The 144,179-nt window shown below is 40.3% G+C and overlaps 1 protein-coding gene and 1 long non-coding RNA gene across 2 annotated transcripts; one reads left to right on the plus strand and one right to left on the minus strand.

Annotated features, from left to right (window-relative positions):
- Positions 1 to 36,808: 36,808 nt before the first annotated feature.
- On the plus strand, positions 36,809 to 37,343 carry LOC120104313. The gene is made up of 2 exons (XR_005506763.1): positions 36,809 to 36,939; positions 37,027 to 37,343. It is a non-coding gene; the product is annotated as an uncharacterized LOC120104313 (long non-coding RNA).
- A 1,377-nt stretch (positions 37,344 to 38,720) lies between these two features.
- On the minus strand, positions 38,721 to 90,278 carry LOC103723937 (DNA repair protein recA homolog 3, mitochondrial). Its single transcript, XM_039114819.1, has 8 exons — positions 90,115 to 90,278; positions 84,562 to 84,619; positions 57,954 to 58,171; positions 45,139 to 45,226; positions 44,334 to 44,506; positions 42,095 to 42,241; positions 40,844 to 40,978; positions 38,721 to 39,592 (listed from the first exon to the last, which is right to left on the minus strand). Exons 1-8 carry the CDS (start codon positions 90,154 to 90,156, stop codon positions 39,200 to 39,202), a joined length of 1,254 nt encoding a protein of 417 aa, XP_038970747.1. The 5' UTR covers positions 90,157 to 90,278; the 3' UTR covers positions 38,721 to 39,199.
- Positions 90,279 to 144,179: the final 53,901 nt, after the last annotated feature.

Below are 144,179 nucleotides of genomic sequence, written 5' to 3' on the forward strand. Positions count from 1 at the left end.
GTGCTTCTTATCTTTGCTTTCCCTTTTGGCTTAATTTTCTGTTGCCTTTCTTGAACTTGTCACCCTTTTTGCCATCACTAGGTCGATTCTTCTCCTCAATCTCTATGGCCTTTATTCTGGCTTCTCATGTGTCTTCAACTTTAAATAGTTTGGATCTTTCCAAATGCTCTTGTAGAGACCTCTGACGTAATTTATAAAGACTGCATAATAATCAATGGAGATTTCAAGTGAGGTTGCTTGCTTATTGAACTCGGTGATATTGTCCGAGATGGATTGATCACATTTTTGTCGTACGTATTGCCATTTAATCTACCGATCCTTCTCGTGGTCAATTGGATAGAACTGCTTCTTGATTAGTCTCTTAAACTTGCTCGATGTTAGATTAGAAACGTTGTTGTTCCACATGTATGAATTCCACCGGATAAGAGCATGGCTGGAAAGCTTAAAACGGGCAAAAGCTACATTCTAGGCACTAAAGTATTCATAGATTTTGTAGTAGGTCTCTAATTGATCTAGCTAGATAAGTAGCTTTTCTGCATCACTCGTGGTATCTTTCCTTGATTGAGGATCCAAAATAGGCTGGCAAGAGGAAGTGCTATAATGTGTTCAAGCATGCAAGAGGCAATATTGGAGAGAAAAGCAAATTTGCAACCCAATTACCAAACCTTAATTATTAGGAGAAACTCAATCCTTGATGTTGGAATCATCAGCATTTAAAGGTAAAATCCAATCAAGAGCATCCCAAGATATTGGACCATTAGAGAGACAAGGTTTATATGGAGTAGAAATGTTCTCAGTCACCAATGTCATATTTGAACAAATGAGGGCTTGCTTGGACAATCCAGTAGGATTTGATTTGAATTTCCTATTAGATTTGTGGATTAGGAAGTCTATTTGAGAATGGCTCACATCAACCTAACACTTCCTGTTCAAGTCCCGTGGAAAGGAAAAAAAGGCCTTCATGGATTTTTTTTTCCTTTCCTATCCTACACACTAATAGGCCCACTAGCTGGAATTTGAACTGGGACATAGGCAAGCCTTTAAAAAATATTGGTTGGGTAAGCTGGTAGGCTGCTTTCCTGCAGAAAAATCCAAATAAGCTTTAAGTAGTTTTTGTACTTTCGGGATGGGTGGCCTTCCAGGCCTAAGTGGTTGCAATTAACTCTTGAGGACTCCTCAAATAGGTAAAGTGTATTTTGAAGAGACAACTTTGCACCAGAGGTTATGTGGCAATGTGATAAGTTTAGAATGTCGTTTCCCTATTAAAGTTTACTTCCAAATATCTTACCTTAATGTTTAGAGAATGACATCCTACATCCATCAAGTCTTGGAGTTTCATTGCTAGAAGAATCTTTATCCTAGAGGAAACTTTTGAAAGATTTAGGAACTTGTCTGGAGGCGAAAGAATATCATACTATAGCAGATAAGACCGAACTGATTAAAATAGCTCTCCTTGCTAGACTAAGATGAGTCAATTTCCAAGGGGACAGTCTAGATTCAAATTTTGACATAAGGCCAGAAAAATGAACCTTAGGAATTCTTTCACCAGAAAGAAGTTTCTTTGAGCTAAGTCTAGATCCCATTAGATTCCTTGATACCCAACTTCCAGAGGAGGGCCATCTTTCTACGAGTTGGTAGGCAAGGAAAGAATCTAATATATTTTTTGTTGAAGTTGTTTTTTTCCCATTTCCATCCGGACAAGCTACAATAAGACTCTCCACTCAAGAAAAGCTACAATAAAACTTGAATTTGAAACCATGGCATCATAATTAGCTTTTGTAGCTCTTCAAAAAAAAGACAATTATATGCAAAGACTAAATATCAAGATGAGAAATCAAATTTGCATGGACAATAACCTCTTGTCCTTTCTGAGGAGAGATTATCCTCTTGATATTGACAGAAAATCATATAGCAAAAAAAGTATTAGTCAAATTGACAGAAAACAATTTCAAAATAACCCCAAACAATTTCGGAATAATCCAATAGACAATAACCCTTTTACTAAAAATCTATTCTTTTTCTACTGAATGTAGCTGGCCGTAACAATTTCAGAAGCATTAGTCATGGAGGCAATGGCTATAATTATTTACTAATTCAATAATGATAACATATCGTTGCAGTCAAGGAATTGGATTATTTAGCAATTTATGTTGTCCTTTTACAGTTTATTGTTGCCATGCTGGCCTGTGATTCCATGTCATTTCCATTAATTACTATGATTTATAGTTTCTTGAAGATCTATTCATAATATTTCTCAATCGTTGCATATAATGGTGGGTCTACAACTGACCTTGTCAATTGCAAATAAGTTACAACGAGAATTAGCTGTGGATCTCCCCCACTTTAACACTTCATTTTGCACCAAATAAATGATCATGAAATTGAAGCAGTAGAAATCTGTTGCAAAGTGAGGATCTGTTGGAAATTAGAGAGTCACTATTACATATTTGCCTGCACATAGCACATGTGGCATTGGTTTCATTTGGATTTGTTATTCTAAACTGCCTCAAGAATTTCTTCCACCCTCAACATTTTTAGTGAATTATTATCACACATTTGCCCACCTACGGCACATTCTTGACATTTGGCATTGGTTTTATTTGGATTTTATATTCTAAACTTGGAACCTCACCCCAGTGCAAGTGGTGGCTGACAGAAGTCAAGCTAGCCTTGGATTTATTTGTTAATTTCTGAATAAAAAGTTAAATAGAAATTAGAGCATTTAGATTAATGTAGAAATGCCAAGCATCTCTTATTTCCTCTATTAACAAAACTAGTCCTGTTTATGCATTCATAATAGCATCTCTGGTGCACATGAAGACATAAATATTTACATGTACTGTACCATGCAAGCTTTTACTTCTTTTAATGAGACATAACAAGTTTGTTTTTGAAGTCTTGAATTATGCTGTCTTTATGTGAATTTTTCCTTACTGTACAATGCTCTGAATATCTCCACATATTGGTTTTAAAGTTTGTTCTCCAAATGCTTCCTTTTTAGAATGCAATATTACAAATATGTTGACTAAATTTATCTTAATTTTCTTGTTGATTCTGAGACAGCTATGACATGAATTGGTGAAGATTGTGAGAAGAAACATGCCCTGTCATTCAAAACTCTCCAGTCTAAGCTTGAATTTGGAAAGGTGATAAGCCATGGCTCAGAGATACGAAAATTAGGCTGCAAACACAAGTTTAGTGCGAAGGAGGTGGTGCTTTCTGCAGTTAGAAGGACATATCTTCCATGGAAAGGATGCCATTAAACTCTATTTTGCAGAGAATGAAGGTGCCTGAAAGAGTTAATGATGAAGCTCAAAGAGAAATTATGGCAAGTGACAAAAAAGAAACATAAAGCAAAAAAGTGAAGTTCTTGATCTATCAGAAAGAAGGGAGATTTTTCTCAACCCACTCAACTCGAATCTCTTAGAAGAAAATTAAAAGACAATGGAAGAATTCCGAAAGTAGGGCTCAATTCTCCTTTCTTTCATTGATAATCCATACTTCATAAACTAAGGTACATAACCACTACTAAAACTAAAGTACATAACCAAAAGAATAAGAAAGTGAATGAGGCATAGTTTGCAACCCTAGCTTCTCAACCAGATTTTTAGAGATGAGGTTCTTCTGGCTTGCAGGACTGACAATTGTCTTGATGACGCGTTGCTTCACTTGGATCTTCAAATTGGAAAAGTTTCTCTGGTGCCTCTAGGTTTGCCTTAGTTATTGTCTCGAATTTTCTCGCCATCAAGCTTAGTTTGGAGTCTGTTTGCTCAAGCTCGAGCAGCTCCTCAACCTCTACAACAATGATAATTGCTTTTCTTTTTTTCTTGGAATCATCATACTTCACTTCTTCCTCTTCGGCTATAGCTCTAGATGAAGTTTCCAACACTTTTTCTTGGTGTGTCTGTCGAGTTTACAGTGATCCTACTAATTTTTCTAAGTTGTGTTGATGTGCTTCTTGCCTTGGCTCCTTCTTCTAGCTTAATTTTCTGCTGCCTTTCTTGAACTTGTCACCCTTTTTGCCTTCACTAGGTCGTTTCTTCTCCTCAATCCCTACGACCTTCATCCTAGCTTCGCAAATGTCTTCAACTTTTTTCAACGTACTTTATAAAGTCTGCATAATCATCAATGAAGATGTCGAGTGAGGTTGCTTGCTTATGGAACTTAGTGATGTAGTCTAGGATGGATTGATCACACTTCTGTCATAGGTACTACCATTTGATCTACCGATCCTCCTCGTGGCCAATTAAGTAGAATTGCTTTTTGATTAGTCTCTTGAATTTGCTCAATATTAGATTAGAAACATTGTTGTTCTACATATATAAATTCCACTAGGTAAGAGCATGGCTGGAAAGCTTAAAATGAACAAAAGCTACCTTCTGGATACTAGAGTATTCATAGATAGTATAGTAGGTCTCTAACTGATCTAGCTAGTTAACTTACTTTTCTACATCGACAGTCTCGTCGTATATATAGATTTCTATTCGAGCTTCAATTTTAAAGGGTTGAAGAGCGTGTACCTATAAGTTGCTCATTCTTCTTGCTGGATGGTGAATCGTAATCTCCAAATGTAAGAGAAAACTTTGTCATAGGAGTTGCTACTTCTTGTGCTGAAGTTATTACCAATCTAAAGACGATCTCGGTCAGTTGGGTAGTCTTCTCCTCTAGTTGTGTAAGACGTCCCTTCACCTCATCATGCATCGAGAAAGAACTAGCAGCCATATTCGCTTTTGTCCTTCGATGTGCTTGAAGCACGGATAAGCCTTCTTTTGATTGCTTGTATTGCTTATACGTTTGGACCATAAACTAAAGCCTCCACAGATGCAGAAGACCAAAGCTTTGATACCAACTTGATCCGATTAGCTCAAGTTGGAATTCTACTCGGTAATAACATGGCTCTAGTAGCGACTTTCTATATATGTAGAGAAATTTGGCTCTGATACTAAAACTTGATCTGATCAGAAAACATAGTATTATATATATATATATATATATATATATATATATATATATATATAATTTAAGTCTCAATTGTTTCTCAATAGTGGCCTTGGGTTGATCAAGATTGTATTAATGTGTTCAAAATAATTTGTTATCAATTTTTTCTAAAGAAGCAATAATAATTTCGTCATGATTTCTTTTATTTTGTTAAAGCCCCAATTTGTAATAAATTTATTCCACAATATTGTCATACTAAGAAAGGTTTTTTCTTTAGAAACAGAAGAATGAATCCATGGCATAGAAATTCTGAATTTGATGTCTTCTTTGTCTGTTTGTTGATGAAGTTAGAACGAGAACTTCATGAATCTGATTGTCTGTTTTTCAGTTCCTTGTTCAATAGAGACTTGCCGGATACAATTACGTGCTCCAGACTAAGGTTGCTTGATTGAAATATTGTGCATTGAAACCTCCTAACAATCTTTTTTGTGGGATTTTGATGCCAAAAAATTTCATGCTACCAAAAGGAGATTGTTACAAGCTTATAAAAGTTGGCCAAGATGGCAGTTGAGTCTCCTACTATAGCCTATTTTATGAATATTGGCCGCTTTCAGATCCTTTGCAGTGCATGCTTTGCTCCTCTTGGAAATAGAAAGGTCATGTTGGATGTCAAACATGGATATCACGAGAATGAGTGACAACTATCTATCTCCAAGATAGAATGGCGTGGTGGCTATCCCTTATTAAAAATAAAAAAGATAAAGTGTCTGTCACTCTCTTTCTCACAAAAAGATCCAGCCCCCTTCTCATAAATTATGGGAGCCCCTGGTACAAGGCTCTTTATCAAGCTATGAAATAACACATGCATTCCCTCTCTCCTCTCTCTAAATATAGTAAAACATAAAAAATAGTCAAGGAAAGACTAATTTTATTAAATAATTTTTGGTTACCCTATTTGTATGTACTCTCTTCTTGACACCCTAATTTTATTAATGGAATATTTTTGTTGAGGACTTCTTATAAACTTTTTCCTAATTGATTATGAACATGTCAATTTAGAGGTATCCCATCACAAGGTATTTTGCTGCCTAAAAGTTTTTTTATACCTACATATTCTATTAAAAATATTTTGGTCAATCTAATCATGTATCCATCTTCTTGACACAATTTCGTAACTTTTTCATATTTAAAATTTTACCAAAAAGTTTTTTATCACTTTTTTTATGCATATATCTTCTTGAGATCTTACTTTTGTAGACGAAATTTTTTCAGTTTGTTGTTGTTTCTTATCAACTTTAAATTATAAATTGCTTGCATGAAAAGTTGTATGTGCTTATCCCCTCATCAGGGCCGGCCCGAGCCCTAGGCGACTGAGGCGGTCGCCTAAGGCCATGGGCCAAGGGAAGGCCTTCGGGAGCAGAAGCTGGCTACGAGTCTTCCCCCTTGATGGAAGGGAGGTGGAGGGTTTTCTGGCCTGCAGAGGGCAATCGGGGAAGTTGGGGACAGTAGTTTTGTTTTGGGTGGAGAGAGAGAGAGAGAGAGAGAGAGAGAGAGAGGAGGGATTTGGTTGGCTTCATACACACCTGAAGCCACTCTTATCTTTCATCCCTTCTCTTTTTTGGTTTTGGTCTTGGTTTTCCTTCCCTCACATTACTCCTGATCCAGCTGGGCCATCAGGAAGAAAGATAGGGGGATTGGAGATGGACTTCTTGGAGGGTGGAGATTCTTTTAATTTTCTCCTCTCGGTTTCTTCTCCCCTCTTGGGTGGTAGAGAGAGAAAAGGAGGGAGGGGGTTGAATGGCTGCTGTGCCGTGATGTTGCAGTTGCAGCTTCGGTGCTCACTTGAAGGGGGAGATGGTCTTTAGCAAAAGAAAAGGAGGATAGAGAAAGAGAAGGAGGGAGGGGGGGTTGAATGGCTGCTGTTCCGTGATGTTGCAGGGGCTGCTTGGGTACTCACTTGAAGGGAAGATGGTGGGATGGGACTTTTATTAATTAGATGGAGTGAATTTTCCATAATGACCCTACTTTCTCTTGGACAAATTTTTTGACCGTGAAGCGCCATGGGATGGCCTTTTTCCTATTCTGCTCTCGCTTCACATGGTAAACAGTATTGCCAAGAACAGTTCCATGGCCCTTTTTTTTTTTAAGTATTTTTTTTTTATATTTTCATTCAAGAATTATATTAAACTGAAGAGGCTTTTTGTCGACCTTTATTAGATTCATGCATTTTTGTTGAAATAGTGTACTTGACAGCAATCTATTTCCATAACATTTTTTTAAGTATTTTATATTTATTAAAAAAAATTATTATTTAAAAAAAAGAGGCCCCATTTACTGAATTCACCTTGGGCCCCCAGATGTATTGGGCCCCCCCTGCCCCTCATGAGATGTTTTTAGTAGCTGTTCAATTTTTTTATATTTGTATATCTTATTACAAGTTTATAATCACTTCATCCTACCTTATATTTGTATGTGTCTTCTTCACACCTTACCTTTAATGATGTAATACCTTTTTCGCTTTTGTTGAAGGTTTATAATCATGTTTTTAGCTTACAAGCTACTTAGATCTAGCTTCTAGAGCAATATCTAGAAAATTCTTACCAAACTGTTAGCAAATGCTTTGGGCATTCGTACTAGAAGTGATTTCATCTAAATAGAATTTTTCTCTTAAAGATGAAAGTATTTAGGTCAGCATTATTTTGGGTCCAAAGGTCATGCATTCAGTAGGCTATCCATTTGTCTTTAACATAGGTTGTGGCCAAGATTGACACGAAGAGGACATGCGGTAAGAAGAGAATGGATTTTTTCCAAGCTGATTGATTGGTGATACTCGCCTGTATCACTCAACATTGATTTGCTATCCTGTTTAGTGGCACGCCTTCCAACTAGCTTTAAATCATCTATAAGGGGTCCTAGTGCCCCATACCTCTTCTTTTGCTATAGGGTTCTCTCATGACTTCTACGGCATAATCTCTCCTTAGAGAGAATAAGAGGTTATTGTCCCTGCAAATCTGATTTCTCATTTTGATATTTAATCTTTGCAAATAATTGTCTACTTTTCTGCAAGATACGAATGCTAATTGTGATGCCATGGTTTTAAATTCAAGTTTTATTGGAGCTTTTCTTGAGTGGAAAGTCTTATTGTAGCTTGTTCGGATGGAAATTGGAAAAATTAACTTCAACAAATCTTATATTTGATTCTTTCCTTGCCTGCCAGTTCCTCGAAGAATGACCCTCCTTTGGAAATTGAGTATCAAGGAAGCTAATAGGAACTAGACTTATCTCGAAGGCACTTCCTTTTTGATGAAAGAATTCTTGAGATTCATTTTTCTGACCTTGTATCAAACTTTGAATCCAGACTATCCTCTTGGAAGTTGTCTCATCTTAATCTAGCAAGGAGAGCCACTTTAATCAGCTCCATCTTATCTGCTATACCATCACATTCCTTAGCCTCCAGATGAATTCCTAAATTTTTCACAAGATTCCTCTAGGATAAAGGTACTAGCAATGGTTTCCACCTCCTAGACTTGGAGGACATCGTTGCCTAGACATTAAATGTAAGATTTCTGGAAGAAAGCTTTGATAGGGAAACAAGATCCCAAACTTATCACATAGCCACATAACCTCTGGTGCAAAGTTCTCTCTTCAAAATACCTTTCATCTAGTTTCAAGGAGTCCTCAAGTCTTAACTGCATCCACTTAGGCCTGGAAGGCCACCCATTGCAAAAGTACAAAAATTGCTAAAGGCTTGTTTGGATTTTTTTGCAGGAATCGAGCCTGTTAGTTTACCCAACCTGTATTTTCTGAAGGCCTAATTCTCAATCTAAATTCCAGCTTGTAGCCTATATTAGTCTGTAGGAAGGAAAAAAACATCCATAATTTTTTTTTTTCCTTTCCACAAGTCTTGGGCTAGAAGTGTTGGGTTGATACAGGCCATTCTCCAATGGATTTCCTAGTCCACAGATCTAATAGGAAATTCAACTCAATCCTACTGGTTTGCCCAAACAAGCCCTTAGTTGTTCAAATATGATATTGGTGACTAAGAATATTTTTGCACTATATAAACCTTGGCTCTCCAATGTTCCAATGTCTTAGGATGTTCTTGACTTGGATTGTACCTTTAATTGTTGATGATTCTAATGTGAGGGATTGAGTTTCTCATGATAATTAAGGTTTGGGTAATTGGGTTGCAAATTTGCTTTTCTTTCCAATATTGCCTCTCTAGGCATACTTGAACATATTACATCACTTCCTCTTCCATGCGCACTTTTGATCCTCAATCAAGGGAAGATACCAAAAGTGATAAAGTTTATGTGGTAAGGCTTATAGAAGACTGCTTGATGATGCTTGTATTACTCTGATAATCAAGGGGATCCCCAAACTCGATGTGGTCCACCTTAAATGCTATAATTAGAGCTAGACAGAATCAAGGAGCGAGATCCGCCATATCGAAAAGCAAAATTGCAAGTTGTGGAGTGATTGATCATAACCCTATTTGATTTTGATGAGCTCAAAGCATCTGAGTATATCTCTTGTTTACTAATGAATTCAATTGAGTGTTTCAGTGAAAATCTTGTCTAAAGTGTTTCTAGACTTGGTTCATAATATTTTGGATAAGTTAAGAAGTCAGTTTGAACCAAAGTCTGAGACTCGAGTCGACTCCAGAGTATTACGAGTCGACTCCAAGCGTATCAGAATCACTGGCACGGGCTCGAGTCGACTCCGGATCATTACGAGTCGACTCCGACTGAGAACAGACAGACGAGCAGAAAGCATCAACTCAAAACCTGTCAGCGAGTCGACTCCTGAAGTGCGCGAGTCGACTCCGATGTTTACCGAGTCGACTCCGGAGTAGTATGAGTCGACTCCAAGGAGTTACAGACAGAAAAGTCAGAGAGCGATTTTCGACCCTGAGATTCGAGTCGACTCCTGTGGAACGCGAGTCGACTCCGATGGTTGGTAGGTCGACTCCAAAGAAAGCGAGAGTCGACTCTCAGTGGTACACAAGGCAAAAAGTCAGAGAGGAGTTTTCGGACTCTGAGATTCGAGTCGACTCCCGCAATACGCGAGTCGACTCCGAGACAGCGCGATCCCAAAAAGACAGAAGACCGATTTACTGTCTCTGAGAGCCGAGTCGACTCCCAGACAGCTCGAGTCGACTCCAAGGCAGCGCTACACCAAAAAGGCAGAAGCCTATGTTTCGGAAACTGAGAGCCGAGTCGACTCCGGGGAAGTTCGAGTCGACTCCAAGACTGGACGAGCCAAAAGACAGAAGATCGGGAGTTCGGGCTCTGAGCGCCGAGTCGACTCCCAGGATTGTCGAGTCAACTCGAGTGGGCCAAGTTGAAAATTAGCTCCATGGATTTCATGAGATGAGCCGACTCCGAAAATGCCAAGTCAGCTCCAGAAGTTGGCGAGTCGACTCCGGGTCAAGACGAGTCGACTCCCAGTCGAAGAGGCTACTTTAATTCAAACCCGGAACAGTTGCTGAGTCGACTCCAGAAAAGCATGAGTCGACTCCCGCTACAGCCGAGTCGACTCCTGATCGCGCGAGTCGACTCCGACCCCCAACGGACATATTGTCAGGTTGTGCAGAGTGTGCAGAACGGGCAGAAAAAGGTGTCTAACGGCTAGTTTCCGTGGGGGATGGCTTAAATAGCCACAGAGGACTGTAGCAAGGAAGAGACGCACCATTCCATTCAAAGTAATCAAGTATTCATTCTCTGCAAGTGGTTTTTCAACGAAAAGAGGGAAGAGCGCCATAACTCCATCCAACTACCTCTTCCCAAACATTGAAAGAGATCTTCTCCTGCATTCAAGTCGACCAGACATTCAAGAGGAGACCCGAAGTTCAAGAAGCCCTACTCTACTCCAACTCAAACGTGTTTGAGGGCTCTTAACTTCTCTCTAGTTTATATTGTTATTTATCTGCTTTTGAGAAGCTCTGTTTTTCTGTTTGTTGTCATTATTTCCATCTTGTCTTTGCTTGGTTCAATCGGGGGATTGAATCAAGGGTGTAGAGGTTGGTTGGTGAGCCGAGTGTAAAACCAACGTGTAGGGGTTCGATTGTGATCCCGGAAAAACAATCGGGGTGGTTCTAGTCGGTGAGCCAGGAAAAACCGACCGAGTTCGTTGTGAGCTCGTAAAACAACAAGTTTGGTTGTGAGCTTGTAAAACAACCGGCTGTAATCCAAGGGGTTATAGTAAATTCCCAAGTGAGACTTGGGGAGTGGACGTAGGAGCAAGGGTTAGCTCCGAACCACTATAAAAGCCTTGTGTTTGTGATTGTTTGTCTCTTTCTTTTACTCTCATTTCATTCACAGCACATAGCAATTAATTAATCATCTTGGTAAAGCATTAATTAGTCATCCACAACGTTTTAATTGCAAAATTATTTTAAAACCCAATTCACCCCCCCTCTTGGGTTGTCTATCTGGGCAACAAGTGGTATCAGAGCCTAAACTCTTCTACCCTAAGAGTAAAAGATCAAAATGACAACCCCATTTGGATCTTCCCACATTGAGGGTCAGTCCACCCAAAGACCCCCATTCTTTAATGGATCCGACTACTCATATTGGAAGGCTAGGATGAGAATATTCATCCAAGCCCAAGACTATGAGATGTGGACCATTGTAGTAAATGGACCATACATCCCATCCATCTATGTAGAGGGTGTCACTGTACCTAAACTAGAAAAGGATTGGGATGAACATGACATGAGAAAGGCACAACTCAATTCTAAAGCAATGAATGTGCTTTACTGTGCATTAGATAGGAATGAATTCAATAGAGTCTCTACTTGCAATTCTGCAAAAGAGATTTGGGACAGACTTGAAGTGACCCATGAGGGCACGAATCAAGTCAAAGAATCCAAAATAAATATATTAGTTCATAAGTATGAACTATTTAAGATGGATTCTAATGAGACAATCACTAGCATGTTCACTAGGTTTACTGACATTGTCAATAGCCTAAAAAGCCTTGGCAAAAACTATACTAACAGTGATCTTGTCAGGAAAATTCTTCGCTGTCTACCAAGGTCATGGAAAGCCAAGGTGACGGCAATCCAAGAAGCTAAGGACTTGAACAAGCTTCCACTTGAAGAGCTCCTTGGATTCCTAATGACTCACGAGCTAACAATGAAGCAGCACAGCGAAGAAGAGTCCTCCCATAAGAAAAAGGTAATAGCTCTCAAATCTACATCATCTAACAAAGATTTGTCTTGCAGTAGCAGCAGTGAAGAAGAAGATCATGAGGGAGATGATGATAAGGCTCTTCTTGTGCGCAAGTTCAGAAAATTCATCAACCACAAGAAGTCCTATCATCAAAGGAGAGGCCCCTCAAATTCCTATCGCAAGGATAAAGGTAAGGAAAGGGAAAATGAGGGGATTGGGTGTTATGAGTGCAAGAAGCCGGGGCACATCAGAGCTGAGTGTCCCTTACTAAAGAAGGGCAGCAAGTACAAGAAGAAGAAAGCCCTTGTCACCACCTTATCGGACTCCGACGCATCATCTTCATCATCGGATGAGGAAAAAGAAGAAAAGGCCAATTTCTGTTTCATGGCCAATGAAAATGAGGTAACATCCAACACGCATCTCGATTTTACCTTTGATGAATTGTATGATGCATTTAATGAATTAATGATTGAATATAAGGCCATAAATCTTAAGAATAAAGAACTAAAAATAGCTAATCAATCTTACCTACATAAATACGATAAGTTAGTTAAGGATAAGGATTGTATCACCAAAGAAAATGCAGAACTTAAAACAAGCAACCAAATCTTGATACAAAAGAATAATACCTTAACTAAAGAAAATGAAAGGCTGAACAAAGAAACATTAGAACCCAAAAACTATAAACATATAAATGAGAGTATCACAAAAGAACTAAATGATCTAAAAGCAGAAAAACAGACACTATCTAAAGAACTTGAGAAATACAAACCCTTGGTTGAAAAATTTACATATAGTTCTGAAAAATTAAATATGATACTTAATAGTCAACGAGCTGTATTCAATAGAGCAGGTCTAGGATACAAACCTAAAAACAAGCAAAAACTTCTTAGTAACTTCTTTGTTAAAGCAGGAGAAAGTAAAATTAAGAAAATAACCTGTTTTTGTTGTGGAACTGTAGGACATAAAGCAAATGTATGTGACTATAGGAAAGGAAAAACTAAAAGAAAAATTAAAAGGGTATGGGTTCCAAAAGGAACCAACATGACTAACCATGAAGGACCCAAGAAAACTTGGGTACCTAAAATTATATGATCTGCTTGTGTAGGAGTGTCTTGCAGCCAAGGTCAACAAAAATTGCTGGTACTTGGATCGTGGCTGTTCAAGACACATGACAGGTGACAAGGATCAATTCTTCACCCTTGAAGCTAAGAAGGGAGGTGCTGTGACTTTTGGAGACAACAACCAAGGTCACATCATTGGTATAGGTAAAGTACAAATTATCCCTTCTACTTTTATTGATAATGTTAGATATGTTGACGGTCTTAAGCATAATTTATTAAGCATTAGTCAATTATGTGATAAAGGTTATGATGTTATGTTTAAACCATCACTATGCATCGTAACAAACCCAAATGACAATAGTTTAGTTTTTAAAGGAATAAGACGTGGAAATGTGTATGTTGTAGACCTTGAGGATCTTGCCAAACACAACCCATGCTTAGTTGTTAATGAAACTAAGGACAATGATGCTAGTTGGTTATGGCACCGTAAGTTAGGTCATGCAAGCATGGACACAATATCTAAACTAGTTAAAAGAGATTCGGTGATAGGTTTGCCAAAATTAAAGTTTGAAAAGAATAAAATATGTGAAGCATGTCAATTTGGCAAACAATCAAAGAACTCCTTTAAATCTATAAATTGTGTCTCAACCTCTAGACCTCTAGAACTACTACACATGGACCTATTCGGACCAACTAGAACCACAAGCCTAGGTGGAAATAAATATGGTCTAGTTATTGTAGATGATTATTCTAGATACACTTGGGTCATGTTCTTAGCTCATAAGGATCAAGCTTTTTCAGTTTTCAAGAAATTTCATAAAGAAGTAACCAATGCTAGAGATACTTCAGTAATAGCTATTAGAAGTGACCATGGTACCGAATTCGAAAATCATTTATTTGATGAGTTTTGTAGTAAAAAGGGGATAACACACAATTTTTCTGCACCTAGGACACCACAACAAAATGGAGTTGTGGAGAGGAAAAACAGAACTCTAGAGGAAATGGCTAGAACTATGTTATGTGAAAGTAACCTCCCTAAGTACTTTTGGGGAGAAGCCATTAATACTTCTTGTCATATATTAAATAGAGTTTTATTGAGACCTATTATAAAGAAAACACCTTATGAACTTTGGAAAAACAGAAAACCAAAGGTAAACTATTTTCATATCTTTGGATGTAGGTGTTTTATTCATAATAATGGGAAAGATAATCTAGAAAAATTTGATTCTAAATCTGATGAGGGCATATTCTTAGGGTACTCTACAACTAGTAAAGCATATAGAGTCTTTAATAAAAGAACCCTAGTTATAGAAGAATCCATACATGTTGTCTTCGATGATTCTAGCGATATCTCTTCTAGTAAGAGAGTTAATTTTGATGATGATACGGAAATTCTTGAAGAAAAGATTGACGAGATGACATTACAAGATAACAGTCAAAAATTAATTGAAGATGCATCATCAAGCCAAGAGACTATAGTAGATCATGGGCTAACTAAAGCTTGGAGGTATGCTCACGGGCATCCTAAGGAATTAATTCTAGATGATCCGTCTCAACCTATTAGGACTAGAGCATCCCTTAGGAACTTAAACAATCATCTAGCTTTCGTTTCACATTTTGAGCCTAAACGCATAGAAGAAGCTGAAAAAGATGTAAATTGGATAAATGCAATGCAAGAAGAATTAAACCAATTTACTAGAAACAAAGTATGGAATCTAGTTGAAAGACCTTCTGAATATCCAATTATAGGTACCAAATGGATTTATAAAAATAAACTTGATGAAAATGAAATTGTCATAAGGAATAAGGCTAGACTAGTAGCAAAGGGCTATAATCAAGAAGAAGGTATAGATTTTGATGAAACCTTTGCTCCTGTAGCTAGACTTGAGGCTATTAGATTATTATTAGCATATGCATGCTCTAAGGACTTCAAACTATTTCAAATGGATGTAAAAAGTGCATTTTTAAATGGGTATATTAATGAGGAGGTATATGTAGAACAACCCCCTAGTTTTGAAAATCATCAATACCCTAATCATGTTTATAAATTGAACAAAGCACTTTATGGTTTGAAACAAGCACCTAGAGCATGGTATGAAAGACTTAGCAAATTCCTATTAGAACATGAGTTCTCTAGGGGTAATGTAGATACAACACTATTTCTGAAAAAGCAAAACAAAGATATGTTATTAGTGCAGATTTACGTTGATGATATTATTTTCGGTGCTACTAACAATCGCCTCTGCGAAGAATTTGCTGATTTGATGCAGAGTGAATTTGAGATGAGCATGATGGGAGAGCTGAACTACTTCCTCGGGCTTCAAATCAAACAGTCTGAAGGAGGCATCTTCATCAATCAAGCCAAATATATCAAGGAGATGCTTAAAAAGTTTGATATGGAGGGGAACAAGTCAATCAGCACCCCCATGAGCTCATCATGCAAATTAGACCAAGATGAATCAGGTAAATCTGTAGATCAGAAACTATATAGAGGTATGATAGGATCTTTATTGTATCTTACTGCAAGTAGACCTGATATCATGTTTAGTGTTTGCATGTGTGCTAGATATCAGTCTAATCCTAAGGAATCACATCTAATTGCAGTTAAGAGAATCTTTAAATACCTAATAGGAACTAAGAATATTGGTTTATGGTATTCTAAAGAATCTAGCCTAAAATTAATAGGATACACAGATTCAGACTTTGCTGGATGTAAACTTGATAGAAAAAGTACCAGCGGGTCTTGTCAATTTCTAGGAGAAAACTTAATCTCATGGTTTAGCAAGAAACAAAACTCGGTTGCATTATCTACTGCTGAAGCTGAATATGTTGCAGCCGGGAGTTGTTGTGCTCAAATCTTATGGATCAAACAACAATTAGAAGATTATGGCATTAAACAAGATAAAATACCCATTAATTGTGATAATACAAGTGCCATTAATCTAACTAAGAATCCAATTCAGCATTCAACAACTAAACATATTGAGATAAGACATCACTTCATAAGAGATCATGTACTGAATGGTGATGTGACACTACAATTTGTTTGTACTGATGATCAATTAGCTGACATTTTTACAAAACCCCTAAGTGAAGAGAGATTTAGTGTGCTTAGGAGGGGATTAGGAGTGATTGATCCATCCTAGTGGTATTTTTCACTAGATTCATTTGATTTTGATGGTTAGATTGTGATTAATATAGAGTTTCGTTTCAATGATCATCAAATCAGATCATAATTTAGTGATTTTCTCTCATTCGGCACGAACATAGCATGATTTTTAGGTGCGTGCCAGAGTTCGAGACGACTCGAGCAAGTTTCAGAGTCGGCTCGTAAGGGGGAGTCGACTCGCGCATTTGCGGGAGTCGACTCGAGATCGATGGCAGCAGAGGGGGAGTCGACTCGCATACAGACGGAAGTCGACTCGAGGTTAACAGGCACATAAGGAGAGTCGACTCGCGCCTATTTTGGAGTCGACTCGAGGTCGAGTCGACTCGCGACTCAGAGGAGTCGACTCGCAGTCGGGATCCGACTTTTTAACCCTAACTCCATCGTTTAGAAAACACTTATTTTCACCGCCGCCACTGTTCAAAACCCTAGAGCCGACTCCTAGATCGTCTCCGGCCGTCCCTAAGCCTTTTCCCGTCGACCTTTCACCGTCCATTAGCGTTTTACTCCATTCTAGGTCGACCATGCCTCGTAAAACCGTTGTCCCAAGCCGGAAGAGGCCCCAACCCGCAACCGGCACCGAGCGACGTTCCAAGGCTCGGAACGATCCCGCGAGGCCACAACCTCCGGCTCGTTCCCCGCCGAGGGCGGTTCCCTCGAGGCCGTGCGCCGGGAAGGCGGTCTCCACCGGGAGATACGTCGATTTCGACTATCTCTCCCGGGAGGGCTTTACGATAGGAGAGAGACTTAGGGCCCAGGGCTTAGAGTATTTCCTCACCTTAGATCTCCCCACATACCCTGGACTAGTTAGGGAGTTCTACGGTACCGTCCACAGGGGCGATGGGGGTATAGAGGGCACGGTAGCCGGTGTCTCATTATTCATTTTGGAGGATATCATTGCTCAGGTCCTCCATCTTCCCCAAGTTGGGGTGGCACCCGCACACCCTGAGGATAGGACTGAGGCCCTTACGGCCATTCTAGGGCATCCACCCCAGTCCCCCTTGGATGAGGTATCCGCTAGCTCACTTCCAGTTGAGGTGCGGATCCTCCTGAGCATCCTGTCTAGGTCCCTCTTTCCGAAGACTGGGCGCTTCGACTTTGTTTCTGAGAGGGACCTCGCCCTTATGTTCTATATTCTCCAGGACACCCCAGTCAACTTCCCAAAACTTATTTATAGATATCTATGTGAGCCACTAGATAGACCTAGGCTCACCCTCCCCTACGGCATGATGTTCACCCTTTTGTTTAGGGAGGCCGAGATTTCCATTCCTGAGGGGGAACCCTCTCGCGCATTGCAATGGACAGATCGCATGCGTCCGGGGACCCTACACAGGATGGGGTTTCGGAAGGTAGAGGGGACCTGGGTTAGGAAGTCTTCCACCTCCACACATACCACCAGACATTCCCCTAGTCCTGAGCCAGACTCAGATTATCCTGACTTTCCCTCCACTTCTGCTCCTACCACCTCAGCCGGACCCTCCTCCTCAGCTCCTCAGGTCATGGAGGTCCGGATCGCTCCTGAGCAGCTCCGGGAGTTGCGGCAGGAGATTGTCCGAGATCTGCGAGATGATCTACTTCGGGAGCTCCGGGGTTCAGTGCCTGCTCCCACTCCTGCACCTTCGTCAGCGTTGGTCCCTTCCTTGACAGCCGTGACTGAGATGACGGCCCATGTGCGGGAAGAGATTTACAACGTCCGGAGCCTGATCCAGGCTCAATTCTCCAGTATGAGTGAGGTCACGGGCATCACTCGGAAGATGCGCGATGACATCCGGAAGGACATGAGCACCACTACTCAGGGGGCCGCGCGCTTGTCAAACGTGCTCATCGACAAGCTGGACGCACTTCAGAAGTCGGTGACCGAGCTCTCCACTACACATAGCAGGGCCACTTCGTCCATTATCTCTCAGCTCGGGCATGTTACAGATGCGGTCACCCTCCTCATGGAGCAGAACAGATTGAGAGGAGGAGCCACATCCTCGAGAGGAGGAGCCACATCCTCGAGGAGACCTTAGCTGCTTTTTGCTTTATTTTGACATGTATTCCTTTTTTTTTTGCTTTACTTATTGTATTCTCAAATGTATTTACATACACATCAATACAATGAGTAGACATATTCTCTTCAATTGTGTGCACTTTGATCTCTAAGTGATTGTTTGTTCTGCTTACCTCCTTTTTGATATGATGACAAAAAGGAGGAGAAATACTTAACAGATATGTAAATGGAATCAACATAAAAGGAATAATGAGAATTCAAACATAATTTGTTCTTAGTGGATTTGGTACCTCGAGGCTCATTATCTCTCTGTTGGGGCTCCTAATGGAGTAATCTCCAGAATCTATTCAAGGGATATTCGGAGATTAGTTGAATCCAACTCAAGAACAAATTGTCAGATTTTTTCTCTAAAAACCAAAAATTTCAGTTCAAAAACTTCATTGCATTAAAAAAAAATTCAGAGAATCAAAACAAAGTTGAATGCATATGTTGAGGGGGAGAATCTAAATTTTTAAGAAAGCTAAATCATTAAATATATATAAGCCAAACAATTGATTGCATGATATGAAGGCTTATATAATTCCAAATGAAAGGGGGAGCCTTAACTCCAAAATTTATTGTTTCACACCTTTCAAGATTGGATAAATCAAATAACCAGACACTTGAATTCATTTATGGATTTTATTTCCTTGTTTATTGAGCAATTCACTTTACATATACTCAATGTTTTGTCATCATCAAAAAGGGGGAGATTGTGGAGTGATTGATCATAACCCTATTTGATTTTGATGAGCTCAAAGCATCTGAGTATATCTCTTGTTTACTAATGAATTCAATTGAGTGTTTCAGTGAAAATCTTGTCTAAAGTGTTTCTAGACTTGGTTCATAATATTTTGGATAAGTTAAGAAGTCAGTTTGAACCAAAGTCTGAGACTCGAGTCGACTCCAGAGTATTACGAGTCGACTCCAAGCGTATCAGAATCACTGGCACGGGCTCGAGTCGACTCCGGATCATTACGAGTCGACTCCGACTGAGAACAGACAGACGAGCAGAAAGCATCAACTCAAAATCTGTCAGCGAGTCGACTCCTGAAGTGCGCGAGTCGACTCCGATGTTTACCGAGTCGACTCCGGAGTAGTATGAGTCGACTCCAAGGAGTTACAGACAGAAAAGTCAGAGAGCGATTTTCGACCCTGAGATTCGAGTCGACTCCTGTGGAACGCGAGTCGACTCCGATGGTTGGTAGGTCGACTCCAAAGAAAGCGAGAGTCGACTCTCAGTGGTACACAAGGCAAAAAGTCAGAGAGGAGTTTTCGGACTCTGAGATTCGAGTCGACTCCCGCAATACGCGAGTCGACTCCGAGACAGCGCGATCCCAAAAAGACAGAAGACCGATTTACTGTCTCTGAGAGCCGAGTCGACTCCCAGACAGCTCGAGTCGACTCCAAGGCAGCGCTACACCAAAAAGGCAGAAGCCTATATTTCGGAAACTGAGAGCCGAGTCGACTCCGGGGAAGTTCGAGTCGACTCCAAGACTGGACGAGCCAAAAGACAGAAGATCGGGAGTTCGGGCTCTGAGCGCCGAGTCGACTCCCAGGATTGTCGAGTCGACTCGAGTGGGCCAAGTTGAAAATTAGCTCCATGGATTTCATGAGATGAGCCGACTCCGAAAATGCCAAGTCAGCTCCAGAAGTTGGCGAGTCGACTCCGGGTCAAGACGAGTCGACTCCCAGTCGAAGAGGCTACTTTAATTCAAACCCGGAACAGTTGCTGAGTCGACTCCAGAAAAGCATGAGTCGACTCCCGCTACAGCCGAGTCGACTCCTGATCGCGCGAGTCGACTCCAACCCCCAACGGACATATTGTCAGGTTGTGCAGAGTGTGCAGAACGGGCAGAAAAAGGTGTCTAACGGCTAGTTTCCGTGGGGGATGGCTTAAATAGCCATAGAGGACTGTAGCAAGGAAGAGACGCACCATTCCATTCAAAGTAATCAAGCATTCATTCTCTGCAAGTGGTTTTTCAACGAAAAGAGGGAAGAGCGCCATAACTCCATCCAACTACCTCTTCCCAAACATTGAAAGAGATCTCCTCCTGCATTCAAGTCGACCAGACATTCAAGAGGAGACCCGAAGTTCAAGAAGCCCTACTCTACTCCAACTCAAACGTGTTTGAGGGCTCTTAACTTCTCTCTAGTTTATATTGTTATTTATCTGCTTTTGAGAAGCTCTGTTTTTCTGTTTGTTGACATTATTTCCATCTTGTCTTTGCTTGGTTCAATCGGGGGATTGAATCAAGGGTGTACAGGTTGGTTGGTGAGCCGAGTGTAAAACCAACGTGTAAGGGTTCGATTGTGATCCCGGGAAAACAATCGGGGTGGTTCTAGTCGGTGAGCCAGGGAAAACCAACCGAGTTCGTTGTGAGCTCGTAAAACAATAAGTTTGGTTGTGAGCTTGTAAAACAACCGGCTGTAATCCAAGGGGTTATAGTGAATTCCCAAGTGAGACTTGGGGAGTGGACGTAGGAGCAAGGGTTAGCTCCGAACCACTATAAAAGCCTTGTGTTTGTGATTGTTTGTCTCTTTCTTTTACTCTCATTTCATTCACAGCACATAGCATGTTGCCCAGATAGACAACCCAAGAGGGGGGGGGGGGGGAATTGGGTTTTAAAATAATTTGAATAATTAAAACGATGTGGTTGACTAATTAAAAACTATTGCAAGTTATTTAATTAATGCTAAGTGCTGTGAGTGATGTGAGGGGAAGAAGAAGAGAGACAATCCATCACAAACACAAGGTTTTATAGTGGTTCGGAGCTAACCCTTGCTCCTACGTCCACTCCCCAAGTCTCACTTGGGAATTCACTATAACCTCCTTGGATTACAGCCGGTTGTTTTCCAAGCTCACAACCAAACTTGTTGTTTTACGAGCTCACAACGAACTCGGTCGGTTTTCTCAGGCTCACCGACTAGAACCGCCCCGATTGTTTTTTCGGGATCACAATCAAACCCTTACACACGTTGGTTTTAACTCGGCTCACCAACCAACCTCAATCCCCTTGATTCAATCCCCGATTGAACCAAGTAAATACAAGTTGTAGAAAGAAAACAGAAAATGAGCTTCTCAAAAAGCAGATGAAAACAATATGAACAATAAATGAAGTTAAGAAGCCTCAAACGCTTTTAGATTGGAGATGAGAAATGGCTTCTTAAACTTCTGGTCTCCTCTTGAAAGAGTAGTCGACTTGAATGCAGGAGAAGGAGGCTTTAATTGCTGGGAAGATGTAGTTGGAAGCAGTAAATGCAGATCTTCCTCTTTTTCGTTGAAGAGCACGTTGCAGAGCTTGAATGCTTGATTAGTTGGAGTGGAATGGTTGTTCTCTGCCTTGCTACAGTCCTCTGTGGCTATTTAAGCCAACCCCCATGGAAACTAGCCGTTAGAGTGCTTTTTCTGCCCGTTCTGAACACTCTGCGCAGCCTGACAATATGACCGTTGGTGGGTTGGAGTCGACTCGCGCGATCAGGAGTCGACTCGGCTGTAGCGGGAGTCGACTCAAGCTTTTCCGGAGTCGACTCGGCAACTGTTCCAAATTTGAATTAAAGTTGCCTTCACGACTGGGAGTCGACTCGTCTTGACCTGGAGTCGACTCGTCAACTTCTGGAGCTGACTTGGCAATTTTGGAGTCGGCTCATCCACTGAAGTCCGTGAATCCAATTTTGAATTTTGTCCACTCGAGTCGACTCGACTGTCCTGGGAGTCGACTCGAATCTCAGAGCCCGAACTCTCGATCCTCTGTCTTTTGGCTCGTCCAGTCTTGGAGTCGACTCGAACTTCCTTGGAGTCGACTCGGCTCTCAGTTTCCGAAAGATGGTCTTCTGCCTTTTGACGTGAAGCTGTCTTGGAGTCGACTCGAGCTGTCTGGGAGTCGACTCGAATCTCAGAGGCAGTAACTTGGTTTTCTGTCTGTCTTGGGGTCGCGGTGTCTTGGAGTCGACTCGCGTATTGCGGGAGTCGACTCGAATCTCAGAGTCCATAAAATGCTCTCTGACTTTTTCTTTGTGTACCGCTGAGAGTCGACTCTTGCTTTCTCTGGAGTCGACTTGCCACCTATCGGAGTCGACTCGCGTTCCACTGGAGTCGACTCGAATCTCAGACCCGAAAATTGTTCTCTGACTTTTCTGCCTGTGACTGCTTGGAGTCGACTCTTACTTCCTTGGAGTCGACTCGGTGAACATCGGAGTCGACTCGCGCACTTCGGGAGTCGACTCGCTGACAGGTTCTGAGTTGAAGCTTTCTGTCCTTCTGTCTGTTCTCAGTCGGAGTCGACTCGTACTTATCTGGAGTCGACTCGAGCTCGTGCCAGTGAACTTGATATGCTTGGAGTCGACTCGTGATACGCGGGAGTCGACTCGAGTCTCAGACATTGGTTCAAACAGACTCCTTAACTTATCCAAAAATTATGAACCAAGTCTTGGGACACTTAGACAGGATTTTCACTGAAACACTCAATTGAATTCATTAGTAATCAAAAGATATACTCAAATGCTTTGAGCTCATCAAAATCAAATGGGGTTTTAATCAATCACTCCACAATCTCCCCCTTTTTGATGATGACAAAACTTTGAGTATATGTAAAATGAATTGCTCAATAAATAATGAAATAAAATCCATAAATGAATTCAAATGTCTGGTAATTCAATTTATCCAAGCTTGAAAGGAGTGAAACAATAAATTTCGGAGTTAAAGCTCCCCCTTTCATTTGGAATTATATAAGCCTTCATATTATGCAATCAATTGTTTGGCTTATATGTCATTAATGATTTAGTTTGATTAAAATTCAGATTCTCCCCCTCAACATATGCATTCAACTATGTTTTGATTCTCTGAATTTCCTTTTAATGCTTTGAAGTTTTTGAACTGAATTTTTTGTATTTAGAGGAAAAATCTGTCAATTTGTTCTTGTGTAGGATTCAGCTAATCTCCGAATATCCCTTGAATAGATTCTGGAGATTACTCCATTAGGAGCCCCAAAAGAGAGATAATGAGCCTCGAGGTACCGAATCCACTTAGAACAAATTTGTGTGTTTTTAAGAGTTTTATATTTTTATTGATTTCCATTGATTTCTTTTACATATTTCGCCCCTTTTACATACTTTATACATATTTCTCCCCTTTTTTTTACATATTTTATTTCTCCCCCTTTTTGTCATCATATCAAAAAGGAGGTAATCACACACAATCAATGGCACAACCAATCATCAAATGGCACATAATTGAAGATAAAATGTCTACTCATTGTATTGATATGAATGTGAATACATGTGAGAATACAATAAGTAAAGTAAAACAAGACAAAACACAAAAACATCTATGGCCTCCTCGAGGATGAGGCACCTCCTCTCGAGGATGTGGGTCCTCCTCTCGTGGATGTGGCTCCTCCTCTCAATCGGCTCTGCTCCATGAGGAGGGTGACTGCATCTGTAACATGGCCAAGCTGCGTGATAATAGACGTAGTGGCTCTGCTATGTGTAGTGGAGAGCTCAGTCACCGACGTCTGAAGCCCAGTCACCGACGTCTGAAGTGCGTCCAGCTTGTCGATGAGTACATTCGACAAGCGCTCGGCCCCCTCGGTGGTGGTGTGCATGTCACGACCTATGTCCTCTCGCATCTGTCGAGTGGTGCTCGTGACCTCACTCATGCTGTGGAACTGGGCCTGGACCAAACTCCGGACATTGTAGATCTCTTCCCGTACATGAGCCGTCATGTCAGTCACGGCTGTCAAGGAAGGGACCAACTGAGAAGATACGGGTGCAGGAGTGGGAGCAGGCACCGCACCTCGGAGCTCCCGAAGCAGCTCATCCCTCACATCTCTGACTATCTCCTGTCGCAGCTCCCGGAGCTGCTCAGGATCAATCCGGACCTCCATGGATGGTGGAGCCGAGGAGGAAGGTCCGGCGGAGGTGGTAGGAGCAGGAGGAGTGGATGGAAGGTCTGGATGGTCTGGAAGGTCTGGGTAGTCTGAATCGGGCTCAGGACTGGGTGAAGGTCTGGTGGTCTGAGCGGTGAGGGTAGACTTCCTAACCCATACCCCCTCTCTCTTCCGAAACCCCATCCTGTGTAGGGTCCCCGCACACGTGCGATCAGTCCATCGCAAAGCGCGAAAGGGCTCCCCCTCAGGAATGGGAACCTCGTACTCCCTAAAAAGAAGGGTGAAAATCATGCCGTATGGGAGGGTGAGCCTAGGTCTATCTAGGGGCTCACACATATACCTATAGATGAGCTTAGGAAAGTTGATTGGGGTGTCCTGAAGGATATAGAACATAAGAGCTAGGTCTCTCTCATTTACAAAATCAAATCTCCCTGTCTTAGGGAAGATGGATCTAGACAAAATACTCAAGAGGATCCGCACCTCAATCGGTAGTGAGCTCGCGGATACCTCGTCTAGAGGTGACTGGGGTGGATGTCCTAGAACGGCCGTAAGGGCCTCAACCCTATCCTCAGGGTGTGCGGGAGCCACCCCTGCTAATGGAAGGTGGAGGATGTGGGCAATAAGATCCTCCGTGACACGCAAAGGGACACCGGCTACTGTGCCCTCGATACTTCCATCTCCCCGATGGACGGTACCATAGAACTCTCTAATAAGGCCCGGGTATGTGGGGAGGTCCAGTGTAAGGAAGTACTCTAGGCCCTGGGCCCTAAGTCTATCACCTATGGTGAACCCTTCCCGGGAGAGGAAGTCGAAATCGACATACCTCCCGGTGGAGACGACCTTCCCGGCCAATGGCCTCGCGGGAACCGCCCTAGGCAGGGAACGAGCCGGAGGTGGTTGCCTCGCGGGATCGTGCCGCGCCTTGGAGCGCCGCTCGGGACCGGCCTCGGGTCGGGACCTCTTCCTAACTACGGTCTTACGCGGCATTTTGACCTAAACTGAGAGGAAAAACCTAGAGGACGGTGAAGGACCGACGGAAAAGACTCGGAACCGACCGGGAATGACCTAGGAAGGGAGGAGATCTCAATGTCCGGCGAAGAATCGACGGGAAAATGGCTTGGAGACGATCGGGGACGACCTAGGAGTCGGCTCTAGGGCTTTTTGAACAGTGGCGGCTTGAAAGAAAAGTGTTTTCGAAACGACAAATCTAGGGTTAAAAAGTCGGATCCCGACTGCGAGTCGACTCCACTGAGTCGCGAGTCGACTCGACCTCGAGTCGACTCCAGAATATGTGCAAGTCGACTCTCCTTATGCGCCTGTGGACCTCGAGTCGACTCCCGACAGTATGCGAGTCGACTCCCCCTCTGCTGCCATCTTTGCGAGTCGACTCCCGCCAATGCGCGAGTCGACTCCCCCTTAGGAGCCGGCTCTGAAACTTACTCGAGTCGTCTCTAACTTTGGCACGCACCTAAAACTCATGCTATAATCGTGCCGAATGACGGAAAATTACTTAATTAAGATCTGATTTGATGATCATTGGAAAGAAACTCTATTTTTAACCACATTGTAATCATCAAAATCAATGTATCTAGTGGAACCACTAGGATGGATCAATCACTCCTAATCCCCTCCTAAGCACACTAAACCTCTCTTCACTTAGGGGTTTTGTAAAAATATCTGCTAATTGATTATCAGTACAAACAAATTGGAGTGTCACATCACCATTCAATACATGATCTCTTATGAAGTGATGTCTTATCTCAATGTGTTTAGTTCTTGAATGTTGAATTGGATTTTTAGTTAGGTTTATGGCACTTGTATTATCACAATTAATGGAAATTTTATCTTGTTTAATGCCATAATCTTCTAATTGTTGTTTAATCCATAAGATTTGAGCACAACAACTCCCGGCTGCAACATATTCAGCTTCTGCAGTGGATAATGCAACCGAGTTTTGTTTCTTGCTAAACCATGAGATAAGGTTTTCTCCTAGAAATTGACACGACCCGCTGGTACTTTTTCTATCAAGCTTACATCCAGCGAAGTCTGAATCTGTGTACCCTATTAAGTCTAGGCTAGATTCTTTAGAGTACCATAGCCCTATGTTCTTAGTTCCTATTAAGTATTTAAAAATTCTCTTAACTGCAACTAGATGTGATTCTTTAGGATTAGCCTGATATCTAGCACACATGCACACACTAAACATAATATCAGGTCTACTTGCAGTAAGATACAGTAAAGATCCTATCATACCTCTATAAAGTTTTTGATCTACAGATTTACCTGATTCATCTTGGTCTAACTTGCATGATGAGCTCATGGGGGTGCTGATTGACTTGTTTTCCTCCATGTCAAACTTCTTGAGCATCTCCTTGATATATTTGGCTTGATTGATGAAGATGCCTCCTTCAGACTGTTTGATTTGAAGCCCGAGAAAGTAGTTCAGCTCTCCCATCATGCTCATCTCAAACTCACTCTGCATCAAATCAGCAAATTCCTCGCAGAGGCGATTGTTAGTAGCACCGAAAATGATATCATCAACATAAATCTGTACTAATAACATATCCTTATTTTGCTTTTTCAGAAATAGTGTTGTATCTACATTTCTCCTAGAGAATTCATGTTCTAATAGAAATTTGCTAAGCCTCTCATACCATGCTCTAGGTGCTTGTTTTAAACCATAAAGTGCTTTATTTAGCTTATATACATGATTGGGGTATTGATGATTTTCAAAACCAGGAGGTTGTTCTACATATACCTCCTCATTAATATACCCATTTAAAAATGCACTTTTTACATCCATTTGAAATAGTTTGAAGTCCTTAGAGCATGCATATGCTAATAGTAGTCTAATTGCCTCAAGTCTAGCTACGGGAGCAAAGGTTTCATCAAAATCTATACCTTCTTCTTGATTATACCCCTTTGCTACTAGTCTAGCCTTATTCCTTATAACAATTCCATTTTCATCAAGTTTATTTTTATAAATCCATTTAGTACCAATAATTGGATATTCAGAAGGTCTCTCTACTAGATTCCACACTTTGTTTCTAGTAAATTGGTTTAGTTCTTCTTGCATTGCATTTATCCAATTTACATCATTTTCGGCTTCTTCTATATGTTTGGGCTCAAAGTGTGAAACAAAAGCTAGATGGTTATTCAAATTCCTAAGGGATGCTCTAGTCCTAACGGGTTGAGATGGATCATCTAGAATTAGTTCCTTAGGATGCCCATGAGCATACCTCCAAGCTTTAGTTAGCCCATGATCCATAATAGCCTCTTGGCTTGATGATTCTCCTTCAATCAACTTTTGATTATCATCTTGTAATCCCATCTCATCTATCTTTTCTTCAAGTATTTCCATATCATCATCAAAATTAACCTTCTTATTAGACGAGATGTCACTAGAGTCATCAAAAACAACATGTATAGATTCTTCTATAACTAAGGTTCTTTTATTAAAGACTCTATAGGCTTTACTAGTTGTAGAATAACCTAAGAATATTCCTTCATCAGATTTAGGGTCAAATTTCCCTAGATTATCTTTCCCATTATTATGCACAAAACACCTACATCCAAAAACATGAAAATAATTAACCTTTGGTTTTCTGTTTTTCCACAGTTCATAAGGTGTTTTCTTTATAATGGGTCTCAATAGAACTCTATTTAGTATATGACAAGAGGTATTAATGGCTTCTCCCCAAAAGTACTTAGGGAGGTTACTTTCACATAACATAGTTCTAGCCATTTCCTCTAGTGTTCTATTCTTCCTTTCCACCACTCCATTTTGTTGTGGTGTCCTAGGTGCTGAGAAATTATGGGTTATCCCCTTCTTACTACAAAATTCATTAAATGACTGATTTTCGAATTCGGTACCATGGTCACTTCTAATGGCTATGACTGAAGACTCTCTAGCATTTGTTACTTCCTTATGGAACTTCTTAAACATAGAAAATGCTTGATCCTTATGCACTAGGAACATGACCCATGTGTACCTAGAGTAATCATCTACTATAACTAGACCATATTTATTTCCACCTAGGCTTGTTGTTCTAGTTGGACCAAATAGGTCCATGTGTAATAATTCTAGAGGCCTAGAGGTAGAGACACATTTTATGGATTTAAAAGAGTTCCTAGATTATTTGCCAAATTGACATGCTTCACATATTTTGTTCTTTTCAAATTTTAATTTTGGCAAACCTATCACGGAGTCTCTTTTAACTAGTTTAGTTATTGTGTCCATGCTTGCATGACCTAACTTACGGTGCCATAACCAACTAGCATCATTATCTTTAGTTTCATTTACAACTAAACATTGGTTATGTTTTGCAAGATCTTCTAGGTCTACAACATATACATTTCCACGTCTAATCCCTTTAAAAACTAAACTATTATCATTAGGGTTTGTTATAATGCATAGTGATGGCTTAAACATAACATCATACCCTTTATCACATAATTGACTAATGCTTAATAAGTTATGCTTAAGACCATCAACATATCTAACATTATCAATAAAAGTAAAAGGGGTGATTTGAACTTTACCAATACCAATGATGTGACCTTGGTTGTTGTCTCCAAAAGTCACAGCACCTTCCTTCTTAGCTTCAAGGGTGAAAAATTGATCTTTGTCACCCGTCATGTGCCTTGAGCAGCCACTATCCAAGTACCAGCAGTTTTTGTTGACCTTGGCTGCAAGACACTCCTACACAAGCAAATCATGTCATCTTAGGTACCCAAGTTTTCTTGGGTCCTTCATGGTTAGTCAAGTTGGTTCCTTTTGGAACCCATACCCTTTTAATTTTCCTTTTTGTTTTATTTTTCCTAAAATTACACACATTCGCTTTATGACCTATAGTACCACAGCAAAAGCAAGTTATTTTCTTAGTTTTAGTTTCCCCAGCTTTAACAAAGAAGTTACTAAGAAGTTTTTATTTATTTCTTGGTTTATACTCTAAACCCGCTTTATTAAATACGGCTCGTTGACTATTAAGTATCATGTTTAATTTTTCAGAACTATATGTAAATTTTTCAACTAAGGGTTTGTATTTGTTAAGTTCTTTAGTTAGAGTTTGATTTTCTGCTTTTAGGTCATTAAGTTCTTTTGTGAGATCCTTATTTAAGATTTGTTTATGATTTTTAAGTTCTGAAAGTTCCTTAGTTAGTTTTTCATTATCTTTAGTTAAGGTACTAGTCTTTTGAGTTAAAAGTTGGTTGCTTGTCTTAAGTTCTATATTTTCTTTGATGATTAAATCCTTATCCTTAACTAATTTATCGTATTTATGTAGGTATGATTGATTAGCTATTTTTAGTTCTTTATTCTTAAGATTTATGGCCTTATATTCTACCATTAATTCATTAAATGCATCATAAAGTTCATCAAAAGAAAAATCAGGATGCGTATCGGAAGTTACCTCGTTTTCATTGGCCATGAAGCAGAAATTGGCCTTCTCTTCTTGTTCATCATCTGATGAGGAGGATGATGAGTCGGAGTCGGATAGTGTTGTGACAAGAGCCTTCTTCTTCTTGTACTTACTCCCCTTCTTCAGTAAGGGGCACTCAGCTCTTATGTGACCCGGCTTCTTGCACTCGTAACACCCAATCCCCTCATTTTTCCTTTCCTTACCTTTGTCCTTGCGGTAGGAATTTGAGGGGCCTCTCCTTTGATGATAGGACCTCTTGTGGTTGATGAATTTCTTGAACTTGCGCACAAGAAGAGCCTCACCATCATCTTCCTCATTCTCTTCTTCGTCACTGCTGCTACTGCAAGACAAGTCCTTGTTAGATGAAGTAGACTTAAGAGCTATTACCTTTTTCTTGTGGGAGGACTCCTCTTCGCTGTGTTGCTTCATGGTTAGCTCGTGAGTCATTAGGAATCCAAGGAGCTCTTCAAGTGGAAGCTTGTTCAAGTCCTTAGCTTCTTGGATTGCCGTCACCTTAGCTTCCCATGACCTTGGTAGGCAGCGAAGTATTTTCCTGACAAGATCACTATTAGTATAGCTCTTGCCAAGGCTTTTTAGGCCATTGACAATGTCAGTAAACCTAGTGAACATGCTAGTGATTGTCTCATTAGAATCCATTTTAAATAGTTCATACTTATGAACCAATATATTAATTTTGGATTCTTTAACTTGATTCGTGCCCTCATGGGTCACTTCAAGTCTATCCCAAATCTCTTTTGCAGAGTTGCAAGTAGAGACCCTATTGAATTCATTTCTATCCAAGGCACAATAAAACACATTCATAGCTTTAGAGTTTAGTTGTGCCTTCCTCATGTCATGTTCATCCCAATCCTTTTCTAGTTTGGGTACCTTGATACCCTCTACATATATGGATGGGATGTATGGGCCATTTACTACAATGGTCCACATCTCATAGTCTTGGGCTTGGATGAATATTCTCATCCTAGCCTTCCAGTATGAGTAGTCGGATCCATTAAAGAAAGGGGGTCTTTAGGTGGACTGACCCTCAATGTGGGAAGATCCAAATGGGGTTGTCATTTTGATCTTTTAACTCTTGGGTGGAAGAGTTTAGGCTCTGATACCACTTGTTGCCCAGATAGACAACCCAAGAGGGGGGGTGAATTGGGTTTTAAAATAATTTGAATAATTAAAACGATGTGGTTGACTAATTAAAAACTATTGCAAGTTATTTAATTAATGCTAAGTGCTGTGAGTGATGTGAGGGGAAGAAGAAGAGAGACAATCCAACACAAACACAAGGTTTTATAGTGGTTCGGAGCTAACCCTTGCTCCTACGTCCACTCCCCAAGTCTCACTTGGGAATTCACTATAACCCCCTTGGATTACAGCCGGTTGTTTTCCAAGCTCACAACCAAACTTGTTGTTTTACGAGCTCACAACGAACTCGGTCGGTTTTCCCAGGCTCACCGACTAGAACCGCCCCGATTGTTTTTCCGGGATCACAATCAAACCCTTACACACGTTGGTTTTAACTCGGCTCACCAACCAACCTCAATCCCCTTGATTCAATCCCCGATTGAACCAAGTAAATACAAGTTGTAGAAAGAAAACAGAAAATGAGCTTCTCAAAAAGCAGATGAAAACAATATGAACAATAAATGAAGTTAAGAAGCCTCAAACGCTTTTAGATTGGAGATGAGGAATGGCTTCTTAAACTTCTGGTCTCCTCTTGAAAGAGTAGTCGACTTGAATGCAGGAGAAGGAGGCTTTAATTGCTGCGAAGATGTAGTTGGAAGCAGTAAATGCAGATCTTCCTCTTTTTCGTTGAAAAGCACGTTGCAGAGCTTGAATGCTTGATTAGTTGGAGTGGAATGGTTGTTCTCTACCTTGCTACAGTCCTCTGTGGCTATTTAAGCCAACCCCCACGGAAACTAGCCGTTAGAGTGCTTTTTCTGCCCGTTCTGAACACTCTGCGCAGCCTGACAATATGACCGTTGGTGGGTTGGAGTCGACTCGCGCGATCAGGAGTCGACTCGGCTGTAGCGGGAGTCGACTCAAGCTTTTCCGGAGTCGACTCAGCAACTGTTCCAAATTTGAATTAAAGTTGCCTTCACGACTGGGAGTCGACTCGTCTTGACCTGGAGTCGACTCGTCAACTTCTGGAGCTGACTTGGCAATTTTGGAGTCGGCTCATCCACTGAAGTCCGTGGATCCAATTTTGAATTTTGTCCACTCGAGTCGACTCGACTGTCCTGGGAGTCGACTCGAATCTCAGAGCCCGAACTCCCGATCCTCTGTCTTTTGGCTCGTCCAGTCTTGGAGTCGACTCGAACTTCCTTGGAGTCGACTCGGCTCTCAGTTTCCGAAAGATGGTCTTCTGCCTTTTGACGTGAAGCTGTCTTGGAGTCGACTCGAGCTGTCTGGGAGTCGACTCGAATCTCAGAGGTAGTAACTTGGTTTTCTGTCTGTCTTGGGGTCGCGGTGTCTTGGAGTCGACTCGCGTATTGCGGGAGTCGACTCGAATCTCAGAGTCCATAAAATGCTCTCTGACTTTTTCTTTGTGTACCGCTGAGAGTCGACTCTTGCTTTCTCTGGAGTCGACTTGCCACCTATCGGAGTCGACTCGCGTTCCACTGGAGTCGACTCGAATCTCAGACCCGAAAACTGTTCTCTGACTTTTCTGCCTGTGACTGCTTGGAGTCGACTCGCGCACTTCGGGAGTCGACTCGCTGACAGGTTCTGAGTTGAAGCTTTCTGTCCTTCTGTCTGTTCTCAGTCGGAGTCGACTCGTACTTATCTGGAGTCGACTCGAGCTCGTGCCAGTGAACTTGATACGCTTGGAGTCGACTCGTGATACGCGGGAGTCGACTCGAGTCTCAGACATTGGTTCAAACAGACTCCTTAACTTATCCAAAAATTATGAACCAAGTCTTGGGACACTTAGACAGGATTTTCACTGAAACACTCAATTGAATTCATTAGTAATCAAAAGATATACTCAAATGCTTTGAGCTCATCAAAATCAAATGGGGTTTTAATCAATCACTCCAATTAATTAATCATCTTGGTAAAGCATTAATTAGTGATCCACAACGTTTTAATTGCAAAATTATTTTAAAACCCAATTCACCCCCCCTCTTGAGTTGTCTATCTGGGCAACACAAGCCAAACTTTTGGAGGCTATAACTTCATGCGATGCCCGGTTGAGATTATCATTTTTTTAAAAAATTGGGTATCTTTTTGAGATCTATAACTTTGGATCAACCTCCTAGGAGGTTAAATGGGACGAAATTTCATTATTTAGGCCCTAAAATGGGTTGGTCAAATCGAAACTTTTCTTTTCAAGAAAAAATTGACTGAACATTATCTTCGAGTCAGTGAAAAATTAGGCAGAATGACAGAAAGTAAAGTTAATGTAGAAGTCGTAATTTACCTCCTACACAATTTTAGTATTTTTTTAGTTATTTCTATTAGTCCTTTTTTTTTTTTGGAGATTTAGTGCTATTCAAACTAGAAGAGGAATCCAACCCAAATTGTGAAAGGAATGACTTCACTAGTATTATAAATAAGGGCTATGTATCTCAATTTAGGAGGTGTGGGTCATTACTGAAACAAAAAGATTTAAACCCTACTTTGGCAATTTTTCTATCTTCTTCAAATTTTCTTTTAAGATATTCGAGTTGAATGGGTTGAGAAAAATCTTCCTTCTTCCCAAATCAGATTAAGTTGGTATTAGAGTATCGATCCACAACATCTATGAGGTTCTTAGTTCATGGTCCAGATGCATGAGTAATATAAGCAATTAGGAGAAGGGTTATCCATGCTTCAAGTATATCGAAGGACAAAGGTAAGTATGACTACTAGTTCTTCCTCAATATATGATGAGACAAAGAGATGTCTCACACAACTAGAAAAGAAGATTGCCCAACTCACCAAGATCATCTCCAAATTGGTCATACGTTCAGCACAAGCACCAATAACTCCTGTTGTGAAGCTATCTCTTATATCTAAAGATAAAGATCCACCATCTAAAAAGGAGGATGAGCAACCTTCATATACATAAAATATTTCTTCAATCGTTTAAAATTGAAGCTCGAATCGAGACCCCTGTATACAACAAGATTGTCGATGTAGAAAAGCTACATAACTGGCAAGACCGGTTAGAGACCTACTTTACTATCTATAGATACTCTAGTGTCTAGAAGGCAGCATATGCCCACCTCAGGCTTTCTAGCCATGCTCTAACCTGGTGAAATTCATACATGAGGAACGACGACATTTCTAATCTGACATGGAGCAAATTCAAGAGCCTAATTAAGAAATAATTCTACCCAATTGGCCATGAGGAGGATCAGCGATCAAATGGCAATACCTACGATAGAAGTATGATCAGCCTGTCTATAACCAAGATCCATAAAAAAGCAATCTCACTCAAAATCTCCATCGACAACATACAGTTTTCATGAAGTACATTGGAGGTCTCTATGAGAGCATCTGAAAGGAGCTGAAACTCTTCAAAGTTGAAAATATCAGTAAAGCCTACGTAAAGTCCATAAGGATTGAGGAGAAGAATCAACCTAAGGAGGGTAAGAAGCAAGCCGACACGACTCAGAAAAATTACCGCAATCATTATAACCTCCATGGAAACAGCAAGAAAAAGTGTTGGAACCTTCATCCCGAGCTATAGCCAAAGAGAAAGAAATAGAAGGATGATAATTCCAAAAAGAATGGAAAGATGGTTCTCAATGTTGTAGAGGTTTAGAAGATTCCTAAGCTTAAGCAAACAGATTCCAAAATAAGCTTAATGGCAAGAAAACCTACGACAGCAACTGAAGCAAATCTAAAGGTACAAGAGGAACTCTTCCATTTGATGATCTAAGTGAAGCAGAGTATCATTGAGACTATTGTAGATTCTGAAAGCCAGAAAAACCTTATCTGTAAAAATTTGATTTAGAAGCTAGGGTTGCAAACCAAACTTTATCCACATCCTTATCCTCTTGGTTGGATTCAAAAGAATGTTGAGTTGAATATTACCAAGTAGTATACCTTCAATTTTGCCATAACTAAGGGGTATATTGATGAGTAACTTATGAAGTAGTTTCTTTGAATATTTGTCATGTTATCCTTAAGAGCTCATACCTTTGGGATCGAGATACAGTCTTCCACAAGCAGCAGAGGAAGTATTATCTCATAAAGGATGAAAAAAAGTTTATGGTCAGTGCCTCCAGAATATAAGGTAACATCGATCTTGCAACTACTGCCCAAGCGAAGCAACTTGTTAATGTCTACAACAAGTTTGTGATGATGGTACAAAAATGTTATAGTATTTATGATAGGCCAAGTTTCTAATTCTTGCTTCCACTAACCGATTTACCAAAATCGAGATTGATGAGGAGTCACCATAGTCATCATTGACCATGAAGTCCACATGCGAGAGAGCAGAGCAAGTGGTTCGCTAAAACCCAAGAGCAAAGAAAAGTCAAACCAAAAACCATCTCGAAGCAAAGCCAGATGGTTCGACCACGAGATAAAGAAGCAGATGTTTTTCCACCTTCAGTTCTAATTTAGTAGGAACCATATCTCCTAAACAAGGAGAGCTCTGATGCAAAAGAATCTCCGAACTCGATCCAGACCACTTTGACCATTACAAACAGGGCTAGACATGGTCCAAAAGCGAAATCCGCTACATCGGAAACCATCGCAGGCCAAACTTTTAGAGACCATAACATAATCACATGATGCCCAATTGAGAAATTTTTTTTTAAAAGATCTACAACTTTGGATCAACCTCCTAAAGGGTTAAATCGGACCAAAATTCTATCGTCGGGGCCCAAAACAAGCTGATCAAACTGAAACTTTTCTTTTCAAAAAAGACTTTGATCGGACGTTATTTTCAAATTTCTGAAAAATTAGACAGAGCAACAGAAATCAAAGTTAATATAGAATTCGAAACCTACCATCTATAGAATTTTATTTTTTTAGTTATTTCTATTAGCTATATTTATTTTTAGAGATCTAATCCTATTCGAACTAGGAAAGAAATTCAACCTAAATTATGAAAGGATGGACCTCACTAGTATTATAAATAAGGGCAATATACCTAAGTTTAAAAGGTGTGCATCATTAATGAAAGAAAAGGAGACTCAAACCCTATTTTCACAATTCCTTCATTATCTTCTAATTTTCTTTTGAAAGATTCGAATTGAGCAAATTGAGAAAAATGATGGGTTTGCCCTGCCGGATTTACTAATATACAAGTTTTTTAACGAAAAAGGAAAAAATGATAAATAAAATGGCTGTTTGTCACAATTTTGACATTTCTATTGGGAATATGTTGTTGTTTAATCCGATCTGTCCATTTTGGTATTTTGTTTTGGTGTTTTTAATTGATCAACAAAAATAAATCTTTTTTTAAGTTTATTTTGGTTCAATGTTTTGACGGATCGTGCAGTGCAATTCAATTGATTTTTTTATTTTGACCGTATGTGTATATGTATGTATGTATGTATATATATATCCTATTTATTTTATTTTTGGGTTGCTAACTGAACGGAAAATCATTTGTCCACTGCTTGGTGTTGGATTTTGGACGATTTTGACAGTTCCAGAGGCTGTTTCTCCTTCTAAGATTGAGGTTCTTGGGTTCCAAGCGTCCATGGTTGATGCTTCCAACCTCCACCCTTTTCTTCTGCTTTGGTGCAGAAATCCCTAAACTCTATCATGCTTAATTTTGAACTTACAGGCCTACATTTAGGGCTGTTAACGAGCCGAGCTGCTCGGGCTCGGCTCGGGCTCGGCTCGGTAAAAGCCCGGCTCGGGCTCGGCTCGTTAGTCAAACGAGCCCGAGCCCGAGCCTAATATGAGGCTCGTTTACATCCGAGCTCGAGCCCGAGCAGCTCACGAGCCCAAACGAGCTTGGGCCTTTGGCTATTTGCTGAATGCTGATTGATTGGTCTCCCATGGCCATGGGCCCACCCGGCCAGCCCACTCTCCAGCCGGACCAGCCCCCACCGTCCACCGACCCAGATCGTGATCACCACCACTCATCACTCATCAGCTCATGCATGGCATGCCCTAGTCTCCAGGTCTCCTCGACTCCTCCTGTGACCGTCTCCCTCTCGAGTCTCGGCCGCCTCTCCCAAGTCCCAGCCCTCCCCCGATTTCGGCCTCTCCCTGTCTCCCACTCGACTCCCAGCCCTCCCAGCCCTTCCGGCGACGACCCCCTTCCGGCGACACCCTATTTTGAGCTTACAAATGTGAGATTGTCATTGTCACTCAAATAGCACAACATTTGTCCTAGTTTATATTATTATTGTTCTAATAATTTAATATTCTGATCTTAGGCTGTGCGAATTGGAGATCTGGAGCTGTTTAGGACCGTCGCAGAGAAGTTTTGCTGGCACTTTCTTGAAACTCTTGTGCTTTCAGGAAAGCGTTACCTGTTGCCATAGTGCTTGGAGTTGCAGGGCTAGCTGGCTTGTATTTCTACCTCAACAATGCCTACTAGTGTGAGCAAGGAGCATCATGAGGCTCCTCTTTTCTTCATTCTGAAACTGGTCGAGTCAATATTAGTATTCATAATGTACTGTCATCTGTAACAACAGAATAAGTTAATGTACTTATGTTTCCAATTTCAAGTTGTGAGGTTTCTGTTAAACAAGCAACAAATGCAAATTTCAGTGATCAAGAAGATAAAACCAAGAAATAAAATTCAACTATCATATGATCTGAATGACAAAATATATGCCTGTCAGCTGAGAACTATGAGAGGTTAATGAGTTCATTTGCAAATATTTGCACATCAAATATTCCGAATCAATGCCATTTGAGGCAAGTAAAGCTGTATAATGAACTTGAATGAACTAGAAATGCACATACAGTGATCTAATAGTTCTATGCAACTCTTCTCAGGTTCTCAGGATGGAAATCACCTACTTCCCTCAAAAACCTTCTGAAGGTCATTCAATTTTCTGTGACAGATGGTGAATGCCTGTTTCAAGGAAACAAGAAACAGACCACCGAGCTCGTACCGAGCCCGAGCCCGAGCCCGAGCTCGGGCTCGTTCAGGAGCTCGTAATTGAAACGAGCTTTACGAGCTCGAGCCCGAGCCTTTGCTTTACCAAGCGAGCCCGAGCCCGAGCCCAATACAGAGCTCGTTACCGAGCCCGAGCCCGAGCCCGAGCTACTGTGAAACGAGCCGAGCCGAGCTTTCCCAGGCTCGGGCTCGGCTCGGCTCGTTAACAGCCCTACCTACATTGACGGAGCCGGCTGTCTTCCCAGGGATCACCAAAAACAAAATTATTCATGCTTCTGCATTTCATTTCCAGCCACTTACAGGAGTTGAATTAGAAACTCAAGCCCAACAGTAGCTCTACTTCACAGATGAAACCTGTAGATAGAGTTTTTAATTGATTGCAGCAGTTTACGGAACGTGTCACTTTTCCACGTCCTGTTTTTACTCTGTAGAACTCTTACCCTATGCTTTATCCCAGCTATATTTATTAACCAAAGCAACCCAATAGCAAAATGTAACCATAAAGACACCCTTGTCTAACCCAATATTAATCATTGTTATAGCAGTTCTACACGGTGCAATGTAACCATGAAATGCAGACATATCCAATTTATCCAACAAGGAAAAAAGATGCATTCGACTATATGCTGCCATATCTTGAATTATACAAATCAAAAAGGCCGGCAAACAAAACAATAGGTTATTTGAATTTAAGATCAGTCTTAAATTCAAAAAGGTCACCATGCACAAGCTGATTCTTGTCATTTGGAGGTCCAACTCAATCATCTGCGTATCACATGAAACTTTTTATCAACAAATGTAACACAGAGAGTGGCAATCTTTAAGGCTAATCAAAAACGAATGACCATAGACATCATAGCTTAGCAAACATGAAGACAAACCCCTAAGAAACTGAACAATAACAGAAACACTTTGACGACCCAAAAAACAGCCGGAAAAAAGCCAACGGATAGCTGGTGTCCTTCATGTTTCCTAACTACTTATAGCTAGTTTGAAATCTCTGTCAAACAAAATTATAAGCATGCCCAATCTGTTTACTCTGTTAGCAATTGGCTAGAAAGCTGAAGTGTCATTACACTCATCCAGGAAATAAGCAGCCATATAATTACAAACAAATTATATTGTTAATATGGCTGCATCCCACACCCAGACTTTGAAATACTTGCTATACAACAATGTGAGGGCCTTTCATCTCCTAAAAGTAATTGGAAATAAGCCCATTGAATTCACCATCTTTGTATGCCAATGATTATTAATACAACAACACATGCACCAAGATGATTTGCAAAACTGAGAACCACTGGTTTAATATCTGCCACCACTGCAAATTGCCAGTTGGATGGAAGTGGCTCATCACCTCTGGCCAAGATCTCTGCCCAAGCAGACAACATTTGGCATTTTGATTCCCAAAAACCATATTCCATCTGACTTTAGAATGGCCTCTTGGACAAAGGTATCTGGTCTTCTGAGCAGATGATGCATCATGCCTCAACTGCAGTGACAACTTCCTCATCAGTCGTATCAGATGTTACAATCTCTTCTGCCGGATCTCCATCTGGAACTTCACTTTCTCGTTCATGTTTCTTTTCTGTAGCATGCAATAATTTCTCTTTGAGCTTCATCATCAGCTCTTCTCGGACACCTTCATTCTCTGCAAAATAGTGTTTAATGGCATCTTTTCCACAGAAGCTATGGCCATTAAAACTGTAGTAAGCACCACCTCCTTTCGTAATGAACTTGTGTTTGCAGCCTAATTCTATTATCTCTGAGTCACGGCTTATCCCCTTTCCAAATTCAAGCTCAAACTGGGCAGTCTTGAATGGCGGAGCATGTTTGTTCTTCACAATCTTCACTAGAACTTGGCTTCCTACAGTCTGCCAAAAGACCAATTCATGTCATAACTTTCACAGCACTAACAAGCAAATTAAGTTAAATTTAGGCAACATATGGATAATACAGCATACTGAAAAGAAGCATTTGGAGAACAAATTTTGAAACCAATATGTGGTGATATTCAAAGCATCGCATGGTAAAGAAAATTTCACATGAAGGCAGCATAATTCAAGACTTCAAAATCAAACTTGTTACATCTCATTAAAGGAAGAGATTGCATGGTACAGCACATGTAAAGTGTTATGTCTTCATGCGCACCAGAGATGCTATCATGAATGCATAAACAGGACTACTTTTGTTAATAGAGGAAATAAGAGATGTTTTGCATTTCTACATCAATCTAAATGTTCCAATGTCTATTTAACCTTTTACTCATGAATTAGCAAATAAATCCAAGGCCAGCTTGACTTCTGTCAGCTGATTGGCACACTGGGGTAGGGTTGTTAATGAGCCGAGCTGCTCGGGCTCGGCTCGTTAGTCAAACGAGCCCAAGCCCGAGCCCAATATGAGGCTCGTTTACACCCAAGCCCGAGCAGCTCACGAGCCCAAACGAACTCTAGTCTCTCGCTGAAAGATCTTATTTCAGCACCATAATTCATAAAAATCTGACCACATAGAGAAAAATAGCCTGTTATCGAGCCCGGGCCCGAGCTCGAGCCCGAGCCCGAGCTCGAGCTCGGGCTCGTTCTGGAGCTCGTAATTGAAACAAGCTTTACAAGCTCAAGCCTGAGCCTTTGCTTTGCCAAGCAAGCCCGAGGGCTCGTAATCGGGCTCGAGCTCGGGCTCGTTCTGAAGCTCGTAATTGAAACAAGCTTTACAAGCTCAAGCCTGAGCCTTTGCTTTGCCAAGCAAGCCCGAGCTCGAGCCTAATACAGAGCTCATTACCGAGCCCGAGCTTCTGTGAAACGAGCCGAGCCGAGCTCTCCCAGGCTCGGGCTCGGCTCGGCTCGTTAACAGCCCTACACTGGGGTGAGGTTCCAAGTTTGATTCAGAAAGGTGGTGCTCCCATTATTGTATTGAGAACTCATTTTTGTGTCCAATTTCAGAAGATAAAGTCCTCTCCTAGATTCACCAACTGAAATCCATATGGCAGTAGATGGGTATTATACACTGCTCTCTGTGTTCCAAGTTGTCATTCTCACAATAGTCAATTATACAGCACAACAGATAGACCAACTAATACCCCTTTTATCATATTAATAGCAATAACTATTGACAAAGTAGTCATTTACCTCCTCACCCTTCTTAACCAAGCCAATTCTTTTAATATTCAGGCGAACTGATGCATAAAATTTCAAGGCATTGCCTCCAGACGTAACTTCAGTTGGTCCCCCAAATCCTCCAAACGTGCTTAGCTTTGATCGCACCTACACATAGAAGAATACTCAGCCTTCTAAATGGAAGAAATCTTAGATGCAGTTTAGAATATAAAATCCAAATGAAACCAATGCCAAATGTCAAGAATGTGCCATAGGTGGGCAAATATGTAACAGTAACTCACTAAAAATGCTAAAGGTGGAAGAAATCCTGGATGCAGTTTAGATTAACAAAGCCAAATGAAACTAACGCCACATGTACCATGCGCCAGCAAATATGTAACAGTAACTCTCAAAATGTTGAAGGAAATTTTCAATTTTTCGTTATAAGTTAAGACCTATCCTCACTTTGCAACAGCTTTCCACTGTTTCAATTCCATTGTCATTTATTTGAAGCAAAATGAGTGTCCTATTTAAGTGTTAAAGTGGGGAGATCCACAGCTACATTGGAACTAATTTGCAATTGACAAGGTCAGATGTAGCTTAAATGGAGATCTACCATAATATGCAACGACTGAGAAATATTATGAACAGCTCTTCAAGAAACTATAAATCATAGTAGTTCGCAGAAATGACATGGCATCGCATGGCAGAATGGCAACAATGAAGTGTAAATGGGCAACATATAATGCAGTCTAATTCCTTGACGGTGACAATGTGATCGCTATTGAATTAGGAAACAATTGCAGCCATTGCCTAAAAGACTAATGCTTCTGAAAAGTGCAGTCCCAGCACAGGTAATATTTGAATCCTGGGTTTCATCCTAGAGCAACAACTGCAACATATTCTGAAAAAATTTAAGCGAATGCCCAAAAGATTTCTTTATATATGCACGAAGTTATTTCAGATTTAGACATTTTTATGAAGATTAATCTTGTAAGTGCTAACACGACATTCAGCTGTCACAAAAACAATTGAAAAATCAGGGTTCATGGCCTGAGAACTTGTGGTTAAGATCGGAGGCCACATTGGAGAAATGCAGAACTTTTGGCCAGCTAATCATGTTCTATAAAGTTTCAATAATATAAGACACAAGTTTAATGAAAAGAACCTGTGAAATGCAAATATACCACAGCACTCCAAAATAAATCAGATAAAGTTTTGCGGTTTGTTTATGTCTACACAGCCCTTTAACAATTTCATAAAAGAGACACAGAAGATAATCACCTGATTAATAAAGACCAATATAGTCTGAGACAGAGAGAGAGAATGGCTCAACTTGCGAAGAGCCTGACTCATAAGCCTTGCTTGAAGAGCCATGTGGGCATCTCCCATCTCACCATCAAGCTCACTTTTGGGAACAAGGGCAGCTACCTGCGTTCCACAGGAAAAATTTTTGATGAACATAAAAATTGTCCAAATAAGCAAAATTACATCAAAAAACTAATAGTCGCATCCACCAAACTGTTTTATTATTTATACCATTTACATGTACCAACAAGAAATCAGATCAATACATAGATGTGATTCAGTGATTGGATGGAGGTATTCAATAAATCCTGTCAAGACTTGAAAATCAATATGCTCTTTTAACTTAGATGATTCATTTTATGCAGTGTCATATTAACATAATGTTCAGTGTATCATTTGCTTTGTATCCGATACTGTATCCCATATCATCTACAGAAGTTTTAAAAATTGTTGGCATGTGGCACCTTAATGCATGATACATTGTTGCGCAGCAATGCCCAAGCTATACCTGACAGGAAAATAAAACTACACTATACTACGGAAAAACTTCAAATCAGCGAACAAATGCACCACTAGTACAAGTTAGATTAAATGGCTAGGAGACAAACTAATACTTCTTACCATTATTTAGACAGCTAGACCACGCTAGAAACAGCAATTTTACTTTGAAGTTCACAAACTAATGTTACAAAATCAGCAAATGTATAATTTGAATTATATTTTTCAAGTGGTTCCACCAATGAAGCCAGGTGCCAAACTCGTAAGGCTCATAACCAACTAAGAAGTTTCACATTGTACATCATACAATATCCCTAAATCATGATATTGTAGTTTGACATGCAATAGGTGTTTCAAATAAACGCATCTCTTTCAGATGTCAAATGATACTAAAGTGGTTTTCTATCCTCAGGAACAAATAAACTTCAATGTTATCATTCAATCTCGAAGAATAATAATCCCTTACCAAGGCTTTCTAAAAATGCATATCATGAGAAACCAAATTGTCAATCATTATGGCTAATATTAAAGTAAATTATTACTGCTACTTTCTTAGCCTTAAAACAAACTGAAACAGTTCAGGCAATTCCTCCGTGCTACAATGTGAATGAAGCAAGCAGGAATCAGCCAAATGAACAGGTGTCTATAAGATTCATTCCTATTTATGAGACCTAACAGGTGTTCAAGCTCAACTGGACCTTCTTTGCCTAGTCCAAATTCAATAAAGCTGATGTTACATGCACCACTGCAAGATAATTTGGATTTTTTTCTGAAGGCAAAGGTTTCAACTTCGAGGATTTCATATACCAGCTCCAGTCCCTTACCACATGTCCTAGACATGTCATAAATTGTTGTATCATTTTATTGCAATATTTAATACTATTTTTTTGTTATTATTGCATCATGAATATCGATGAAATATGATGCATTTCCAGTTCTGTCCTTTTACCAGCTAAAGAATTTAGGCAGGTGAAACTGTTCCTCAGGTTCCAGATGAAATATGATGCATTTCCAGTTCTCTCCTTTTACCAGCAAAAGAATTTGGACAGGTCAAACTGTTCCTCAGGTTCCAGAATCTCAACTATGGGCAGGTCATAACTAATCCAGTTAGAATCCTAGACATCTTCGGCATACCAACACATAGCAGCAGAAAGGGATATAAGATAACATAAGTTAGTTCATAATGTGTTATCCGAGGAAGATGTCATTTCATGCTCAAACTAGAAATAAAGGGCAGCATGTTATCTTTGAGTTAATCAGAAAAGCAAGTGAATTTTTTGGGTTATCACTTGTTCGTAAAATTCCATGCCTAGGTAAATAATAATTAACAAGATTGTAGATCCAGTGAATCCATATTATAAAAACCAGGATATAAAGCAAATTACACTTTCAAAACAAATTTAATTGATACAACAAAACAAGAAGCCATATCCTATAAATTTAGCAGAAAAAGGACAGTCCAGTGCATGAGACCCCCACCACTACGGGTCTAGAAAGGGTCAGCTGTGCACAACCATACCCCATGTGTAGAAAGACTGTTTCCGTGTTTCGAACCTGTGATCTCCAAGTCACAATGGAATAACCTTACCGTTGCATGAAGGCTTACCCTCTATATCCAGTGAATTTAATTTAAGAAAGAAAAAAAAAGAAATTGTACATGGAGGCAAAACTGGATTGTGAAGACTTTAAGTAAATAACCAGAAACCTCTCAACTTACACTATCTAAAACCACAACATCAATAGAACCACTCCGAATTAGGGTGTCTATGAGACTAAGTGCCTGTTCACCACAATCTGGCTGTGAAAGAAGTAAATTATCAATTTTTACACCAATAGACTCCGCCAATGCTGGATCTAGAGCATGCTCAGCATCTACAAAAGCACAATAACCTAGAAAAAGAAGATGAAAGAAAGAACAAAGTTAATACATGCAGAAAGTACATACCATTAAATCTTTTTAAATCTGAAATATCTAAAAAGCCAAGAACATCTTGTTAAAATGCTTTAGTTGGTTTTCCCACATCAAAACAATTAGAGTATCCAAAAAGAGAGATATTCATAATCCATCCATATGGTCATTTTGCATACCCTCTATATAAATGTACTGAGACATGTCTTGTGCATCTATAGGTCTATTAAACTTCTTCGACAAAGAAAACAACTACAACAAAAGTCATCCATTACAGCAAGTGAGAATCTTGTCAACAAACTCTAAATAACAAACCGATCCCCTTCATCACAACTAATATTTTTTTACAGAATGGAGAGATTAGCATTCATATTCACTTCTCATACACAATATGCAAGGTTCTCCTTCAATTAGAACCTTTCTCCACTTTCGCTCCAAATATAGAGGTTCATTTTCATCGTAAATCTACATGGTAATTAAGGACTTAGACCCTGGCAGGTTATCTTCTAGAAACCAATATTTGATTGTCTAAGTTAGCCTGTTTGTGAATTACTGCAGAAGATGGGAGAGAATCGCAGCCAATTTGAGAGAGAAACCAAATCCTCAACATTACCTCCAGTCTTTTGTGCTTCAGCAATGACATGAAGTGCAAGAGTTGTTTTCCCAGAAGCCTCTGGACCATATATCTCAACAACACGTCCCTGCAAAAGGCCATATCAGATGAGCAAATTACATTAAACAGAAATAAAAATGGTATTACAAAGATAAATAATAGATTTTTTCATTGTGCATATGTTTTGAGAGAGTGGGAGGGAAGACCAAAATGGTATAAATTACCCACATTCAAATACTTGGGGATGCACCACCCAGGTTTGGACATGGGACCTCCTCCAATTGGAGGGGTATAAAAACTGGAGCATTTCCAAGATCATAAAAAGAGAGAGCAAATAACTAAAGGAGACAGTGAAAAGAGCATTTCTATTGCCAGATCAGCCAGTATAGATTCAATTATAAATGAATAATTAAGGTGGCACATAACAGAAGAACGTAGACCAGAAGGAAGAATCGCAACAAGATAGCAAAAAGAAATGACACAATAGAGATATAAGCAGCAAACTTTAACTTGCCGCTTTTGGTCATTTATGGAAAAAAAGAAATCAAAAAAAAGAAAGATTAGGAAGAATAAATGGACAAAAAAAGAGATTCTTGGAAACCAAAAGCATTTCACGTCAAAAAAAAAAAATGATTGATATGCGGCAAAAGAAACTCAACCAGGTCCTCACCTTGAATTTAGGACAGACTGTACAGACTACAGACCTTATGCATGATCATTACAAATCAGAACACAGAGTGCAAATAAGATTAGGACCAGCAAACTTTAACTTGCCACTTTTGGTCATTTATGGAAAAAAAGAAATTAAAGAGAAGAAAGATTAGGAAAAGAAAATGGACAAAAAAATAGATTATTGGAAACCATTCACATAAAAAAAATGATTGATATGTGGCAAAAGAAACTCAACCAGTTCCTCACTTTGAATTTAGGACAGACTGTACAGACTACAGACCTTATGCATGATCATTACAAATCAGAACACAGTACAAATATTTAGAATTATTATCTATTACTTTTAGAAGTCTAGTTTGTATTATATGCTTACTCTAGTACGGCTTTTGTAACACTAGATTTGTCGAGTGTTTCTTAACAGTTGGGTAAAGTCTAAAATATGCGTAATGGAATTTAACAAAAGAAGCACTTCCATTTGGGTTATTCAACAAAAATTTTGTAGACAAACAGGTGTAGAATTAGAAGCAAGGATGACTTATTTTGAGGTAAAAGAATTGGCCTGGGCCAGAGCCAAAATGGTGAATTATTTTCTTATGGTAGAATATACATGTTCTCCCCACCTACTACTTCTGCTCGGTGTTTCTTAATTTCTTCGCAATCAACGATGACATGTTATAGAATTAGCATGACATAGTATTAAAACGACAGTCTCTTTTCTTCCTCTAACAACTAGAATCATTTACAAAAACTTCACAAAGCTTATAAAGATTATAACAGAATATGATACCTGAGAAATGGAAAATGATGGCAACATTATGACAGCATGGTCCAGGAAAATGGCAACTTCAAGAAACAACTTGATACATTATAAATATTATAAATGTTTCCTCCCTCTCCAAGAAAATCCGACTCCTCAAATTTTTCAATCAAAATTTGGACAGAAAATAATTTGCCAATGATCAAATGGACATGTAAGGCAAAACATTCAACACCTCAGTGAGGCAAGCATAAGCTTCAAGGTGTAAGGCATATGCCTCATGTTTTTCTTATAATGTTTTGATCTGTAAGAAAAGCAAAACACTCAACACCTCAGTGAGGCAAGTATAAGCCTCAAGGTGTAAGGCATATGCCTCATGTTTTTCTTGTGATGTTTTGACCCGTCAGAAAAATAATGTAAAAACAAGGAGATAATAGATGTGAGTACTGTGTTGACTTCAACAGCAGAGTTTGAAAAGAACCGCATTGTAAATTCCAGAAGTGCATAAGCTTTACTTGTTTTTATATGTCAGCACATCTTGCATACTTTAAATCTGAACTTTGAGTTGAGACATGTCATGCAACAATATAAATAAGACCCATATCTTTTCTTCTAGTAGTTGTGAAAGTAATCACAGCCAAGCATGTATACCTTATACAGGGCATTAAAGTGCAAAGTCTACGCCTTACATGACCTACTTAATTTGATACACCATGCATTATAAAATCACATGCATAAGCTTCAAGGCATTTTTGGAGAGCCATGCCTTGAGGCATGAGGCAAGACAAGCCTCAAATAGACCTTCTGCACAATGGATTTCAAAACTTGAACCCCTCATAGAGAAGTTATCCTCTATGTCTAATATGGAAGCTATATTCTCCATGAGAGAAAGTTATGCTTCATTCATGATATGCTAATATCAGTCATCTCTAATTAATATAAATAAACAACACCTCCTTTCTATTTGCCTTGCCACAAATTACAATATGCAACCTGCCATACCCCAAGGTGGTTCTCCCAGCTGGAACTAGAAGACCATATCCTAAATCTAAATTTGTCCATATAAAACAACCTTGGATTAGGGATCGCTTTGCCAATGTTTCAATTCAGAAGTAATCATTTCTTTAGTAGCACAGAACATTGAGATATTTTTAGATTCTATTGCTAATTGGAATAACATAGAAGATTAGTACTAACCAATGGAAAGAAGTTTCAATGTGCAAGTTAGAGGGACAGATTCAATCAGGATGGACCCAAGAGTATAATGAGTTATAGACATGGTCTAAAGAGCTGAAGTAAATCTTTAAGGTTGATTTTTTCCTCTCGATTATTCCCAATCTTGAACTGAATTTTACCAAACTTGTCCAAGTAAGGACGACAAAAACTGATATATAAAAAATCTGATAACTCAGTCTTGATTAAAGAAATTTAAAAAGAAGAGGTATCAAGCACTCAATCATAAAGGAGCATAAACATATCTTTTCTGAAAATGTCACCAATGTTGCATTTAATCTTTTAACTTGAAATGTGCCACACCAAAAGGGAGCTCAATGAAAACATTTGTCATGACTCCTAACAACTTCCAAGCTTAAGTCAAGCAAAAGAAACGAAGTCCTAAATGTACATTTTGAGAAGAACCACATAATTTCTCTTCAAACTGCCATCAAAGGTGAGTCAGGATTATTGAAAATATCATTAATGAAAAGGACAGATCTAGTGCTGTTGCTTATGGTATCACTTATGGAAGATATAGGAAAGGTCACTCTATCCAAATGCTCTGGTAGCAAAAGCCTAGGTTGCAGCGACACAGACTGATTAAGCAGCAATTACATGAACAAGAAAGATTTCTGATTCAATCAGGGCATTAAACGTAAATGAATGGCTGTATAACATACATATGCATAAAATATACAGTTCATCACAAAATGGTGGTATACCTATTATAACATTGGCTACATAACCATAGTGCTATCGGTGCATATGTTACATATATTGAATAATATATTACTGTCCACTATCCACTTACTAAGTTTATTAGTTCACCTTTCAAATTCTCATTATCAGTAACATGGTTTCAAAGCCTTTCCCTAGGTCACTTTTATAAACTCATACGGATATTGCAAAACTGACTCATCATTTGTCAGCCTCTATCATTCAACTGAGTATCAAATTGTTTTCTTCAAGCCTTGACCTCCACCAAAGCCAATCGTTGAAGCATCGCTAAAATTTGACGACCTATTGATGGTGAGACTGTAGAAATTGCCTTCAAGTCTGGATTAATTATACGTGTTCTGTTCTTTTATTTATAGAGTTCATCCCTTGGTCTAATCAGCACCAGGTCACTAAACTAGGATCCAACAAATAAATTTTCAAGTCATTTACTTCTAGCTGCTGATTAAGAAGAAACTACAATTTCTCAACAACCAAGTTATCATTTCGAGAGTTGGACTATTCCAGCAGCAAGTTTGATGAACCATAATAGTGTTAAAACTGAGCTTTTCTTCATTTCAGAGAATGGTCAAGAATGCAGAAATTAAAATAACTTTGCAAATACTTTCTTTAAAATTCTTAAGCTAATTGGGAAGTTTGAAAAACAAGCATATTGGAAGACCTTAATAAATAATATCTTTCAATATTTTATGATACTATTTTCTCTACATATCCCCATAGTTCTTTTTTTCTCCCTCATGCCGATTCAAACACTTGGACCCATGTCCAAAATCAATTTCGTTTGTATCCATGCAACAATGCTAATTTGTAAATTTTATGTTGTTTGTGGCAAGTGAGTGATTGTCATCTTCATTCATGATGCAGGAGCAGCAGGGGTCGACTCATGTGTAGCGGGGGTCGACTCATTGCTTTCATAAGTCGACTCGTGTTTAATGAGTCGTCCTTTGATCCTGGCAGCATGACAAAGTTGGTTTTGAATTAATTCTGGGAACAATATATGATTAATCAACCAGCATGCCATATACCATTGGAAAGCCCTACGCCTCTAGTTTCCAACGCATCTGATCTCATGCCATTTGAAGATCCCTAGAGAAAGTTATGGCATTTTTACTACAGCACGTCTGGACTAGCAGCGCTCAGCGAAGTGCATTTAATTTGGTCTTTTTCCAGCACATAGTTTCATTTCCCTAAGTATCTTTTGGTATTTCTAAATATTGGAACATGTAACAAGACTCCCATCAATGTGTTTCAGCGCTATTTTGTCTTACCTATGATTGGAGGAATGTTCCAAGATAGCATATAAAACTGGTACATGAATGAAATGAAAGAGGAGAGTTGTTATTTTTCAGAATTTCTTTCCAGCAAGCCTTTCTTACTTTTGTGAGTTGAGTGGCATCCTCCTACCAATCAAGCGCGTGGCTTGGTCGCATCGAGTGGCATCTGCGAATAGTAGCGTCGAGCGGCATCCGCTACCCTTGGTTGAGTGGCATCCCAGGATCATCTTTTCCCTTGGTTGAATTCTTTTGGTTTGGCCAAGACTTGCAGGCTTCAGCCTGCATCAAATTGGTATCATAGTAGGTTTTCCTGTTGTGGTGTCCTTTATTTCGAAATTGTTCGATCTTCTTCGTATCTTCGGGTCCTCTACAATGCCTCCACGGCGTCAAAGGAATCCTCCACGACGTCAAAGGGATACGGAGCGTGATGAAGTGCAAGCTGAATTTGATGCATTACGAGAATCAAATCAAGCATTGACAAACATGATAAATAAACTTTGTCAGCGGATTCAAGCTTCACCCACTCGAAGCCATAGAAGTCAAGAAAGTAAACACAATATCTTCTTCAACAACCACAACCAAAATGATCGTTCATCTTCTTCCAGTTCTGTTCCAAAATCTGGTGTCGCTGATCAATGGTCCATGGAACGCTTGACCCGTGCTTTAGAGAATACTGATCAAAGCATCCAAGTTCAAGTGCAAGACTTTGATGGCAAACTTGATACTTATGGCTATTGTGACTGGATGGCATCTTTAGAAGCTTTCTTTGATTGAAAATTTCTTACAGATGAGAGAAAGGTGCAGTTCGTGGCTACGAAGCTAAAGGGTCATGCTCTAATCTGGTGGCAACAATATCAGCGTAGCAGAGATCGAAGAGGAATCCCAAGAGTCAATACCTGGGCTGAGATGAAATTGAAGCTTGATAAGAAATTTCTTCTCCTGGATTATTCTCAAACTCTCTACCAAAAGTTCCATCAGTTGCATCAGCATGTGGAGCAATCTATTGGTGATTATACAGAGGAATTCTACAAGCTCATGAGTCGTGTGAGCTTACAAGAATCTGATGATCAATTGGTGGTCAGATATGTGAGTGGACTGAATTATAACCTCAAAGACGAGCTGATGATGCATTCGCTTCATTCTCTGGAGGAAGCATTTCAAAAGGCATTGAAGGCAGAAGAGAAAATAAAATGGAGTTCATACCGAAAGGGTGAAAGCTCAAAAGGGGTGAAAGAGAAGGGTAAGAAGTTGGCTCCTATCTCTGAAAAACAAACCCAACATCAGGGTGGAGGGAGTAAGGAAAGTGGGAAGTTTCATTCATCTTCCAACAAATGTTTTCGGTGTGGTGAATCTGGGCATAGATCCTATGAATGTCCAAAGAAGAAAGCTGAATTGCATCTCGTGGAAGAAGATGAAGAGCCAATTTATGATGAAGAGTCAGAGGTTGATCTTAATGAAGAATATTGTGAAGGTAATTGTGATGTGAAAAGTCTTGTAATCCGGCAAGTGCTGACTGTTCAAGAGACTGATAGATGGTTGAGGCATAACATTTTTAAAACCTATTGTCTTTCTTATGGAAAGAAATGCATCTTGATGATTGATTCGGAAAGTTGTGAGAACATGGTGTCAAAAGTAGTAATAGAAAAGCTGAAGCTTTCTTGTGAACACCATCCAAAGCCTTACAAGGTTTCCTGGTTCAAAAAGGGTGGAGAAATCATGGTGACTCACAGATGCAAAATAAAGTTTGTTGTTGGCAAGTATGAAGATGAAATTTATTTTGATGTGCTGCCCATGGATGCCTGTCATTTGCTTCTTGGCAGACCATGGCAGTTTGATAGGAATGCTTATCATGATGGGAAAAAGAACACTTACACTATTATCCACAACAAAGTGAAATATGTTTTGACCCCTATGAAAGACATTCCAAATAGTGTGCCTTCTTCGAACCAGATCAGATTATTATTTTACAAGGAATTTGAAGAGTCCTACAAAAAAGATGGTATTGTTTATCCTCTGGTTGCTGCAGAAAAAAGTGAAGAACTTGAAACAGAAGTTCCGGACGAAGTTCGAGGCTTATTGGATAGATTCAAAGGCTTAGCTCCTGCTGACCTTCCTGCTGGTTTACCCTTACTTCGAGACATTCAGCATCGAATTGATTTCATTCCAAGTGCTATTCTTCCTAATCTGCCTCATTATAGAATGTCTCCTAATGAGCATGCTGAATTACAAAGGCAAATCATTGATTTATTGCAAAAAGGATTGATTAGAGAATTACTTAGTCCTTACGCTGTCCCTGCCCTTTTAACTCCTAAGAAAGATAAAATATGGAGAATGTGTGTAAATAGTAGAGCTATAAACAAGATTACAATCAAGTATAGATTTTCCATCTCTAGACTTAATAATATGCTGGATGAGTTGGCTGGTGCAAAGGTGTTTTCTAAGATTGATTTACGGAGTGGTTATCACCAAATCCAAATTAGAAAAGGTGATGAGTGAAAAACAGCCTTTAAAACCAAAGATGGTTTGTATGAGTGGCTGGTTATGCCATTTGGATTATCAAATTCCCCCAGCACTTTCATGAGGCTTATGATCCAAGTTTTGAAGAACTTCATGGGGAAGTATGTTGTGGTGTATTTTGATGACATCCTGATTTACAGCAAGGATAGTGTACAGCATGTGAATCACCTATCCAATGTTTTTAAAGTGCTCCATGAAAACCAGTTGTATGTGAATATGAAGAAGTGCTCTTTCATGACTAATCAAGTTGTATTTCCAGACTATATTGTTAGTGCAGATGGCATGAAGATGGATGACGAGAAGGGAAAGGCTATTCTTGATTGGCCTACGCCTAGAAGTTTGACTGATGTGAGAAGCTTTCATGGTTTGGCATCATTCTACAAGAAATTCATCCGACACTTCAGTACCATTGCTGCTCCAATGATGGATGTTCTAAAGAAGAAGAAATTTCAATGGACCAATGAGGCTGAAAGAAGTTTCCAAGAGTTAAAGTCCAAACTTGTTGAAGCACCGGTCCTAGCACTACCAGATTTCTCTAAGCCATTCCAAGTGGAATGTGATGCTTCCAAAGTTGGCATAGGAGCTGTTCTCTTGCAAGAGGGAAGATCTGTTGCTTATTTCAGTGAGAAATTCAGTAATGCAAAGCTGAAGTATTCAACCTATGACAAGGAGCTATATGCAATTGTTCAAGCCTTGCGGCATTGGGAACATTATCTTATTGGTGTCAAATTTGTGCTCTATTCCGATCATGAAGCTTTGAGATTCTTGAAGGGCCAAAAGAAGCTAAATTCTCGCCATGCTGGTTGGGTATCATACCTTGAGAAGCTTTCTTTTGTTCTACACCATAAAGTCGGTTCATCAAATAAAGTTGCTAATGCTTTGAGTCGACGGCATAGTTTGTTGACAACACTCTCTTATGAAATTACTGGCTTTGATCTCTTACCAGATTATTATGTTGCAAATCCATTCTTTAAAAGGGTGTTGCAGAATTTGAATAATGAGAAGAGTAAAGACTATTTGCTGATCAATGGCTATTTATTCAAAGGCAATCAACTTTGTTTGCTGGAGGGATCTTGGAGATTATTTGTTATTGCAGAATTACACGCTGGCGGACTTGGTGGACATTTTGGAAGGGACAAGACTGAAGCTCTTGTGAAGCTGCGATACTTTTGGCCTACCCTGAAGCGTGATATTTCTCGGTTTGTGCAAAATTGTCTTGTATGTCAAAAAGCCAAAGGGGGAGTCCAAAATACTGGTTATTATCAGCCCTTATGAGTCCCTAATGCTTCCTGGAAAGACTTATCAATGGACTTTGTTCTTGGTTTGCCTAGAACACAGCATGGGTTTGATTGCATTTTTGTGGTGGTGGATCGATTCTCCAAGACGGCTCACTTTATACCATGTAAAACCTCTACTGATGCATCTCACATAGCTACTTTGTTTTTCAGAGAAGTTGTTCGTCTACATGGTGTTCCAAAGTCCATAACTTCAGATCGTGATGTAAAGTTTGTTGATCACTTCTGAAGGACGCTGTGGAAACTTTTGGAAACTCGACTGCAATTCTCTAGTGCTTACCATCCTCAGACCGACGGACAAACTGAAGTAGTGAATAGATCCCTGGGGAACTTGCTGAGAAGCTTAGTGGGAGAGCACCCAAAGAAGTGGAAATTTGTCATTCATCAAGCTGAATTTGCTTATAATAGTTCAGCCAGTCGATCAACGAAGAGCCTCCATTCAAAGTTGTCTATGGCAGAAATCCAAGTCATGTTCTTGATCTCTTGCCACTACCAAATCAAACAAGAGTATGGAAGCTGAAGAGTTTGCTGAGCACATAAAGGAGGTTCATAAACAAGTTCGACATCAACTGCAGCAATCTACTCAAATGTACAAGTCACAAGCTGATGTTCATCGAAGGAAGTTAGAGTTCAAGGAAGGAGATTTGGTCATGGTATATTTGAGGAAGAAAAGATTTCCTACAGGTAAATATAATAAGCTGAAACAGAGAAAGTTTGGACCTTGTCGGATTCTGAAGAAGTTGGGTCCAAATGCCTACCGAATTGAACTGCCTGAAAGATTTTCAATCAGTCCTACCTTCAACATATGTGATCTTTATCCTTATTATGGAGATGAGGAGAAGATTGTGTTTCAACCAAAAGACTTCGAGTGCTGCCTCTAATCCTCCGCGTGAGTCTGTTGATGTTCTAGATGTACGTTCTATCACGACTCGGCATGGCACTTATACACAATACTTGGTCCATTGGCAAGAAAAGCCACATTCTGAGGATGCATGGATTTCAAGTGAGGAGCTTAAGAAATTGGATAATCTGCTTTGGAAAGACCTGAATTCCAACTCGAAGGCGAGTTCTTTTCAAGCTGGGGAGAATGATGCAAGAGCAGCAGGGGTCGACTCATTGCTTTCATGAGTTGACTCATGTGTAGCGGGGGTCGACTCATTGCTTTCATGAGTCGACTCGTGTTTAGTGAGTCGTCCTTTGATCCTGACAACATGACAGAGTTAGTTTTGAATTAATTCTAGGAACAATATATGGTTAATCAGTCAGCATGCCATATACCATTGAAAAGCTCTACACCTCTAGTTTCCAACGCACCTGATCTCGTGCCATTTGAAGATCCCTAGAGAAAGTTATGGCATTTTTACTACAGCACGTCTGAACTAGCAGTGCCCAGCGAAGTGCATTTAATTTGGTCTTCTTCCAGCACATAGTTTCATTTCCCTAAATGTCTTTTCGTATTTCTAAATATTGGAACATGTAACAAGACTCCCATCAATGAGTTTCAGCACTGTTTTGTCTTACCTATGCTTGGAGGGATGTTCCAAGATAGCATATAAAACTGGTACATGAATAAAATGAAGGAGAGTTGTTATTTTTCAGAATTTCTTTCCAGCAAACCTTTCTTACTTTTGTGAGTTGAGGGGCATCCTCCTACCAATCAAGCGCGTGGCTTGGTCGCATCGAGTGGCATCTGCGATTAGTAGCGTCGAGTGGCATCCGCTACCCCTGGTTGAGTGGCATCCCAGGATCATCTTTTTTCTTGTTTGAATTCTTTTGGTTTGGCCAAGACTTGCAGGTTTCAGCCTGCATCAATTCACTTAAAGCATGCTTGACTATTTTTTTCTTTGCTACTCCTCATTTCATGGCATTATTAATGGTCTTCATTTGGGATTCTTGATTGAAACCTTATGGGCACTTCGATCTTGCATTGGTCATGATTCACCCTTAGTTTTCATTTTTTTTCCCTCAAAACTTCTAAAGCCTTATTGAATCATTTGACAGTTCTTGCCCTGTCTTGCATCATTCAAAGTTCTGCACATTCTTCATTCTTGTTTAGAGCTTTCCTTTTGGTGAATCAAGTGTTTTAACACATTGCTTACAATATTCCACCATCTTTCTTCACAAATAAGTTGTATGTGAAAGATCTTTTTCATGACTAATTGATATGTCTACATCTTCCTACCACTACATAAAGACCCTCCCATTGCTGTCCCTGAGCTCTCAGGGCCATCATTGACACATGCCAGATTTTAGAAGAAGATACATAGTTGATGGTGATTGCCTATTCAAGTTGTTTACCTTTTTTTTAGTAGCTCTAACTTGCACTAGGGAGTTTTTTGTTTTTTTGTTGAACTACTTGTTAAATACTGCCCCACACGACCATATAAACTGTATGAAGTTCTGTGTAAGGTAGTTAATCGGAACTAAATATAGGCTTTTAAATGAACCTTTCACCCTTTTTGCAATATTTTATTCGTATTGTTTGCATCACCATCAGCTTGGCCATATTAAATTCTAAATTTGGTAAACTACTACATTCTACCATTCTTTATCCTTTCTTATAATATATTATGGGAACTTCAAGTTGAATTGTTCTAACGACTTGGGTTGCAACATACTGACTTGCCCAACCCCTCCAAAGGAAGGTATATGTAATTGTGCTTTCATCATCTGACAATAGCACACATTTTAAATGGCTTTGAATTTCACACTGCCAATTCCAAATTTGTCAAATTTGACACTATGGTCCATACATAGCTTGACGCTGTTTTTGATGTATTTCATTCAAATTTGGTGAAAATCCCACTCTCATTTTTACTTTCTTCCAACATGTTGTTTCAATTAGCATTGCCTATGACCCATTCATAAAACAGAATTAAATCACAAACAGACAATAAAATTCATAGAAGTATCCACTTGCTATGGCTCCCCCCCTGCCTTTCTTCCCATAAGGTTATTCTCACCATGGTGTTTTTACTAATTATTACCAACATCAAGCTTTCAAGAGTTTCTTCTATCCCAAATTTAGTTAAAACCTCCTAAACATTCTCGCATCATATCATCAATTGTGCTTGCTTTATATCCTTCACTTTGTTAAGATACTTTACTATAATCCTTCCTTGAAACTATCAGATGTTTCCTACTTTGTCACGTTTAAGCAAATACCACATAATGCCCTTCTCTCCTTCATGCTCAACCCTCTGCATCCTTTTCATCCCCCACTTTACGGCTCATGTCTTTGTTAGGACCTATAAATAGTAATATGAAATTGATGGATGTGCTTAAGGATGTGCTTGCCGTTATTCCAAATTCCACAATTGAATCTTAGTTTAAAGACCCTACCTCCCTAGCCCCCATCTGCTACCCCCCAACCCCAAACAATACTGCTCCTTTCGATGTTGTCATTCTTCAAGAGTTTGACGGCTCCTCGTTCACTGCAACTTAAATTTGTGGTGCCTCCATGTAGCGATTTCATTTCCATCAAATGTAACAATCAAGAAAAGGTTATCAGCATTCAATGGCAGTATAATGATGTTCTATGTTATCTAGACCTTTCAACTTAACCCAAACCAGACACTTAAACAAAAGAATCCGTAGCCTAGACATGCAGATGCATTGGAAACACAAGTCCAAATCCATGTGATATAGATGCTATTGTTCCTTCAAAGGATCCATCATTTCCTCCTTCCTAGCTAAAAGAAAGCTCCCAAAGAAAACTAAATAAAAAACTACAATGAAATTAGCTCCTTCCTTTATATGTGTAAACATTCACTGCCAAGTTACCATTAACATACTATACCTGTATAGCATAAGTGCATCAAGCTACCAATACAACAGACACCATATTAGCCGTGGACTTTGGAGAAGCAACTGCATCTTCTGAATTACCAGACAAATATACAACCTCAAAATTCATAGGCAAATTGAACCACATCTACAAACACAAGTCCCAACTTTCAACAAGAAAATCCAATAAATTTAAGCTAGCTGACCTCATATTGTATGAAAAGTTAGAATTATACTTAGAATGACATATGAAGTTAAATTGATTGCATGCATGCATGCATGCATTCATGCATATATACATAAACGGTAAATGCATACATACATTCATACATGCAAACCCATATATACAACATCAATATATGTGCTCATATCTATGCATTTATTTATGCATGCATGTATGTAATTTAAGAACTCCCACCTCCGTGGAAAGGGAATTAATTGTCATATTGTTTTACATGTGCTAAATAGAATTTTCATTTTACTAGAAAATTGTATCAGAAAAAATATAATTGACATGCCTCAGTCTTAGAAAGACAAATACAACATTCAATTAACTAAAATCACCTTAGGAAGTCCACCAATTCCTAATGCCAAATCCAAAGAAAAGGATCCTGTAGAAACAACAGGAATTTCCCTAGGAGCATGAGAGCGACCAAGCCACATTATTGCACCCTTTCCAAATGAAGCTGTAATGTGATCCAAGGCTTGCTGTAAGGCTAGATCCTTTTTAGAGAGATTTTCCATGCTAGACTCACTTCCACCGGACTTTGATTTCCTTCTCCCTAGAATTAGTAAGAATAGCAATTTAGGATCATCTCAACAAAATGATGCAACAACATGATGCACGCCAATAGTCTAGGAAGGAAGAATAATCACAGGATTTGCCGACAATTTCAAGCATAAATGTGTAAAAAAACTGCATTATCACTATTCTGGTAACATGTACAAGATATTACAAGCAACATTGTCAATAGGGTTCATCTAATATTAACACAGAGGTGGCTTTTATGCTAATCAACAGTACATATAACATTTCCACTAACATCCCTTTAGCCCACTCGAGAATATAGTCCGATGGTGTGCTAGTAAGATACTCACGAGCAAGAAGGAAAATGAGGTTTCAAAAAGAAAAAAATAACAAGTAAATAAAACAGTTTGTCAGAACCTTATCTTGGCATCAGAAGTATCGAGAAATGAATTCGTGCATCTTAAACAAAACAGTATAAAATAAGTATCAACAAAACAGAATAATTAGTTGATAATTTTTTCCCGTATAATCTTACATCAAGAGTGTCATCTACATTTTGTATATCTACATCTTTCTTTATTTGGTCCTAAAAAAATTGCAAATCAATAGTTTACATAAATACTTATTAGGTGCTTATATAAATTTCATATACATAGTTATGTAAATTTAATGTTCACATTCTAAATTTTGCTTTTATTGTAAAGATGATCAATTAAATTTAGATGAAAACATAAATTTACGATAAAAGTTTGCACAAAAAAGCCATAGTTATCAGTTTCTCTTAGCTGGGAACTAGTTTAAGTCATAAGAAAGCAATTTTTATTACAAATATGAATATATATATATATTTTTTTTGGTAAGCCGGATAAATCATACCATTCTAGCATGATTACATCCAATGAAATAAAAAAAAAAAGAAGATGACGAAGAGAGGGTGGAGCGGACTCGTAGCCATCACAAATCTAGCCACCAAAGTGTTGTGCAACATACGAGACAACCCAATCAGCTGCCATGTTCGCCTCTCAGTATGCATGCTTGACCTAGGAGGCCACACAGTCCCTCAATAGGTTATGGATGTCCTGCAACAGTTGGTGCTCATCACCTACCCTGGCGTGGCCCTAAAGCCACCAAATCATAGTTGCCGAGTCCCCTTCCAAATGAATACAATCCGACCCCAAAGTGACCCACGTGTGGGTGATCCCTTCCCAAGCAGCTCTAAGCTCGGCTCTAGAGACAGAACTGTTAGAGTCGACTACCCCCCACTGCGATCAATATGGAATCGTATCTCTAATCACAAATCCAGCACCTCCTCTTTCCCCATCCTCAGAGATACAAATCCAGCACATCCTCTTCCCTCATCCTCAAACACACTACCATTGAAGTACAGCTGGAGAAAGCTTAGGGATGGAGGTTCACAGGAGACGAATATCGTCTGAGTCAATCTATGATTGAATGGGGGCTCCAAATGTTCTTAGTAATTCTAGATCCTCCGATTGTTTGAGCCTGAGCGAACTCATCTACAAGAAGCGCCCTTTCAGCCACAGTCCTAAGACTCCGCCTCTATCCCGCAAACATCCTAGCATTCTTAGGGATTAATTTCTAAATGCTCCTGATCGATGGATCCATCACGAGAAACGGTGATCGATCTGATGAGATTAGTGCACAGATCACTTAATCAAATGGATAAGTCTCGAGTCCACAGTGTAAAGACACTGGAGTGATTGTGCAAGTACTTGTTAGAGAACAAGGTACTGAACGTGACCAAAGAAAGTAGTCACATGGATGTCTATCCACTCGTCAGTGACTACTTATGCTGCAGTTGTATGACCGGTCCTTTGACCTGCGATGCCTCAGCTATTCACTGTGAGGTTATTGTAGTTTGACGAGCATGCGAACTTGGTGATGGGGACATCAGCTAGGTCCCCATTTTATTTGCATATTTGTTTATTTTTATTCCTGGGTTTATTTGTGTTTAGGGTTTATTTGTGGTTTATTTTATTCTGGGCTTATTTGCATTTTTAGGGCTTACTTGTGGGTTTATTAGAATTTATTTCTGTGTAAGGGGATTTATGCAAATTCTGTACTTTGGCCCTATATATAGGGACCTCTTTTCATGATTAGGGTTTAATGAAAGATTAACAATTTTCTTCCCCACGTTTCTTCTTCCTCTCTTTCTCCTTCTCTTCTCCTTCTTTTCTTTTTCTTCCTCCTTCTCTTCTCCCTCTTCTTCTGTTCCTGATTTAAAATTGCAACGTGAGTACATTGAAACCACTGAAGTCCACCTTCCCGGATTTGGTTCTACATCAACTTGGTATCAGAGCAAGGCTGGTTTTGCCCCTGCTGCCAAAGCCCCGATCCATCTCCCGGCTACTTCTTCCAAACCAAAAAAAAAAAAAAAAAGAAAAAAAAACTTTCTGTAGCCGAGAGAGGAGGAAGAACAGCAGCCCCTGTGTCGGATTCTCCCTGCCCGTCGGCGCACTTGATCCGCCGCCGCCATCAGTCGCCGCCGCTTCCCCCACCACCGGCAAACACTGTCAGCCGGTGTATGGCCGAGCGCCGACGGATTCCCGGATTCCTGTGGCCGCACGAATACTACGCCGTACGTCGACCACGGACACCGGAGCGCGTCGAAGGGCCACGTGTGACTCCCGCTGCCGGAAAGAGGAAGAGCGTCGCCGACCTATTTTCGACCTTGTCCCTCGGCACTGTCGACGCACCCGCCGACCACCGCGCACAAGGAAATCCCGGCCGCCACCACGACCAGCCGCCGCCTGTCGCCGCCGACAACGGAGCCACGGCTGCAGTCTCCGTCGCCGTTCCGTTCGGCCGCTCCGCAACCACCGCCGAAGCGACCGGAATGCCCTCCCGAATCGATCGGGAGGTTGAAGAAGAAGTTACGGTAACGGGTCGGTTCTAAACCCGTTACCCCAACCCGATAACCCGGGTCTTCAAAAAAAAAAAAAAAAAAATCCCGTAGGATCACGTGACCTGCATGTGTTCCCAAAAAAAAAAAAAAAAAAAAAACTAACCTCTGTGACTGTCTCTGCCGAAGGAAACCCTAGGGGTTTCCGCCGCTTCCTTCGCCGCCGTCGCCGAGCTCAGCCTGCAGCGCCGCCTCCAGCCGCTCCGCCTTCGTCACCTCCACAGTCTCCGCCGTGCCGCCGAACCCCAACGAGTCCACTGCCGCCGTGCGACGCCTCCTTCGGGCGCCTCTTTCCCGCGGCCGACCGCCGACGATCGAAGCCGACCGTCACCGAGCCCCGACGACGCCCTCCCCGCCGAGCCGCACCACCTGCATACCCTTCGCCGCCTCCGTCCGCGCCGTCTCCTGCCACCGCCTCGCCGTCGCCGTCCCCGCCGCTTCCGCGACCGCCCGATTGCCACCACCACTGCATCCTTCCCCGCGCCCATGTGCTCCACCACTGCCGCCGTGCGCCGTTGGCCGCTGCCTACTCCGGACGGACCGCTTGCAGCACCCATCGCCGAGCCTTCGTCCGAGCCACTCCCATCCAGCCCTCATCCGCAATCAGGAACATCCAGGTTGCCAGCCGAGAGGTGGCATCAGGCCACATCTGAGCCCGACCGGCCTGGCCCAGTTGTCCTCGGCAGGCCGCCAGCCCAGGCTCGTGCACCGTGATTTGAGTGCGGCCCAAGGCCCTTGGCCGCAGGCCCTGTTTCAGGCCCAAACCAGAGTGTTCTTCAGCCCATTTCGACAGCCCAGGAAGCTTTGTGCTGTAGATGCAGGTCCACAACTCCAGCTAGCTCTGCCCGGCGCCAACTTCGTGTTCGAGACTCCACGAGCAGACGATTCTGGTCAACTGCATTCACCACAGGTAATAGGTTCTTCCTCCTTTGGGCTTGCTTATCTAAATATGTTCTAGTTCTCTTGCATGACAGCCCTATTTTGAAACTTATTTTCTTGTCAAACTGCAAAACCTAGAACATTTTCCACCACACCCGTCCTACCTACCAATTAAATCTAAATATTAAATTAGCACACCTTAGCGACAGGACGTCATCAACATCCATAGATCAGATTACTTTCGGACTTTGAATGACTGTAAAACGTGTTTGCAACCTAACTTCTTATAGTGACTAATTTTCTACTTTAATTCTGAAATAACCAAAGTACAAATTAGTAACATTTAATTTTAAGTTACTTTTGTGAAAAGTTGCTGATTTCCGAATTCATAGTAGGTTGCATTAGTGGGTTGCATCAATAGGTTGTCCTGCATCACATTTGGACAATTAGGGTTCATTAGTAGCATTGCATATCATATCACCAACTAGAGTAGTTCCTGTATGCCCACCCGTAGTGGTAGAGAGTACCTCCTCACTGACTCTCAGACCCCTTTATCCACCATGGACCCCAGAGTTATACAAGATATTCTGGAACAATTAGCTGCAATACGAGCTGATCAAGACGAATTCAAACGTGAGATCCGTGCTCTAGTACAACACCCTAGGACTCCGGAACCATCAACCCCAATCGCAGCTTATCCCGAGTTTAGTTTGACCACACCACCTGCAGCTTTTCCCCATCCTCCTAGGAACCAACTTCCTCCTGATCACCAGCGCGATCTTGATGAGCGACCACTCCGTACCGTACGAGTAGATGCCCCCACATTTGCTGGTCAATTAGAGCCGAGCGTGTACCTTGATTGGAGAGCAGCCATGGACAATTATTTTGAGTGGTACGATATGACTGAAGATAGAAAAGTACGGTTTGCCAAAATGAAGCTTATTGGGCAAGCTCACTGGTACTGGCATAACGTTGAACATCGGCGTGAGACCCAGAGGCTTCCACGCATCACCACTTGGGAGGATATGAAAGAAAAACTGAATGAGAAGTATCTGCCATTCTCTTACCGACAACGCCTTATGGATAGGTGGCAAAAACTAACTCAAGGAACTTCAACTGTTGCCGATTACATTGCACGATTTGAGGAGTTTCACATGAGGTACGGTGTAATCGAAGAGGAGACTGTTACTCTTTCTAGGTTTCGAGCAGGACTCCGTGAGGAGATTCAGAAAGAATTGATCCTTCGAGAGATTACTACCCTTGGCCAGGCATACCAATTGGCTCAAGACGTGGATAGTTTTTTACGAGTCCCTGTGGTGAGACGTACCGACTCTCGGTTCTTACCCCCAGGAGCCCGACCTAATCAAAGCCATCTCCCACAATCCAGACCACTCTCCAACCATCCTTCCCAGCCCGGTTCTAGCCAAACACCGACTAGGACGTTCCCGGTGCCTGCTCAAAGTACATCAACTGATAAAGGAAAAGGCATATTAGGGTCCAACCCGCCCTTAAGAAACCAAACCCAGTGTTTCAGGTGCCAAAAGTTTGGCCATATTGCGTCCCAATGTAATGCCAAGACCTATTTAATGACTGAACTGGAAGCAGGAACCCAGGATACTGAATGTGTCGAAGAAGTCTATGAACCAAACATCGAGGATTTTGTAGATGACTTTGGAGACGAAAAGACCGGATTAGAGTTTGTTCAAACTGAATACCAAAATGAGCCCACTGATAGGAATGACCAAAACCATAGGCTCCATGTGGTTAGGTGCACACTAGCCCAAACAAAGACCGAACAAGACTGGCGAAGAACCTCCCTATTTTATACACTTATTAAGATCAATGGTAAAACATGCAAAATCTTATTTGATAGCGGGAGTTGCATCAATGCCATTGCGTCTGGAGTTGTTTCTCGCCTTGGCCTGAAATCTACCCCTCATCCTAATCCATATAAAGTAGCCTGGGTAGATAAGACGTCCATTTCGGTATCGGAAAGATGCCTTGTCCCGATTCAATTCCTATCTTATAAAGACGAGATTTGGTGCGACTGCCTTCCGATGGACGTAGGTCAAGTCATTCTAGGAAGACCTTAGTTATACGATAGGGACGTCACACTTCATGGTCGGTCAAATTCGTGTAGCTTTGTGTTCCAGGGTCGGAAAATTATACTGAATTCATTGCCTCCTAGAGAACCCGGCCCTGAGAAGAAGGGTGCTACACCACAAAAAGATGAGTCACTTCACATCATTACTTCGAAAGAGGTAATGAAAGATATCGAAAGCCATTCACCTGTGTTCGCCCTTGTGGCTAGAGTTATCAATGTGGAGTCAAATGCCGAACATCCGGCCGCCGTAGTTCCTCTGTTGGAGGAGTTTCACTCTGTCTTTCCAACTGATCTTCCAGAGGCACTCCCTCCAATGCGTGATATCCAGCACGTAATTGATCTCATTCCTGGAGCGTCACTGCCAAATCTCCCCCACCATAGACTCAATCCAAACGAGCACACTGAACTGAAACGCCAAGTTGACGAACTCGTCACTCGAGGGTATATTCGTGAAAGTGAGTCCCTGTGCTGTACCTGCACTCCTCACTCCCAAGAAAGATGGCTCTTGGAGGATGTGTGTCGATAGCCGTGCTATCAATAAAATCACGGTTAAGTATCGTTTTCCCATTCCTAGGCTGGACGACCTTTTAGACTATATGTCTGGTGCTACAGTTTTTTCCAAGATCGACCTAAAGAGTGGGTACCACCAGATTCGGATTCGCCCTGGGGATGAATGGAAAACTGCATTCAAAACCAAAGATGGACTCTACGAATGGTTAGTAATGCCTTTCGGATTAACAAATGCTCCAAGTACTTTTATGAGGGTGATGACACAGATCTTTCGACCTTTCTTGAACAAATTTGTCGTTGTATATTTTGATGACAGGTTAAACTCAAGAGCTCCATCTCTCACACCTAAGGCAGGTTTGTGAAGTCCTGCGGAAAGAAAGCTTCTTTGCAAACCCTAAGAAGTGTGCCTTCCTGACTGATCACGTCACTTTCTTAGGATTCGTAGTGTCTTCAAAGGGTGTCTCCGCTGATCCAGAAAAAGTAAGCGCAATAGTCGATTGGCCTGAGCCCAAGACCTTAGCCGAAGTACGTAGTTTTCATGGTCTGGCTACTTTCTATCGTCGCTTCATTAGGAATTTTAGTTCAATAATGTCTCCCATCACAGATTGCATGAAGAAAGGAGACTTTATCTGGACTAAGTCGGCATCCCAAGCATTTAAAGATATTAAGCATAGGATGACCGAAGCACCTGTCTTGCGCCTCCCTGATTTCACTAAGGTATTCGAGGTCGCATGTGATGCCTCTGGCGTTGGCATAGGTGGTGTGTTAAGCCAAGAAGGTCACCCTGTCGCGTTCTTTAGCGAAAAGTTAAGTGACGGCAGGTTGCGTTATTCCACCTATGATAAGGAATTATATGCGGTAGTGCAAACTTTGCGACATTGGCGACACTATTTGCTACCGCAAGAATTTGTCCTGTATTCAGCCCATGAGGCTTTAAAGTATCTCAATTCTCAAAAGAAACTAAACCTTCGACACGGCCGATGGATTGAGTTTCTACAAGCCTATACTTTTGTGCTGAAACATAAAGCTGGAGTTGAGAATAAGGCTGCTGATGCGCTCAGTCGACGGATCTTCCTCCTCTCCATGATGAGCACTGAAGTAATTGGTTTTGAGAGGATCAGGGAACAATATACCACCTGTCCCGATTTTAGTAATGTATACCTGACCTTACGAGATGGAGTAGAGAGAGAGCACGATTTCTTTTTACAAGATGATTATCTCTTTCGCTCCGACCGATTGTGTATTCCTCGAACTTCTTTGAGAGATTTTCTAGTATGGGAAGTACACGCTGGAGGACTGTCTGGGCATTTCGGAAGAGACAAAACCATTGAGATGGTGGAAAGACGTTTCTTCTGGCCGAGTCTCAAGAGAGACGTGGCCAAAATCGTCACTCAGTGCCGCACATGTCAACTAGCCAAACAACGTAAACAGAACACTGGGCTTTACACTCCACTACCTGTTCCTGATTGTCCATGGCAAGATGTTAGCATGGATTTTGTGTTAGGGCTTCCACGTACCTCGACCAAACACGATTCCATTTTTGTAGTAGTGGACCGGTTCTCTAAAATGGCTCATTTTCTCCCATGTTCCAAGACTTCTGATGCTTCTAGGATTGCGAAACTCTATTTTGACGAAGTCGTTAGACTCCATGGTCTCCCTAAATCTATTGTGTCCGATAGGGATGTTAAATTTATGAGCTATTTTTGGAAAACTCTTTGGCACATGATGGGTACCAAATTAAAATTTTCCTCTGCCTATCATCCCCAAACTGATGGCCAGACCGAAGTTGTCAACCGAAGTCTAGGGAGTCTTCTCAGATGTCTGGTAGGTGAGCATACTAGGACTTGGGATCTCGTGTTACCAACTGCCGAGTTTGCATATAATAGTTCGGTCAATAGGACCTTAGGCATGAGTCCTTTTGAAGTGGTGAATGGCTATAAACCTAGGCAACCCATAGACTTGATTCCCATGTCTCATCAACATAGAGTCTCTAAGTCTGCACAATCATTTGCTTCACACCTGCATTCATTGCATCAGGAGATCAGCAAACTTATTCACTCTAATAACTTAAAATATAAATCCCTTGCTGATTTGCACCAACGTTATAAAGAATTAAATGTAGGCGATTCAGTCATGGTAAGAATTAGACCTGAACGACTTCCTTCGGGGACGTTCAAAAAGTTGCAATCTCGTAGTGCGGGACCGTTCAAAGTCCTAAAGAAAATCAGTTTGAATGCGTATGTTGTAGATCTTCCTGAAGACTATGGGATTAGTGCGACATTTAATATTCAAGATTTAGTCCCATACAAGAAATCAACATTCATTCCTTCTGACCCTTTTGTTGATACACCCACTGTTGTTGATCACCCTGATCTAGCACCTGCTAGTGAGCCTCCACCTCCACAGTTTCATGCACGCAGAGAACACATAGAACATATATTAGATGAGCAGGTTATATCTACCAGGAGAGGAAGCTACCAACGTTACCTTGTTCGGTGGAAAGGTCGACACGAATCAGATGTGTCGTGAATTTCGCGAGCTGAGTTGCAGCGCCTTGACCCGGATCTTCTGGAGCAGTACGACAGCCGACCCGATCTACACTCGACGGGGTCGAGTTTTTCTCACCCGGGAGGAGTTGATGGGGACATCAGCTAGGTCCCCATTTTATTTGCATATTTGTTTATTTTTATTCCTGGGTTTATTTGTGTTTAGGGTTTATTTGTGGTTTATTTTATTCTGGGCTTATTTGCATTTTTAGGGCTTACTTGTGGGTTTATTAGAATTTATTTCTGTGTAAGGGGATTTATGCAAATTCTGTACTTTGGCCCTATATATAGGGACCTCTTTTCATGATTAGGGTTTAATGAAAGATTAACAATTTTCTTCCCCACGTTTCTTCTTCCTCTCTTTCTCCTTCTCTTCTCCTTCTTTTCTTCTTCTTCCTCCTCTTCTCCCTCTTCTTCTGTTCCTGATTTAAAATTGCAACGTGAGTACATTGAAACCACTGAAGTCCACCTTCCCGGATTTGGTTCTACATCACTTGGGCCCTAGCCATTTGGGTCCTTGTTGTGCGGATTAGCTGCAGTAGGTTCATTTTGGAATAGGGTTGCATCTAGATGGGATCTATCGACCTTGATAGATTAGAAGTAATCCTATGTGATTTATGTGACTAAGTTCGATAAATTTCTGGCCAGATATTTTGGTAAAAGAGTTTTCCATATCTCGAACTAGAAGTCGAATAAATTTGACAAATGACGGACGTTGGAGTTTGACGAGTTATCCATAACCTCCGTCCTGTCGGGATCCATGATAGAAGAACTGTACCATACGCTAACTACACCTAAAATTTCAGACATTCCATTCTGCTAGATTGCCACCACATAGTGCTAGGTATCACTAGTGGATTGTCAGACTCGAAGGCATTCACTTAGTGATCAATGAACCCTAAGAGTAGAACTGAAATTGTTTCAGTCCACTGAAAGGAGTTTCAGTGATATTGAGATGGAGATCTTAATATGTCTCACTACCAGACAGAATAAAACCTACGGGGTCACATACATAGAGGATTTGATTAGTTAGACTATCATAATTGTGATTTAGAATCACGATTGATGTCCATTATCAATATAATTGGTGATTGAATTAATCTACTAATTAAGTGGAATTGATTGCAATTGGATTGCAATTGGGCTAATTTAATGAGCCAAATCAAATTGGGTTCGACCCAAATTGAGTTGGGCTCATGATTGGGTCAACCCTGATTACATCAGGATATATGCCTTAAGTCATGTTCACACTATGCGGATTTTAAAATCCACATGGCATCGTAGGATGAAAATGCATTAAGTCGTGTTCACACTATGCGGACTCTAAAGTCCACATGTCGTTGTAGGATGCATGGTGCCCCATCTAATTCTCCTATTGTGATTAGGAGTTAGCCTAATTAAGGGACAAGTCCTAATGTCATTAGGACTCAACTATGGCGCCATGAAAGAGGTCCAAGCCCAATGTGATTAGGCTCAAATCTCTAGATCCAAGGACACATGTCATGCATTGATTTGAGGCGCCACCTAAGTGGATTCTAATCCACATGATCATGGCGCCATGGACACTTGGCATTGATCCAAGGGTGGGCAGTTATGAAGAGTTTATCTCTTGTCATGATAAGCCTTGAAAAAATCCTAGAACATCAATTATAAAAGGGGCATTGGAGGCGTGTGAGAGGATGAATTGGAGTCTCCTCCTCCACGCCTCCTCTCTCTTCCTCTCCTTCTCTTCTCCCACAGCAGCAAGGAGGCATTCTTCTTCCTCTTTCAAGGTGCCATTGGAAGCATGAGAAGAGAATCCACGAGAGGAGCCCACACGCCAAGGAAAGAAGGGGTCTTTCCTTCCCACACCCAAGCCCTCTCCTTCCTCCACAGCAGCAAGAGGCCCTCTTCATCCTCTTCTTCCACGGCAGCAAGGCAAGGAAGATCCACGGTGCAAGCTTCCTCCTTTCTCCTCCATCGCGAGCAAGGTTGAAGAAGAAAGAGTTCTTCTTCAAGAAGGTATGTTGCTGATTTTTCTTAATCATCATTGATAGTTATAAGAGATCTCTGCAAGAAGCTAGCACTCCAGTGAGATCTGATCTCAGATAGTTAAGTCCTCGTGTGGATACCTGTAGAGGCCGGACGTTTGTGCGGCTCCAACAGGAACCTCCAAAGATCATCAGGCTGCGGTATTTATCCACCTGCACAAAGTTTGAAGATGGGATCTTTGAATCTTTGTTTCTAATTTTTGTTTCAGTTTTTATGATATTTAATCAACCTCTTTCAGATCCTAATCTCCCCTCCCTCATGAGTTCAAAGGTCTTCTGGATTTGGATCTAAAAAAAATTTTTAACTCTACGATCCGTGACGCGTTCATACGATGAACGACGTCCCATGCGATATTCCGCTGCGATCATCGCATCGTGCGGGGCGTAACTCAACAGTGGTATCAGAGCCACGTTTTTGGAAGTATTATTAGGATTTAAGGATTGATTAACACGTTTTTAGATCTGATTTTAAAAGATTATGCTTGCTAAAATTTTCTGCATGCTGAAATTTCAGGTTGCTGAAATTTTCAGCATGCAGATTTCTTTTACTTTGATCTTGCAACTTGTTTTTAGAATTGCAATTAGATTACAATGTTTAAAATCAAGTAATGCATTATCTGAAATTCAGAGAATAGCATAATAGATTAAAAGTTTCAGATCTGAAAAATATGAATGAGATGCATATAGTATTAATCATGTTTAAGCCTATGTTTAAAATTAATATATGCATGAGATGTATGTATAATTTAAACAAATTTTATTTACATGAGATGTGAATAAAAATTTTAAACAATAGGTCATTTACATAAGATGTAAACTGAAATAATTATGTCAATTACATAAGATATAATCATATAATATATGAAAGAGTTTCATATTTACATAAGATGTAAACATGAACCAATGTGACATTTACATAAGATGTACATACATGACATATAGTATGGAGTAGATTATTATATTAGATGTAAATTTCATGAGACCTAAAACCTTCCTAAATCAGTCGAGAGTGAATAATACATTGAGCTAGTCCTACTTGGATAATTGATCTAATTAGTGTCTAGGAAAGCTTAAAGGTGGTTACTTAATTAGGACCTTACTCTCTAGTAAGGGAAGCCTCCCAGCTGCTTACCTGGCCAATTGTTCAATTACCTTCTATGGAAAGCTCAAAGTTGGAATCACTAAGACTAGATTACCCAATATTAAGTCAATTGATCTTTCACCGTAGTAGAGTTGCTAAGATCTTTCCGGCGTTGATTTGTCTCGGCTGGACACAATGGGCAAATTGCATCGGGGGGCTGGACCTCTCTATTGACATGTGATGTTGTGTGGTAAAGATGGGGTTGGATTCCAATAACTGTTAGGTAAGGACCCAATCACAGCTTTATTTTCCGCAGGATATACGGTGGGTCTGACTGAACCAATGAACGGGGCCAATAACTGTTAGATGAGGACCTTATGACTTGGAGACCAGATTAGCTATAATTTGCTTATGAAGCATTGTACAAGAGTTGTACACTCATCGTCTATATGTCACCAATAACTGTTAGGTGAGATGGCATATAGATTGGTGGAACTACAGCACCCCACTCGAAACACTAAGTCATAGGTTTCCGTATCTTTACCAGAGGAGTATGAGAGCTCCGAGAAATAGGAGGATTTGATCCACTTTTGTTTTAAAAGTCCCTAAAACAAATTAATGTCAATTGCAAATTTCTAATTAAAATCTTTACTCTCTGCAGATGATAATGGCTTCCAACTTATTAACTCGAATCCTAGATAACAATAGGTTGACCGAACCAAATTACAAGGATTGGCTCCGCAACTTGAAGATTGTATTGAGTTGTGAGAAGATAGCATATGTTCTAGACCATAAACTTCCAGTGTTACCAGCCCGTCCAACCCATGAGCAGCGTGAGACGCATTCGAAATGGTTGGATGACGACAATAAGATTAGGTGCTACATTATGGCATCTATGTCCAATGAATTGCAATGCCAGCATGAGAACATGAAGACTGTCAAGGACATACTTGATCACCTACAAGAGTTGTATGGTGAACAAAGTCGCGCAGCGAGGTTTGAAGTGTCCAAGAGGCTCTTCAAAGCCAAAATGCGCGATGGGCAGTCTGTCCATGACCATGGTTTGACCATGATCAAGGATCTTGAAGAGCTTGAGAAGCTCGGCATTACCATGCACAAGGATTTGCAAACAGATTTGATCCTGCAATCCTTGCCATCTTCATATGGGCAGTTTATTGTAAACTACCATATGAATAAAATTGAATGCACCAAACTTGAATTATTGAACATGTTGGTAACAACAGAGAGAGCCTTGAAATGTTCAAGGGGCACAGTTCTCGCTGCCGAGCTGGCTTCTACTTTCAAAAGAAAGTCTACTGGAAAGAAGAAGAAGCCTGCAGAAGACCGAGAAAAAGCTGAAGAAGGAAGTTCCTAAGAAGGCCGAGCCCAAAGGAAAGTGTTTCCATTGCAATGAAGACGACCATTGGAAAAAGAACTGTCCGATCTACATGGGAAGTCTAAAGAGCAAGAAGGAAGATACGCCTTCTGAAGGTATGTCTAATATGCTCATTACTGAAACTAATCTAACGGTTTCTTCTATTTCTAGTTGGGTTATAGACTCTGGTTGTAGTGTTCACTTGTGCACTACCATGCAGGGTCTAAAGAAAAGTAGAAGGCTTACGAAAAGTGCGGTAATCCTACGGATTGGCAATAGAGCAAGAGTTGCTACTATTGCTGTGGGCACATTTCCTTTGCAATTACCGCCAGAATTTAGTTTGATACTTAGAGATTGTCATTTTATACCTAGTGCTAGCAGAAATTTGATTTTTGTATCTTGTCTAGCATAGGAACATTTTGAATTTAATTTTAATAAAGATTACGTTTCCATTTATTTGCGAAATAAATTGTTTGGACGTGATTTTATGATTGACGGTCTCTATCACTTACATATAGATGTATCTGTGAATGTATCTGAGCAAACAACAGTGAGTACCATAGGATCCAAAAGATCTAGAGATGAGATAAACCAAAAGTATTTGTGGCACCTCAGGTTTGGTCATATAGAAGACAGAATTAACAAATTGGAGAAACATGGGCTTTTAAGCTCATTGACTTCTGAGTCATCCAATTTGTGAATCCTGCCTTCAAGGAAAGATAGCCAAATTATCCTTTGTAGGACACGAGGAAAGGTCCACTGAGATACTTGCCCTAGTACACACCGACGTATGTGGCCCATTCGATGTGCAGGTTAGGGGTCAATATTTCTACTTTATTACTTTTACCAATGATTACTCACGATATGGTTGTCTATCTTATGAGACATAAATCTAAAGCATTTGAAAAGTTCAAAGAATTCAGACATGAAGTAGAAAAATAGACAGAAAAACTCATTAAGGTTCTTCGATCAAATCGAGGAGGTGAATACCTTAGTAGAGAATTTCGTGATTATCTCAAAGAGAATGGTATAGTTTCACAATGGACACCTTCTGGTACACCTCAACTCAACGGAGTGTCAGAGATGAGGAATCGGACCCTATGGGATATGGTCAGATCCATGATAAGCTTCACTGACTTATCCTTATTTCTATGGAGAAATGCCCAACTTACAGCTATCTACATATTGAATAGAGCTCCCTCTAAATCCGTTCCTACCACACCGTTTGAGACATGGCATAGTAAGAAACCGAGTCTTGGTTATCTCAAGATTTGGAGATGTTCGGCCCAAGTCAAGCGACAACAGGCAGAGAAGTTAGGGTAGGACAATTGGTGCTCGTTTCATAGAATATCCTAAAGAGTCATTAGGATACAATTTTTACATCCCAAAAGATCACAAAATGTTTGTGAGCCGACATGCCATCTTCTTAAAAAAACAGTTTATCCTTGATAGAGGCAGTGGGAAGAAAATTGAGCTCGAAGAGAAAGTCTCTGAAGAGCAACGAGCAATTGAGCCTAGTAAACCTATTCACATTGAGCCAATACATTAAAAACCTCGTCCACTTTGTAGATCCAGTAGAATCTCCCATCCTCCTAAAAGATACTTAGGTATGCTTACAGAGGAAGTAAAAGAAGAGTTCCTCATGGGAGAAAGGGAACATGGTGATCCCAAAACCTACAACGAAGCGATATTAGACATCGACTCCGAGAGATGGATGGAAGCAATGAAGTCAGAGATAGACTCTATGCATTCCAACCAAGTTTGGACCTTAGTATATCCACCTGAAGGAATAATACCTATTGGGTGTAAATGGACCTACAAAAGAAAATTAGGTTCGGATGGCAAGGTAGAGACCTATAAAGCATGGTTGGTGGCAAAAGGTTATAGTCAGCACGAAAGCATTGACTATCAGGATACCTTTTCACCGGTAGCCATGCTGAAGTCCATTCGAACGTTGCTTGCTGTTGCATCTTATCATGATTATGAGATTTGGCAGATGGATGTGAAAACTGCATTCCTTAATGGATATCTTAAGGAAGATATCTATATTGAGCAACCTCTGAGTTTCACTTCCAGTGATGGTGATCACAAGGTCTGCAAGCTGTAAAGATCCATTTATGGATTAAAGCAAACATCTCGGAGTTGGAATACTCGTTTCAACGATGTAATCAAATCGTTTAATTTCATCAGAAACGAAGAGAAACCATGTGTATACAAAAAGGTCAGTGGGAGGACTATAGTATTCCTCGTACTTTACGTGGATGATATAATCCTGATTGGGAATGATGTTTCCATGCTCACATCGGTCAAATTATGGTTGTCTAAGGAGTTCTCCATGAAAAACCTAGGGAAAGCATCTTACATTTTGGGGATTAAGGTCTACAGCGATCGATCTAAGAGGATGCTACGCCTATCACAGAAATGTACATAGAAAAAGTGCTGAAGAGGTTCAGCATGGAAAATTTTAAAAGAGGATTGTTACCCATAAGGCATAGGATAAATCTCTTCAAGAAGATGTGCCCCAAAATATTTGAAGAGAATCAGCGCATGAACAGGATCCCTTATGCTTCGGCAATAGGGAGCCTCATGTATGCCATGCGATATACTCGACCTGATATAGTACATGCTGTGAGTGTCACGAGCAGATATCAGTCGAATCCAGGCGAGGCGCACTGGATAACTATAAAAAATATCCTTAAGTACTTGAGAAGGACTAAGGATATGTTTCTGGAGGAGGATCTGAGTTAAAAGTAGAAGGATACGCTGATTCAGACTTTATGACTGATCCTGATGATAGAAAGTCTATATCAGAATATGTATTCTTATGCAATAGAGGATCAGTAAATTGAAAAAGTTCCAAACAACCGATTATTGCAGATTCTACCATGAAAGCATAGTACATTGCCGCATCGGATGCTGCGAAGGAAGCGTTTGGTACAAGAAGTTTGTCGAGGAGCTACGTGTCATGTCATCAGATGCCATAACCTTTTTTCTGCGACAACGGCGCCATAGCCCTGGCCAAGGTTCGCTGTACCGGTCGGTACCGAGCGTACCGTACCCGTACCGATGGGTACCGGTATCGGTACACCAATGTCGGTACGGTCGGTACTGAGCGTATGGTACCGTACCGACACTCGGTACGCCTATACTAATGCGGCACCGGTACGGGGTTCGGTACCGGTACGGCGAACCTTGGCCCTGGCTAAAGAGCCCAGATCTCACCAGAAGTCCAAGCACATAGAGAGGCAATTTCATCTAATTCGTGACTACCTCGAAAAAAAGTATGTAGAGGTGCAGAGAGTAGACTCCACTGATAACGTGGCGGACCCATTCACTAAGCAGCTGAGTCAGTAGAAGTTAGAAGTCCATCTTGAGAAGATGGGGCTTAGATACATATCTGATTGGCTTTAGTGCAAGTGGAAGATTGTAATTTGAGGCATAAATTTGTAATTTGACTCTTATTGATTAATAAGATTGGGCAATTTGTTATTCATTCATGTTTGTATATGTCCATGAATCGTCCAAGAAATTAATAAGATGATGATACATATTCTCAAGAAGTTGAGAATTTGATGCATGTGTCATTAGAGATTAATTTCTAAATGCTCCTGATCGATGGATCCATCACGAGGGACGGTGATCGATCCGATGAGATTAGTGCACAGATCACTTAATCAAATGGATAAGTCTCGAGTCCACAGTGTAAAGGCACTGGAGTGATTGTGCAAGTACTAGTTAGAGAACAAGGTACTGAACGTGACCAAAGAAAGTAGTCACATGGATGTCTATCCACTCGTCAGTGACTACTTATGCTGCAGTTGTATGACTGGTCCTTTGACCTGCGATGCCTCAGCTATTCACTGTGAGGTTACTGTAGTTTGACGAGCATGCAAACTTGGGCCCTAGCCATTTGGGTTCTTGTGGTGCGGATTAGCTGCAGTAGGTTCATTTTGGAATAGGGTTGCATCTAGATGGGATCATCGACCTTGATAGATTAGGAGTAATCCTATATGATTTATGTGACTAAGTTCAATAAATTTCTGGCCAGATATTTTGGAAAAAGAGTTTTCCATATCTCGAACTAGAAATCGAATAAATTTGACAAATGACAGACGATGGAGTTTGATGAGTTATCCATAACCTCCGTCCTGTCAGGATCCATGATAGAAGAACTGTACCATACGCTAACTACACCTAAAATTTCAGACATTCCATTCTGCTAGATTGCCACCACATAGTGCTAGGTGTCACTAGTGGATTGTCAGACTCGAAGGCATTCACTTAGTGATCAATGAACCCTAAGAGTAGAACTGAAATTGTTTCAGTCCACTGAAAGGAGTTTCAGTGATATTGAGATGGAGATCTTAATATGTCTCACTACCAGACAGAATAAAACCTACGGGGTCACATACATAGAGGATTTGATTAGTTAGACTATCATAATTGTGATTTAGAATCACAATTGATGTCCATTATCAATATAATTGGTGATTGAATTAATCTACTAATTAAGTGGAATTGATTGCAATTGGATTGCAATTGGGCTAATTTAATGAGCCAAATCAAATTGGGTTCGACCCAAATTGAGTTGGGCTCATGATTGGGTCAACCCTGATTAGTGAATTGCTAGATTGCCACCACATAGTGCTAGGTGTCATTAGTGAATTGTTAGACTCGAAGGCATTCACTTAGTGATCAATGAACCCTAAGAGTAGAACTGAAATTGTTTCGGTCCACTGAAAGGAGTTTCAGTGATATTGAGATGGGGATCTCAATATGTCTCACTACCAGACAGAATAAAACCTACTGAGTCTCACACATAGAGGATTTGATTAGTTAGACTATCATAATTGTGATTTAGAATCACAATTGATGTCAATTATCAATATGATTGGTGATTGAATTAACCTACTAAATGTTAATGGGTTAATGGAAGAAGAATTAAGAGGAATTGATTGCAATTAGATTGCAATTGGGCTGATTTAATGAGCCAAATCAAATTGGGTTCGGCTCATGATTGGGTCAACCCTGATTAGATCAGGATATATGCCTTAAGTCGTGTTCACACTATGCGGATTTTAAAATCCAATGGCATTGTAGGATGAAAATGCATTAAGTCGTGTTCACACCATGCGAACTCTAAAGTTCACATGTCGTTGTAGGATGCATGGCACCCCATCTAATTCTCCTAATGTGATTAAGAGTTAGCCTAATTATGGGACAAGTCCTAATGTGATTAGGACTCAACCATGGCGCCATGAAAGAGGTCCAAGCCCAATGTGATTAGGCTCAAATCTCTAGATTCAAGGACACATGTCATGCATTGATTTGAGGCGCCACCTAAGTGGATTCTAATCCACATGATCATGGCGCCATGGACACTTGGCATTGATCCAAGGGTGGGCGGTTATGAAGAGTTTATCTCTTTGTCATGATAAGCCTTGAAAAAATCCTAGGCCATCAATTATAAAAAGGGCATTGAAGGCGTGTGAGAGCATGAATTGGAGTTTCCTTCTCCACGCCTCCTCTCTCTTCCTCTCCTCTTCTCCCACGGCAGCAAGGAGGCATTCTTCTTCGTCTTTCAAGGTGCCATTGGAAGCATGAGAAGAGAACCCTAGAGAGGAGCCTACACGCCAAGGAAAGAAGGGACTTTCCTTTCCACGCCGCCCTCTCCTTCCTCTTCCACGGCAGCAAGAGGCCCTCTTCATCTTCTTCTTCCACGGCAGTAAGGCAAGGAAGATCCACGGTGCAAGCTTCTCCTTTCTCCTCCTCCATCGCGAGCAAGGTTGAAGAAGAAAGAGTTCTTCTTCAAAGAGGTATGTTGCTGATTTTTCTTAATCATCATTGATAGTCATGAGAGATCTCTGCAAGGAGCTAGCACTCCAGTGAGATCTGATCTCTGCAACGGAAACCTCCAAATATCATCAGGTTGCGGTGTTTATCCACCTACACAAAGTTTGAAGATGAGATCTTTAAATCTTTGTTTCTGATTTTTGTTTCAGTTTTTATGATATCTAATCAACCTCTTTCAGATCCTAATCTTCCCTCCTTCATGAGTTCAAAGGTCTTCTGGATTTGGATCTGGAAAAATTTTTGAACTCTACGATCTGTGGCGCGTTCATACGATGAACGACGTCCCGTGCGATATTCCGCTGCGATCGTCGCATTGCATGGGGGCGTAACTCAACAGTCCAATCATATGTGATAAGCAACATAGGCAGCACTGACTCCCCTCGCATTAGTGACAGGTCTGCTGAGAGATCCCTGCAGGTAAGCGAGGAAGGTTGTGACCGAAGTCGGAGACTGCAAGAAACCTCAGCCGCCTCCGATTAGCTACCACACCTAGAATGCCCTCGGGCAACGAAATAGCACATGCTCAAAGGACTCCTCTACATTCCGCAACCCATCACAGGTAGAGTGGAGCCTCACACTCCGTCTGCTCAAAACTCCTCTGGTCGGAAGGAGGCCCCATGCAACCTTCCAGAGAAATAAAGCAACCCAGGGGTGAACATGGAGCCTCCAAAGCCAGCCGCCATCGATCAACCGAGATGCCTCAACTCTGTACAACTCTCCAAGGTCACTGGCTCTTACCTTGGATATGCTTGTTGAACTCCAGGTCCTATCAGGTCCTCCTCCTAGGAACCGACACGGCTAAAATCCTCTCTGCCAATTAATCCTCAAAAATGTGTTGAACCTTCACTGCATCCCATCTCCTCTCCCCCGGACTGAAGAGATCGCACACCCTAAAGCCCGAACTCTCCACATCAACCAAGGTTGGTCACAGCCAAATAGGAAGATCAGACAACCAGGTATCATTTAGTACATCTGTCGACTAGCCATCATCGACTTCCCACCTAATTCAAGCAGTCACCTCTGGAGCACGAGAGCACCTCCCGCCATATAAAGGAGCTACACCAATCAGCTTGGAAGTCTGGTGCCATGCCCAGTCACCGTACTTAGCTCTCATCAAGGAGCTCCGCAGGCCATCCGGCTCAAGCAAGAACCAAGCGACATGTCTGGCCGCCATAGCCTCCCTCCTCATCAATAAAGAACAGATACCTAGACCCCCGCAGCCTAAGGGCTAACGTACCACCTCCCAAGCAACAAGATGAAGTCCCCTCCTACCATCCTACACTCCCCATATGAAGTTCTTGAACAGCTGCTCCGCCTTCACCAGCGGAGCCTTGGGCATAGTAGTGTGAGCCAGCAAGTAGACCGGGGTCGAGCTAACCGATCTCACCAGGTTCACCCCACCCATCATAGAAAGTGGTCTCGCCTCCCACCCCCCAACCTCTGTCTAATGCCCTACTCGATCTCGCTGCACCCTGTCGTTCACAATCGCCTCCCTACAATGGGTACACCTAGGTACCTCCAACAGCCAACCTGCTCTCCTACACCCAGGATCTCCTTGATGCCAACCTTGAGATGCGGCTTAATCTTTGGGCTAAAATGGACTGTTGATTTGGCTAGGTTGACCCGCTGACCCGAAGCAGTACAGTAGTCCTCCAAGATTCCCCGGATCGTCTAAACGTTCTGTCTCGTGGCTTGGGCAAGGAGCATGCAATCATCCACAAAGTGGAGGTGAGAGATCGACTTGGCATGCAAGGTAGACCTATAGGCCGCAAGAGTATACGTCAAGGTGGCAACACGGAGGGCTCTAGATAAAGCATCAGCATAAATAATGAATACATAAGAAGAAAGAGGGCAACCTTGCTGAAGACTGATAGTAGAGTAGAAGAGGGTCGTAAGCGTTTCACCAAAATGGCGAAGGACAGATCCTGAATGCAGCCCATGATCCACCGGATCCATACCTCATGGAACCTAAAGCTCGCCAAGGAAAAGGAAAGAAAGCTCCAACTCATCCGATCATAGGCTCGCTACATGTCCAGCTTGACCGCCATAAGACTCCGTCGACTCGGAACTCTTTGAAGATCATGCATGAACTCCTGAGCAACCAGGATAGTGTCAAAAATGCTCTAGCCTCCCACAAAGGCCCCATGCTCGGGCCTAATGAGTCTGGAAAGAATCCCTCCGAGTTTGGAAACCATGACCCTTATAATAACCTTATATAGAATGGAGCAAAGGCTAACGGGTCTGTAATGACCCGACTCAGTGGCATCCTGCCTCTTGGGAATCAAAGTGACAAAGGTTATCTTCCATTCCAAAGGCATCAAGGATGTATGGAAGAACTGTTGAATGGAGGCCACATCACGCTAGACGATAGCCTAGTTCCTCCTAAAGAAGAGAGGAAAACCATCCAACCCTTGTCCTCCGTCAGCGACTAGATAGCCTCCTGAACGTCCCTGGTCGTGATCGGCCTGATGAGATCTCCATTCTCGGACTCCGAGACTCTCACCTCAAGCGCTGGTTTGAAAGTAGGGCTACAACACTCTCCGACTGGGCACCACCTTAACCTAAAAACTACAGCAGCTCTCGGCAAATACTCCCCGCATCCTCCGTCATCTGGCCACTATTCTCCATGATACTCCGGATCCTGTTCCTCTATCTCCCGACAACTATCGATTGATGAAAAAATTTGGTATTCCGATCACCCTCCAAGACTCGCTGCCCTCTAGACTTCTGCCGCCAGAGGGTCTTCCGTTGGCACAGAAGCGAGTGATGCAGAGAGAGACAATAGAGCCTTTAGTCTCTTCCAGTCTTCTGGTAATGTCCCCCACCTCCTCCTTGTTCTACCTTTGGTGGCGGCATTTGAGTAACTCTAGCTTACGAGTCACCCTGTACATCACATCCCCCCATACTGTCATACGACAAACCTTCCTACCAATGTCCCAGAAGAGCGAATACGAGAGCAAGATTTTTTCAAAGTGGAAGGGGCTACAATAAGGGTTAAAACATCTGATGAGGAACAAGCTGTGGTCCAAACCAATGCGGGCTAAGTGACAAACATGATAGTCCAGGAAACATTGGACCCACTCCACCCTGGAAAAGGCTCTATCAATCCTCTCCTAGACTCTCGTTCGCCCCAGTCGGCTATTGCACCAAGCGAACCTCGGACTAGTGAACCCCAGATCCACGATGCCATTGGTCTTGATAAAGTTCCAAAACTCCCTGATCTTGGGCTTTCCTAAGAACACCCCCCCCCCCGGGCTTCTCCTACGGCCCGTCAATGCAGTTGAAATCACCAGCCACCAAGGTGGGAATGCCCTGCTGAACCATGCAAGACACCTCACTCCACAACTCCCGATGCACCTTGTAATCCGTATTCGCATACGCAGCAGATAAATACTAAGGAACACCATTACTTTCAGTAATCACCAATGATAGCTTGCTGGTTACATCTACGAAAGATGTCAAAAGTGGCAAAGCCCAACCTCCACACCACCACAATGAACATTCAAATCACTAAATTAATCACTCCATTCAATTTGTTTTATGATCTAAACAAAAGCAATGGAAAATAATGTCAAGTAAAAAAATATTCTTAAATATATTTTTGAGTAGTTGAATAAACTAATTACAAAAGAATCCAAACTAGATTCAATAATAAAACCCAAACCCATGACACCAACAAAAAATGATTGATTTATAGGCTTTCTATATAGATATAGCTGCATAATACAAACTTGTTTGCAACCATAATTATATATAAGGTGAATATCAAAAAGGAACAACATAAGTAACTTTGGAAGGCATGCTTCGTAAATTAATTGAAGAAGAAGAAGAATCTGGACCCGACAAACTTGTTTACAACCATAATTAAGGATAAGGTCGTTTTTTGATGTAAATATTTAAAGATAAGGCCAATATCAAAATGGAACAACATGAATAACTTGGGAAGGAAATGCTTAGTAAACTAATTGTATCAAAACAAAATGAATGGAAGGAACAAAACTTTCCCTATCCAGATTGTTTTCACTACCTTGGTTCTATCACATTATATGGCCCTCATAGGCGTAACAGGGGGCTAGGAGCGGGAGAGATGAAGAACTGCTTACCGCTGCTGGTAGCATCATTGGTGGCTGGAGGAAGAAAACAAAAAGGCAGGCAAGAGAAACATGCCAATATAGGAATATGGGGAAGGTGGGGAAGGTGAGAAAGGTAAGGATGTTTAAGCAGCCTGAAGCTAGGTGCCCCAGCCAATTAAAGCACCTAGGCACCCGCCTAGGCAACTAGGTGGGCATCTTTTACAATACTGGTGCTATCTCTAGCTATAAACTGAACTCCAACACCTATTATGCAGACTTGCTTTAACAGTAATGAAATAATTCAGAAAAATAAATTCTACAACAAAGTACATATTATGATCTACCCTTGTATCAAACCTTGTCATCAAGAGTCATGAAGACGCATATGCAAGCATCTCAGCTGTGGTTTATGGAACATATGCACATTGCATAAGTAGAAATAGCACTGGCTAAAGGATAGTTTATTCTTTAAAATCCTACTGGAAGTGTTTGCGTCAAATCTGTGTACTTTCACGTCTCCAGATTTAGCTAAAGCAGTGTAGATTATAAAGAAAATTCTAACGCATTCATACACAATAAATCACATAATATCACTATTTGCTTTTCGTTTCCTATATTGGATAAAGTTGTCAATTTATTGCCCTTTATATACTCAGGTTTTATGGTTGCTCCTTTTGTTCACTTGTTATAGGTGCATTAAGAGATGACCCTTGGAGAAGTTAATTGTAGTTTTGCTTGGACATGGACACAAGAATGGGTTTCATCCATGTTTCTAAATGTTTGAACCGAACAGGGGAATAAAAGAAGATCTGGGGATACACAAAAAAATAATTTTCAATAAAATACATGGTTTCAGTATTGTATAAAAGAAAACATTAAATGACAATATCTGTTAAAGTCCTCCAATATATATATTTCTCATTCAAACTTCCCAATAAGCTTGAAGATTTTAGAAATATGACATTTCACAGTCATTTTAGTACCAAATTTTTTACCAATCTATAAAAAGAACAAAACCTCACTTTTAACATTATTATGCAACTCAAATTCATAAATAGAATAGTCCAACTCTATCAATTTCAGAAAGCAGCAGTGATAAAAAACTGATAAGTATCCAAGTGTCTAGAGCTTATCCGATTCAGATGCATATCTAACATGGATCCCAGAGGCCGGATACGAGTGACCGAATAATGTAGGTAAATTGCAAATGTAGTATAGGTCGATGAGAACAGAAGCAAATGAATATTAGGGATGATTTTTCAAGGAACCTGTAGAGGATATGGTTAATATATTGATTGAACCAAAACAAAGCAATCACAATGAAACATCAATTGGAAACATATATGGGTCATGGGCATTAAAAACAAGGGACAAGAACATCTCTATCTAGATAATTATGCGTGGTATTATTGTACAGTAATGAAGATATATCTTGATTATCTTAACAAGATAATATTGGGGTGAATGAAAGTAAAGAACAGACAATAATATTTAAAACTAAGATCCATGATATTCTGACTTTCATCATTCATTTGTAAAAAGGGACAAATTGATAAGGTGACATCAATGCATGACAATATGATGAGTTCTGCCAAAAAGACGATGTTAATGTAGATATGTGGTGAAAACCAAGAAACCGCAGGAAAATAAAAAGTAATTATAGAATCAAGGGATGCACAAGAGAGGTATTTTGAAATACGTTAAAGTGTTAAAGAGAAGAGGAACAAGTGAAAATGAAAAACACTTATAATGCTGAAAAAATGGTCTTGAATTACCAAATAATTGGGATAATCTTGTTTATATTTTGGACAATAATTTTCTCTAAATCGTATGAAATAAGTTGGGCAAAAATGATCGCACTTTTGGATAGTTACGTGAAAGTCATATGCCAATAGTGCATGTGCTTATCACATAATTGTCCAGAAGTGCGATCATTTTTGGATAGGAAGGCTACATGCGATATAAGTGGCGCACAAGGTTTAACGAACAACAAGAATATGATTAAGGATTGGTAAAAACAAAGAATACTAGAATTATGCCCAACAGGGAATAAAGTGATGAAATATAATTGATGTGGAAAAAACATAACAAGATGGGAGAAAATGAGGCAGACAAACATTGGAACAGTGATGAGAAAAGAGGTAATCCAAAAGAAACAAAATGCATTCAAAAGACAACTGAAAGTATCCATTGTATGGAAGACATGGCATATACTACAGATTAAATACATAAAAACCTTAACAGAAGTAACACCAATTGATTGGAGTAAAGCTAAGAGTATTGATACTTATAAATATAGCAGAATTATAGAATTATACTCAAGATAATATTTCAGATACATGTTAATGTAAAATATGCTATGATGTTACTCATAAATCATGCCACTAATAATCCTGACCAAGGTTCGCCGTATCGGTACCGAACCCCGTACCGGTGCCGCACTAGTATAGGCGTACCGAGTGTCGGTACAGTACGGTATGCGGTACGTCAAACGTACCGACATTGGCGTACCGATACCGGTACCCATCAGTACGGATACGGTACGACCGGTACCGACCGGTACAGCATACCATGATCCTGACAATATTCCGAATGGATATATTTCGATTCTAGGCTTGTTAGCAAGCACATTAGAACCCGAAGTTATGAAAAGGAGATCACCATAACAATAATGCCCATATGCACCCATGCAGTGGAAGTGGAAGAGAAAGAAAAATAATAGATGTCTGCTTGTTGCAGCTAGCAGCACTTGTGGATGTGTAGGCACGCTCAGATTAATACAATGCATGGATTCCATACCAAAAGAAAAAAAGAAAATCTAGCAGTAAATGACAATAATCCATCTATCAAGATCAACAAAACCATAAGATACAAAAGAAAAAAAAAATCTAGCAGTAAATGACAATAATCCGCCCATCAAGATCAACAAAACCATAAGATACAAATATCCAGAAGTTAATGAAAGGAGTGGTTGTTGAACATACAAAGTATAATTTCTAGTTGATGACAAACACTCCATAACGAAAAAGAGGAGAACAAAAATGCATCACCTCTAGCAGAGAAGTTGCAGAACTGAAAGGTGGACCCCATGAACCCTTGCCTATAAATCTGCCCATCAAAGCATCAGAAAGAGAAAAAGAAATGTTACAAAGCAAATATCTCAAAAAGCATACTAGTTTTGTGGCTTCAGATTGTTAAAAGTTGTTGATAGAAGAATTGTTTCAAAACTAAGGAATGCATTTGCATTACTGAAAAAAGAAAGCCTAGTTTTCCTTGGGCCCACAATGAGACACCTCTTGATCTTCCTCATCGGAAACTCTTAGTATTTGTTCCTCCATGTAAAATTATTAATGTCCATGTTATTTATCATACAAGAAAATCACCATCTACGAGTGCAGCTACTTGAATAACATGATTTAAAAAATGGAGAGAAAAAAGCATTTAATCAAGTCAATTACATTACTAAAAGACCATACTCTCCAAAATGATTGGTTCCTCAGAACTTCAAGGGAACAAATCTCTAGAATGGCACCATCCATGAAATCATACAAAGGGGAATTCCAATAATAACTCAACTTTTGCTACCTTTGGTGTAGGCATCTAAAGTAGGAGCTTACCAAAATCATAGATAAATTTAATTGAAACCTCATCATATCACCGCACAAAAAGATTGCTATGTCCAAACACTCAAATAAACAATGCCTTAAAATAACCATACCTATGACATTACAAATCTATATTGCCAAAAAACAACAAAAACCCATTCATAGTGAGAAAATTCTCTCTAAAGCCCCCATCTCTCACCCTCCCATCCTCACCCATTTGCCCCAACTCTTAGCACCACTTCTTATTGAAAGGAGAATGAGAAGAAGAGGAGGTCCTCTCCTGCAAAATCTAGCTATTCCCATTTACATCTTTCAATCTAGCTATGCACAGTAGATCTAGTCACATAGACTCAACCTAAAAGAAGGAGAAGAACAAGAAGAGGAACTCCATTCTTTCCTATCTAGCCATGCCACCACTCAATTGCCACAAACCTTTTATTTCCTTCAACGTCAATTCCCTCCATCACTTAAGATGGTATTGCCTTGTTGTGCTCATCTAAAGCAACCCCACTTGACACCACAGGTTGTTGGCGCATGACAACCATCATGACAAATGAATCAATATGTATCCTTTTCCCAAGAAAAGAATCTACTACTAAGGACTCTTGTTTCTATTTATTAAGTAGTTAGTTAACTCAACTTGGCGGTTCAATTCTAGTCATCGGGTCAAACAGGTTTTCAAAATTTTCAGGTTTTGAGAGGATAGCATTTGAGAAGTTAGAGTTAAACAGGTCATAAAACATTATTAGATATTAGCGAAGTATGGATAAAAATGGATCAGATTATATCCGCCTGGATACATTTCAGTGTCAACATCCATTCTACTCTTAGAAGCAAATAGCTGGAGCCTTTCGTCATCTTTGAGTCTTTGGTCGTCCTCATATAAATGACTAAAAGATCCTCTAGAATTAGTTCAATTAATCTGATAATTAATCCAAATAAGAGTCCTAAAGAATATGATAGATGTTGCTCTTTTTTTGATTAAATGTGCACCTCATATCCCTTTCTCTCTCCCATTTCCTCACATCCTATAACCCCCGCTACATCAGCCTTTTCACTCTTAAACTATTTAATTATATCAAATATGTCTTTAATTACTTTGGTTAGAGAGATTAGCATCTCTCTCTACTTCTCTTTCTGTTCACCAAATCTCCTAGCCAACCCACATCTCTTTCTTAGAAGCAATAAACATCTTAAATATTCTAGTTACAACGATGACCTCTATCTTCCATCAAAATAAAAGGGAGAAACCCTCTATGTTGCATCTACCACAAGAGTCATTTTTCTTCCTTAAAATCTCATACTACATGTAGTCAAGCAAGAGATTATAATATCCATACACAAATGTATTTGCGAACGAAGATGTCAAAATCTCTAACTCCATATAAAGATATGTTGTTTTCCTTCCAAAATAGAAGTTCAATAAAAAACATTATCAATAAAAAGACTTCCATGAGCATTGCATGTAACATGCGTAAGGTAATCATAGAGAACAGGGTTTGCCATTTGCAAAGCATATGTATTTTACTAGTCTATCCAAATACGGATATAAATTTTAGCATCAATCTTGTTGTTGTGGCAATAAATGAACTAAGGTTACATGGCGTGGTCAAATTTGTCCAGCTCATAACCCATGCGACAAGCCAGGCACGCTCCGAACTCCAAGGCACTTTGGTTGGGACCTCCAAGCCAACCTGAAGGCTGGGTTGAGCAGAATAGAAGCAGTCGACCTCTAAAAACGAAGTCTCTTAGCTCATCCCAGCAACCTCGGCAATCAACCCAAGTAGAGCAGAACCTCCTTGCTATAGAGGTAGCTCGATCCCTTCGCCAATAAGCGCACGAGGCTCCAGCAATTCCAACACATGCCAGATGGTTAGAGCATGTCCTCGGGTTGTTGGGCCACGTCAGCGGATTGATACAGCACGTTCCTAAATTTGTTGGGATACGATCCGCAGAAGATTCAGGATTCTGACTATAAATATATCCTGAGTCCCCCTATGAAAGGTAAGGAAAAGAAGAATAACACTCTATTGTCTAATGTCTCAATTACTTTACCAACATTATTACTTTTTTCTTCCTTCTCACTTCTCGCCAAATAACCCTCTTTGACTTAAGCATTGGAGGACCCGACCGGAGCCAATCCAGCAAGCTTGCTAACCCTTGCTTATTGCCTCGTAGGTCGACAAACGCAATCCGAGTCGGCGTCCCAAGATCGGCGTCATCTATGAGAGAGAAATGAAGGAAAGCCATAAAACTTAGAAGAAACAACCACCAAGAAGTTATTATTCTAATGGCTCTCTCACAGCTCCCCAAGATCTCAATCTCCTCAACCGGCGTAGGACAATACTTGTATTTATTAAAGAAATTCAAATATATATTTGGTCGTTATCTAAGTACATGGTTCCATTTGCAACTCCATAACTCTCATAAATTCCATAGGGAAATAAGTGACAATGTCAACATGCCTTTAATCTCTTCATGTGGTGGATTGCATACTCAACAATCAATTTTTTAATCCAAAGTAGGTAACTTAGCAAAGCTGTTAGAATCCACTAAAAGAGTTAGGTGGTTAATCATTGAGTCATTTCTTTCCATTTTTTGTGCAATGATTTGTTTAGAAAAAAAGTAAAAGAAAATTAGAATTCTTATTTACCTTTCTTTGAGTCAATAGCAATCCGGACATGCATGATGCATGTTTAGAAAAATAAATAAAATAAAATAATTATTGGGAGACATCATCTTGGTGGACTGAAGAGAGAATACATTTAAAATTTAAATTCGTAATAAGGATCATGAAAATTGAAAAAGATAAACAAAAAGAGAAAAATAATTGATGAGTAAGAAGATGGATGCCTGGTTGATTGAAGAGAGAGCACCCCTAAATTGTTCAGATCTAAAATTAGAAAGGGAATCGTTATGACCAGAGAGATGATAATCAAGGTAGTTGGCAAACAAAAGGATAAAAGAATAAACATCTTATATTTGCTATGTATAAAAGAATAAATATCTTATATTTGCTATGTAATGAACAGGCCATTGTCAACATGAAGTTTCAGATAATGTTATTCTAAGAAGCTAAGTGCATTTTTGACAATAAATTTGATAGATGCAATCTATTGGCATATTTCTCTATCATTTAATATATAGTAAAGATAAATAATAAAGTGAAACAATATCTTATCTACAAAATTTACTTAACCAATTTATGTCTGTATTTGTATATATAGCAAGGTACACTGAACCGGTACCGGTAGGCGTACCGATCGCCTACCGGACCGGTTCGAGACCGGTTCGTACTAAAACCGATCCGGTACGAACCAGTCTTCTATTTATTTTTTTTTTTGGCTCACATCCGCGTGCGGACGCGGCAGAAAAAAAATTATTTTTTTGGTTCACGTCCGCGCGCGGATGCGCTAGGGCTGGCCTGTGGCATTTATGACCCACGCAGGGCAGCGCCCCCACGTGTTGCCCCGCGCGGATGAATTGGCCCGCGCGCCCGTGCGAGGGCGCTGCCCCGTGCGGGCAGGGGAACCACGCGCGGTGCGATTCCCAGCGCGGGGAATCGCGTCCGCGCGCGGTGGAACCGCGCGCGGAATAACTCGGGGCGGGGAACCACGCGCGGCCCTACGCCCACGCGGGATGCTCTGCCCCAAGGGAGCACGTGGTCCGAAACTGACACTAAAGCGCACGCACGCTGTGGTTTAAAAATCCACAACGCATGCGTTGTGATTAAAAAAAAGGTACCGGTGCGGTGCGAACCGGCTGGTTCCCACCGATACTGGCCAGTACGCGACCGGTACGTAGGCGGTATGCATGCGTACCGATTGGTACCGGCCCGAGACATCCTAAAACCGGTTCCCACGCTGTCCGGATACTGGTTCCAAGCTGGACCGGTCCGATATGGTTCGGAGTCCGATATGGCCCGAACCGGCTGGTACGGACCAATTCGGCAGACCATGATATGTAGTGTTAATATCTAAACCATATGTATATCCATAAAACAAATATAGCTTTGAATTTTTGCATCTGACTAATATCCATATCTAAATTTGTGTTTGCAAAATAAAAAATGGACATGAATATGGATATAGATACTCTGATATTCCATCCATATGGATGTGTTTCCGCCTTATACCAAAGTGGTCACTGATAAGATTGTATGATGAGGTTCTACGTCGAGAAAATGATAATATGCTACCAATTTTCTTTTTTTTTTTACCCAATAAATTACTTTTTATGCTGCTTTTGTACTGCAGCTTTAACCATCAACAAAACAAAAAATTAAGAAAAACAAAATAAAGCAAATGAGAAGGAGAAAATAAAACAAATTCGATGCAGTACCCAGCTGCCAACATACTGCAGCCACTGTTTAGAACCTTGAGCAGATCCCAAACTGTTAATCGACAGCTCCATCCTTCTGCAGCCACGATTACAAAAACAAAAAGGGAAAAAAAAAGTCTCTTTAGTTTTTTGTTAGATCATTAAAAGCCCAGGTCCATGGCACTTGAGTGGAGGCATTTCTAAACACTTGAACTTTCAATCAGATGCATTTCTTCTTTTAGCCTTGTTTCCTTCCCCCATTTTTTCAGTACATGTCCAACTAAAGCTCATTCCTTTATTTTCTTCCCTGTATCTAATTCAAACATGGGAAACTGTTTCAATAGTCTGAACTCCAACAAGAGAACCCAACTCAAGTTCCCCTTCGTCCTAGCACCATTAAATCGGCTCTAAGCTTACATCTTGATTCAGGATTACTAACTAAATCAATAGAAATCAAATAGAATCTCCATTTTCACTTGAAATCCCATCAAGAAACCGCTTAAAAGATTCCTTTTGATTGAGAATAACGCTAGCACACTGTTCTGAACAAGATTCAAGCTTAAAAACCAAAAAGGACAACCTAATCGACAACAAGACAGCAAAAGCACTGGGAATCACCAAAAGGGACTCAAAGAATCCAGAATCCTTATCGAGGCGGGAGAGGCCGAGAAGGCTTACCGAGCCGGGACGGCGGACGAGGCGAAAGAGATTCGACGCCATTGCCGGGACCTCTCGCCTCGATCGCTGCGCGAAGAGAAGTAGAGTAGAGAGATGAGATCGAAAACCCTAAATGCTTCCCTCCCAATTGAAGACTTGAAGCCGTCTTTTTTGCACGATGGGAGCCGACATAACGGTTCATAAACAATTGCCGATACGTCATGCGTTTTATGACAGCTTGCAAGGAGTCGGGTTCGGTAGCGCGGTTTAAGATTGAGCCATGTTGAACCCGTGCTAACCCCACAGAATCGGACTGCCATGCACTCATTTGAGAACTGCCAGCCCTAAGATCCATCTCAAATTGCTGAGTTACGGTTTGCAGAGCCGATTCATTCACCCATCTATTTATACTATAAAGACGAGAGGAGAGGGGAAAAAACAATTTTAAAAACAGAAATAGGACTTTCTCAACCCATGAGCTCTTAAAAGTGAGAAGCAGAGGTGAACTTTAATGGTAGTCGGTCGGTGGATGGTATCTCTGGATGTGTGGAAGTTGTGATCAAAAACTGTGGGGGCAGACTGATAGCCGCTAGTGGTTGTCGCATACCAGGGCTTACCGTTGTTAGAGCAGAGCTGCGGGCTGCTTGGGAGGGCTTACCCTATGTGAGGAGGGTTTTTGGTGCCGCTCGGATGCATCTTGAGGGGGACTCTTCTGTGGTGATCGATTGGATCTAGGGGGTGGACAGGTACAGTGACGGTCATCCATTCATCCTTGAGATCAGGAGACTGGCTCAGAAAATGGGTGATTTTCATGCTACGCATGTGTACCGGGAGGCGAACAGAGCAGCTGATTGGATCGCCTCCTACGTCGCCCGGCATTCCAGAGAGCTTTTTTGGACATCAGTAGCTGATAGTCCCACTTCGTTGTTTTCTTTACTTTCTTTTGATATGGCTGGATGTACTCAAGTTAGAGTTTTATGAACTGTCGTTTCTAAAAAAAAAAAAAATAAAATAAAACAAAACAAAACAAAACAAGAAGAAGAAGAAGAAGAAGAAGGAGGACTTCACAACAGCAAAGCATGAGGACAAAGGAAAAAGAAACTTGAAATTTTATAAGTCAGAAAATATGGATTTTCTAGTTGGACCTTGCATTGTAATTACAAACATGGACTCCAAATAGTATTTTTATGAATGTTTTGGATGCATGTGTTTTCGTGTATATGGACCGTTTGACTCTATCTATACAAGATTGTGGTTCTTAGTGGCAGAAAAGCAGAAGTTAAACCTATAAAGCATTTTTACTAATCTATATGAAGAAAAAATATGAAGCAAAAATATAGGAAATAGAACCTGCTTTGTAGTGGAGCACCCCACATATATGCGCACTGTGTTTTGTGACCTCTGCTTCTTCCTTTGTCTAGTCTTCCAAAAGCCGAGAAACATTTTAGTGTCTTCCTCTCTATCTTCTATTTAAGTCTGAAATCTTCTTCCCTTCATTTTTGGAAACATATTTTCCCTCAATGAGCAGCGGTATAGAATTTCATCGCCTAGGTATTCTCCGCATATTAGAAACTTATCTTCAAGCATCAAGTGGGATATGGAAAACTTTATATGATGGAACTTACATTACTAATTGTTAAATTAGTGAATAGCACTTGAATTGATACTATTATTTAGTCTGATGTTTCAGAAAATTAATTCTTTTGTCGTTATATAAATAATCTACAAAAAGATTATTTCAATTTAGGATATCCTACTAATGCTGAGTTTGTCCATGACAAGTTTCTTTCTAAGTCGATTACTAAGAACCAGTTGCTAAAAAACTAATTGTGGCACTAAGTAAGAGGAAGCAAATTATAGGAAAATAAAAACTTGATGTAAGTTGGCTAGTGACAGTTGGATTGCAGTTAAAGGTATGCCTATTTCTATTAATCGAACCATTACACTTCAGTTCATGTAATTTGGTCATGACGGAAGTATCCTTTGACATTTTTCTTTCCTTCGTTTTTAGTATCCTGCTTGTCCTAATTTGGTAGCTGCTACACTTGCTCAAACCCTTGAGTTGCTCCTTTCTTATTTTTGTCTCCACCCTTGGACCTAAATTTTATTTTCAAATGTGATGCCTATGTCGTGTATTGGAGTTACTGGGGCAGCTCAGTTGTAAACTTACCATTTAGATACTCCATATAAAGTTATTATTGACAATGTTTGCAATATGGTGCCAATCAAAATATTTGCATTCATCCCCAAGCTAAGGAGCTCTAACTCCTAATTGTAGCCGATCATATTGACGACATGGTCAATCATGAACATATCCTCTAGCATCATAGTGTTTATGAGCATCCTAAGAATGCTACGGCGTGCTAGCTTTTGTTGTCCACCAAATATCTCCTAAATATTGAATATGATATATGAAGCAATCTTGAACTTCTCATTTTCTGACCCTTGCCCTTTTTTGAGCATGGTCCCAGTCCTCAAGTGCTTCTATTTGCTGATCCGTGAGGTTAACACCATTACGATATATTGGCCTACCTTCTGTTAATACGTAATTTAAGTTGTCCACGGTTAACACTAAATATAACTTACGTCTTTAGGTGTCGTAGCTAAGACCAACTAACTTATCATTTATCAGAGTTTCCATCAGGGGATTAAAACTACGTACCTAAACTCATTTCTCCACCAAGAAATAGTAATAGTAAGCCAGATCAATACATATAAAATATATACATAGTTACAGACAAAATTCTATATGATCAAGTTTATAACCATATAGTTCCACTCTATCAGAGTCTGGTACAATTTCTTAGGGACGACTCAATGCATTTAGAGGCCTAAGACGAACTCACTAAGAATTTTTTTAAATAATAAAAAAAATTTAATAAGTGCAAAATACTTCATAAATTTTATTTAAAAATAATTCATCTAGCTTTTTGAAATACAAAATAACTAATCAAACTTTTATACTCAAGATTCATTAATACTATTTTCAATCGATAATATAACTAATCTATTTATTCTTTCTTGTAACATAGTTGACCGCAAATAAGATTTTATCAACTTTAATTTTAAAAAACTTCTTTCAGCAGAAGCAACTGTTACAGGTATTGTTAACAATATCCTGTAAACAAGGCATGCATTTGAAAAAGAATCTATTTTTTTATAAAAGTTAAAGTATCAATAGGGTACTAGTTTCTATTTGTAAAATTTTTGTAAAAACTTTTCTCTAAAAACAGATCAAGACCATCAATACCAGAATTAGGGGTGGCAATCGGATTGGGTCGGGTCGGGATGCAGGTCGGGTCAAAAAATTGTAAACCTAAATCTGACTTTCAGAAATTACAACCTGAACCCAACTTTTTTACTAAATAGGTAACTCGACCCGACTCATTTAACCTGTTTAATAAACATGTAATCAGTTTAAATTGTTTAAACAGCCCATCTGATCCGTTTAAACCATCTACACTGCCCACCCGACCCCCTCCCCTCCCCGTTCTCCCCTCACCAGGGCCCTCACCTGTCTCCCCTCACCAGGGCCCTCCTCATTCTCCCCTCCCCATCCTCCCCTCCCCTCCCCATTCTCCCCTCACTCGGGCCCTCACCTATCTCCTTTTTTTTTGGTCAAACCTCACCCATCTCCTCCAAAACGCCACCTTTCCTACTTCATTCGCCGCCGGCAGCCGCCGCCCACCTCCCGGAAGCCCCGCCTCGGAAGTCAGAAGATCCCACAACTCCAACCATGGCAAGCCCTGGGCCGTCGACCCACGTGTCTCCCTCTGTGGCCACCACTCCCTCCTCCGCTCCTCCGACGATTCTCTGGATCTCGATGAAATCCTTCGACCCTTGGCCCCCTCCTCCGACCCCGACGCCGGCTGTGCCGTCGTCGTCGTCAAGTCCCTCCTCACCGACCTCCTCGACATCATCGAAGGCCTGGCGTCCCCGGATCTTCCGCTTCTCCTCGGCATCATCAAATCCCATGAAAAGCTCATATCTAAGGCGATAGCCGGAGGGGCGACGACCAGAGGGAGACCTTCGGCGGCTCGGCAGCTAGGGGAAGAAAGGGAGAGATGGAGGAGGGAAAGAGCCGTTGGATTTCATCTGGTGATCTCATCTCCCACTTCCAGCCGTTGGATCTTGGAATTGTTAGCCTCTATCTGTTTTATTTGGGATAGAATCAGGCTCAATATGGCCCATATATTAAACAGGTTATATGGGTTAAACGAGTCAGACATCTAAAACTGTATCCGACCCAATTAATAAACAGATTAAACGGGCAATCTATTAACGACCCGAACCTGTTTAGGCCAAACCCAAACCTATTTATGGTGGGTGGAACACGGGTCGGGTTGGCGGATTGGATCATATTTTGCTATCCCTAATCAGAATATTCATAATGCTTTAAAAAGTTTGCAAGATTAAAACCATACTTTTTCAAATCATCTTCATTCAAAGATTTTAAGTTTATAAAATAAAACAAAAACCAAAAATATGTTTATATATGGTTGTTAGAGTAAGTGGCTCATATTGAGTGGTACACTAGTATTCAAACGGAATGGAGTGAAGCGACGGTTGTCTTTGTTAATTTTTCTTCCTTTCTCTCTCTCAATTCTTTCCACTGTTCTTCGTAGATCCCTGCGATTTTTTTGGGCTGCCGTAGGGTTCTGTTCTTCACATGCAGGGTTCAGGGGTTCACATCACGTGGAGGGATCAGGGTTTGTGGGTGTCTTGTCTCCTCTCTTCCAAAAGCCGAGAACAAACAAAAAAAAAAAAATTCTTTTGTGGGAGGTTTTTGCTTCACATGGGGACTCAAAGGGATTTTTTTGGTGGGAGGCTTTTTTTTTTTTTATATAGTAAAACGGCGTTTCATATTGCTCTTAGATAAGTACAGCCAGTTACATCAGCAGAAAGAAAATAAAACAGAGCATCAGGGACATCAGTATCTCTAGTCCAAATAAACTCTCCAGAATGCCGAGCAACAAAGGAGACAACTCAATCAGCTGCTCTGCTTGCCTTCCGATACACATGTGGTGCATGAAAGGAATTTGTCTTCCTAACCAATCTGCGGATCTCCCGAATCAGTGGGTGGCCATTCCCAAATCTATCCACTCCTCGTATCCAGTCAATCACCATAGAAGAGTCGCCCTCCAGGTAAACCCCATCTACACCAAGTACTCTCCTCGCATAAGAGACGCCCTTTCAGGCTGCCCGAAGCTCCGCCTCAATAGCGGTCGAACCAGGGGTGCATCGGCCTTCTGTCGCAATCAACCTGCCAAGCTGAGATCACAAACAAAATAATAAAAAAACAACTCACCTCCTTCTTCCTCCTTCCTGAGTGAGTTTCCCTATTTGCGACGACTCCCATGGAGGAAAGGGAACGACCATGACCAAGGGGGAGAGTGTTAGATGTATGCCCTAGAAGCCAATTTGGCTGACACATTGTTGATTCTAGGGACATAATTTTGTACTTGACTGTTTATTATTAAATAAATAAAAGGCATCTTTTCATTCATATTATTTATGTGTCTATGAATCGTCCAAGAAATTAATAAGATGATGATACATATTCTCAAGAGTTGAGAATTTGAGCCATGTATCATTGGTGATTAATTTCTAAATGCTCCTGATCAATGGATCATCACGAGGACGGTGATCGATTCGATCAGTGCACAGATCACTTTCCTTCTGGATGGACGAGACTTGAGTCCACAGTGTAGGGACACTGAAGTGATAGTGCAGGTGCTTGTTAGAGAACAAGGGTACTGAGCGTGACCAAGACAAGAAGTCACTTGGATGTCTATCCACTCGTCAGTGACTTGCTTGATGTTGCAGTAGTGTGACTGGTCCTTTGACCTGCGGTGCTTCGGCTACTCACAGTGAGGTTATTGTAGTTTGACTGCACACATACATGGTCTCTAGCCATATGGGTCCATGCAGTGTAGATTGGCTGCAGTAAGTTCACTGTAGGAGTAGGGTATGCACCTATAAGGAATCTATCGACCTTGATAGAAGAGGAGTGATCCTATGTGATTTGTTAGACTGAGTTCTAAGACCTTGGCCAGGGCAGTAATATAAAGTGGAAAAAGAGTTTTCCACTATCGAACTCAAGTCGAATAAATCTTAACATATGACAGACGATGGGGTTTGACGAGTTGTCCATGACCTCCGTTCTGTAGGGATCCACGATAGTAGGACTGTATCACATGTTAACTGCACCTAGAGGTTCATCATTCTATTCTGCTGGGTAGCCACTACATGCTGCTAGGTGTCACTGGTGGATGGTGGGACTCATAGGGATTATCTTGATGATCGATAAACCCTAATGAGTTGAGTTGGAATCGTTCCAACCCATTGAAAGGAGTTTTCAATGATATAGTGATAGAGATCACAATATATCTCACTACCAGTCAGAGTAGAACCTATGGGGTCACACACACTAGAAGTATTAACCGATCCGATGGTTGAATAGTGATTATGAATCACGAGTAATCAATTCGATTGATATTCGGTTGAAGAAGGAACAAAGGGAATTAATTAATTGGACTTAAACACAAATCCTACTTCGGGTAGGATTCCTAGAGTCCTAATTGGATTAGGACTGAGAATCCTAGTTGGAGTAGGACTGGGATTCCTACTTGGAGTAGGATTCCAACAACCCTAATGAGATTAGGAATTTTGAATTAAAATTGGATTCCTACTTGGAGTAGGATTCCTAGAAATCCTAATTGGATTAGGACTTCGGATTCAAATAGAGTCCTAATTGGATTAGGACTAAAATTAAATACATCCTAATTGGATTAGGATTCCTTAAGTCTAAATTAATTATTAATCTAATGAATCAACATGACTCCTAATTGGATTAGGATTGAAGAGTTCAATTGAGTCATGGTTCATTCAAGTCCTAATTGGATTAGGACTAGCATAGATTGAACCCAAATTGGCTAATCCTAATTAGATTAGGATTAAACCATGAGAGAGGCACCTAATCCTCTTTGGAAGAGGATTAGGTTAACCAAGTAAGAGGGGCATCAGCCCCTCTCCACTTGGCTAGGGCGACATGAAGAGAGGGGGCCGGCGCCCCCTCTTTGGTAAATTGTCTTGGAGCTCCTAATTGTTAGGAGCTCCACTCCCTTTAAAAGGAGGACTAGGGGCCGGCGCCCTAATAAAAATTGAAGCCTCCTCCTCTTGCTGCCGCCACCCTCCCTTCTCCTCCCTTGGTTCAACCGCAAGCAAGGTGCAAGGGAAAGAAGAGCTTGGCGACATCCCTTCTTCCTCCTCTTGGCTTCAACGCATGAGAAAAGAAGAAGGCTGCGAAGGGCTTTGATCTTCTTCCTCTTCTTCATCCTTCTTCTTCCTCCTCTCAAGTACAATCAAGAGTTGATTGAAAGAGAGGAGATCAGCCATCAAAAGAAGTCTTTGCAAGGGAGCTAGCACCCCGGGAAGACAAGAAAGATTTGATCGGTCCTCTACTTCGTGTGGATACCCGTAGAGGCCGGACGTTTGAACGGCTTCAAGCGAACCCTCTTCCAAAAACCACGAATTCAGATTTGTGGTGATCATCTACCCGCGCAAGGTGAAGATCTGATCTTCCTAATGGTTTTAAAAGTTTTAATTCTTACCTAATTACGAAAGGTCTCGAAACAACGTTCATGCGATGAACGTTGATCCCGCACATGCTCCCCTTTCCGCTGCCATCTGATTTTTGTTTTGAAATATCAGCGGCATGGGCGGGTTTCCAACAGTGGTATCAGAGCCTAGGCTTCGTAGATTAAGGTAAGAATTAAATATCTAAAGGCTTATTAGATCTGAAAATTGAATGATCATGCATGCTGAAAAATTCTGCATGCAGATTTTTCAGGGGTGCTGATTTTTGCATGCTGATTTTTATGTGATAAAAAGATGATTCTAATTACATTGTTAATGGGATTACAAAGTTTAGAATCTGTTAGCATCCCTCATATGCCATGAAAATTTCGAAATAATTTTCAGATTGCAGCGGAAAAAACATATGCGGGATCCGTTCATCGCATGAACGTGTTTTAAAACCTTTCGTTTGTAGATAGATTAGAATTAAATTATTTTAAACTATTTTAAAATCATTAAGAAGATCAGATCTTCACCTTGTGCGGGTAGATGATCTCCGCAAATCTGATTTACGTGGTATTTGATCAAGGCCTCAGTGGAAGCCGCACACGCGTCCGGCCTCTACAGGTATCCACACGAAGTACTGACTCGATCGAAGCCTTTGGATCTCACCGGGGTGCTAGCTCCCTTGCAGAGATGGCTATGGATGGCTGAAGTCCTCTCCTTTGAATCAACCTTTGATTGGCTTGAGAGGAGGAAGAAGAAGGAAGTGCCAAGGAAGAAGAAAAACAAGGTTGTATGCAGCCTTTTCTTTTCCTTGCACTAGAACCAAGAGGAGGAAGAAGAGGATCACGCCAAGCTTCTTTTCTCCCTTCTCTATTTTTGCTGAGAGGAGGAATGGGAGGGGAGTATTTCTGCCGGTGATCACAAAGAAAAAAGGATTAGAGGAGGGGCCGAACCCCTCCTCCTTTAATTCTCCATGGGATAAGGATGAGCTCCTATTTTTTAGGAGCTCACCCTTATCCATTTAATTCGGCAGCAAGGAGGGGGTTTTGCTCCCTTTTTTTTACTTCTCATGCAAGCAATCAAGGGGCCTACGCCCCTCCCTCATATCCCCATCAATTGATCACTTAATCAAATTAAGTAGCAAGGTGGTTTGGGTCTAATGCATGAGCCCAATCCTAGTCAAAATAGGATATGTATGAACCCATTCCAATTTCCTCCCAATCCTAATCTAATTAGGACTTAATTGAACCATGACTCTATTGAACTCTTCAATCCTAATCTAATTAGGAGTCATAAAATTAATTAAATTAAATTTAAAATTAATTAGGACTTAAAATAATCCTAATCTAATTAGGACTTATTAAATTTCAGCCCTAAGACAATTAGGACTTTAGAAATTCTATTCCAAATAGGATTCTAATTTAATTTGAAATCCTAATCCAATTAGGACTCCAAGGATCCTACTCCAAGTAGGACTCGTGATCAAGTCCAATTAATTAAATTTAATTAATTAAATTAAATTGCAATTCGATTGCAATTGTTCCTTCTTCTAGCCACTAACTCTTAGCGGGTTTTCATTTTATTCAATCTAATTGATTATTTGTGATTCCTAATCACATTCAACCATTGGATCGGTCAATACCTCTAATGTGTGTGACCCCATAGGTTCCATTCTGACTGGTAGTGAGATATATTATGATCTCTATCACAATATCATTGAAAACTCCTTTCAATGGGTTGAAACAATTCCAACTCAACTCACCAGGAATTATCGACCATCGAGATGATCCCTGTGAGTCTCACCATCCACCAGTGACACCTAGCAGTATGTAGTGGCCACCCAGCAGAATAGAATGATGAACCTCTAGGTGCAGCAATCGTATGATACAGTCCTTCTATCGTGGATCCCTACAGATCGGAGGTCATGGAAAACTTGTCAAACCCGTCGTCTGTCATATGTCTAGATTATTTGACTTGAGTTCGATAGTGAAAAACTCTTTCTCCACTTTATATTTCTGCCCTGGCCAAGGTCTTAGAACTCAGTCTAACAAATCACATAGGATCACTCCTCTTCTATCAAGGTCGATAGATTCCATGTAAGTGCATACCCTACTCCTACAGTGAACTTACTGCAGCCAATCTACACTACAAGGACCCATATGGCTAGAGACTATGTATACGTGTAGTCAAACTACAATAACCTCACTGTGAGTAACCGAAGCACCGCAGGTCAAAGGACCAGTCCTACTACTGCAACATCAAGTAAGTCACTGACGAGTGGATAGACATCCAAGTGACTTCTTGTCTTGGTCACGCTCAGTACCCTTGTTTTCTAACAAGCACCTGCACTATCACTTCAGTGTCCCTACACTGTGGACTCGAGTCTCGTCCATCCAGAAGAAAAGTGATCTGTGCACTGATCGGATCGATCACCGTCCTCGTGATGATCCATTGATCATGAGCATTTAGAAATTAATCACCAATGATACATGGCTCAAATTCTCAACTCTTGAGAATATGTACCATCATCTTATTAATTCCTTGGACGATTCATAGACACATAAAAAATATGAATGAAAAAGATGCCCATTTATTATTCAATAATAATAAAGTCAAGTACAAATTTATGTCCTAGAAGTAATAATGTGTCCGCCAGATTGGCTTCTAGGGCATACATCTAACAATCTCCCACTTGCACTAAAGCCAATCAGACATATATCTAAGTCCCATCTTCTCAAGGTGGGCTTCTGTCTTCTGCTGATTTAACTGCTTAGTGAGCGGGTCTGCCACGTTGTCCGCGGAGTCTACTCTCTGCACCTCGACATATTTCTTCTCGAGGTATTCGCGTATGCGGTGAAAGCGCCGCTCTATGTGCTTGGACTTCTGATGAGACCTTGGCTCCTTAGCAAGAGCTATGGCGCCATTATTATCGCAGTAGAGTGTGATGGCATCCGATGGCATTACATCTAGCTCTGCAATGAATTTGTTGAACCAGAAGGCTTCCTTTGCAGCTTCAGAGGCGGCGATATACTCAGCTTCCATGGTAGAATCAGCAATGATCGGTTGTTTGGAACTCTTCCAATTTACCGTACCACCATTGCACAAGAACACATATCCAGATGTAGACTTTCTATCATCAATATCAGTCATAAAGTCTAAATCTGTGTATCCTTCTATCTTTAACTCCAATGCTCCTCCAAAGACCAAGAACAAATCTTTAGTTCTTCTTAAGTACTTAAGAATGTTCTTCACAGCTGTCCAGTGCTCTTCACCTGGATTCGACTGATATCTGCTAGTAACACTCACAGCAAGGGCTATATCAGGTCGTGTACACAGCATGGCATACATGAGGCTTCCTATTGCAGAAGCATAAGGAATCCTGCTCATGCGTTGAATCTCTTCAGATGTGTTGGGGCACATCTTTTTGGAGAGATGAATCCCATGCCTAAGGGGTAATAGACCCCTCTTGGAGTTTTCCATACTGAACCTCTTCAGTACCTCCTCTATGTACATCTTTTGTGATAGGCCAAGCATCCTTTTAGATCTGTCCCTATAGACCTTTATCCCCAAAATGTAGGATGCTTCCCCAAGGTCTTTCATGGAGAACTCTTTTGATAACCAGAACTTGACCGAGGTTAGCATAGGAATATCATTTCCTATCACGAGGATGTCATCCACGTACAGTACGAGGAACACGACAGCACTCCCACTAACCTTCTTGTAAACACACGGTTCCTCTTCGTTCTTGATGAACTCAAACGATTTGATCGCATCATTAAACGAGTGTTCCAACTCCGAGATGCTTGCTTTAGTCCATAGATGGACCTTTGCAGCTTGCAGACCTTGTGATCACCATCACTGGAAGTGAAACCCAAAAGCTGCTCCATATAGATATCTTCATCAAGATATCCATTCAGGAAAGCAGTTTTCACATCCATCTGCCATATTTCATAATCATGAAATGCTGCAATAGCAAGCAATGTTCGAATGGATTTCAGCATGGCTACAGGTGAAAAGGTCTCCTGATAGTCAATGCCTTCGCGCTGATTATACCCTTTCGCTACTAGCCTTGCCTTATAGGTCTCTACCTTTCCATCCGAACCTATCTTCCTTTTATAGATCCATTTACATCCAATAGGTACTATACCTTCTGGTGGATCTACTAAGGTCCAGACTTGGTTGGAATACATGGAGTCTATCTCTGACTTCATGGCTTCCAGCCATTTCTCGAAATCGATATCAGATATCGCCTTGTCGTAGGTATTGGGATCCTGTACATGTTCCTTATCTCCCATGAGGAACATTTCCTCGGTGTCCTCTACTAGTATACCTAAGTATCTATCGGAGGATGGGAGACCCTACTAGATCTACGAGGTGGAGGAGGTACTACGTGTACTGGCTCTGTATGAATAGGTTCTATAGGATCCATGACTCGTTGCTCTTCAGAGACTCTCTCTTCAAGCTCAATTTTTCTCCCACTGCCTCTATCAAGGATAAACTGTTTTTCCAGAAAGACGGCATGTCGGCTCACAAACACATTGTGATCCTCTGAGATGTAAAAATTGTATCCTAATGACTCTTTAGGATATCCAATGAAACGAGCACTTATGGTCCTAGGCTCTAACTTGTCCGCCTGTAGTCGCTTGACGTGGGCCAGACATCCCCAAATCTTGAGATGACCAAGACTCGGCTTCTTACCATGCCATATCTCATACGGTGTGGTAGGAACGGATTTAGAGGGAACTCTATTCAATAAATAAATTGCGGATAATAAGGCATCTCCCCAAAGAAACATAGGTAGATCAGTGAAGCTCATCATGGATCGGACCATATCCAATAGAGTCCGATTCCTCCTTTCTGACACCCCGTTGAGTTGAGGTGTACCCGGAGGTGTCCATTGTGAGACTATGCCATTTTCCTTGAGATAATCCCGGAATTTCCCACTAAGGTATTCTCCTCCTCGATCTGATCGAAGAACCTTAAGGATTTTTTCAGTCTGTTTTTCTACTTCATTTCTGAACTCTTTGAACTTTTCAAAAGATTCAGATTTGTATCTCATAAGATACACATACCCATATCGTGAATAGTCATCGGTAAAGGTAATGAAGTATGAATAACGACCCCTGGCTAGCACATCGAATGGGCCACACACATCAGTGTGTACCAGGGTAAGTATTTCAGTGGTCCTCTCCCCATGTCCTACAAAAGGTAATCTAGCCATTTTTTCTTGAAGACAGGACTCACAAACTGGATATGACTCAGAAGTCAATGGGTCGAGAAGCCCATCTTTCTCCAATTTGTTCATTCTGTCCTCTCCAATATGGCCAAGCCTGAGGTGCCACAAATACTTCTGGTTTATCTCATCTCTGGATCTTTTAGATCCTATGGCACTCACTACTTGCTCAGACACATTCACAGACACATCAATATGCGAGTGATAGAGACTATCAATCATGAAACCACGTGCAACTAATTTATTTCTGAAATAAATAGAACAGCAGTCTTTGTCAAAGGTCAAAACATGACCATCCTGTGCTAAACACGAAACAGAAATCAAATTCCTGCTAGCAGCACGGACATAATAACAGTCTCTAAGCAATAAACTAAATCCAGACGGTAATCGCAGAGGGTAGGTGCCCACAGCTACAGCAACAACTCTTGCCCCGTTGCCAACCCGAAGGGTCACTGCACCTTCCGCCAGCCTCCTACTTTCCTTTAGACCCTGCATAGTAGTGCACAAATGAGCACTAGAACCAGAATCTATAACCCAACTAGAAGTAGAAGAAACCGTAAGGTTAGTTTCAATCACGAGCAAGTCTAACATACCTTCAGAAGGTGTGTCTTTTTGGTTCTTCAGGCTCTCGAGGTATGAAGGGCAGTTCCTTTTCCAGTGGCCGTCGACGTTGCAGTGGAAACATTTTTCCTTGTCATTAGCCCTTTTTTTGTGAACTTCCTTCTTAGGCTTCTTGTCTTTCTTTTGCTTCTTAGCAGGCTTCTTTTTCTTCCAAGTAGACTTTCTCTTGGAACCAAAAGTCAGCTCAGCAGCCAGAACAGAGCCCCTTGAACCTTTCAAGGCCCCTTCAGCAGTTACCAACATATTCAACAATTCGGTCTTTGTGCATTCAATTTTATTCATATGGTAGTTTACTATAAACTGACCAAATGAATTAGGAAGGGATTGCAGGATCAGATCTATCTGCAGTTCCTTATGCATGGACATACCGAGCTTCTCAAGTTCCTCGAGGTCCTTGATCATAGTCAAACAGTGATCGTGGACAGACTGCCCCTCACGCATCTTTGCCTTGAAGAGCCTCTTGGACACTTCAAAGCGTGCAGTGCGGCTCTGCTCACCATACAACTCTTGCAGATGAGCCAGTATTTCCCTAGCAGTCTTTATGTTCTCATGCTGGCATTGAAGTTCGTTAGTCATGGATGCCATGATGTAGCACTTGACCCTAATGTCGTCATCAGTCCACTTCTGATGCGTCTCACGCTGATCATCAGTAGGACGTGCTGGTAGCCTAGGGATATCATTCTCGAGCACATACCCTATTTTCTCACAATTCAGAACAATTTTCAGGTTCCTAAGCCAGTCTTTATAGTTGGTTCCGATCAGTCTGTTGGTCTCAAGGATTCGGGTCAAAGGGTTTGAAGCTGACATTGTGATCTATAGAGAGTAAAGATTCTAGTTAGACTTTGTACTTGAACTTAATTTGTTCTAGGGACTTTTAAAACAAATATGCTCCCACTATTTTCTCGAATCCCTCATACTCCCCTGATGGAGAAACGAAAATCCTACGCGACTAGGATTTCTAGTGGGTACTGCGGTCTCACCGATTTACATGCCGCCTCACCTAACAGTTATTGGTGACATATAAATAGATGAGTGTACAACTCTTGTACAATGCTTCTCCAGCATATTGCAGTGGTACTTGGTCTCTAAGTGATGAAGACCTCACCTAACAGTTATTGGTCCCATTACTTAGTTAAGTCAGACCCACCGTATAACCGCGGAAATAAAGTCGTCATTGGGTCCTCACCTAACAGTTATTGGTGCCCAACCCCACCTTTACCCCACAACATCTCATGTCTAATAGAGAGGTCCAGTCCCCCGATGCAACTTGCCCACTGTGTCCAGCCGAGACAAATCAACGCCGGAAAGACCTTAGCAGCTCTACTACGGTGGAAGACCTATAGACTTAATATTGCATAATCAAGTCTTAGTGTTTGCAACTTGAGTTCTTCATAAGAGGTAATCGAATAATTGGCCAGGTAAGCAGGTGGGAGGCTCCCCTTACTCAGAGAGTAAGGTCCTAATTAAGTAACCACCTTATAGGCTTGCCTAGACACCAATTAGATCAATTAATCTAATATGACTAACTCATGTTGGTTCACCCTCGACTGATAGGGAGGTTTCGATTTAGGTCTCACTCGATCGCGTATTCACATCTCATGCAAATATAAGTCTACCCGCATAAATATAAGCATTAAACATCCAGGCATTTATCAAAAATAAAATTAAATGGTGATGATCATGGATCCAGAATGGGGTCATTTTACAAGCACATGCACGTCAATTGGTTTGATCGTCTTCAACTCTTGACTCGATCTTGATCCTCTAGGTCCAATTGTGATCAACTCCTTGATCCATCTTCAATCAACCCTTGATCTTGATCCGCGCATGTTGAGCTTGTTGATGTACATATCGATCAACCATCGACGTGCAACACACATCACAGATTACATCCCAGATTGCTTTAAAAATTAAATAAAAATAAAAATAAAATTACAACCCTTTTTCATTGAGACACGCAGGTCTCTTAATACATGAATTTAAGATGCACGCAGGTATCTGAAAATTAAAATTACATGCATCACAGAACATCGCAGAACATTTCAGCACATTCAAAGGGTCCATCCATGATCATCACCATACGCATCACATGCATAAAAATTATTTTCAGATCTGTAATTTAATTGATTATTCCATCTCATGACTTGCTGATCATGCAAGATTTGACTCTAAACACTTGTAATCACATTATCAAAGCATTAGAATCATTAATCTAAGCATCTAAATATTAGTATGCAGAAAAATCAGCAAGCTGAAAATTCTGCATACATAAATTTCAGCAAGCATAATCCCTTAAATTTCAGATCTAAAATGCCTTGAAGAATTTAATTCTAATCTTAATCTACATAACCATGGCTCTGATACCACTGTTAGCATCCCTCATATGCCATGAAAATTTTGAAATAATTTTCAGATTGCAGCGGAAAAACATATGCGGGATCCGTTCATCGCATGAACGTGTTTTAAAACCTTTCGTTTGTAGATAGATTAGATTAAATTATTTTAAACTATTTTAAAATCATTAAGAAGATCAGATCTTCACCTTGTGCGGGTAGATGATCTCCGCAAATCTAATTTACGTGGTATTTGATCAAGGCTCAGTGGAAGCCGCACACGCGTCCGGCCTCTACAGGTATCCACACGAAGTACTGACTCGATCGAAGCCTTTGGATCTCACCGGGGTGCTAGCTCCCTTGCAGAGATGGCTATGGATGGCTGAAGTCCTCTCCTTTGAATCAACCTTTGATTGGCTTGAGAGGAGGAAGAAGAAGGAAGTGCCAAGGAAGAAGAAAAACAAGGTTGTATGCAGCCTTTTTCTTTTCCTTGCACTAGAACCAAGAGGAGGAAGAAGAGGATCACGCCAAGCTTCTTTTCTTCCCTTCTCTATTTTTGCTGAGAGGAGGAATGGGAGGGGAGTATTTCTGCCGTGATCACAAAGAAAAAAGGATTAGAGGAGGGGCCGAACCCCTCCTCCTTTTAATTCTCCATGGGATAAGGATGAGCTCCTATTTTTTAGGAGCTCACCCTTATCCATTTAATTCGGCAGCAAGGAGGGGGTTTTGCTCCCTTTTTTTTACTTCTCATGCAAGCAATCAAGGGGCCTACGCCCCTCCCTCATATCCCCATCAATTGATCACTTAATCAAATTAAGTAGCAAGGTGGTTTGGGTCTAATGCATGAGCCCAATCCTAGTCAAAATAGGATATGTATGAACCCATTCCAATTTCCTCCCAATCCTAATCTAATTAGGACTTAATTGAACCATGACTCTATTGAACTCTTCAATCCTAATCTAATTAGAAGTCATAAAATTAATTAAATTAAATTTAAAATTAATTAGGACTTAAAATAATCCTAATCTAATTAGGACTTATTAAATTTCAGCCCTAAGACAATTAGGACTTTAGAAATCCTATTCCAAATAGGATTCTAATTTAATTTGAAATCCTAATCCAATTAGGACTCCAAGGATCCTACTCCAAGTAGGACTCGTGATCAAGTCCAATTAATTAAATTTAATTAATTAAATTAAATTGCAATTCGATTGCAATTGTTCCTTCTTCTAGCCACTAACTCTTAGCGGGTTTTCATTTATCAATCTAATTGATTATTTGTGATTCCTAATCACATTCAACCATTGGATCGGTCAATACCTCTAATGTGTGTGACCCCATAGGTTCCATTCTGACTGGTAGTGAGATATATTATGATCTCTATCACAATATCATTGAAAACTCCTTTCAATGGGTTGAAACAATTCCAACTCAACTCACCAGGAATTATCGACCATCGAGATGATCCCTGTGAGTCTCACCATCCACCAGTGACACCTAGCAGTATGTAGTGGCCACCCAGCAGAATAGAATGATGAACCTCTAGGTGCAGCAATCGTATGATACAGTCCTTCTATCGTGGATCCCTACAGATCGGAGGTCATGGAAAACTCGTCAAACCCCGTCGTCTGTCATATGTCTAGATTTATTTGACTTGAGTTCGATAGTGAAAAACTCTTTCTCCACTTTATATTTCTGCCCTGGCCAAGGTCTTAGAACTCAGTCTAACAAATCACATAGGATCACTCCTCTTCTATCAAGGTCGATAGATTCCATGTAAGTGCATACCCTACTCCTACAGTGAACTTACTGCAGCCAATCTACACTACAAGGACCCATATGGCTAGAGACCATGTATACGTGTAGTCAAACTACAATAACCTCACTGTGAGTAGCCGAAGCACCGCAGGTCAAAGGACCAGTCATACTACTGCAACATCAAGCAAGTCACTGACGAGTGGATAGACAACCAAGTGACTTCTTGTCTTGGTCACGCTCAGTACCCTTGTTCTCTAACAAGCACCTGCACTATCACTTCAGTGTCCCTACACTGTGGACTCGAGTCTCGTCCATCCAGAAGAAAAGTGATCTGTGCACTGATCGGATCGATCACCGTCCTCGTGATGATCCATTGATCATGAGCATTTAGAAATTAATCACCAATGATACATAACTCAAATTCTCAACTCTTGAGAATATGTACCATCATCTTATTAATTCCTTGGACGATTCATAGACACATAAAAAATATGAATGAAAAAAATGCCCATTTATTATTCAATAATAATAAAGTCAAGTACAAATTTATGTCCTAGAAGTAATAATGTGTCCGCCAGATTGGCTTCTAGGGCATACATCTAACAGAATCATGATTAGCATGATCAGCGACCTATGTCATGATATAATCAGTTAGTTTTCAGATCTGAAAATTATAATTGTTGCATACGGTGTGATCATAGGATTCAAACCCTTTTGGTATCAAATGTAATGACCTGCGATGTGATCTGTGATGTCATGTAATTTTTCAGATGCTTGCATGCATCTTATTTGATGTTTTGAGAGGCCTGCGTGCCTCCTAAAAGGAGATGTAATTTATTTTTATTTTTATTTTACATCTGGTTGTATTTCTGTGATGTGATGTACATCAGCGATCAAGTCAAAGACGATGCATGAGATGAACAGGGGTCTAAGCGGTTGATGGCGATTGGATCAAGAGTTGGTCAAGGATCGAATCAAGGAGGCATGGAACCAATTCAAGAGTTGAAGACCACTTGATCGATTGATGTGCATGTGCTTGTAATACGACCTAATTAGAATCCATGATCATCACCTATTTAAAGTTTAACTTTATTTGATGCTGCGATTATAACTGCCTGTGATGTACCGTTTGCATGTGATGTGAATGCGAGTCGGGTAGATAGGTTTACATGTGATGTAGCAAACCCAATTGAGACCTAAATCAAAACCTCCTCAATCAAGTCGAGAGTGAACCGACATGAGCAAGTCATATTAGATTAATTGATCTAATTGGTGTCTAGGAAAGCATGAAAGGTGGTTACTTAATTAGGACCTTACTCTCTGAGTAAGGGGAGCCTCCCACCTGCTTACCTGGCCAATTGTTCGATTACCTCTTATGAAGGGCTCAAGTTGCAAACACTAAGACCTGATTAACCAATATTAAGTCAATAGGTCTTCTACTGTAGTAGAGCTGCTAAGGCCTTTCTGATGTTGATTTGTCTCGGCTGGACACAGTGGTCAAGTTGCATCGGGGGGCTGGACCTCTCTATAGACATGAGATGTTGTAGGGTAAAGGTGGGGTTGGGCACCAATAACTGTTAGGTGAGGACCCAATGACGACTTTATTCCTACGGTTATACGGTGGGTCTGACTTAACTAAGAAATGAGACCAATAACTGTTAGGTGAGGTTTTCATGGCTTAGAGACCAAGTTACACTGCAACATGCTTGAGAAGCATTGTACAAGAGTTGTACACTCATCCATCTATGTGTCACCAATAACTGTTAGGTGAGGTGGCATGTAAATCGGTGGGACCGCAGTACCCACTAGAAACCCTAGTCGTGTGGGATTTCCGTTTTCCTACCAGGGGAGTGTGAGGAATTCGAGAAAATAGTGGGAGTTACATTTGTTTTAAAAGACCTTAGAACAAATAAGGATCAAAGTACAAAAGTCTAACTAGAATCTTTACTCTCTGCAGATCATAATGTCAGCCTCAAACCCTTTGACCCGTATTCTTGAGACCAACCGATTGACCGGAATCAATTACAAGGACTGGCTTAGGAATCTCAAAATTATTTTGGGCTGTGAGAAAATAGGCTACATACTCGATTCAGATATCCCCACAATACCAGCACGTCCTACTGATGTTCAGCGACAGATGCATCAAAAGTGGCTGGATGATGACATTAGAGTCAAATGCTATATGATGGCATCCATGTCTAATGAACTCTGTTCGTTCTTTTCTGTCTAACTAAAAATACGCTAGACCGATCGTTGTTAGAACCGACGAACAAAGTTTAAATTTAAATTTCTACTCTTACCTTTCCTACTTGAAGAATAGCGGTTGTAAGAGGTCGATCCACAGGGAGGCGATTGGAGTTGCATAAAAATTAAAACGTTCACTTGGATTCGAAATTGATTTTGGAATGATGGGAGAAAAACATTATTTTGAGGATGTTAAATGATTCTCCAGTCTATTAGAGAATGTTTTCTATTTGAAAATAAACAAAGAAAAGAAAGAAAACTTGTAATTGAAATTTGATGCAGAGTAGGAGTCGATTTCTAAAGACAGAATATAAATTAAAATCGTCAATCGAACTGCAAAGATTCATTCCAAGGATATCTTAAAATTAAGAATTCTAGAATGCATATAATAAATTGTAGAATATTAAATTAAAACTTAAACATGTATTGCATAAAAGAAAAATTAAAAGATTGCATTAAAAAAAATAGAAATTAACTTGAATCTAGAACAGAAATTGCATGAAAGAAAATTGATGGATTTCATAAAAAGAAAAACTGATTACAAATAAAAATGGAGATTAGAGGCCTAATACTCCTTCTACTTTGCAAATAAAATAAAGAAAATAAAACAAAAACAAATCTCTTCTCTCTCTCTCCCACGGTGGAAAATACTAATTCTCTCTTCTTCCCAAAACAGAGCTTCCTCTGTTTTTCTTTCTCTCTTCTCTATCCCTTCTTGGATTCCACCGAGCACCCGAGCACTCTGTTTCTTTGGCCCTCAACCGAGCACACCCCTCTTCTCTTCCTCCTTCTCCTTTTATAGCCGCGGACGGACGCCTGATGCGGAAGGGAAATGGCAGACGCGGTGAGGACGCGGGGAGGAGTCGATCACGGACGTAATTCGGGCACTGGGAGCAGGCTGGATCGCTGATCACGGGCGGAAGCTTCGTGGACGGCTGCTGGCACGCGATCTCGGCTTGCATCCCGGCTGGAGCTGGAAGGAATCGCGGAGATGGCTTGGAGGATTTGGAAGGCGATCCGAGATAGATGGGAGGACGCCGTGGAGGCTGGGACTTCCTTCTTCGGGTGCTGGGATTTCGGGATCACGGAAGGAAGGCGTCGATGATTGTTGGAGCTCGGATGCGGCGTCGGAGGCTGGGATTCCGGCTCGGGATTCCTTCTTTAAACCTTGGTTGAGAGGCGGGCTGGTGCGAGGAGGACATGGATGGTCGGGATGCGGCTACGGGAGGAAGAAGAATGCGGACGGGCTGATCATGTAGGCAAGGAAGGAAGGCACGGATACAAGGAATCTATTTTGCTGGGAGGGGGGATTTGATGCTGGATCTTGCTCGGAAAGCTCAAATGGAGAAGGAACGGGGACCACGAATGGCTGGGATGTCGCTTCGGCTTGGAATGGAAGGTTGCAACGCTGGTTGGGACGGATTGCAAATGGGATTCGCTGGAGTCTCCTGGGATCGCACGGAGTGACTTGCTGGTAGGTGGCTGGCACGGATGAGGGGCATTCATGGCTTGGATGCGCCGTGGAAGATGGATACGGACGGGAGATGGGATGCTAAAAATGGACGCCAGTGGACTCTTGGGCTGCTGGGATTTGGATCACGGGTCACCTGTTCTGACTGGAGGTCAATTGCAAGTTTCAAGTCATGGGTTACCCGACCCCATAGTTATGATATAGCCAATTTAGATTTGCCCAAAATTATTTTCAAAAAGCACAAAAGAAATGGACCCGATTCGGACCCAAACCCGACTCGGACCCGACCCGATCTTCAACCGGGTCAGATCTGGGAAGGGATCCTTTTTTAGTCAAATTTGTACTTAATGTGCATTTTATCTCTAATTTATGAAAATCTGTGCCAAACCCAAATATAATATAAATCCAGTGAATTTATCATTATCGGTTAGCAATAATACTAATTTAGGTAACATGTAGGTCGCACTTTTGTGCTCTCATCACACCCCCCAACTAGCTTATTGCTAGTCTCTAGCAATTTAGTGTGAAAATGATAAAATGAGAGTGCAAAAGTGTAATTTATTATTTAAAAATAGTAAGATAAATATTCATTTTCGTAGAGCATTACGATTGCACTTAGCACGTGCAACAAGCCTTTAAACCCCTAGGTTACCCTAGTGGACGAGTGTTGTCTCGTGAGGGTTTGCAGTGAAGTTACCCACAAACTTCAATCCCAAAATAAAATTTATTTTATGAAATGAAAGTCTAATTTCAAGTACATAACTGATAAGAATTTCAAAAGCACACAAGGTTTTAATTACTAAGTAGCCCAAATTCTAGGTTAGTATGCAATTTAAGTTGAAGTCATTAAGTTTTCCGTTAGGGAGTTGTAAAACTTATTTATACTTGAGTGCTCAGTGAAGTTTGGACCATGCACAAGCTAAGGTTTTGGATCTCCAAAATATCGCTAATATTAGTAGTTTCCAAGAATTGGTCGGACAAGACCTATTTGCTGATTCAAAATCATCTTTTCTGCAGGATTTCGAGAGCTGTGGATGTTTACTTTAATACCTCATGGGCTTTATATGTAATATTCCAGTTTACTCGAATTTTTACAACGACGGCTTTCACACTATTGTCTTTTTTAAGGTCAATATATATTTTTTTGTTTTTAATTTTTTTTTCTTCTCTCTTTTTTTTTTTTTTTGAAAGAGAAATGATAATGTATATATTGTGCACTTTTACTCCTGTGATGATTCCTCCATGTAGCGAGCAATTAGTCGACAATTCTCACACCAGTTGGCATGAGGTGTCGGGCATCAAGACTCCCCTACGGACCTATGCTCGGGTTCCTCATCACAAGCCCGCTGACCTTTGACAATAGGTAGCCCTTTTCGATGTACCTGACTAAATCCTTTTTTTTTCTTGGTTTTTTTTTTTGGATCAGAAAAAGATGGTTCATCAGGATTCGAGATTGCTACCATATTCTCAACACAATGTCGAACCTATACCTTAGAAAGTGCAGGCCAGATGTGTTGTGAAATTCAAAGCACTAATTAGCTTACAACTCACTAAAAGGAACTTAATAAAAAGAACTCACTTTGCACTACTTCCAACTAGTCATTGGGCTCTTAGATTTTATATACCTTGTGTGTTGTAAATTTTTTTTTTTCAAAAATTTTACCTGAAAACTCTTTTTTTTAATTTTTATAAAAACTCTTTTTTTTTAATTTTTATAAAATTTCAAATAGTTAAAAATACCCCCAAACCTAAATCTAACATTGTCCTCAATGTTAAAGAAAATTTAAAGCAGTAAGAGGACAGAGGAGAAGTACCTGATATGGGTGGGTAAATTGAAAGTTGGGGCAAAATCTCCCAGACCTGCATGTTAGTAATCTTTTTTTTTTTTTTTTATAGAAGATATTTATATGTTGGGTTGCCTCCCAAGAGCGCTAAGTTTTATGTCTTCAGCCAGACAAAATGTAAATCTCCCTTTTTTTTTCAACCATTATCTAAGAATGGTTTTGGAAGAGTCCGATGAAGAACAGTCGGCTGATGACGATCTATGCTCATAAGGGGAACAGAACTAAGAGGCGCATGCTTGACCCCTTCCCCGGAATGGGCAAGGTAAGCTTCTAAAGGGTCCTTATTATAAGTTTGTAAGAAAGTCTCCTGAACCAGACTTTCAATCATGTCAACTTCATTGATTTCTTTGTCGTCTGGTGGTTGTTTACTTATGTTGAAGACATTAAGCTCGACTTTCATGTTGCCAAAAGATAACTTCAGCATCCCATTTCGACAGTTGATCACAGCATTTGCTGTGGCTAAGAAAGGTCTACCTAAAATTATAGGTGTGTGACTGTCTGGATGTATTGCAGGTTCAGTCTCAAGGATAACGAAGTCCACAGGATAGTAAAACTCATTTACTTTCACTATTACATCCTCTACAATCCCCTTGGGGTACTTCACTGTCCTATCTGCTAAGGAAAGGGTAATATTTGTAGGCTTTAATTCCCCCAAACCTAATTTTTGGTACACATAGTAGGGAAGTAGGTTTACACTGGCTCCTAAATCTAATAGAGCTCTCTGGATGATCGTCTCTCCTATTTTTATTTCAATAGTTGGGCAACCAGGGTCTTTGAATTTCGGAGCAATCTGTTGTTGAATGAGAGATGAGGCTTGTGCAGCCATAACAGTTTGCCTAGGAATACTGGTTTTTCTTTTGACCGTGGTGAGGTCTTTCAAGAATTTTGTATAGGAGGGAATTTGTCTTATGGCATCGAGAAAAGGTATATTTATTTGAACAGTTTTAAAGACTTCCATGATTTCATCAAAATTAGATTGTTTCTTGGAGTCCTGAAGTCTACTGGGAAAAGGAACCTTGGGTTTGTATGTTTCTATGGGTTCTTCCCTTTCTTCCGGTTTGTCCTGTTCTTGACCCCTCTTCTGAATAGGGTTCTTATCGGATTCAGTTTTATTTTCTTTTTCATTTTCAGGAAGTTGGACTTTATTGTCCACTTGCTTGCCAGACCTTAAAGTGGTAATTGCCTGGACTTCATAGGTCGGATTTCCATTAGAATTGATTTGATACTGACCTATCTGACCTTGATTTTGTTGTTTACTAGGGTTAGGCACTGGTTGACTAGGTAGTTCTCCTCTCTTTCTATCTCCTAGAGAGTTTGCTATTTGGCTTAGACTAACCTCAAGTTTTGCAATTGCTTGAGCATGGAATTGGTTAGTCTGGGCTTGGGCTGTATTGGTCTGTTGTTGTTGCTTAATAAAATCTTGTTGTTGTTTCATCATATTAGCCATCATAGTTTCTAATTGTGAAGGTTGCTGTGGGATAGGGGCATTATAAGGAGGTACAGATGGAACCAATGGCTGGTTCATTTGTGATGGACCTATCCTGGGGAAGTTGTTCTGAAAACCTGGTGGACCACCTTAATGCTGAATAGGTTCATTCTGCTTGTATGAGAAATTTGGGTGGAACCTATTATCAGGGTGGTAAACTGGGCTAAACGAGTTGGGAGTGGGCTTCTTAAAGGCACTATATGAATTTAGAGCATTTGCTTGCTCGGCCTTTATGGTGGGCAGATTAGGGCAGCACTCCACTAGATGCTCCGGACTGTTACACAAGACACACAAACTATATGACTCGTGTTCCACTTTCATGATGGGATTTGACTCTTTGTATGAACTCGAACTAGTGAAAACAGTAAAAGCATCAAACTTTTTACTTAAATTGTTCATCCCATTCACTAGGTTGGACATAACATTTTTGAGTTCTGGGTCTGTTTTCATTTCATAATTACCTGGTTTTCTAGACCCGAACTCATCTCTATTTACTTCCTCACCATAGCTACTCCAATTTTGGGCATTTTCAGCTAAGTCAACAAGAAATTCATAGGCTTGATCCGGGGTTTGGTTCATGAACCTACCCTTGTGCATGGACTCAATCATGTTTCTATGTGCTGGAGGTAGTCCTTTATAAAAGAAGTGGACCAGATCAGCCTTATCAAGCCCATGGTGTGGGCATTTGACCAACAAGTCATGGAATCTTTTCCAAAGTTGGAAAAATTCCTCCTCAGATTTGCCTCTAAAAGTTCTTATGGCATCCTTAATTTTTTCAGTCTTTACCATAGGATAGAACTTAGCCATGAACTTCTTAGATAGTTGTTCCCATGATGTGATGGAATTTGAAGCAAGAGAATACAGCCATGCAGCAGCACGATCCTCTAAAGTCATGGGAAATAACCTTAATTTAATACCCTCTTCATCTAAGTTTTGATTTCTAAACGTTTGACAGATTGTCAAAAATTTGTTTAGATGAATGTAGGGTTGTTCACTCTCGAACCCATGAAACTTGGGTAACATGTTTATTGTTGCAGCCCGAATTTCAAATTGGGCTGCATTATTGATTGGTAATACTATGCAAGTAGGGGGACTAGCGGATGCGGGTGCAAACAATTCATTTAGGATTCTAATATGTTCACCCATTGTAGAGATCGACGGTTGGTTTACAGTTCGGAAGTTGTGATGAAAAGTTCTGTCAATCTCAGGATCAAATGGGGTTAACTTATCCCTTAATGACCTTCTACCATGCATACATTTTCCACAACTTAATTAGATTTGACTCCTACAATGAACGAAATCCTAAAAGAAGAGAAGGGCTAGACACAGATGACCACAATCAACACCACACAACAATTTGACCCTATTAGTCTTAGAATTAAGTGAGGTTTAGTAGCTTTTTAAATCTAGTTGCACAGAGATTTATCAGGTTAAAAAAATTCCTGAAGTTCTCTCCTAGATTAGACAGCTCCTAATCTCCCTTTCAGATTAAGCTTGAGCTTACCAGTTAAGCAATCCAGTAACCAGTGACCAGGAAAGTCCCGGGGTGTGTGGTGGTGCCAGAAGGGATACACCGATACCACAATACCCGTAACAGTTCTTACTGTTGTAAAACTTTCCTAGACATCACCAATTACTAAATTCTCACTGGAGTGGCTTTCAGCCGCTTCTTTCCAAGAGCCTAATTGAGCTCGAAAACCCTAAGGCCAACGTCTAATTTGATTTTAATTTAATTTGGCTTAGGATAAGTATGCAAGGTGGTGATTTTTGGGCTAAGGACAGGTAATGACTTCCCGACCTTATCTTTTTAATGGGTTTTGCCCTTAATTACTTTATGCAAATGCTTAATACTAAATGCAGCAAATAATCAATATTTTTTTTTTAAAGTTTATGCAATGTCATTAGGTTGTACTGATTAAATGAGCAAGCAATTTTTTTATTTTTCTTATTTTTTTAAATTTTATGTTGTTTTTTTTAATTTTAATTTTTTTTTAATTTTTTTATAGCAATAACTTGAATGTAAACTAAACACAATCCTTATGCGTCAGTCAATCTCCGAATGCCCGTTGAATAAGCTCTGGAGATTACTCCGTGAGGAGTCCCAATAGAGGTATGATCACCCCGGGGGATTGCACCCAATCAATTACTAGCAAAAATAATATTTTTTTTTGAATTTAATTAATTTTTTTTTTACTTTTTTTTTTAAATTTAAATTTCAAATTTCGAATCACAGAATTCAAATTTTGAATTTAAATTTTTGAATTCTTGAAAATTTTTTTTTAAAATTTTTTTTTTTAAATTTTTTTTTTACTTTCTTTTTTAGAAAACTTTAATTACGAATTTCAAATTTCAGAATTTAATAACTACGAAATTACTAACTAAAATAATCAAAATAAGGAAAATTAATAAAAATAAAAACTTACTACCGGAGTGCGTTCACTCCGGGCATCCAAAATTCAATTTGATCTTCGTGATCGTTCTTGCTTCTCGATTTGCCTCTCCGGCAACGGCGCCAAAATTCTGTTCGTCCTTTCCTGTCTAACTAAAAATACGCTAGACCGATCGTTGTTAGAACCGACGAACAAAGTTTAAATTTAAATTTCTACTCTTACCTTTCCTACTTGAAGAATAGCGGTTGTAAGAGGTCGATCCACAGGGAGGCGATTGGAGTTGCATAAAAATTAAAACGTTCACTTGGATTCGAAATTGATTTTGGAATGATGGGAGAAAAACATTATTTTGAGGATGTTAAATGATTCTCCAGTCTATTAGAGAATGTTTTCTATTTGAAAATAAACAAAGAAAAGAAAGAAAACTTGTAATTGAAATTTGATGCAGAGTAGGAGTCGATTTCTAAAGACAGAATATAAATTAAAATCGTCAATCGAACTGCAAAGATTCATTCCAAGGATATCTTAAAATTAAGAATTCTAGAATGCATATAATAAATTGTAGAATATTAAATTAAAACTTAAACATGTATTGCATAAAAGAAAAATTAAAAGATTGCATTAAAAAAAATAGAAATTAACTTGAATCTAGAACAGGGATTGCATGAAAGAAAATTGATGGATTTCATAAAAAGAAAAACTGATTACAAATAAAAATGGAGATTAGAGGCCTAATACTCCTTCTACTTTGCAAATAAAATAAAGAAAATAAAACAAAAACAAATCTCTTCTCTCTCTCTCCCACGGTGGAAAATACTAATTCTCTCTTCTTCCCAAAACAGAGCTTCCTCTGTTTTTCTTTCTCTCTTCTCTATCCCTTCTTGGATTCCACTGAGCACCCGAGCACTCTGTTTCTTTGGCCCTCAACCGAGCACACCCCTCTTCTCTTCCTCCTTCTCCTTTTATAGCCGCGGACGGACGCCTGATGCGGAAGGAAAATGGCAGATGCGGTGAGGACGCGGGGAGGAGTCGATCACGGACGCAATCCGGGCGCTGGGAGCAGGCTGGATCGCTGATCACGGGCGGAAGCTTCGTGGACGGCTGCTGGCACGCGATCTCGGCTTGCATCCCGGCTGGAGCTGGGAGGAATCGCGGAGATGGCTTGGAGGATTTGGAAGGCGATCCGAGATCGATGGGAGGACGCCGTGGAGGCTGGGACTTCCTTCTTCGGGTGCTGGGATTTCGGGATCACGGAAGGAAGGCGTCGATGATTGTTGGAGCTCGGATGCGGCGTCGGAGGCTGGGATTCCGGCTCGGGATTCCTTCTTTAAACCTTGGTTGAGAGGCGGGCTGGTGCGAGGAGGACATGGATGGTCGGGATGCGGCTACGGGAGGAAGAAGAATGCGGACGGGCTGATCATGTAGGCAAGGAAGGAAGGCACGGATACAAGGAATCTATTTTGCTGGGAGGGGGGATTTGATGCTGGATCTTGCTCGGAAAGCTCAAATGGAGAAGGAATGGGGACCACGAATGGCTGGGATGTCGCTTCGGCTTGGAATGGAAGGTTGCAACGCTGGTTGGGACGGATTGCAAATGGGATTCGCTGGAGTCTCCTGGGATCGCACGGAGTGACTTGCTGGTAGGTGGCTGGCACGGATGAGGGGCATTCATGGCTTGGATGCACCGTGGAAAGATGGATACGGATGGGAGATGGGATGCTAAAAATGGACGCCAGTGGACTCTTGGGCTGCTGGGATTTGGATCACGGGTCACCTGTTCTGACTGGAGGTCAATTGCAAGTTTCAAGTCATGGGTCACCCGACCCTATAGTTATGATATAGCCAATTTAGATTTGCCCAAAATTATTTTCAAAAAGCACAAAAGAAATGGACCCGATTCGGACCCGACCCGATCTTCAACCGGGTCAGATCTGGGAAGGGATCCTTTTTTAGTCAAATTTGTACTTAATGTGCATTTTATCTCTAATTTATGAAAATCTGTGCCAAACCCAAATATAATATAAATCCAGTGAATTTATCATTATCGGTTAGCAATAATACTAATTTAGGTAATGTTGCCCAGTAGATACAACCCAAGAGGGGGGGTGAATTGGGTCTTTTAAAACTTTTATGCTACTTCTAAAACTTTTTGATTTACTATGCTAAGTTGTATAGATGCACAGTGAAAGTTAAACTTAGCAAGGGTTTGATGTATAGACTTCGACTTGATTAAATATGCTTGCAACTAAAGGATGTGCGGATAAGAATTAAGCAAGCAATTTATCTAAGTAAGTAAGTGTGTTAGTTAGACAATAACTAGAGGCATTACAAACACAAAGGACATATAGTGGTTCGGTGCACCCCAGCACCTACATCCACTCCCCAAGACCTCTTGGGAATTTTACTATAATCCTACCGATTACAGCCGGTTGTTTTACAAGCTCACAACCCAACTTGTTGTTTTACGAGATCACAACGAACTCGGTCGGTTTTCACAGGCTTACCGACTCGAACCAACCGATTGTTTTCACGGGCTCACAATCCAACCCGGTTGGTTTTCCCAAAGGCTCACCAACCACAACCTTACAACGTTGGTTTTTCCCTTTGGCTCACCAACAAACCTTAACCCCTTGATTCAATCCCTTGATTGAATCAAGTTACAAGATATTAGAATAAAGGTTTAAAACAAATCAAAGCTTCTTAAACAAGCAAATATAACAATATAAACAATAGAACCCGCAAGAACCCTTTTAGCCGTTGGAAGCATGGGAGATGATGGTTCTTCCGATGTGGATCGCGTTGGCTTGAATGTGAGCTTTGAATGCCAAACGGGAGAGAGTAGTTGAGCACGAAATCTGTTGGAAAACTTGAAGGCGCTTGATTTCTTCACTTGAATGCACTAACTCTCTTGAACCTCTTTTTCTCTCTTCTCTCTTGAATGATCTTGTATTGGGTTGGTAAGAAGATGTTGAGAAGCACTTAAGAGGTCCCTTTTATAGCCCCAAAAGCAAATATAGCCGTTAGACACAAAAAAGAGACGTTTGAAATTCAAATCAAACCTGAAAAAGTTGTTAGTCGCGTCCCAGGCGCTCCGGGGACGTCTCCGCGCTTTACGGGGACGTCTCCGCTTGTTTGCGCTTTTTGCATGGGGACGACTCCGCTTCTTCGGGGACGACTCCGCGCTCCGGGGACGTCTCCGCGCTTTACGGGGACGTCTCCGCCGTTATATCTTTGAAAAACAAGTCTTCTGGAATTCTCTGAGAGAGTCGTCTCCGCTATCTAGGGGACGACTCCGCTGGTCTGCTTTTTACTTGCGGGGACGACTCCGCAGATACCGGGGACGTCTCCAGACGTGCCAGTTCTTCCTGTTTGTGCCAGAGACGTCTCGGAGACAACCCGGAGACGTCTCGGCTGTCCCTGAACTTTTTCTTTCATCTCAAAAATTCTTCAATAAGTTCTTAAAAATCATGGGAACTTGCCTAGACATTTCTTAACAATATTCTTAATTAACCAACTGAAATCCTCAAATAACTTGTTAAGATAAAGGGAATTATGCTCTAGTGTTTTGTATTCATCAAAATCCATTAGAGGGTCAACAATCTCCCCCTTTTTGATGATGACAAAACTTGGAGTATGTGCAATATAAAATATATTGTGTTCTAGGACTAATGCATAGCTAAGTTGCATGAAGTAGAAAACATAAATATTTAAAACATACTTCATGATAATGCTTTAGATTTAATCAGCTTAACACAATCAACCTATTTCAGTTTAAGCTGAGTTGGTATTCAATATAAAATACAAAGCATTATGAGCATATACTTAGATATTTCTCCCCCTTTTTGACAACATCAAAAAGATAGTGGAACATTAAGCACAAAGATAAGAATACTCAAATATTTCTTTTTCTTATTGTACTCTGATTTGCATGTCAAGTTATTGCAAGAATATGAATCATATAACTCAAGGCAATAATGTTAGAAAAAGATTAATGAGCATAGATCAGAGCCAATTAAGATAATTCCAGAGCAGAACACATCGAATGTGATTTCAAGAAATTTTCTAATTTGATACCACAGATAGTTTTCTAATCAAGTGTAGGTTAATTCAAGAAGTACCACAAATGATATTCAAGGAAAGCACGAATGGAAATCTGACCTCTCTTCAATAATAAGTGGGAAAGCTTGTTCATTTAAGACCTTTTGCCCAATCTATTAAGTATTTTATCAATAGGAGAGCAATTCAATTGATTTTCAGAGTAAAAGATCAAAACTTATATATTTGAAAGACATATCATCCTGTTGGATCATTAATTCTTAATGACTTCAAAGTTCTTTTATGATAATAAGAGCATTGGGGCACAAATACCAAAATATGAATTCATGCAATTTTTGATACATCTTAGAGCTCTTTTAAAGACTTTCTTTTATTTTTTTAGAGAATAAGCACAATTTGATACATAAAATAATGAATTGGCACAAAATTGAAGTTCTAAAGAGCAAGCCAATTAGGACTCATTAGTGAAGTTCAAAAATAGATTTTCTAAGAGATACTCAAGAAAATTTAACACATTATTCTCCCCCTTTTTCATTAAATTAGAGGCTCTTAAAATTTGCAATTTGGTTCAAGAGTGATGCATGAGATATACTAACCAAATAACACGCCTCAAGGTGTATCATAAAGATTTTCAGATTTAAATTTCAGATGATACATATTGGAGAGTATTAGGATCACTTTTCATTTAGTATTCTTTCCCTCTCCTTTAGTTATAGATTTATGCGATTAAGTTCCATAAGATCTTTCCTTCTGAAATTTTCTTTCTCCTCCTTAATTGATTATTCCATTTTAAGAGTTTAGAATTTGTAGATAATGTTCAATAAAATTGTCAATCTCAAAAATATGTTTTCTATAAGTTTCAGCTTATTTTCATAAGATTCAAGGTTTGAGATAAGACAACCTTTATAGAACTCATCTTAAGGTATAAACTTATAATTAAAGCATGTATTGCAATATAAGGATGTTCATCAAAATCAATCCATAAAAATCAAGGTATGCATCAAATTAAAGTTTCTTTAGGATAAGATACTGAATATCTAAAGCTCCCCCTCAAAAGATGCATTCTTCTTTAATCATTCTTTTCTTTGGTTGAATTTCAGAATTTAATAATAAACGTGAATAAAACTGAAATTCTATGTTATCGAGAATGTAGAGTGATCTAGAATTATTCAAAATTTATAGTATTCACTCTATATATATATATTCTGATGATAGTTTCTAAGAATGTAGGAGAGAAAAACATATAGATGATCATTGAGGTATGTGTATTTATAGAACTCAATTTCTTAATCACAGTTTTTCAGCAATGTATACATGAAGCTCAATAAATTTTTTTAAAATATTAAAATAAAGTCATATATTTTAAAAATATTTACTTGCAATCAAGATCATCGTAAGACACATCATTTGAATCAAAATTAGTATACTTTGAAGGTAAGAAATGATATGTTTCGGATGCGTATCGGAGCAATCAAAATTGTTGCCCAGATAGACAACCCAAGAGGGGGGGGGGGGGGGTGAATTGGGTTTTTAATATAATTTGGCTAATTAAAACTTTGTGGATGATTAATTAAAAACTATAGCAAGTTATTTAATTAAAGCCTAGTGCTGTGAGTAATGTGCGGGGAAGAAGATGAGAGACAATGCACTACAAACACAAAGTTTTATAGTGGTTCGGAGCTAACCCTTGCTCCTACGTCCACTCCCCAAGTCTCACTTGGGAATTTCACTATAACCCCCTTGGATTACAGCCGGTTGTTTTGCAAGCTCACAACCAAACTTGTTGTTTTACGAGCTCACAACGAACTCGGTCGGTTTTCCCAGGCTCTCCGACTAGAACCAACCCCGATTGTTTTCCCGGGCTCACAATCAAACCCTTACACACGTTGGTTTTAACTTGGCTCACCAACCAACCTTAAACCCCTTGATTCAATCCCCCGATTGAATCAAGTAAATACAAGAGATAGAAGAAAACAGAAAATAGCTTCTCAAAAAGCAGATTTAAGACAATATAATCGTAAAGGAGTTAGAAGCCCTCAAACGCTTTTAAGCTGGTGAAGAGGTATGGCTTCTGGAACTCCGGTCTCCTCTTGAAAGAGTGGTCGACTTGAATGCAGGAGGAGGAAGCTTTGATTGTTAGGAAGAAGTTGTTGGAGCAGTAAATGCAGATCTCCCCTTTTTCGTTTAAGAGCACTTGGAGAGCTTGAAAACTTGAATGCTTGGAGTGGAATATCTGTTTTCTTCCTTGCTACAGTCCTCTGTGGCTATTTAAGCCAACTCCCACGGAAACTAGCCGTTACTCTGCTTTTTCTGGCCGTTCTGCACACTCTGCGCAGCCTGACAATATGACCGTTGGTGGGTTGGAGTCGACTCGCGCGATCAGGAGTCGACTCGGCTGTAGCAGGAGTCGACTCACGCTTTTCCGGAGTCGACTCGGCAACTGTTCCAAATTTGAATTAAAGTTGCCGTCTTGATTGGGAGTCGACTCGTCTTGACCTGGAGTCGACTCGCCAACTTCTGGAGTTGACCTGGCAATTTTTGGAGTCGGCTCATCCACTGAAGTCCGTGGATCCAAATTTGAATTTTGTCCACTCGAGTCGACTCGACTGTCCTGGGAGTCGACTCGAATCTCAGAGCCCGAACTCTCGATTCTCTGTCGTTTGGCTCATCCAGTCTTGGAGTCGACTCGAACCTCCTTGGAGTCGACTCGGCTCTCAGTTTCCGAAAGTTGGTCTTCTGCCTTTTGACGTGAAGCTTGTCTTGGAGTCGACTCGAGCTGTCTGTGAGTCGACTCGAATCTCAGAGGCAGTAACATGGTCTTCTGTCTGTCGATGGTCGCTCAGTCTCGGAGTCGACTCGTGTACTGCGGGAGTCGACTCGAATCTCAGAGTCCGAAAATCGTTCTCTGACTTTTTCCTTGTGTTCCTCTGAGAGTCGACTCTTACCTTCTTTGGAGTCGACCTGCCAACCATCGGAGTCGACTCGCGTTCCACTGGAGTCGACTCGAATCTCAGACCCGAAAACTGCTCTCTGACTTTTCTGCCTGTGACTGCTTGGAGTCGACTCTTACTTCCCTGGAGTCGACTCGGTGAACATTGAAGTCGACTCGCGCACTTCAGGAGTCGACTCGTTGACAGGTTCTGAGATGAAGCTTTCTGTTCTTCTTTCTGTTCTTCTTTCTGTTCTCAGTCGGAGTCGACTCGTACTAATCTGGAGTTGACTCGAGCTCGTGCCAGTGAACTTGATACGCTTGGAGTCGACTCGTGATACTCGGGAGTCGACTCGAGTCTCAGACATTGGTTCATGCAGACTTCTTAACTTATCCAAAATACTATGAACCAAGTCTAGAAACACTTGGACAGGATTTTCACTGAAACACTCAATTGAATTCATTAGTAATCACAAGATATACTCAATTGCTTTGAGCTCATCAAAATCAAATGGGGTTTTAATCAATCACTCCACAATCTCTCCCTTTTTGATAATGACAAAACTTTGAGTATATGTAAAATGAATTGCTCATAAAACAATGAAGTAAAATCCATAAATGAATTCAAATGTCTGATAATTTAATTTATCCAAGTTTGAAAGGAGTGAAACATTAAATTTCGGAGTTAAAGCTCCCCCTTTCATTTGGAATTATATAAGCCTTCATATTATGCAATCAATTGTTTGGCTTATATGTCATTAATGATTTAGCTTGATTAAAATTCAGATTCTCCCCCTCAACATATGCATTCAACTATGTTTTGATTCTCTGAATTTCCTTTTAATGCTTTGAAGTTTTTGAACTGAATTTTATCTTTTTAGAGGAAAAATCTGTCAATTTGTTCTTGAGTAGGATTCAGCTAATCTCCGAATATCCCTTGAAAAGATTCTGGAGATTACTCCATTAGGAGCCCCAAAAGAGAGATAATGAGCCTCGAGGTACCGAATCCACTTAGAACAAATTTGTGTGTGTTTTTAAGAGTTTATCGTTATATTTATTTCCATTGATTTCTTTTACATATTTTTTTTAATATTTCTCCCCTTTTACATATTTTACCATATTTTATACATATTTCTCCCCCTTTTTGTCATCATACCAAAAAGGAGGTAATCACACACAATCAATGGCACAATCAACAAATGGCACATCAAATGGCACATAATTGAAGATAAAATGTCTACTCATTGTATTGATATGAATGTGAATACATTTGAGAATACAATAAGTAAAGCAAAACAAGACAAAACACAAAAACATCTATGGCCTCCTCGAGGATGAGGCTCCCCCTCTCGAGGATGCATCTCCTCCTCTGGAGGATGTGGCTCCTCCTCTCGAGGATGTGGCTCCTCCTCTCAATCGGCTCTGCTCCATGAGGAGGGTGACTGCATCTGTCACATGGCCAAGCTGTGCGATGATAGACGTGGTGGCTCTGCTATGTGTAGTGGAGAGCTCTGTCACCGACGCCTGAAGCCCAGTCACCGATGTCTGAAGTGCGTCCAGCTTGTCGATGAGTACATTCGACAAGCGCTCGGCCCCCTCAGTGGTGGTGTGCATGTCACGACCTATCTCCTCTCGCATCTGTCGAGTGGAGCTCGTGACCTCACTCATGCTGTGGAACTGGGCCTGGACCAAACTCCGGATATTGTAGATCTCTTTCCGTACATGAGCCGTCATGTCAGTCACGGCTGTCAAGGAAGGGACCAACTGAGAAGATACGGGTGCAGGAGTGGGAGCAGGCACCGCACCTCGGAGCTCCCGAAGCAGCTCGTCCCTCAGATCTCGGACGATCTCCTGCCGCAGCTCCCGGAGCTGCTCTGGATCAATCCGAACCTCCATAGATGGTGTAGCTGAGGAGGAAGGTCCGGCAAAGGTGGTAGGAGCAGGAGGAGTGGATGGGAGGTCTGGATGGTCTGGAAGGTCTGGGTAGTCTGAATCTGGCTCAGGACTGGGTGATGGTCTGGTGGTCTGAGCAGTGAGAGTAGACTTCCTAACCCAGATCCCTTCTCTCTTCCAAAATCCCATCCTGTGCATAGTCCCCGTACACAGGCGATCAGTCCATCGCAAGGCACGAGAGGGTTCCCTCTCAGGAATGGGAATCTCGTACTGCCTAAAAAGAAGAGTGAATAACATCCCGTATGGGAGTGAGAGCCTAGGTCTATCTAGGGGCTCACACATATACCTATAAATGAGCTTTGGGAAGTTGATCGGGGTGTCCTGAAGGATATAAGACATAATAGCTAAGTCCCTCTCATTCACAAAATCAAATCTCCCTGTCTTAGGGAAGATGGACCTGGACAGAATGCTCAAAAGGATTCTCACTTCAATAGGAAGTGAGCTAGCAGATACCTCATCTAGGGGGGACTGAGGTGGATGCCCTAAGACGACCGTAAGGGCCGCAACTCTATCCTCAGGGTGTGCGGGAGCCACCCCTACTAATGGAAGGTGAAGGATATGGGCAATGAAGTCCTCTGTGACACGCAACGGGACACCTACTACCGTACCCTCGATACCTCCATCTCCCTGATGGACAGTACTGTAAAACTCTCGAACTAGGCCAGGATAGGTGGGAAGGTCCAAGGTGAGGAAGTATTCTAGGCCCTGGGCTCTAAGCCTATCGCCTATGGTGAACCCCTCTCGGGAGAGATAGTCGAAATCGACAAACCTCCCGGAGGTGACGGCCTTCCCGGCCAACGGCCTAACGAGAACCACCCTAGGCGGGGACCGATCCGGAGGTGGTTGCCTCGCGGGATCGTGCCGCGCCTTGGAGCGTCGCTCGGGACCGGCCTCGGGACGGGACCTCTTCCTAACGACGGTCTTACGAGGCATCTTGACTTAAACGGGAAGAAAAATACCTAGAGGACGGTGAAGAACCGACAGAGGAAGCTCGGGACGGACCGGAAATGACCTAGGAATGGACGGAAACTCAATGTCCGGCGAAGAATCGACGGAAAAAGGGCTTGGAGACGATCGGGGATGACCTAGGAGTCGGCTCTAGGGCTTTGTGAACAGTGGCGGCTTGAGGAAAAGTGTTTGCGAAACGACAAACCTAGGGTTAAAAAGTCGGATCCCGACTGCGAGTCGACTCCCCTGAGTCGCGAGTCGACTCGACCTCGAGTCGACTCCAGAATATGCGCGAGTCGACTCTCTGTTAGCGCATGTAGACTTCGAGTCGACTCCCGACAGTGTGCGAGTCGACTCCCCCTCAGCTGCCAACTTTGCGAGTCGACTCCCGCTAATGCGCGAGTCGACTCCCCCTTAGGAGCCGGCTCTGAAACTTACTCGAGTCGTCTCTAACCTTGGCACGCACCTAAAAACCATGCCATAATCGTGCCAAATGAGGGAAAATCACCTAATTAAGGACTGATTTGATGATCACTGCATAGAAACTCTATTTTAACCTAATTCTAATCATCAAAATCAATTAATCTAGTGAAAAACTCCCACTAGGATGGATCAATCACTCCTAATCCCCTTCTAAGCACACTAAACCTCTCTTCACTTAGGGGTTTTGTAAAAATATCTGCTAATTGATTATCAGTACACACAAATTGGAGTGACACATCACCATTCAATACATGATCTCTTATGAAGTGATGTCTTATCTCAATGTGTTTAGTTCTTGAGTGTTGAATTGAATTTTTAGTTAGATTTATGGCACTTGTGTTATCACAATTAATGGGAATTTTATCTTGTTTAATGCCATAATCTTCTAATTGTTGTTTAATCCATAAGATTTGAGCACAACAACTCCCGGCTGCAACCTATTCAGCTTCTGCAGTGGATAATGCAACCGAGTTTTGTTTCTTGCTAAACCATGAGATTAGGTTTTCTCCTAGAAATTGACAAGACCCGCTGGTACTTTTTCTATCAAGCTTACATCCAGCGAAGTCTGAATCTGTGTACCCTATTAAGTTTAGGCTAGATTCTTTAGAGTACCACAGCCCTATGTTCTTAGTTCCAATTAAGTATTTAAAGATTCTCTTAACTGCAGCTAGGTGTGATTCTTTAGGATTAGCCTGATATCTAGCACACATGCACACACTAAACATACTATCAGGCCTACTTGCAGTAAGATACAGTAAAGAACCTATCATACCTCTATAAAGTTTTTGATCTACAGATTTACTTGATTCATCTTGGTCTAACTTGCATGATGAGCTCATGGGGGTGCTGATTGACTTGTTTCCCTCCATATCAAACTTCTTGAGCATCTCCTTGATATATTTTGCTTGATTGATGAAGATGCCTCCTTCAGATTGTTTGATTTGAAGCCCGAGGAAATAGTTCAGCTCTCCTATCATGCTCATCTCAAACTCACTCTGCATCAAATCAGCAAATTCCTCGCAGAGGCGATTGTTAGTAGCACCGAAAATGATATCATCAACATAGATCTGTACTAATAACATATCCTTATTTTTCTTTTTCAGAAATAATGTTGTATCTACATTTCCCCTAGAGAATTCATGTTCTAATAGGAATTTACTAAGTCTCTCATACCATGCTCTAGGTGCTTGTTTTAGTCCATATAGCGCTTTGTTCAGTTTATACACATGATTAGGGTATTGATGATTTTCAAAACCAGGAGGTTGTTCTACATACACCTCCTCATTAATAAACCCATTTAGAAAATCACTTTTTACATCCATTTGATATAGCTTGAAGTCCTTAGAGCATGCATATGCTAATAGAAGTCTAATCGCCTCAAGTCTAGCTACGGGAGCAAAGGTTTCATCAAAATCTATGCCTTCTTCTTGATTATAACCCTTTGCTACTAGTCTAGCCTTATTCCTTATAACAATTCCATTTTCATCTAGTTTATTTTTATATATCCATTTTGTACCTATTATTGGATATTCAGAAGGTCTCTCTACTAGATCCCACACTTTGTTTCTAGTAAATTGGTTTAGTTCTTCTTGCATTGCATTTATCCAATTTACATCATTCTCGGCTTCTTCTATATGTTTGGGCTCAAAGTGTGAAACAAAAGCTAGATGGTTATTCAAATTCCTAAGAGATGCTCTAGTCCTAACCGGTTGAGATGGATCATCTAGAATGAGTTCCTTAGGATGCCCGTGAGCATACCTCCAAGCTTTTGTTAACCCATGATCCACAATAGGCTCTTGGCTTGATGATGCTTCTTCAATCAATTTTTGATTATCATCTTGTAATCCCATCTCATCTATCTTTTCTTCAAGTATTTCAATATCATCATCAAGATTGGCTTTCTTACTAGAGGAGATGTCACTAGAGTCATCAAATACAACATGTATAGATTCTTCTATAACTAGTGTTCTTTTATTAAAGACTCTATAGGCTTTACTAGTTGTAGAATAACCTAAGAATATTCCTTCATCAGATTTAGGGTCAAATTTCCCTAGATTATCTTTCCCATTATTATGTACAAAACACCTACATCCAAAAACATGAAAATAGTTAACCTTTGATTTTCTGTTTTTCCACAGTTCATAAGGTGTTTTCTTTATGATGGGTCTTAATAGAACTCTATTTAATATATGGCAAGAAGTATTAATGGCTTCTCCCCAAAAGTACTTAGGGAGGTTACTTTCACATAACATCGTTCTAGCCATTTCCTCTAGTGTTCTATTTTTCCTTTCCACAACTTCATTTTGTTGTGGTGTCCTAGGTGCAGAAAAATTATGGGTTATCCCCTTTTTACTACAAAATTCATCAAATAATTGATTTTCGAATTCGGTACCATGGTCACTTCTAATGGCTATGACTGAAGACTCTCTAGCATTTGTTACTTCCTTATGGAACTTTTTAAACATGGAAAATGCTTGGTCCTTATGTGCTAGAAACATGACCCATGTGTACCTAGAGTAATCATCTACTATGACTAGACCATATTTATTTCCACCTAGGCTTGTTGTTCTAGTTGGACCAAATAGGTCCATGTGTAATAATTCTAGAGGCCTAGAGGTAGAGACACATTTTATGGATTTAAAAGAGTTCCTAGATTGTTTGCCAAATTGACATGCCTCACATATTTTGTTCTTTTCAAATTTTAATTTCGGCAAACCTATCACGGAGTCTCTTTTAACTAATTTAGTTATTGTGTCCATGCTTGCATGACCTAACTTACGGTGCCATAACCAACTAGCATCATTATCTTTAGTTTCATTTACAACTAGACATTGGTTATGTTTTGCAAGATCTTCTAGGTCTACAACATATACATTTCCACGTCTAATCCCTTTGAAAACTAAACTATTATCATTAGGATTTGTTATAATACATAGTGATGGTTTAAACATAACATCATATCCTTTATCACATAATTGACTAATGCTTAACAAGTTATGTTTAAGACCATCAACATATCTAACATTATCTATAAAAGTAGAAGGGGTGATTTGAACTTTACCAATACCAATGATGTGACCTTGGTTGTTGTCTCCAAACGTCACAGCACCTCCCTTCTTAGCTTCAAGGGTGAAAAATTGGTCTTTATCACCCGTCATGTGCCTTGAGCAGCCACTATCCAAATACCAGCAGTTCTTGTTGACCTTGGCTGCAAGACACTCCTACACAAGCAAATCATGTCATCTTAGGTACCCAAGTTTTCTTGGGTCCTTCATGGTTAGTCAAGTTGGTTCCTTTTGGAACCCATACCCGTTTAATTTTTCTTTTAGTTTTCCTTTTCCTATAGTCACATGCATTTGCCTTATGTCCTATATTTCCACAACAAAAACAGGTCATTTTCTTAGTTTTATTTTCTCCAGCTTTGACAAAGAAGTTACTAAGAAGTTTTTGTTTATTTTTCGGTTTATACCCTAAACCTGCTTTATTGAATACGGCTCGTTGACTGTTAAGTATCATGTTTAACTTTTCAGAACTATATGTGAATTTTTCAACTAAGGGTTTGTATTTGTTAAGTTCTTTAGTTAATGTTTGATTTTCGGCTTTTAGATCATTTAGTTCTTTTGTTAGATCCTTGTTTAAGACTTGTTTATGGTTTTTGAGTTCTGAAAGTTCCTTAGTTAGTTTTTCATTATCTTTAGTTAAGGTATTAGTTTTCTTAATTAAGAGTTGGTTGCTTGTCTTAAGTTCTAGATTTTCTTTGGTAATAGCATCTTTATCCTTAATTAAAGAATCATACTTATGGATATAAGTTTGGTTAGTTACTTTTAGTTCCCTGTTTTTAACATTAACATCCTTATATTCAATCATTAGTTCGTTAAACGCATCATAAAGTTCATCAAATGAAAAATCATAGTGCGTATCGGAAGTTACCTCATTTTCGTTGGCCATGAAACAAAAATTGGCCTTCTCTTCTTGTTCTTCATCCGATGATGAAGATGATGCGTCGGAGTCCGATAGGGTGGTGACAAGGGCTTTCTTCTTCTTCTTGTACTTGCTGCTCTTCTTTAGTAAGGGACACTCAGCTCGGATGTGTCCCGGTTTTTTGCACTCATAGCAGCCGATCCCCTCACTTTCCCTTTCCTTACCTTTGTCCTTGCGGTAGGAATTTGAGGGGCCTCTCCTTTGATGATAGGACTTCTTGTGGTTGATGAATTTCTTGAACTTGCGCACAAGAAGAGCCTCACCACCATCTTCCTCATCTTCTTCTTCTTCACTGCTGCTGCTGCAAGACATGTCCTTGTTAGAAGAAGTAGATTTTAAAGCTATTACCTTTTTCTTATGGGAGGACTCTTCCTCGTTGTGTTGTTTCATGGTAAGCTCATGCGTCATAAGGGATCCAAGGAGCTCTTCAAGTGGAAGCTTGTTCAAGTCTTTAGCTTCTTGGATTGCCGTCACTTTAGCTTCCCACGACCTTGGTAGACACCGAAGGATTTTCCTGACAAGTTCACTGTTAGTATAGTTCTTGCCAAGGCTTTTTAGGCCATTGACAATATCAGTAAACCTAGTGAACATGCATGTAATTATTTCGTTAGAGTCCATTTTAAATAGTTCATATTTATGAACCAAAATATTTATTTTGGACTCTTTCACTTGATTCGTGCCCTCATGGGTCACTTCAAGTCTGTCCCAAATCTCTTTTGCAGAATTGCAAGTAGAGACCCTATTGAATTCATTACGGTCTAAGGCACAATAAAACACATTCATAGCTTTAGACTTTAATTGTGCCTTCCTCATGTCATGTTCATCCCAGTCCATTCCTAGTTTAGGTACCTTAACACCATCTACGTATATGGATGGGATGTATGGCCCATTTACTACAATGGACCACATCTCATAGTCTTGGGCTTGGATGAATATTCTCATCCTAGCCTTCCAGTATGAGTAGTCAGATCCATTGAAGAAAGGGGGTCTTTGGGTGGACTGACCCTCAATGTGAGAAGATCCAAATGGGGTTGTCATTTTGATCTTTTAACTCTTGAGTGGAAGAGTTTTTGGCTCTGATACCACTTGTTGCCCAGATAGACAACCCAAGGGGGAGGGGGGGGTGAATTGGGTTTTTAATATAATTTGGCTAATTAAAACTTTGTGGATGATTAATTAAAAACTATAGCAAGTTATTTAATTAAAGCCTAGTGCTGTGAGTAATGTGCGGGGAAGAAGATGAGAGACAATGCACTACAAACACAAAGTTTTATAGTGGTTCGGAGCTAACCCTTGCTCCTACGTCCACTCCCCAAGTCTCACTTGGGAATTTCACTATAACCCCCTTGGATTACAGCCGGTTGTTTTGCAAGCTCACAACCAAACTTGTTGTTTTACGAGCTTACAACGAACTCGGTCGGTTTTCCCAGGCTCTCCGACTAGAACCAACCCCGATTGTTTTTCCGGGCTCACAATCAAACCCTTACACACGTTGGTTTTAACTTGGCTCACCAACCAACCTTAAACCCCTTGATTCAATCCCCCGATTGAATCAAGTAAATACAAGAGATAGAAGAAAACAGAAAATAGCTTCTCAAAAAGCAGATTTAAGACAATATAATCGTAAAGGAGTTAGAAGCCCTCAAACGCTTTTAAGCTGGTGAAGAGGTATGGCTTCTGGAACTCCGGTCTCCTCTTGAAAGAGTGGTCGACTTGAATGCAGGAGGAGGAAGCTTTGATTGTTAGGAAGAAGTTGTTGGAGCAGTAAATGCAGATCTCTCCTTTTTCGTTTAAGAGCACTTGGAGAGCTTGAAAACTTGAATGCTTGGAGTGGAATATCTGTTTTCTTCCTTGCTACAGTCCTCTGTGGCTATTTAAGCCAACTCCCACGGAAACTAGCCGTTACTCTGCTTTTTCTGGCCGTTCTGCACACTCTGCGCAGCCTGACAATATGACCGTTGGTGGGTTGGAGTCGACTCGCGCGATCAGGAGTCGACTCGGCTGTAGCAGGAGTCGACTCACGCTTTTCCGGAGTCGACTCGGCAACTGTTCCAAATTTGAATTAAAGTTGCCGTCTTGATTGGGAGTCGACTCGTCTTGACCTGGAGTCGACTCGCCAACTTCTGGAGTTGACCTGGCAATTTTTGGAGTCGGCTCATCCACTGAAGTCCGCGGATCCAAATTTGAATTTTGTCCACTCGAGTCGACTCGACTGTCCTGGGAGTCGACTCGAATCTCAGAGCCCGAACTCTCGATTCTCTGTCGTTTGGCTCATCCAGTCTTGGAGTCGACTCGAACCTCCTTGGAGTCGACTCGGCTCTCAGTTTCCGAAAGTTGGTCTTCTGCCTTTTGACGTGAAGCTTGTCTTGGAGTCGACTCGAGCTGTCTGTGAGTCGACTCGAATCTCAGAGGCAGTAACATGGTCTTCTGTCTGTCGATGGTCGCTCAGTCTCGGAGTCGACTCGTGTACTGCGGGAGTCGACTCGAATCTCAGAGTCCGAAAATCGTTCTCTGACTTTTTCCTTGTGTTCCTCTGAGAGTCGACTCTTACCTTCTTTGGAGTCGACCTGCCAACCATCGGAGTCGACTCGCGTTCCACTGGAGTCGACTCGAATCTCAGACCCGAAAACTGCTCTCTGACTTTTCTGCCTGTGACTGCTTGGAGTCGACTCTTACTTCCCTGGAGTCGACTCGGTGAACATTGGAGTCGACTCGCGCACTTCAGGAGTCGACTCGTTGACAGGTTCTGAGATGAAGCTTTCTGTTCTTCTTTCTGTTCTCAGTCGGAGTCGACTCGTACTAATCTGGAGTCGACTCGAGCTCGTGCCAGTGAACTTGATACGCTTGGAGTCGACTCGTGATACTCGGGAGTCGACTCGAGTCTCAGACATTGGTTCATGCAGACTTCTTAACTTATCCAAAATACTATGAACCAAGTCTAGAAACACTTGGACAGGATTTTCACTGAAACACTCAATTGAATTCATTAGTAATCACAAGATATACTCAATTGCTTTGAGCTCATCAAAATCAAATGGGGTTTTAATCAATCACTCCACAAAAATAAATTCTGTTTTTCTTACATTAACATTTTATTTAGTAATCATATGGAGTTTAAACTTTTATACAAAATCGGATTCTGAATTACATAGGATTTTCAATAGAAGCTTTCTAAGTCATAATATGAGATATGTATCTTTCACAATGTAGCTCATCTTAAATTGTTACGATTGAAAAATACATATTTCAATAGCACTTTCAGAATCTTTGTGTTTAATTTTGAGTTTCGATACAAAATAAAGGATATTTTAACAAGTATTAGGACATTATGTATCAAAGTTAGGCAAGTAGAAAGATAGATCAATATCAATTTATTTTTCCTAAATAGAGATGTTCTTCTCTTCTCCTTTCTACAATTTTATTTAGCTTTTATATTTTAACAATGATTGTGAATGACAAATCTGAAATTTCTTTTCAATAAAACTAAACAAAAGATGTTATGTAGCAATTCAAACATTCAATCAAATTGTTCAAGTATGAAATATTATAAAATATTGAGAACCCATAAATCAAGACATCATACCATATGCAAAATATACCATGTGTTAAGTCATGCATTAAAATACTAAGAACAAGAATGTCAAGGATCAAAATCAATTCTTTTCAAATAAACTCCCCCTATTTAAATATAATCTTGCAATGATTTCATCCTTAAAGTGTGTTTTCAAGTGATTAAAAATTTGACTTAATTCTACTTTCATTTACTTTGTTTTTCATTTATAACTTTCTTATGCTCTATACTCTATTTGCTCCCTATCCGGTGGAGTTGGGAAGGGGCACGAGGTACTACCACTAGCCTCCCTCTTGTGCCGTCCCTAATATGCCCTACACCGAATAGTTGGGTCAAATAGTGCCGGGTACTACCACTAGCCTCCCCATTGGCACCATCCCTATGATGAGCAATATAGAAAGGTTAAAATGTTTACTTCAAAACCTCCCTGTTTAAGTGTAATTAATTATGGATTTTATCCCTTCCAAAAGAATGCTCACACAAGTCTCACAAATGTGTCGAATATATTAAGTTTGTTTTGCTTTTCCTTAAGGTTGAAGTGTTTGCCTCTACTTGGATTTTACTTCTCTTGAATAATATCCATTTTCTTTTCTTTATCTCTCTCTCTTTTTGTTATTCTCAAGTAATTTTCATGAGAGAGCAGAATAGAGAATTAATCTTACGTATCATATATATGTATATCATGCAAACAACATTTTCATTATGCTCAAGGATTCATAACTTCTCACAAGTTATTTTACATCAACATTTTAAGCATATACTTGTGTATTTCATGGTTATGACATAGGCAAAGATATATTTTAGTTTGGGCAAACCATGAAATAATTTCTAAAAGTATAAGTCAGTCAATACACATATAGACATGATATCAAAAATTAATAATTAAAGAATTTAATCATGCCATAATAAGATTTAAGTTACTGACTTCGCTCAACTAATTTGTGAGAAAGGTATCTAAATTACCTATTCATTATATATTCTTCAAGCCAAACTCGATTTCTTATGTGTGAACTTTTGGCTGAAGAAGATCCTCTCTCTTGTTTGCATGTGAATGTTTAGTGTATCTTACATGAAGATATCCTTCAAGTTGAAATTTCTCATTTTTCTTTCTTGAAGGAAGGTCATTAGTTTCTTTAAGATACAAAGCATTCATCCAACATATATATTTTTTAACTAGATGACTCAATATAAGATATGACAATAGTTGCATGTTGAGTCACTTTACTCAAGAGATTGCCTCAATATAAGCAAGCACATATCATTTGAACTAAAGAGATAGATTCATTAACCAAGATAGTTCAAGTCAATTTAGTTTAGATTCTATTTGCTTAAGATAATTATCAATAAGATATGTTAACTATGTTTTAATCAATTTATCTTAAACATTTGTTTCTATCAAAATTCAGATTATGATTTATTTGTTATCAATAAAATATGATTAATTAAAGTTAGATTGAAGTCTTGCACAAGGTCACATAATGAGCATACAATCTGGTCTACTAGCTGTATGATAAAATAATTATTCTATCATGCTTCAATACAGCTTTAACACAATAGATCTACTTTGCTCATCCTTTTCAAATTCTACAAGATGGGGTCATAGATATACCTTCTTCATGCCAATCTTCTATAAGAGTTTTCTTGTGGACTAACGTTGGTCAATGAAGATCCCCTTTCCTGTTTGTCTTAATTTGGAGTTTGAGAGAAGATGTTAATTCATTCATCATATTTCAAACTCACTTTGCAATATAACTCTTCATTAGTAGAACCAAAAATGATGTCATCAATGCATACTTTGAGCAAATAAGATATCACAAATTCATCTTTTTGATGCATAGATTTATTACTATTACTTTCTATCAAAAAGGTTGCTTAAGCTTTTATATATCATGCTTTTGATGCTTGTTCTAAATCACATATTGCTTTATCATATATGTAATGTGTATTTTTAAATATGGTGGTTATTTTTCATAGATCTCCTTTTTAATGAAGTAACCACATAGGAGTGAATTCTACACATTCATTTGACAGAATATAAAGCTCATGAAGCAAGCACATGATAATGATGATCTTTACTTCTAATCATGCAAGAATCTTTATCAAGATCTATTTTCTCTTTTCTTGATTTAGTCTTTTAGTAGTCATCAATTTTTCTTCATTAAGTGCATATGTAAAAGATTAACCATATAATTTGATTTTAGTATTTTGATAATAAATCATTAGTCTCATAAAGAATAAAATGAATTGATACTTCTACAACTAGAATTTTTCATGAATGTTCTATATGCATTGCTTGATGAATGATATCCAAGGATAGAAGTATCTTTATCAGATTTGGCATTATTTTCATAAGACCATATCAAGCATAGTATGTACGACTGAAAAATATGAGAGATATGCAATGGTTCATTTTCTATTTTTCAGAAGATCAAAAGAAGTTTTCATCAAAAAATAGATCTAATAGAAGTCATATGTATGACAAGCAGTGATGATAGCCTAAAAAAAATTAAAGTAGATGACTATCATACACAATTGTCTTTTTCATTTCTTCAAGAATTCTATTAACTCTATTTTACTTAAGGTGTCCTTGGTGCTGAAATAATTAATTTCTGTATAAACTTTATCAGGATTTTGGTTTTCAACACTGTGCCATGATACTCTTTATCTTCACAGTTTGGAAACCTTTATCATTTGAACCACTTTTACAAGATTTAGTAAATACAGAAAAATACTTCAGTTTTATTTTTCAAGAATAAATCCAATGTAAGCTTTTGAAAAACTTGGAGATGGAAACAACATCTTTAGATTTAGAAATGATTTTTGTTTGTTTCCTTAGTTAGCATGCATAGCAAAACTTTGACCTTTAAGTAGATAATCTAAGTAAGCCTATGGCAAGGTCTTTTGAGATTAAGTACATACTAGCATGAGTTGATTTTATATGCCAAGGATGGTTTCTTGGTATTCATAGTGCATATATTCAAAAGCATACCAAGTACACATTATCATATCTATGATCAATAAACAATAATGCCATGGATAATAACTCTCAATCAAGCATATAGAGAATTCATAGAGTTATTCTTAATAAATTGATTAATCATTTAGCAACTTATCCAATAGTGAGTAAAGTATACTAAAAAATGAAGAGATTTGATTATATTTCCAAAAGTATTTTCTATATCACAAAATTGATCACTACTAGCAAATCATATCAAATACTAAAGCACAAATAATGATGAGATGCAAGAATTACTGATTTCATTATTATTTTTTTTGTTAATAACTTTTTAAGTTTCTTTATGTTCCATAGGTACCTTGGTATACCTATGTGTACATCCTCATTTTCTCATTTTGGGTACCCAAGCTTGCTTGAGTCCTTGAGAGTTAGGACATATGGTTCCTTTTGGAACCCATATCTGTTTAATAGTAATAACTTTACCATTTGATTTAATTATACTAGAACGATAGGTAAAGTTGTTATTCCCATCCTTTTCATTTTTGAAATAAGTTATCTTATTTAATGGTTTGCTTGGTAAATTGATAACCTTTTTCTCTAGAGATTTATGGCTAAGTGAAGGAGTCAAGCTAAATTTTGATTTATCAAAATCAGCATGTTGGCTTTCAAACATTATTTTTAATCTTTCTGAACTTACAGTGAATTTGTTAATAAAACATCTTAATTGGTTAATTTCTTTACTTAAGTTTTGATTTTCTTTAATTAAGCTATGATTTTTCTGAATCAATTCTTCTGAAAATGACCTTAAGCTTTCATTTTCAGAATTTAGTTTCTTAAGATTTTTATTCTTTACAGATAATTTTCTACAATCACTATACAACTCATGAAAAGCATTTAATAATTCATCATAAGAGAATTCTTCTTGAAAATCATTTGAGGTAAGAGTAGATTCAGATTTTACCTTGTCTTCTTGTGCCATAAAGCACAAGTCAGTTACCTCTTGTAGTTTCTTGGAGCTAATATCATCATTGTTGCTCCTAACCTTTATTTTTTGGCTTGACTCTTTCTTGGTCAAGGCTTTCTTCCTTTTTATCTCTTTCTTCCTTTCTTCTTGCTTCCTCTTTTCTTTGTCTTTAGGAAGCTGATTTGCCTCGGAGTCGACTCGGACCTTATTGGAGTCGACTCGACTAACTTGGGAGTCGACTCTGAGCTACTTGGAGTCGACTCGACTGAGGGAGATTCATCACCCTTTTCTGCAGTCTCATTGTTAGTATATAATTGAAGTATATGAGAGCTAATCTGAGATTTATCATAAATATTTTCTAAAGTATCCCAGATCTCCTTAGCAGATAAGCATGCAGAAATTTCATTAAACTTTGTTTCTTGAATAGCACAATATAATATGTTCATAGCATTAGCATTTAATTGTGCTAAGTCCTTCTCATTAATATGAGAGAGTGTGTGAAGGTCATTTATTATGATTTTCCATAGATAGTAGTTTTGTGATTGAATGAAAATGCGCATGCGTATTTTCCAATGTGGGTAGTTTATACCATTAAACAGTGGAGGTGTATCAATTGATTGTCCTTCTCCTAGAAAACTATCTATTTGAGTTGTCATGATCTTTGGCTCTAGTCGGTTAAGACTACAAATAATATTTGAGCACCTGCTCTGATACCACTTGTTGCCCAGTAGATACAACCCAAGAAGGGGGGTGAATTGGGTCTTTTAAAACTTTTATGCTACTTCTAAAACTTTTTGATTTACTATGCTAAGTTGTATAGATGCACAGTGAAAGTTAAACTTAGCAAGGGTTTGATGTATAGACTTCGACTTGATTAAATATGCTTGCAACTAAAGGATGTGCGGATAAGAATTAAGCAAGCAATTTATCTAAGTAAGTAAGTGTGTTAGTTAGACAATAACTAGAGGCATTACAAACACAAAGGACATATAGTGGTTCGGTGCACCCCAGCACCTACATCCACTCCCCAAGACCTCTTGGGAATTTCACTATAATCCTACCGATTACAGCCGGTTGTTTTACAAGCTCACAACCCAACTTGTTGTTTTACGAGATCACAACGAACTCGGTCGGTTTTTACAGGCTCACCGACTCGAACCAACCGATTGTTTTCACGGGCTCACAATCCAACCCAGTTGGTTTTCCCAAAGGCTCACCAACCACAACCTTACAACGTTGGTTTTTCCCTTTGGCTCACCAACAAACCTTAACCCCTTGATTCAATCCCTTGATTGAATCAAGTTACAAGATATTAGAATAAAGGTTTAAAACAAATCAAAGCTTCTTAAACAAGCAAATATAACAATATAAACAATAGAACCCGCAAGAACCCTTTTAGCCGTTGGAAGCGTGGGAGATGATGGTTCTTCCGATGTGGATCGCGTTGGCTTGAATGTGAGCTTTGAATGCCAAATGGGAGAGAGTAGTTGAGCACGAAATCTGTTGGAAAACTTGAAGGCGCTTGATTTCTTCACTTGAATGCACTAACTCTCTTGAACCTCATTTTCTCTCTTCTCTCTTGAATGATCTTGTATTGGATTGGTAAGAAGATGTTGAGAAGCACTTAAGAGGTCCCTTTTATAGCCCCAAAAGCAAATATAGCCGTTAGACACAAAAAAGAGACGTTTGAAATTCAAATCAAACCTGAAAAAGTTGTTAGTCGCGTCCCAGGCGCTCCGGGGACGTCTCCGCGCTTTACGGGGACGTCTCCGCTTGTTTGCGCTTTTTGCATGGGGACGACTCCGCTTCTTCGGGGACGACTCCGCGCTCCGAGGACGTCTCCGCGCTTTACGGGGACGTCTCCGCCGTTATATCTCCGAAAAACAAGTCTTCTGAAATTCTCTGAGAGAGTCGCCTCCGCTATCTAGGGGACGACTCCGCTGGTCTGCTTTTTACTTGCGGGGACGACTCCGCAGGTACCGGGGACGTCTCCAGACGTGCCAGTTCTTCCTGTTTGTGCCAGAGACGTCTCGGAGACAACCCGGAGACGTCTCGGCTGTCCCTGAACTTTTTCTTTCATCTCAAAAATTCTTCAATAAGTTCTTAAAAATCATGGGAACTTGCCTAGACATTTCTTAACAATATTCTTAATTAACCAACTGAAATCCTCAAATAACTTGTTAAGATAAAGGGAATTATGCTCTAGTGTTTTGTATTCATCAAAATCCATTAGAGGGTCAACAGGTAACATGTAGGTCGCACTTTTGTGCTCTCATCAAACTCCAATGCCAGCATGAGAATCTCAAGACTGCTAGGGACATACTGGCACACCTGCAAGAGTTGTATGGTGAGCAGAGTCGCACAGCTCGTTTTGAAGTGTCCAAGAGGCTCTTCAAGACAAAGATGCGCGAAGGGCAGTCTGTCCATGTTCATGGTCTGACTATGATCAAGGACCTAGAGGAGCTTGAGAAGCTCAGAATGAACATGCACAAGGAATTGCAAGTGGATTTGATCCTACAGTCACTTCCTGATTCATTTGGTCAGTTTATAGTAAACTACCACATGAATAAGATTGAATGCACTAAGACTGAACTCATAAACATGTTGGTAACTGCTGAGGGAGCCTTGAAAGGTTCAAGGGGCAATGTCCTTGCTGCTGAGTTGACTTCTGGTTCCAAGAGAAAGTCTACTTGGAAGAAAAAGAAGCCTGCTAAGAAGCAGAAGAAAGACAAGAAGCCAAAGAAGGAAGTTCAAAAGAAAAAGGCTAACGACAAAGGAAAATATTTCCACTGCAATGTCGAAGGCCACTGGAAGAGAAACTGTCCTTCATACCTCGAGAGCCTGAAGAACAAGAAAGGTGACACACCTTCAGAAGGTATAGACTTGCTCATAATTGAAACTAATCTAACGGTTTCTTCTACTTCTAGTTGGGTTATAGATTCTGGTTCTAGTGCTCATTTGTGCACTACCATGCAGGGTCTAAAGAAAAGTAGAAGGCTGGCGGAAGGTGCGGTAACCCTTCGGATTGGCAACGGGGCAAAAGTTGCTGCTGTGGCTGTGGGCACCTACCATTTGCGACTACCGTCTGGATTTAGTTTATTACTTAGAGACTGCTATTATGTACCTGCTGCTAGCAGAAATTTGATTTCTGTTTCATGTCTAGCACAGGAAGGTCATGTTTTTACTTTTGACAAAGACTGCTGTTCTATTTATTTAAGAAATAAAATAGTCGCACGTGGTTTCATGATCGACAGTCTCTATCATTTACATATGGATGTATCTGTGAATATTACCGAGCAAGAAGTGAGTGCCAAAGGATCCAAAAGATCTAGAGATGAGATAAACCAAAGATATTTGTGGCACCTCAGGCTTGGCCATATTGGAGAGGACAGAATGAACAAAATGGATAAAGATGGGCTTTTAGGCTCATTGACTTCCGAGTCATATCCAGTTTGCGAGTCCTGTCTTCAAGAAAAAATGGCTAAACTGCCCTTTGTAGGACATGGGAAGAGGACCACTGAAATACTTACCCTAGTACATACAGATGTATGTGGCCCATTCGATGTGCTAGCCAGGAGACGTTATTCTTACTTCATTACCTTTACCGATGATTATTCACGGTATGGATATGTGTATCTTATGAGACACAAGTCTAAATCTTTTGAAAAGTTCAAAGAGTTCAAGAATGAAGTAGAAAAACAAACTGGAAAACCTCTTAAGGCTCTTCGATCAGATCGAGGAGGAGAATACCTTAGTGGGGAATTCCGGGACTATCTCAAGGAAAACGGCATAGTCTCACAATGGACACCTCCGGGTACACCTCAACTCAATGGGGTGTCAGAGAGGAGGAATCGGACCCTATTGGATATGGTCAGGTCCACGATGAGCTTCACTGATTTACCTATGTTTCTTTGGGGAGATGCCTTACTCACAGCGATTTATTTATTGAATAGAGTTCCCTCTAAATCCGTTCCTACCACACCGTATGAGATATGGCATGGTAAGAAACCAAGTCTGGGTCATCTCAAGATTTGGGGATGTCCGGCCCACGTCAAGAGACTACAGGCAGACAAGTTAGAGGCTAGGACCATAAGTGCTCGTTTTATAGGATATCCTAAAGAGTCATTAGGATACAATTTTTACGTCTCAGAGGATCACAATGTGTTTGTGAGCCGTCATGCCATCTTCTTGGAAAATCAGTTTATCCTTGATAGAGGCAGTGGGAGGAAAATTGAGCTTGAAGAGAAAGTCTCTGAAAAGCAACGAGTCATGGATCCTATCGAACCCATTCATACAGAGCCAGTACACGATGTCCCTCGACCACCTCGTAGATCTAGTAGGGTCTCCCATCCTCCCGATAGATACTTAGGTATACTAGAAGAGGATACTGAGGAAATGTTCCTAGTGGGAGATAGGGATCATACACAAGATCCCAAAACCTACGATGAGGCGATATCTGATATCGATTCCGAGAAATGGCTGGAAGCCATGAAGTCAGAGTTAGACTCCATGCATTCCAACCAAGTCTGGACCTTAGTAGATCCACCAGAAGGTATTGTACCTATTGGATGTAAATGGATCTACAAAAGGAAAATAGGTTCGGATGGAAAGGTAGAGACCTTTAAGGCAAGACTGGTGGCGAAAGGGTATCGTCAACGCGAAGGCATTGACTATCAGGAGACCTTTTCACCTGTAGCCATGCTGAAATCCATCCGAGCACTGCTTGCCATTGCAGCATTTCATGATTATGAAATCTGGCAGATGGATGTGAAAACTGCTTTCCTGAATGGATATCTTAATGAAGACATCTATATGGAACAGCCTTTGGGTTTCACTTCCAGTGATGGAGATCACAAGGTCTGCAAGCTGCAAAGGTCCATCTATGGACTAAAGCAAGCATCTCGGAGTTGGAACACTCGTTTCGATGACGCAATCAAAATGTTTGATTTCATCAAAAACGAAGAGGAACCGTGTGTTTACAAAAAGGTTAGTGGGAGTGCTGTCGTTTTTCTCGTACTGTACGTAGATGACATTCTCCTGATTGGGAATGATATTCCCATGCTAACCTCGGTCAAGGTCTGGTTGTCAAAAGAATTCTCCATGAAAGACCTTGGGGAAGCATCCTATATTTTGGGAATAAAGGTCTATAGAGATAGATCTAAAAGGATGCTTGGCCTTTCACAGAAAATGTACATAGAGGAGGTGCTGAAGAGGTTCAGCATGGAAAACTCCAAGAGGGGTCTCTTACCCCTTAGGCATGGAATTCATCTCTCCATGAAGA

The sequence above is a fragment of the Phoenix dactylifera genome, chromosome 17 (assembly GCF_009389715.1).
Source record: "Phoenix dactylifera cultivar Barhee BC4 chromosome 17, palm_55x_up_171113_PBpolish2nd_filt_p, whole genome shotgun sequence".
Classification (NCBI taxonomy): Eukaryota; Viridiplantae; Streptophyta; class Magnoliopsida; order Arecales; family Arecaceae; genus Phoenix; species Phoenix dactylifera.

Coding starts and splice junctions, on each gene's coding strand:
- LOC103723937 (XM_039114819.1), bottom strand. CDS start 90,156: ATGGCGTCGAATCTCTTTCGCCTCGTCCGCCGTCCCGGCTCG. Junction 84,620..90,114: donor TCGTCCGCCGTCCCGGCTCG/GTAAGCCTTCTC, acceptor TTTGATGGGCAG/ATTTATAGGCAAGGGTTCAT. Junction 42,242..44,333: donor ATGTTGTGGTTTTAGATAGT/GTAAGTTGAGAG, acceptor TGTGGAACGCAG/GTAGCTGCCCTTGTTCCCAA.